Source organism: Aethalodelphis obliquidens, unplaced genomic scaffold (genome assembly GCF_003676395.1).
Source record: "Aethalodelphis obliquidens isolate GAN/ISIS:26980383/991018 unplaced genomic scaffold, ASM367639v1 scaffold39, whole genome shotgun sequence".
Taxonomy (NCBI): Eukaryota; Metazoa; Chordata; class Mammalia; order Artiodactyla; family Delphinidae; genus Aethalodelphis; species Aethalodelphis obliquidens.
The window spans coordinates 10,636,815-10,780,993 of NW_020837983.1; the positions used below are offsets into that span (position 1 = coordinate 10,636,815).

A 144,179-nucleotide genomic window follows, 5' to 3' on the forward strand; every position below is an offset into this window, starting at 1 on the left:
CACGTGGCCACAGAGATGAAGAGCTGTGTTTCCCTGATAATCTGTGGCCAGGAGATCAGCACCAAATTTATGTAATAACTGGCAGATGTCTACATTCCCTCGGGCTGCTGCGAGGTGAAGGCCTGTTCTGCCCCTGGTGTCACGAATATTTGGGTCAAAGCCACTTTCCAAAAGCCTCTTGGAGTAGTTAAAGTCTCCATCAATACAGGCTTGTAGCAGGGGCACATTAGTCTGAGAAGAATCATTCACAAAAACGTAGGACATTGTTCAGATGTGGTGACGGAATGTGCCTGTAATGAAATATGAGGTGAACAAGATTCAGAGAAGCCAACTAAACCAAGACAATGAAGTCATTTAGAAAAGCGCTATTTCTTTTTCTTCTTGGCCTCCTGCCTCTAATAAATTACTTCACCAAACAGAAACAACAACAGAGTTATCAATTATTATATTTTATTTTCCATTAAAATGTCTCATTTTTTTCATATCTGTTGAATCAAAATTGCAATTAAATTACCATAAAGCCATATTTCACTTTTCATCATATAAAAAGACTGAGATTTTTTTTTTGGCCACGCCACGCGGCACGTGGGTCTTAGTTCCCCAACCAGGGATCAAACCTGCATCCCCTGCATTGGAAGCATGGAGTCTTAACCACTGGACGGCCAGGGAAGTCCCTGGATTGAGATATTTTTAAAGTGAAACAAAATATAAGTGCTTAGGGCTTCCCTGGTGGCGCAGTGGTTGAAAGTCCGCCTGCAGATGCAGGGGACATGGGTTCATGGCCCGGTCCGGGAAGATCCCACATGCCGCGGAGCGGCTGGGCCCGTGAGCCATGGCCGCTGAGCCTGCGCGTCCAGAGCCTGTGCTCCGCAACAGGAGAGGCCACAACAGTGAGAGGCCCGCGTATAGCAAAAAAAAAAAAAAAAAAGATATAAGTGCTTAGATTTAAGTTTATTACATCATCAGAAGACAAAGACAGCATGTTCCTTAAACTTCATAAAACTACCTATACACGCACATACACACACACAAACGCTACTACTGGTAGAGATTCTTATTTAAAACAAACTAATTCTCTTTCATATATTTGCTTTTTATTGTATTTGAGATATTCTATATGGTAAAACAGAATTATCAGCTCAAAAGTTAACTAAATCAGCATGAAAAAAACAATAACTTAATTCACACTCAATAAGGACCTGCTAAATGTGTTTAGAGCACAAACTTCAAATTTTTCATAGAAAGAGAAAAGCTAAGGAAGGCAACAAACTAAATTTAAAAACTGGAAGTATCATGAAATTAAGAATTCTGTCCTTTTTACAGTATTGATCCTATTCTGCTTTGTTCTGTGGTTATCTAAATATCTGATTTTGCCAAACTCCCCATCTGAACATGGAGAGATGAGGAAAAACAGGTCTCTGTGGGGATGCAGAGGCAGGACAAAGGCAGCTATCCCAGCAGTGTCCATGCTAATACTTCACCCATCTGAGTAGCCTCGGTTCACCAGTAGGTGTTTCCACACATCCTTCATTGATACTTCCCTGCCCTCAGCAATTTCTTGGTCTCTCAGTGCATGCGTGCATGCGCATGCGTGCGTGTGTGCGTGCGTGTGTGTGGGTGTGTCTCCACCCCACCTGCAATTGTCCCTTCCTTGGTTCATTTAAGAAAAAGTTAAAGCCTGACAAAAGAAACTTTACTAAGAAGTTAAAGAGAAAACAAACCAAAACAAGAAAACACAAAGGCAGAGACCGATGTGTTTGTTAAGATGGCTCCCTTACTCTAAGGTTAAAAAAGCTTAGTCACAGATGAGCTTGGCTTATAATTTATCAGGCAGTCTTCCTGGAACACAGATGGAACTGGATGCTAGATCAATCTATTGTGCCTAACCTCCCAGGGATTTAGGAAAGCCTGGCTCTGGAGTTCAGTGAGATTCTTGCCCCCACTCCTTTTAGCCTGGTTTCCAGCAGAGCCACTGTCCCTCTATACCTGGGCCACCTTAAGCTCTGCTGCTGCCATGCGTGCAAGGGGGAAACATTAACACAGACTGAGAGCCTGTCCCGAGCCAGGCACTGCATTAAGGGGTCTTAATGAATTTTATTTAATCTTCCTAACAAGTCCATAGTAAGATTTATTATACCTGAATTTTAGTAAGGAGTCATTGAAGGATTTTAAGTCAAGGAAATGGCATGGTCTTAGTATATTAGTCTTTCAGAAAGATGACTTTCTGGCAATACAGAGAGGTTAGTTTGGAGGGGGTCAAGATTGGAGACAGGGAGATCAATCGGTGTCATTGTAGAGATCCAGGCAAGAAATGATGATAGCCTGATCTAAGGCAGTGGCAGAGAGAAGGGGGCATACTGGAGAGGGATACACTAGATAGAATGAACACAACTCAATGACCTGTTGGATATAAAGGGTGAGAAGGAGCTGTTAAGGATAATTCTAAATAATGGGAAAATATGTTTATGATTAAGAGTTACAGGGATCAAGATAAGATAAACCTCAGATTATGACACTATATAATGCTTTTTAAAGAAATTAACCCAATGGGAAGATGTTTCTCAAAAAAACAGTCAAGAATTCTCTTTCAAGGGTAATCTCCCTATTTTCCCCTACAGTAGTCATTGGATTGGACCATAAAAAAGACAGAGGTATCACAAGCTTTTAAAAAATTAAAATACCACATATCAAGTGCTTTTCAAGAGGTACCGCGTTTCGGTTAAATTCTCTAAGAATAGATAATGAAAAACAATCTACTTGGTATTCTTGGTTCAAACAGTTAAGAATTCTTGTGGTTTGCAGACTGGGATTCTTTCGAATATCAGCTCAGTAAAAAGGACAAGTCTTTCTTGTCCATTTTTTAAGTGAGAATAAGCATGGTTTATTTTGTGATTTCTTTGTGCCCTTGAGAAGCTACTAACCTCCAAATTTAATAAGCCCAAAGATAGATAACATTTTTCATCTTGACTATAGAAATGAATCTGCCCAAAAGCAAGGCCACAGTTCACTGAAGCTTTCACATGTTGTGAGGGAGTCCACAGTAGAAAATACTCACGTAAGCCTTAAGATTAGATCTTTCTCTCCGTGGTCCCACGGCAGTTTCTCTGAATTCTTAAGAAGGTTCAACAGACTATCCAGAAATGTGCAAGCAAGGATCTATAATAAATAGAAAGTTCAGTTATAACAAAGATGTGGTGTGAAAAGGGACTTGCTATTCTACTAAACACAGACAAGGTACAGGGACCTGTAGATATTTTCCAGAAAATCTATGGGTAAGGCATCAACTTATGAGGCTACTAAAGTCAATGACGAGTAATAAAGTGGTGAAAAGGAGGAAAGAAGGGCTTAATAAGGAGAAGCTCTGTTGCCCACTAACAAGAAAGCACGGTCAGAAAGATGAAAGAAAGAGAGTCAGATTATGTTACCATCAATAGAGGAGAAACTGCACTCTGAAAATTCACTCTAACTTACCAGAATTTGGAATGCATATTTTTCCCATTATAAATGGTGGCTACATCTCAGGTTAGCCCACTAAAGCAATTTTAGAAATAAAATGCTATTTGCAGTGGGGGAAAAAATTAAAAACAACGAATACTTGTGTTTAAACCAAACAGGTACATTTAAGAAAAAAAATGTCTAATCTGTCTTGAATACTGGTACTTAAATCTCCTCCTGAGATTGTCCAACTACCTTTTCTTTTCAGTGTGAAAGAAAACTGGCTCCAATCTATCTGCAGTCTTTTCCACATGCCTGACCCCACCCCTCCTGCATCTCGGTGCAGCCCCACACTCACACTTTCACTGGGACCCCCCTCAGGTTTCCCCTTAGGGCACTGAAAGACATTTGAAGAGTCCCCCATCAGTCCCACTGCACTCTTTTCTTGAGGAAACGTGGAAGCAAGGGGGTCACAGACAGGCAGCATGGACCACAAAAAATCAATAGTAATTTGTTAGGCAAACATTTACTGTGTGCCCAAAATGTTCCAGATAATATGCTAAGTGGTAAATTTGGGATATAAAGTCTAAATCCCAAATTTATAGTTCCAGCTGAAATTCATGACTTTTACTACTAGTCATTTACGCTGTCATCAAGTCCCTTTAAATAAACTTATAGGGAATAATCAATGGCATTTTATAAAGCTCCATTTACCATACGTAAGTCGGGTTGTATCATAAGGGCTATCAGTGTGAGGTTGGAAGTGAAGACAAACTACATGTGAGGACCAGTCCCACAACAGTTCAGCAAATATCAAGATGACATGATAATACGCAAAACATCCAACCCTCTTCAACTGTTCCCTTATATTTCTGCAAGTCTGTAATACCAGTTTAGACAGATTTCATTATCACTGAGCCACTTAATTGATTTCCCTGAACAAATAGTCTGCGTTCACCCAAGCCTACTATTTTCCTTTTATGTCCTGCCCACTAGAGCTGAGTCTTCATGACTAAAGTCTAATATATTAATTTAAGATGTGGCTTTTTCAATGTTAAAATGGTACAGGGGTTATTCTGAAGATAGTAGGATTTATATTATGAAAAGGACAAGTGTAGCTGTTTATTTGGAGATAGAATTATCGATTATATAGTTATGTGCCCCCAAAGTAATCCTAATGTTTCCTTAAATCCATAAGAAAGACCATTTTCTGCCAGTTTCTTTTGATATGACAAGGTCACATAAGAAAATAAACGATCAAATTACAAATTTATGTGATTTCAAACTTAATGCTATATAAATGCATTAGACCTAATTACTAGAAACCTGCCAAGAAAATGCTGAAGACCCTAAAAAGACCACTAGAAAGCTATTGATAGATTCCCCAAGAAATAATAGAAATGAATAAAAATCGGGACACGTTAACTACTGTCCAAAGGGTGAAGAGGACTAAAGATTTTTTAAATTAAACCTTTTATTTTGAGATAATTGTACATTCAAATTCAGTTGTAAGAAACAATACAGAGAGATCCTGTGTACCTTTCACCCAGTTTCCCCTGATGGTAACACAGAGTAAAACAATAGTAGTACCATATCACAACCAGGATATTGACATTGATACTGTCAGGATACAGAATATTTCCAGCCCCACCAGGATCTTTGCCCTCTTACAGCCACACCTACTCCCCTCCTGCCCCTACCTCTCCTTATCCCCTGGAAACCACTACTGTCTTCCATTACTATAATTCTATCATTTCTAGAGTGTTACATAAATACAGCCATACAGTATGTAACCTTTGAGGATCTTTTTTTTTCACTCAACATAATTCTCTGGAGATTTATCTGGGTTGTTACCTGTATCAACAGTTTGTTTCTTTTCTACTGCTGAGTAGTATTCCAACGTATGGATGTACCACAGTTTAACTGTCTACCTACTGAAAGACATCTGATTATCTCCAGTTTTGGGGCATTATGTTAAGGCTTCTAAAAACATTCAGGTACATATTTTTATATTAAGTCTTCATTTCTCTGGGATAAATGGCCAGGAGTGCAATGTCTGGGTCATAGAGAGGCCTAAAGGTTTTGATGAAAAGATTGTTGAGTCTAAATGTGCTCATCTTCTCCATGAAGAAAGGAAGGAAGGAAGGAAGGAAGGAAGGAAGGAAGGAAGGAAGGAAGGAAGGAAGGAAAGAAGGAAGGAAGGAAGGAAGGAAGGAAGGAAAGAAGGAAGGAAGGAAAGAAGAAAGAAAGGTCTTCTTTGAAGTCATTTCTCTGGGTGCTAGGAGAGTAAGAGATTATTTATGGAAGAGTTTGTAGGACCTACCATTTGGAAGGGCTCAGGTAGAAGCCCTGGTATTTACCAAAGGGAATGTGTCATAAGAACCATTCCACAAGCAGAGTTAGAGGCACTAATGTGTGATATCTTTCAAGATTCACAGAAGGCTGAGCCTGTCACCTTGTGAACGGATATGGGCATACTGGAGGCTGCTTTAGAGGTGGGGAAAGCAGAAGGGAGAGAGACGTGATACAGTCTGACTGTCCTGAGAGGCGCTACTTTCAGGAGTGAACAGCACTCTAGAGAGGCAGTTTCTCTACTGTCAGATGTTCAAAGAGCTTGGTTACTCCACCCAGAATGTATCTGGAGCTGGAATGCCTGGGTCAGAATCCCAATTCAGCTACTTACTAGCTGTATGACTTAAGCACCCAAAAAATAACAGTTATTACTCTCCTGGGGCTGGGTACAGTCCTCAACTGTGCTCTAGCTTGCATAGAGCACTGATCCTCTGGTAACACAGCAGTTTCTAACAACTGGGTAACCTCTAGTGGGGAGTAAAGACCTCCAGGAAAGAAAAAGAGAACTGGTTCCTCCTGGCAGAAGAAAACCCACAAGAACAGCCAATAATGGGAATAGTCAAGCCCCAGAAAGTCCTCTGGTTGTTCACCATGGCCTGGTTCTGATTCCTAAGGGACAGTGTCCAATGACTGGCTCAGAGGCTAATTCCCTGGGATTGTTAAAAGCAGGACTTTGGGGGTCAGATCTTAGAGGGCTGGCACAGCTTAGTATTTAAAACTCCAACTCCACGCTCTGTGGCACTGCCCAGGAAACGTCATGAGGATGCAGGCACTCATCCTTTGGGACAAGGCAGTCACCCAGATCTCAGTAACAAGAGCTCCGAACGCCAAACAGCACTTGTCTCAACCCACATAACAATAAGGAGGTTTTAGTGAAAGCTTGTGAGTCCCCAACTTGATAAGAAAGTTTTAGTTAATACTCTCTTTCCTTTATATTTTATTTTATGTTAATCGTAGGTCAATCTACAGAACTTTAAGATAAGTATTAAGAACTAATGGAGAGAACGGAGCCCGCGTTTCTGCAGAGCTGGAACTCCCGGCTCAGGGTCTCTTCCCTCCGCCGTCACAGAACTGCCCCGGAGCCCAAGGGGAGGGAGGCCTCACTGAGGATGCCAGCTCCGGAGGGGCCCCGGTGGCCGAAGCCGCAACAGTCCTGGGACCGCGGGCCAGTTGTTTCAACAAGTAACTTAAAGACAAAATGGAAAAGCAAGGAGGTTTGTGCCTGAGATGATGCTGACATGAAACCATGGATGGCCACCTTGTGCCAGCCGTGTGGATGAAAGGCTCTTGGTGCTCCAGCCAGGAGTCAGTGCTGTGCCTCTGAGCTGGGAGAGCCAACTTCAGGACACTGGTCCACAAGAGGCCTCCCAGCTCCACGTAATATCAAACAGCGAAAATCTCCCAGAGATCTCCATCTCAACGCCAAAACCCAGCTTTACTCAACGACCAGCAAGCTACAGTGCTGGACACCCTATGCCAAACAACTAGCAAGACAGGAACACAGCCCCATCCATTAGCAGAGAGGCTGCCTAAAAACATAATAAGGCCACAGACACCCCAAAACACACCACCAGACGTGGACGTGCCCACCAGAAAGACAAGATCCAGACTCATCCACCAGAACACAGGCACCAGTCCCCTCCACCAGGAAGCCTACACAACCCACTGAACCAACCTTAGCCACTGGGGACAGACACCAAAAACAAAGGGAACTGCGAACCTGCAGCCTGCGAAAAGGAGACCCCAAACACAGTAAGTTAAGCAAAATGAGAAGACAGAGAAACATACAGTAAGTTAAGCAAAATGAAAAGACAGAAAAACACACAGCAGATAAAGGAGCAAGGTAAAAACCCACCAGACCTAATAAATGAAGAGGAAATAGGCAGTCTACCTGAAAAAGAATTCAGAATAATGATAGTAAAGATGATCCAAAATCTTGGAAATAGAATAGACAAAATACAAGAAACGTTTAACAAGGACCTAGAAGAACTAAAGAGCAAACAGTGATGAACAACACAATAAATGAAATTAAAAATTCTCTAGAAGGGATCAAAAGCAGAATAACTGAGGGAGAAGAACGGATAAGTGACCTGGAAGATAAAATATTGTGCAGAGCAGAATAAAGAAAAAAGAATGAAAAGAACTGAGGAGAGTCTCAGAGACCTGTGGGACAACATTAAACACACCAACATTCGAATTATAGGGGTTCCAGAAGAAGAAGAGAAAAAGAAAGGGAATGAGAAAATATTTGAAGAGATTAGGGAAGTTGAAAACTTCCCTAACATGGGAAAGGAAATAGTTAATCAAGTTCAGGAAGCACAGAGAGTCCCATACAGGATAAATCCCAGGAGAAACACTCCAAGACACATATTAATCAAACTATCAAAAATTAAATACAAAGAAAACATATTAAAAGCAGCAAGGGAAAAACAACAAATAACACACAAGGGAATCCCCATAAGGTTAACAGCTGATCTTTCAGCAGAAACTCTGCAGGACAGGAGTGGCAGGACATATTTAAAGTGATGAAGGAGAAAAACCTACAACCAAGATTACTCTACCCAGCTAGGATCTCATTCAGATTTGATGGAGAAATTAAAACCTTTACAGACAAGCAAAAGCTGAGGGAGTTCAGCACCACCAAACCAGCTTTACAACAAATGCTAAAGGAACTTCTCTAGGCAGGAAACACAAGAGAAGGAAAAGACCTACATTAACAAACCCGAAACAATTAAGGAAATGGGAATAGGAACATACATATTGATAATTACCTTAAATGTAAATGGATTAATGCTCCTACCAAAAGACACAGACTCGCTGAATGGATACAAAAACAAGACCTGTATATATGCTGTCTACAAGAGACCCACTTCAGACCTAGGGACACATACAGACTGAAAGTGAGGGGACGGAAAAAGATATTCCATGAAAATGGAAATCAAAAGAAAGCTGGAGTAGCAATTCTCATATCAGACAATATAGACTTTAAAATAAAGACTATTACAAGAGACAAAAAAGGACACTACATAATGATCAAGGGATCGATCCAAGAAGAAGATATAACAATTGTAAATATTTATGGACCCAACATAGGAGCACCTCAATACATAAGACAAATACTAACAGCCATATAAGGGGAAAACGACAGTAACACAATCATAGTAGGGGACTTTAACACCCCACTTTCACCAATGGACAGATCATCCAAAATGAAAATAACTAACATAACACAAGCTTTAAATGATACATTAAACAAGATGGACTTAATTGATATTTATAGGACATTCCATCCAAAAACAACAGAACACACATTCTTCTCAAGTGCTCATGGAACATTCTCCAGGATAGATCACATCTTGGGTCACAAATCAAGCCTTGGTAAATTTAAGGAAATTGAAATCGCATCAAGTATCTTTTCCGACCACAACGTTATGAGACTAGATATCAATTACAGGAAAAGATCTGTAAAAAATACAAACACATGGAGGCTAAACAATACACTACTTAATAACCAAGAGATCACTGAAGAAATCAAAGAGGAAATCAAAAAATACCTAAAAACAAATGACAATGGAGACACAACGACTCAACACCTATGGTATGCAGCAAAAGCAGTTCTAAGAGGGAAGTTTATAGCAATACAATCCTACCTTAAGAAACAGGAAACATCTCAAATAAACAACCTAAACTTGAACCTAAAGCAATCAGAGAAAGAACAAAAAAACCCCAAAGTTAGCAGAAGGAAAGAAATCATAAAGATCAGATCAGAAATAAATGAAAAAGAAATGAAGGAAACAATAGCAAAGATCAATAAAACTAAAAGCTGGTTCTTCGAGAAAATAAACAAAATTGATAAACCATTAGCCAGACTCATCAAGAAAAAAAGGGAGAAGACTAAAATCAATAGAATTAGAAATGAAAAAGGAGAAGTAACAACTGACACTGCAGAAATACAACGGATCACGAGAGATTACTACAAGCAACTCTATGCCAATAAAATGGACAACCTGGAAGAAATGGACAAATTCTTAGAAATGCACTGGGCATTCTTAGAAATGCTGAGACTGAACCAGGAAGAAATAGAAAATATGAACAGACCAATCACAAGCACTGAAATTGAAACTGTGATTAAAAATCTTCCAACAAACAAAAGCCCAGGACCACATGGCTTCACAGGCGAATTCTATCAAACATTTAGAGAAGAGCTAACACCTATCCTTCTCAAACTCTTCCAAAATATAGCAGAGGGAGGAACTCTCCCAAACTCATTGTACGAGGCCACCATCACCCTGATACCAAAACCAGACAAAGATGTCACAAAGAAAGAAAACTACAGGCCAATATCATTGATGAACATAGATGTAAAAATACTCAACAAAACACTAGCAAACAGAATCCAACAGCACATTAAAAGGATCATACACCACGATCAAGTGGGGTTTATTCCAGGAATGCAAGGATTCTTCTATATACGCAAATCAATCAAAGTGATACACCATATTAACAAATTGAAGGAGAAAAACCATACAATCATCTTGGGCTTCCCTGGTGGCGCAGTGGTTGAGAGTCCGCCTGCCGATGCAGGGGACACGGGTTCATGCCCCGATCTGGGAAGATCCCACATGCCGCGGAGCGGCTGGGCCCGTGAGCCGTGGCTGCTGAACCTGTGCTCCACAATGGGAGAGGCCACAGCAGTGAGGGGCCCGCGTACCGCAAAAAAAAAAAAAGACAAAAACCATACGATCATCTCAATCGATGCAGAGAAAGCTTTCGACAAAATTCAACACCCATTTATGATAAAAACCCTGCAGAAAGTAGGCATAGAGGGAACTTGCCTCAACATAATAAAGGCCATATATGACAAACCCACAGCCAACATCATACTCAATGGTGAAAAACTGAAACCATTTCCACTAAGATCAGGAACAAGGCAAGGTTGCCCACTCTCAGCACTATCATTCAACATAGTTTGGGAAGTTTTAGCCAGAACAATCAGAGAAGAAAAAGAAATAAAAGGAATCCAAACTGGAAAAGAAGAAGTAAAGCTGTCACTGTTTGCAGGTGACATGATACTATACATAGAGAATCCTAAAGATGCTACTGGAAAACTACTAGAGCTAATCAATGAATTTGATAAAGTAGCAGGATACAAAATTAATGCACAGAAATCTCTGGCATTCCTATACACTAATGATGAAAAATCTGAAAGTGAAATTAAGAAAACCCTCCCATTTACCAATGCAACAAAAAGAATAAAATATCTAAGAGTAAACCTACCTAAGGAGACAAAAGACCTGTATGCAGAAAATTATAAGACACTGATGAAAGAAATTAAAGATGATACAAATAGATGGAGAGATATACCATGTTCTTGGATTGGAAGAATCAACACTGTGAAAATGACTCTACTACCCAAAGCAATCTACAGATTTAATGCAATCCCTATCAAACTACCACTGGCATTTTTCACAGAACTAGAACAAAAAATTTCACAATTTGTATGGAAACACAAAAGACCCCGAATAGCCAAAGCAATCTTGAGAACGAAAAATGGAGCTGGAGGAATCAGGCTCCCTGACTTCAGACTATACTACAAAGCTACAGTAATCAAGACAGTATGGTACTGGCACAAAAACAGAAATATAGATCAATGGAACAGGATAGAAAGCCCAGAGATGAACCCATGCACATATGGTCACCTTATCTTTGATAAAGGAGGCAAGAATACACAGTGGAGAAAAGACAGCCTCTTCAATAAGTGGTGCTGGGAAAACAGGACAGGTACATGTAAAAGTATGAAATTAGAACACTCCCTAACACCATACACAAAAATAAACTCAAAATGGATTAAAGACCTAAATGTAAGGCCAGACCCTATCAAACTCTTAAGAGGAAAACATAGGCAGAACACTCTATGACTTAAATCACAGCAAGATCCTTTTTGACCCGCCTCCTAGAGAAATGGAAAGAAAAACAAAAATAAACAAATGGGACCCAATGAAACTTCAAAGCTTTTGCACAGCAAAGGAAACCATAAACAAGATCAAAAGACAACCCTCAGAATGGGAGAACATATTTGCAAATGAAGCAACTGACAAAGGATTAATCTCCAAAACTTACAAGCAGCTCATGCAGCTCAATATCAAAAAAACAAACAACCCAATCCAAAAATGGGCAGAAGACCTAAATAGACATTTCTCCCAAGAAGATATACAGATTGCCAACAAACACATGAAAGAATGCTCAACATCATTAATCATTAGAGAAATGCAAATCAAAACTACAATGAGATATCATCTCACACTGGTCAGAATGGCCATCATCAAAAAATCTAGAAACAATAAATGCTGGAGAGGGTGTGGAGAAAAGGGAACACTCTTGCACTGTTGGTGGGAATGTAAATTGATACAGCCACTATGGAGAACAGTATGGAGGTTCCTTAAAAAAACTATATATAGAACTACCATACGACCCAGCAATCCCACTACTGGGCATATACACTGAGAAAACCATAATTCAAAAAGAGTCATGTACCAAAATGTTCATTGCAGCTCTATTTACAATAGCCAGGACATGGAAGCAACCTAAGTGTCCATCAACAGATGAATGGATAAAGAATATGTGGCACATATATACAATGGAATATTACTCAGCCATAAAAAGAAACGAAATTGAGTTATTTGTAGTGAGGTGGATGGACCTAGAATCTGTCATACAGAGTGATGTAAGTCAGAAAGAGAAAAAGAAATACCATATGCTAACACATATATATGGAATTTAAGAAAAAAAAAAAAAGGTCATGAAGAACCTAGGGGCAAGACGGGAATAAAGACACAGATCTACTAGAGATTGGACTTGAGGATATGGGGAGGGGGAAGTGTAAGCTGTGACAAAGCGAGAGAGTGGCATGGACATATATACACTACCAAAAGTAAAATGGATAGCTAGTGGGAAGCAGCCGCATAGCACAGGGAGATCAGCCAGGTGCTTTGTGACCACCTAGAGGGGTGGGATAGGGAGGGTGGGAAGGAGGGAGATGCAAGAGGGAAGAGATATGGGAACATATGTATATGTATAATTGATTCACTTTGTTATAAAGCAGAAACTAACACACCATTGTAAAGCAATTATACTCCAATAAAGATGTTTAAAAAAATGGGAGAAAAAAGAACAAATGGAGAAAACGTGTTCTATTTTAACATATACTTATTATAACATAACTTTATATTGGTCTTCCATACCAAATATCACCAACCATACAGAATGTATTGATTTATTTTTCATTTTGAAAGGTCACTGGAAAAGGCAAGACTAAGTGCTACAAATGGTTCAAATGGACTGACAGCCTTATGCCTATATAGCAACTTTGGTCAGAGATCAAAGCACCAGACACTTCAACAAAATTCAAGGGAAAAATGGCACACCTGAAGAGATGTGCTATCAGATCTCAATGCCTGCATATTCTAATGTCAAAGTACTAAATCTGAGAATGACATACAGTAAATGGAACCCCCAAATCTGGATTCACTATACCTCACTTAGTTATTCTTACCCTTTTAAAAGGATACAGTTGTTTTTAAAATATAAAATAACCTCAAAGAACCATAAAACAAGAACATCCAATGAATTCATTAAATCCTAACTGCTTGCACTTTAGAATTACTGCTCTTAAAACCTAAGCACTGCACAGATTCCACAGATATTAGGAAAGGGTAAAAAAAAAGCTCAACCTAAAAGAAATTTAGCTGTGAGCAAGTAAACATTTTAACAATAATTTAAACCCCTTCCCAAAATATCGATAATATATTTCTTCAGTCTGTTTATCTTCAGCAGCTATACTTCTCTAATAGAGTGGTCTTAATAATTTGCAAGGCTCAGAAAAGTGGCCTTAATATGGCCTTAATGTGTTTAAGGCCATATTACTGTACGTGGCAGAGTGGACTTCAAATTTAGTCTATAATATTTGCAATATGTCATGCAGCTTCTATACAGTTATGAAGATAACCAGGAGAAAACAGTTCATACAAAGCTTTGTTACTTGTGCAGAACCGTTTTCTAAAATTCCTGACAGTCTTCCTCCAGAAGATAAAAAATGGGTCTGACCTGTCTGTGCACCCTGGCAGATTACACAGTGCCTGACGTGTTATTTCTTGAAATCTAGACGTGAGAGAATCCAATAATTCTTTGCTGAATGTACACTCAATTAAGTTCATTGTAACAGGATTTTAAAGTAACATTTTTTTTCTTATGACTAATTCTACAGTTCATTGTGAAATTCTTAAAATAAATATGAACAAAGAGAAGAAAATAAGTTACTCATAATCCTACCAACTAGAAATAACTATCATTAACATTTTGGTGCTATGGTCTCACAGCTTTTTTCTCTCTCTATTTTTTAAATTCATAATATACTTACTAATGTTAAACTTTTAAAATTATACTGTGAACATGCTTCCATGTTACCAGTCTTCTATTACAATTTTTAATGGTCATGTTATATTGTATGCATGTACCATAATTTTCTTACTGAATTTCTTAGCACACTAAAAAAGAATTTTCCCTATACTTTTCTAATTATTACACAAATTCAAATTCACTGACATTTTAAGCCAATCAAAATGTAGATGTCTAAGAGAATTTTAAAATAATATTTTTGGTCAAAATTTGACTATCACAATGGGTTTTCAGGCAATGTATTTAAAAGATGTGACACAGATGGATCTGACTATAATGTAAGGCTGGGGAACCAATTTCATTTTTTTATTGGCAAATGGTTTTACTGTGATAGCAATCTTGATGCAATGCTCGTTTTGCTCACTATAAAACTTCCAACATCCTGGTTTACAGTTCATCTTAAACTAAGTTGGATTTAGGATCCTTATTTATCTGTTTTTTTGAAGATTGTCTTGGGTCTGAGATTCACATAAATCTTACGGGTAGGATTCCATATTTCAACCTTTGAGGTATCTACCAAAACAAAGGCAAAAAATACGTAAATATTTGAGTTCTTAAAAAAAGGAAAAGGGTAGCCCCCCTTTTGAAAGCATGGTAGTAAGTAAACAAAAAAAAGAATTGAGAATACTATCCTTTCAGGCTATCGCAGTACCATGAAGAACATTTAAAGCAGGAAGTTTATAAGTAGAACCTTCTGAATTTTACTTCTAAGGCTCAAAAATAATTAACAGAAGTTCAAAAAGAGTAATTTTTAGATAAATCTGGACCCACCACAGAAACATTTTTACTTTATATTTAAATCTGTGGAGAACACGTTTTATGGTATTTCCAAGTCGAATCTGGTAAAATTTTTAATCTTGTGATTTCTTCAATGCCAAGCTATCAATTACTTCATAATTAAAAATGGTTTAATGCACTAAAGGGGAGGTTAATTTCAAATGTGTGAATTACAGATGCTACCTTAAGAAAGGCCAGTTGTGTTTAAGTTCATATAATAATTAAAAGTAGGCTAATCGGGTATTACTTAGGCGGTGCTCTTAGGGAACAAAGGATTTATTTATGTTTATAAATATTTATTGTTATGTTTATTATTTATAATTAAAAAGGAAAAATGATTTATTTGTATGTTTGCTATTACTCTGCAAACAACTGCTTAGCAACATGTTTAACATTTATTAAGTTATTATTACTCCAGGTACTGTTTAAGGGTTTTTCCTGTAATAACTAATTTAGTCCTCATGAAAAAAACCTATACAGTAAGTACTATCATTATCCTCATTTTATGGGTGAAAAAACTAAGTCCCTAAGTTTGTTTTCGTAAGATTCTTTTTACATAATGAAGTAGTTTAGCAAATCTTTTCATCAAAGGTTATATAAAGGGAAACATCAGACTAGCCCACACACTCCGAATTAACTCAGAATTATTTCATTAAAAGTAAACTTTTTAAACTGTGGAAAAACAGATAAAAACATATCTGGAAATGTTTTTTACTTTACAGGAAGCATCAGTCTAACACATATATTCTGATTAATTCTTTGCAATCATTTCACACAAAGTAAACTTTTTTAAGTGTGAGAAAAATAAAAATATTTGGAAATACTTTCCACTTTACAGGGAGTGACTACATTCCTGGACTTGTTATTCTCAACTATTACTTGTTGGGATAGTGAGAAAACACTTGCCTAAGTTTTTATTTCTCTATCAGGAAATCAAAACACACCAAACAAGAGTTTCTGATATATATTTCCTGCAATATTTATATTACTTATTATTTCTTGCATTATTTAAATTTAGTTACAATTCAAATTTCAGAAAGATACTGGTTTAAAATAAATAAAAATTAACTTTTCACAAAGAGAACATTGTTTATCTTGGATATTTTATTTTTTTATCTTTTTGCGGTACGCGGGCCTCTCACTGTTGTGGCCTCTCCCGTTGCGGAGCACAGGCTCCGGACACGCAGGCTCAGCGGCCATGGCTTACGGGCCCAGCCGCTCCGCGGCATGTGGGATCTTCCCGGACAGGGCCACGAACCCGTGTCCCCTGCATCGGCAGGCGGACTCTCAACCACTGCGCCACTAGGGAAGCCCTGGATATTTTATTTTACTCTAATGCCTTTCAGTATTTTCCAAAATTTTTACTGTTTACCGTGTTTAAAATTCTTAGCAAGGAACCTCCTCCCATAGAAGTTTCCAATTTATAATCTGTAATTATATAATAAAGACATTAAATAAGCACTGAGAGGTCAATGTGAAGTCTTTTTTTTTTTAATCTGTCAATATTTAATTTATTTTCAAACCAGCAAACGGGTGTCATTAATTAAGAGGCACCTTAATGGAAGGATTACAACCTGGCGAATCAGAAAGTCAGGTGTCCCGCCCGAGGCAGTCAGAGGCAGTCAGAGGTTCTGGAAACGAAGCAGCAGGTTGATGTTACCTGCCTAGAGTGACCCCTCAGTCCTGCGGTGAAGGTGACACAATTCCTGGGCCTCTGACCTCACTGACGTTACGTCTCAGGGGAGGAGGGAAAAGCAGTTGTGGCAGCAGATCATATCTCCACTGAGGGGGAAATGAGACGAAGGCCATCTTAGGCATGGACTGGAAGCTGCCCACAGTCCTACTTCAGGCTGTGGCCATGTCTTGTTTCCAGCTCCATGGAGACAGTGGACCACCATCCATTCTCAAGGAGGCAGCCGCTGGGGTATGGTGGGCCCATCCCAGTTGGTGACCCATCCTGGTTGGTGGCCCATCCTGGTTGGTGACCCATCCTGGTTGGTGGCTTGTTCCAGTTGTGGGCCCACTGCAATGCGAAGTCTTTCATGCACATGTAGTACTTCTGTAATAAAGTTATCTGATTTTTTTCAAAATCAGTTTTTTCCTAGACACAGCTGTATTTTATTTACATGAACTAATGGTGCCACCTTGTGGCCTACCTGGGCTTCAAGAGCAATGTGAGCATCTAGAACAAGCAAGAGGAGTGAGGGCCTTTGAAGTTTCCCTTTGTCCCATTTCACAGTCACTTATTATAATTCTCACTAATTTTGAAACTGTTCAGAATTGGGATGAAGTTCAATTTTCCTTAAAAAAGAAAAGTTTACCTAATATAATGTTGTATGCCAATCATATCTCAATGAAAAACGAAAAGAAAAGAGAAGAGAATATTCCCTGGCAGTCTGCTGGTTAGGACTCAGCGCTTTCAGTGCCTTGGCCCAGGTTCAATCCCTGGCTGGGGAACTAAGATCCCGCAAGCCGTGCAACACGGCCAAAAAAAAAAAAAAGACCAGTTTACCAAGCAAATGAATAGCATAAATATGATTCCAGGCCTTTAAAATAATCTAAACCTCATTAAACCCACCTTATCAGACTTCATTTATACAGAATTGTTAAAGTGCTACAAAAATGACTTTCTTATTCATTTCTTTGGTGTTATTTTAAAATACAGGAATTACAACTTTTGTAAATTATTCCTTATTTCCTAAATAGTTCACAAAATTTAACCAGACTTCACCTCAAATAATCTGAAAGCACAAGACTGTGTTCTTAGGAGAAACTTCAGTATTTCTATGAAATTTTTACAGCTGAAGGGCCATCCAGGATCATCTAACCTAGATCATCGAACCCAATCTCCCTGTTTTACAAATAAGGATACTGGGAACCAGAGAGGCTGTAACTTTACATGCCAACCCTCACCTCTAAGGTTCTAGCCCTATTCATCATCTATGGTAGAAATATAAGGTACATCATCTTCAACATAATAGGCTTTCACAGTTCTCCTATAATCTGTTCCCATTCATGCTCTGAACTATGTGCTAAATGGAAGCTAGCATGTATTGCATCCTTAATATAAAACACCCGTTCTAGTGACACAGGACCCTCCCTAAGCTATACAACCCAAGAGAGGACCTAGTGGACTTTGAGGTGTGGTCTGACTGCTGGTAAGGCTATGCAAATCACTCTAGTCTAGAGCTCCATGATGTTTACACTTATGGCCTAGGTAGACCCTTAAAAATCAGGAACTCCTTACACATCATCATTAGACCCACATCCTACTCCACTCATTCCAACCTCTAGGGACCCTGGTAAATAATAAGAATGCGCAATGAAGAAGTGACTAAAGACAGGCCTAAGGGGCTCACGTAGCCGAACCTTCAAAAATGGCATGTTTATTTGTATAGATACCATATGGGGTAGTAATTTCCTCTTTCTCCCCACTGGAAATAAGAATTAAGGATGAGACCTTTGGTAGGAAGTGAGTACAGAGTTCTAATAAGAAAGTTGAGGAGTGTCTGAGGCTTTAAAGGGAGCCTTTGGTTCTTTTCCTGCTGTCTCTCCTTTGGGCTGTGGGTAACCTATTTCGGGAGGCATCTTTTGATACCCTGAGAAAAGAAAGTAGTGAGTTATATGCTTAGAAATGGCTCTAGGTTCAAGAAAGAGAAATAGGGATTTTTTTTTTCCCCACTAGGTTTTTTAGCCCAGCTTATGAGGATAAAAATAAGTATAGGATTACAAGCAGAAGCTGTATTTTTTGGCTGGAGTTTTCCTCATGCTGCCACTTAGGAACCTAAGATGTGGGGCAAGAAGTGGGAAATGCCAGTATTGTAAAGTGGAACTGAATCAGCAGTCCTGGTAGCTTCTTCAGTAGAACAGCAATTCTGCATAGAGGGACAATGCATCACAGCAATCCTCTTCCTGACTGAGACCTGGCTCCCACACATTGGATCTGTGAGTTGGCTCAGTTTACTTAGGTCTGGTGTAATCAGGTTCTAGGGTATCTTTCAGAAACAGGAATAGGGGCTGGCAAATCCCTGTATCAGTTTCCCATGGAACTATTTTTATAGACTGCCCAAAGACCTACCAGGCCATTGTGACCAATATGGGAAAGAGTGGTCAGTGATTAAGGTCTCAAGTTTTAATAGATACATGGCTCTTCCAGATGCACTGAAATGTCTTCTCAGCAGAGTTATTTTCTTAACATTGTCAATTAAAATTGTTTGTTAGGTTTAGCAAATACAAACCTCATTTTCCTTCTGGTCCTTATTTTCAGTCTCTTAAAACGATTTAGTATTTTGTCATTTGGTCTGTGACAAATACTAAAGAGACTGGGAATAATATGGTAAATGTCTTCATTTCAATTTTTTTTTCCTGTATGAACTGTAGATAGTGTCATGATGTACTATAAAACTGTTAGGAAGAGTCTTTTTTTTAAGTTTGAACAATTGCTACTTTGAACATTTGTCCTTGTACTCAAGAGAACTGCATTGTCAAGCAAAGATAATTATGATAGGAAAATTATTCTTTAAAATACTATGAAAAGATAATTACTTCATGGTCTTCAAACAATAGATGGGAGGATAAATTTCTTATATTTAGATAAATGAAACAAATTACATTCTCAGAATTCACAAGCTTTGGATTTGGGAAAATGATCTAGGAAATGAAATGTTTAGCATTTAAAACTACAGAAAAGCATAAGAACAGATACAAAAACAAACTAAAGTTTGCCTTTAACTTTAAGATTAACCCAAGAGTTCCTCAAATTTCTCAATGTCAAATACCTTTATCTCCACTTCACTTCAGGCTCCCTTCCTTGGACTTTGTCCTCTGGAACTTGGTTCCACCACCCAGATCCTAACCCTGAACTCTCTCTTAGCACAACTATTTCTGGATTATATTTTACCCTTTCTACTCTACCACACCTTGTAAAATGTCTCCCATTTACATCTCTCAACCTCTTCTTTAGCCCCCTTTTGGCTACCTCGAGCAGGAAGAAATCTGTCTGTACAACTGTCCATCTCTTCAGCCAGCTTCTTGTTCCTTCTAAGGCTCACTCACTTCTAAGGATCACTCCCATTTCCAGCAGGGAAGAAGGTGCCTTCCCCATCCAGAGGACCATGACATAGAAGCAAAGACAATGTGTGTAAGTGTAAGGTCAGAGGGGAAGGCCTAAGGGGACTGACAACTGGATAAAAGACTAAAAAATAACTTCCAGAAAAAATGAAGAATTCTATCAAATTTCAGTGTCAGGGTTCTGCTAACCTAAAGGTACCACTTCCCTCTCAATCTAGGTAAGATTGAAGCTAGAAACCTAACCAGTTAGGTCATCATAAGCTATAAACAGTAAAGGCAGACCTAAAGACTTGAATCAAGAGATTTTTGCTCTGTGAATTTATCAAGAACTATTCTTTATGATAGGCACTGAGGGCTACATATTAATCAAAAGATTTGCATCTTAGGTCCTAACTGCCATTTTCTACGGTACGATCTTAAGCAGTCAGTCTCTAAGAGCCTTGGTTTCCTCATTTGTAAAATTGGGATAATAATATCTGCCCTATCTACAAAAGGACTTTGAAAACTATAATACAATATATAAATATAAAATGCTAGATTTTTTGCTTAGTTTCCTAGTGAAAGTTCCCCTTAAAGAAATTCAGCCTGAATTAAGGGTAAAAGTATTTCCCCATCTTGGTAACAACAGGTAAAAAGATTTCTGCCCTGCAGGAGCTCAGAGGCAATTCTTAAGAATCTGGTGCTCTGAAAGGGCAGAGTGAGCAGAGAAATCGAAAGAGATAGTAACAGTACTGTACACTGGAATGTGAGTACACAAGGCAGTTCTATACACAGACCCATCTGGATATCTTGCTTCCACTTCCGCATCACATCTAACACCCAACACTCCACACTGCTCCCCCCCCAACAGAAACACTTCCTAATTTCTGTCAGTGGTACAGAGTTTTTGTTGGTGTGTGTGTGTGTGTGTGTGTGTGTGTGTGTGTGTGTACGCAGGTATGATGCTGAGGTGAAGGCAAGATATACAGATGGGACTCTAGTAAACCACGCTTCTAATCACCATCCTTGATGCCTTCTTTTCTCCTGACACTGAATCAGACACAAAGTCCTGTCAACTCTTCTTTCGTTGTCACTCAAATTTTTTCCTTTCCATTTATACTATTTCAACTCTTACTTTGCGTTCTGACAAACAACCTTATATGAGAAGTTTTCCAATGCTTTCCCAATTGGTCTCTCAGTCTCGTTCTCTCCCCTATCACCCCCATCCCAGTCAATCTACACTAGGTTGCCATGTTCATTTTCTCATTTCATTCTTTGTGAACATCACTTCCAAGCTAAAAAAAACTTTTTAGTGATTCCCATGGTCCAAGTATGACCTTTTATCTAGCCTACTCCAATAAACTCCTAACCATTCTCCACGTATACCTTCACCCCTCTACAATTCATTTTCCACATGTAAACAAAATCTTTCAAAAACACAAATCACTTCATGTCATTCCTCTGCTTTAAATAAGTCGATGGCAACCCAACACATTTAAGATAACATTTAAAACCCTTACCATGGCCTACAAAAGCCCTGAATGATTTCGCTCCTGCCTACCTCCCCAATTTTAGCTTTCACCATCCCCGCTTCTTGCTCTCTATACTCTAGCCCCGTCTGCCTCCTTCATGCTCCCTGAAGCTCTTTTCTACCTTAGGGCCTTTGCACTTACTCTCCCCTCTACGGGAATGTACTTCCTCTTAAGTGAAGATAGATCTTCACTTAACTGGCTCATTCTCAGCACTCAGGTCTCAGCTCAAAGGTACTTATCCCCACAACTTACTTCTCACATCACCCTGTTTACTTCATTCCTGTTCTTACCACAATCTATAATTTTACTATTTGCTTATTTGGTTAATCATTTCCTGTATATCTCCATTTGAAAATAAGTTCTTTGAGGGCAGGAGCTTGCCTGTCTTGATAACATGATCCACAGTGTCTAGCAGTGCCTACTGCAAACTAAGTGCTCATTTCATACTTTTATGGTTAAATGAATGTATGGTACAAATGTAATGTAAAGTATGCATTCAAACATACGTTCAGTGGAGTCTGGAAATTAGCATACGTAAGGTCTAAATGGTGACAACCATTTAGGAATGAAGACACCCACTGAAGGTGGCCACAGACCATAACTACACTAAAAAGATAAATAACAAGGTCCTACTGAATAGCACAGGGAACTATATTCAGTATACTATGATAAATCATAATGGAAAAGAATATGAAAAAGAATGTATATATGTGTGTATAATCACTCTGAATCACTCTGCTGTACACCAGAAACTAACACATTGTAATCAACTATACTTCAATAAAATAAAATTTCTTAAAAAGTTACATGAAACACCAAAAAAAAAAAAGAGAGAGATAGTGACTCTTCATCAACATGGTGAGACTGACCTTTGTTAATCTTCTAGGTGAAAATAATAAAATGTTGTTTTACTTTGTCTACTACTGATTTCAAATAAAGCTGAAAAACTTTCAAAAAAAAACCTCACACACACAAAAAAAGGGAAACCATGTTCATATGACTACTTCTTGAAAGTCTTTTGATGTCTAATAAGTAGGAATTACTTAGAAATAATAAACCAATATTTGTTACCTCCTTCCATAGCAGGCACATGTTAGCTAGAAATGAAATATTAAAGCAAAATGAAAGTATGGATATTTCAATACTTATTTTATATAATATGGAAACATTAGCATAAATATTGGTTATTTTATTTTTTTAAATTCAGAATTCATGTTTTAACAAGTAAAATTAAATGTTCAATACACCTCAAAAACACTAATAACATTTCAGAGCATCAAATAAAAATATAAACTGATAAAAATATAAGTGGGCATACACTATCATCCTAATACAATGCAGCAGAAAAATAAAGTGAAATATTTTCTAAAAATAAACCACATGAAGTAATAAAAATGGAAAGAATCCCAAAAAATTGAAAACGAAAAATGAATTTGATTTTTTCTGACAGCACAATTTTACAAATGCATTACTAGCACTGCAAATGAGTTGTGAGCATATTTTTGTGCAAATTTTTCCAGCTGCTGAAAAATCTCTCTATATTAACTTGAGGCAACATAATGGTAATATAATTCCACATCTTCTGACTCCATCTTCAAATCGTTTGATCTCTTCTTTGAGGTCCCTCTCTTCTTTTAATTACTTCTTTATTTTTGCAGAAACTGCAATCTTATTATTGCTAATGAGCTTTTAGCTGTGTCAGAGAAAACATTTCCAATTTGCCATCTCTTAATTTCATCAGGGATATCTCAATCAATTTCAGTACTCTCAATTTTAAATTTTGCTTATTTGGAAAGTTTCTGAATTAGTTAGGATTATTTTTACAACAGATTTGATGTGACAATTTTCTTTCTCCTCTCGAGATAATGGAAATACAGAAGAGAAGTTTTTTTAAAACACATGTAGCACCATTCAGTTTGAAATTAGAAAATATAATTCCCTGGCTATGTCCCAAGGCATATATACATAAGGTTTTAAAAAATATCCCCAAACCCCACAAAGATATATCTTCAAAAATACTTTAAAATAGCACTAAATATGAGAACACCAGACTGCTGAGAGCCAGTGTTGCAGTTATTAATGCTAGGTACCATACATTTAAATTTTAAATAAGCCTTATGTAGTCGTAGCTATGTACTGGACAATGTGGCTCTAACATATAACAAATTTCTGTTTATGTGTATCTCTATTCTGTTCCCACAGTCTATGGGACATATATGTGTCAATACCACACTGTCTTAATTACTCTGGCTTTATAATAGTTTTTGGTATCTTGTATGGCAAGTCTCTGAAATTTAGTCTTCATAGTAACAATTATTTGCCATTCCCTATTCCACCTGAATGTAGGATTACTAACAAATGTTATTTTGACATACATGCTAATAATTTTTCTTATTCTCAAAGTCTAAAATTATCCAGAAATTTTATTCTGAGTCCACTATAACTACTACAGAACATTCCATTTCATGATTGTTGTCTAGAGTTTAATTTTACCTTTAAAAAAAAAACCCAATTTTTAAAAGAATGGTTAACTAAATTATCAACATTTTATCAATCAGACCACTCTTTTTAAAAAAATCCCATGCCTGTAGATTCACTCTGCTGACTGAAGTTCATCCTTCAGTCCTTTAATGAGGATCCGTGAGTAGTAAACTCTTTCAGTCTTTGGAAATTTTAAAGCGACTTTGAGTATATTTTTGAATGATAGTTCATGTGATTACAAGATTGTAGCTGACGCTTACTTTCCCTCAGCACTTTGAGGCTATCACTCCACTGCTTCCTGGCATCCATTATTGCTAGGAGACATCTGCTTTAGTTTAATTGTTGCATAAGAAAAGACTTCTTTCTTTTTCTTTATTTGGTTTAACAACATTGTGAAAATGACTCTACTACCCAAAGCAATCTACAGATTCAATGCAATCCCTATCAAACTACTACTGGCATTTTTCACAAAGCTAGAACAAAAAATTTCACAATTTGTACGGAAACACAAAAGACCCCGAATAGCCAAAGCAATCTTGAGAACAAAACACAGAGCTAGAAGAATCAGGCTCCCTGACTTCAGACTATACTACAAAGCTACAGTAATCAAGACAGTATGGTACTGGCACAAAAACAGAAATATAAGATAAATGGAACAGAATAGAAAGCCCAGAGATAAACCCATGCACATATGGTCACCTTATCTTTGATAAAGGAGGCAGAAATGTACAGTGGAGAAAGGACAGCCTCTTCAATAAGTGGTGCCGGGAAAACTGGCCAGGTGCAAGTATGAAATTAGAACACTCTCTAACACCATACACAAAAATAAACTCAAAATGGATTAAAGACCTAAATGTAAGGACAGACCCTATCAAACTCTTAAGAGGAAAACATAAGCAGAACAGTCTATGACATAAATCACAGCAAGATCCTTTTTGACCCACCTCCTAGAGAAATGGAAAGAAAAACAAAAATAAACAAATGGGACCTAATGAAACTTCAAAGCTTTTGCACAGCAAAGGAAACCATAAACAAGACCAAAAGACAACCCTCAGAATGGGAGAAAATATTTGCAAATGAAGCAACTGACAAAGGATTAATCTCCAAAATTTACAAGCAGCTCATGCAGCTCAATATCAAAAAACAAACAACCCAATCCAAAAATGGGCAGAAGACCTAAATAGACATTTCTCCCAAGAAGATATACAGATTGCCAGCAAACACATGAAAGAATGCTCAACATCATTAATCATTAGAGAAATGCAAATCAAAACTACAATGAGATATCATCTCACACTGGTCAGAATGGCCATCATCAAAAAATCTAGAAACAATAAATGCTGGAGAGGGTGTGGAGAAAAGGGAACACTCTTGCACTGTTGGTGGGAATGTGAATTGGTACAGCCACTATGGAGAACAGTATGGAGGTTCCTTAAAAAACTACAAATAGAATTACCATATGACCCAGCAATCCCACTACTGGGCATATACACTGAGAAAACCATAATTCAAAAAGAGTCATGTACCAAAATGTTCACTGCAGCTCTATTTACAATAGCACGGAGATGGAAACAACCTAAGTGTCCATCATCGGATGAATGGATAAAGAATATGTGGCACATATATACAATGGAATATTACTCAGCCATAAAAAGAAATGAAATTCAGCTATTTGTAATGAGGTGCATAGACGTAGAGTCTGTCATACAGAGTGACGTTAAGTCAGAAAGAGAAAGACAAATACCGTATGCTAACACATATATATGGAATTTAAGAAAAAAAAATGTCATGAAGAACCTGGGGGTAAGACAGGAATAAAGACACAGACCTACTAGAGAATGAACTTGAGGATATGGGGAGGGGGAAGTGTAAGCTGTGACAAAGTGAGAGAGTAGCATGGACATATATACACTACCAAACGTAAAATAGCTAGCTAGTGGGAGGCAGCTGCATAGTACAGGGAGATCAGCTAGGTGGTTTGTGACCACCTAGAGGGGTGAGATAGGGAGGGTGGGTGGGAGAGAGGGAGACGCAAGAGGGAAGAGATATGGGAACATACGTATAACTGATTCACTTTGTTATAAAGCAGAAACTAACACACTATTGTAAAGCAACTATACTCCAATAAAGATGTTAAAAACAAAAACAAACAAACAAAAAAAAACTGCTTCTGCTCCTTCTCTGGTGCTCCCTATCCCTCTTCACTGCTTTATTTTTTTTCTAAGCAACTGTTACCATCTGACTGGATATATTTTAATTTTTATAAAGTATTTTATTTACTGTCTCCATCCCCACCTTCCTCCAGTGGAATGTTACCTCCCCGAGGACAAGAATGCTGTTTTCTTTTGTTCCTCTTGCATCCCCAATGCTTAGAACAGTGCTTGGCCCTGGGAGGCACTCAGTGTACATTTGCTACGGGAATGCTTAATATGCAAACTCTTAAATCCTGATAAGGCTAAGTGTTTAGGACACTACAGTATCTAACTTCTTTCCACAAATGGAAATACCATTTCCCTTCTGACATTGACAGAAACTGGAAATCTTTCTCCTCCATATAGTAACACAATCTGCTCTAAATAACATGCCCCAAACCTCTTAATTCCTTTTTACTTCAGTCTTTCCTACATCCTCTAAAATATTAACTTTCTGTCATTGAAAAATCTTTCATTTCCCTTCAACACTACTGTACATAATATTGCAAAGGCAAAGTGAACTCACTACAAATGGTATCAAAATGCAAATAATGAAGAAAAGTAATGAAGCTCATTAACAATCAAATAAATCCAACTCTACTTCAAATCAAAGTGCATCAGAGTGGTGAGGGCCCTAGTTCATGCTTAACTTTATTATCACTATTCTCCTTAATGAGTAAACATTTTTCTCATTAAACTCCTTTTTTTTTTTTTGCGGTACGCGGGCCTCTCACTGTTGTGGCCTCTCCCGTTGCGGAGCACGGGCTCCGGACGCACAGGCTCAGCGGCCACGGCTCACGGGCCCAGCCGCTCCGTGGCATGTGGCATCTTCCCGGACCGGGGCACGAACCCGTGTCCCCTGCATCGGCAGGCGGACTCTCAACCACTGCGCCACCAGGGAAGCCCTAAACTCCTTTTAAACTAAAAATAAGTTGGTACAGGACTCTTGCATTTAGCCATGAAAATTAAACCTGAGAGAAATCAGTTCAAGCTGATTCAAGTCAAATTAATAAGCAAATAAAAGTCTTAGGGAACATGTTTGGATAGGTAACAAGTAGAAGCACTGGAGTAAGGGAGATGAATGAGGTTCAAATCCCATCTCACCCTTTACTAGATGTCTGACCCCGGACAAGTATATTCAGACTCTGTTCCTCAGTTTCCTTACCTGTAAAATGGAAATGGTACTTCCTACGGTTGCTACAAGGATTAAATAAAGGTACTAGGTTTTAAAGCACCCAGCACAATGACATATAGTAAGCCCTGAAGAGAGCTATTACTATAATTTCTACATCACTGATAATACAGCTCTTTAAGCTAGGAGCTCCTTGGTACCACCGTGATTTTTTAAAGAGTGAGAAGGGTTACTATTCAATGGTATATTTTTTTACCTCGTTATGTTCTGTAGCCAATTCTGAACACTGTGGACCGTTCTGAAGAATAAACGTGTTTTTCTCGAGGCAGAGCACTGTACTGGAAGACAATCTGCTTCCAGCATTGCATGTGAATAAGAGGCAATGCTGTCTTTTAACCCGGACACCCGGGGTCGTGTGCCATCGGGACAGTCTACTCACCTCTCAGCAGCTTCTGTTTACGCCTAGACTACGGGCGCCTAGTAAACGGCCACGTACTATCTGTGCCAACGCAAGACACAGCGCACCTTCTCGGGCCCGGCGCCTAGAAGCCGGCCGCGGGCTTCGGCTCGGACCTCCGACCTTGCGAAACCCCGCGAGCACGCCCGCCCCAGCTCCGCCCGCCGCGGCCGACCGCACAGCCTTTACCCACAAAACCCCCAGAACCCTCGCAGGCCCTCCCAGCTCTCGCGAGCGGCACAGACCCGCCAGGAAGCCACCCGTCGCACCGCCACGGGTCTGGTTCCCTGCAGCCAGGCCCCGGGCCGATGCTTTCCAGTGCTTCGGGGCTGGCGGGAGAGGTGTCAGTGGCTTCCGTCCGGAGGCCGCTCGCGGGCCGAGGCCCAGGTACCTTCGAGTCGGCCGAGCAGCGGTAACAGCGGCAGCACCTTCCCGGCGGCGGCGGGCGGAGGGGAAGGGCTGACCACTGAGACGAGTCGGGGCCCCAGCTGGCCAGAGAGGCCTCACTGCGCCGCGGCTGGTGCTCCCCCTGGAGGCGGGCAGCCCGCACGGCGGCTCTGCCGGCTCTGAATCAGAAACTCAGTGATTCCGCGGTGAACTAGGCAAAGTACCAAAACTGCGACGGGGGAGAAGAGAAAGACAACTGAAAGAGGTTTCATAGATTTGAGTCCAGGATCATTTTGCATTTTTCACGTCTTTTTCTGAAGAAACATCCCACCCCTAAGCTAAATGCAGGCTTCAAAGGCAAGGACAGTTTTACCAAGAGCTGTAGGCATCAATTAATAGTTGCTGGCCTAATTTACGTAAGTCTTCTCTATAATCCAAATTGATGTATTAGTAATAGCAACTACCGACTGGCTGCTCTAATTCTAAAATATGGCCCTGAGCTTTTTTCTAAAAGGGTTTGAATACTTACATCCCACTTTTTAGAATTCCCAGACGAAATGCAACATGCGTCCAGCCCGAACTAAAAAGGTGGCAGGTCGTGGGAAGTTCATTTACTGGAAACTTTTTTTTTTTCGGCTTAACCAACAACTCCAGTCCTACAGCCAAGAAGACTTGACCTGCACAGTGGTCCTCCCTCCCCTGAATTCTAGCATACTCGCTCAGCCAAGCCACCCTCTGGGGGTCTCAAGTCCTTCCATTCAATGGCTACTACTCAGTCTAACAGTTTGCTCCTGGAAATGTCATGTAAATGTTTAGGATTATTGTCAAATTTGAGAAAACCTCTATCACATCTCTTTCACATAAGAATAAGATTTCAGGGACTTCCCTGGTGGCACAGTGGTTAAGAATCTGCCTGCCAATTCAGGGGACACGGGTTTGAGCCCTGGTCCGGGAAGATCCCGCATGCCGCAGAGCAACTAAGCCCATGTGCCACAACTACTGAGCCTGCGCTCTAGAGTCTGTGAGCCACAACTACTGAAGCCCGCGCACCACAACAAAGAGTAGCCCCTGCTCGCCGCAAATAGAGAAAGCCCACGCGCAGCAATGAAGACCCAATGCAGCCAAAAATTAATTAATTAAAAAAAAAGATTTCAGGCATTTCACATTTTCTTGTGCAGTGACTAATCATAAATATTAAATACTCTTTGAATTGATGACATTTATTAACCAATTTGTCATTGATGTCCCCCTTGAGGTTGTGTGTTAAGTTTATTATATCTTCATTGATGCCTGTAAATTGTATCAAATCAGCAAAGAATTTCAGCCTTCTCCTAGTGTGTTCATACAGTTACCTCCTTTTCATTAATTGGTTTATCAAACAATCCAAGAGCCTGTTCATTACTTCTGTTCAAATGAATCTCTCCACCTTCATGAACTACTGCTTTTGTTTGATCTGAAAAAATATAGAGACCGTTAAGTGTAAGCAGTGCTGCTTTCCTTCTGGAGGCTCTGAGAATCCGTTTCCTTGCCTTCTCTAGCTTCTAGAGGCCACCTACAATCCTTGGCTCATGGCCTCTTCCTCCATGTTCAAAATCAGCAGCTTAGCATCTTTTCAGTTCTCTGACCTCTGCTTCCAACCTTGCATCTTCTCTAATTTTGACCCTCCTGCCTCCTTATAAGGACCCTTGGATTATGTTGGGCACATCTGGATAATCCAGAACAGTCCCTCCATTTCAAGGTCTTTAATTTTAATCACATCTGCAAAGTCCTTTTTACCATGTCCAAAGTCCTTTTAACATAGTCACAGATTCTGGGGCTTAGGCCATGGACACCTTTAGGGGAATGTTATTCAGCCCACTGCAAGAGCCCTGAAGCTTAAACTCCATTTCCTTCAGGTAAATCTACCTTTTCTTCCTCATTACCAAAATCTGTTTGGTCCTGAGTTCTGATTGTGAGAGTTCCAACAGGGAGGAATACCTGTAATTATAACTGGGATAAGTGTTATGAAGTAAAAGAAGAGAGATGTTATATGAGGGCAAACTGTCCAGGACCTAATTCAGATGGAAGGGCAGCAATGCCTTTGAATAAGTGATATTTAACTGAGATACACAGGATGAGGAATTAATTATACAACAAACAGGGGGAGTGTTTCAGACAGAGGGGACAGCATGTGTGGCCTGGGAATAGTGATGTCAGAAGGTCAGTGTGGCTGAATTGTGTCCCTGCCATCAAATCCTCAGCACCACCACAATGAGTGGCACATAGTTGGTACTCAAGGTTATTAGCTTAGCAGTTCTTAGCCCTGGCAGCACATTACAGTCGCTACAGGACTTTAAAAATACCAACACCCTAGCCGAGACCAAGTCAGAATTGTTTGGAAGTGTGGCCCAACATCCATAGTTTTTAAAGGTGCTCAGAGAATTCTAATGTGCAGTCAGGGTTAAGAGCCACTGTGTCAGATACAACCACAGGAGTAAAGAATGAAAGAATGACAGAAAATATTTGCTTGGCGTAGGATTTTCTCTAAGGAGGTTTTCTTCTGTTTAAAGAAAAGAAGGGTTTTGGCCATCTTGATTATACATTCCTTTTCAGTCTTAGAAAATGCAGAAAAGTCTTTCAAAAACATTGTTAAATAAGCTACAAGGATATATTGTACTGGGAATATAGCCAATATTTGATAAATAACATTTGTAATATAAATGGAGTATAACCTTTAAAATTTGTGAATCACTGTGTTGTACATCTGTAACTTATATATCTACTATACCTCAATTTTTTAAACAGAAAAAAAAAAAACTTTGTAATAGAACGCTTATCAGAAGAGACTCAGAGTGATCTAGCAACCACCCCAGTGTAACCAGCTGTCTCACTAGAAAGAGATGTGTTGGAATGGAGAGGTGTTTAAAAAACACACCATTATCTACAAAGGAAAGGGCATTTCTTGGTTTTGAGCTCTGTTTCCCAGAAGGCATTCCAGTTTTTGGTAGTACTAACGAATGACCATCAGAGGGAGACATGCTCCCAGAAAGCTTGGCTTCCCCCAGTCTCTAGTCTACACCAGGCTAACAAGTATCAGGTGTTTTTAACGACGCTGAGAGCTCTCAAGGCATAATCATGGAGTGAGCATGTCACAGGATTAGAGATAGGTAGCATATATTTATCTATGCCAGAGTTAGGTTCATTTCAGTTCTCCAACAGTTTAAGCATTTAAACCACCAAAAAAAAAAAAAAATGAATCATGTATGTGTGTCAGGTATTGTATTTGCAAAACTAAGGAAAATTTTCCTTCAGCAGACAGTACAATTGGAAATGAAGTATCAAGCAAATCTTTCGGAAAGACATCTCTTGTCTTTTGTTAATTGCAAAGAAAACATCATAGGTCTCCTTGAATTTCTGAAGTTAAAATAACAGCTAGGGGCTTCCCTGGTGGCGCAGTGGTTGGGAGTCCGCCTGCCGATGCAGAGGACGCGGGTTCGTGCCCCAATCCAGGAAGATCCCACATGCCACGGAGCGGCTGGGCCGGTGAGCCATGGCCACTGAGCCTGCGCGTCCGGAGCCTGTGCTCTGCAACGGGAGAGGCCACAACAGTGAGAGGCCCGCGTACCGCAAAAAAAAAAAAAATAATAATAACAGCTAGACCCCTCGGGAATAAGGAACAAGCTTGGCTACTTGCTGAAAACCCAATTTGTTATTTTTCTTTGCATTTACCCACACATGGCAGAACCACACAGGGTTTCACACATACGTTAGATGAAATAATGTATGTGATGGGAATGTATACAGTGCCTAGCTCTAGTTAACCTTCCCTTCCAAAAGTAAAGTAACTGATCGTTAGCAAGGGAAAACCTTTTGCAAAGGTTTAAGCAAATGCATTGCTTTGCAAAGCCTTTAAATGTGACTGGTGAGAGGTGGGTTCAGTCAGGGAGGGAGAACATCTGTGTGACAGGATAGTGGATTTATTGCAGGCATTCCGTCTCACACAACTGGGGGAGGAGTCCAGGAAGTGAAGGTTTGGAAGGAGATGCTGGAGGCTTATATAAAAAGTTACAAACTAGTCTGCCTGAGGGGGCCCGATGAAGTGGGACCACAAAGGGGATCTTTAGGACCTGCTGCCTCTGTGCAGCCAGCTACTGCTGTGTGAGTCCCCCACCAAGCATCTGGTAGTGGGCCTGTGCTGTGTTGCTCAGCGGGGCTAGAAGGCAAGAAGGACTGGACATGAAGTGGAGCAGGACAAAGACATGCCAGAAACTGCCAGGAACTTGCCTTTCCATGTCACTGTATCTGATTGTGGAAAGACTGTCGGAAGATAACGGCCTCTGCCTTGCTCTGTCTCCCAATTCTCCTGGAAAGTCCTCCTTGTGCTAATTTTAAACTGGAATCATACCGGAGAGGGGGCACTGGGAAACATAGTTCCCACATTAACCAAGTTGACCAACAAAACAAAACAGAACAAAACAAGAAAGCAGCACACATGTAGGCTCTTAACAACTAATTTTGCAGATGAGAAAACTAAGGGCCACACAGGTAAATTGCCTAAACTGACATTACTATCTCAAAGCAGAAGCAAACTCAGAATTCAAGTCAGAGGGGTAATCTTCCACTCCACTATCATGCCTCTCATCCTTTGTGGTACTTAAGTATTTCAAGAAAACGGTAGAAAAATTTCATGCATCACTTCTGAGTTCCCTTAATAGGCTAAGAGTCTTTGAGTAGCCAGTGTACCATCACTAGGCATAAATCAGACTATCTTGCCGAGACTATGTCTGGGCATCTGGGTTACAGGGGCTTTTTGATGAGAAGTTATGCCTGTGTCCACCAGATCTCAAAATCATTGAGTGATGAGATATGAGCTATTAGGCATGTGATGGGTCATCTTACTTGGGGTGTAGGATTATGTGAGAACTTGGATTCCAAACCACCTAAGAATTGATTGCCCAGACAGCACTGTTGCGTATCATAGAAAACATCCATAAAAACTCTGCGAAGCGCCTAAGAAATTATGATGTCCATATCTTTGATCGTTTCCTTTATACTTCAAAACAAGCACCAGAAACTCATCAAGTCAAAGGTTTGTAAATTTTTTCAGAAACGGACAAGGAAGGGTAAAAGGAGATAACATGGGAAGGTCCAGGCTAGCTTTGCCTTTTTCTATTCCTTTCTGGCGCTGGGTTTCCTTTCTAACCCTTTAATATTCTCACTCCTTAGAAACCACGCTAGTTCAGGGATTGTTACATCTGGCCAAAGAAAAGCCAAGGAAGGGCTCATACTGATCCCAGAAGGCTCTGAGATGTCTTCTTGGTCCAGATAACAAGCAGTTTAGAAGATTCCAGCAATCTGTGTTGTTAAAGGGTCCGCTTCAGCCCTAGAATGACACTTAGCTCACCCCAGGGGCTCAAACCAAACTGAAATTTTAGGCTGAGGGATCTTAACTCTCAGCTCAGTCTCACAACAAACTCCTGGTGATCATTCAAACAGAAGCAAAGCACATCTTTTTAGTCTTGAAATATACTCCAGGAAGTGAATTTTATCAGAACTGGCCTCAATTCCACTCTCTTTCTCTCAAAACACTGATCCTGTGGTTTCATTTTCATCTTCACAAAATTTTTTTTTTGCGATATGCGGGCCTCTCACTGTTGTGGGCTCTCCCGTTGCGGAGCACAGGCTCCGGACACGCAGGCTCAGCGGCCATGACCCACGGGCCCAGCCGCTCCGCGGCATGTGGGATCTTCGCGGACCGGGGCACGAAGCCGTGTCCCCTGCATCGGCAGGCGGACTCTCAACCACTGCGCCAGCAGGGAAGCCCAGCACATGTACGTTTTGTAGGGTCGTCTCTAGCTAACCATATGGGCTTTGCTTGTGTAAGAGGTTAGACATTCAGTTGATTTAAAGGCACTGACCCTAGTGGTTTTGCACTGCTCTTGCACCAAATGTGGTTTCTCTCCTGGAAATGTGGGAACACAGAGTTGGCTGTACTTCCTAATGGGTTTTCCATCTGTCCACATGAGCACATATTTGATGGGGTCTGTAGAGCAGTTGTCTGGGTAACCTATTTGGTTTTCTGCAAATTAAGATCCCTTAGCTCTTCTTAAAATCACTCTGAGGGGGAACGTAAGATAATTTCTAGTTTACATATTTCACATAAAATTTGCTTCCCGATTGTCCACATGCGGACCTGTGCAAGCCGTAAGCTTACCACATACCGGTGGCTTTGGCAAGCACATCAGCCCTTCAAACAAAGCCCGCGCGTGCTTCCCTCCATGGGACGCAAAGGGGCTCGGACCTCTGGGCCTGACTACAATTTAATCATCTCTGTCCTTTTTTTCTCATAATTATTTTTGTGAAATTTTGAAACCCAAGTGTGTTTGCCCACGGGCAGAGTGCTTATGACAGTTATTTTAGGAGTTTAAACCTCAGCAGAAACGAATACGTATGTCTACACGTGGAGAGAAGTGATGTTGGTGAATGTAGATGTAGCAGGAGAAAATCTGGCTGAGTGGGGACCATGAGGGGTGAATCTATAGATTAAACCATATGCTAATTTGCAAAGCCATGTCGCACCCCTTAGGAGTTACTTGAAGGAATTCAACCATTGCCTACCTTTATAACTCACGCCCTGCACGATGTCTTCTCCCCTGCTGGATGGCTGTGCTGTTGGGAAGGTACCGACCCAGCAACAGCACCTGAAGAGTGAAGGCATCACCCCCAGCAGAGACGGGGTCTCACTCTCCATCTTCTCTCGGAGGCTGCAGCAGGGCAGGACGCTCTGACAGGTGGAACTTAGGCTTTTTACTCAACGATGGAAGTGCTTCAATCCACAAGTGATTGAAACTCCCAACGCCATCTAGAGAAAGATAGGCCCAGTAACCCCCAAAGGGGCTAACAGCCCCTTCTTCTCTTGCATAGCTGCTGAGGAATTTTATTTTCTGCTCTCTCAGTTCCTTTATTCTTCATGTTATATACTGTGGAATGTACTTCATCACTTGTATTTTTCTTCACTTGTATTATTCTGATATTGATGATAATCTCAATGTCTTGGAAAAAAAACTATTAAATTCAACGTTTCAATTTTTGCCATCTTCAAATGGGGATAAATCGCTCTATTATACTATAGGGATGCTGCAGTCGTGTACGCATATATACTGATCCCTCTTTCCTCTTATCTCCTAATCACTCCCTTAATCTCAAACTTTGCTAGCACAGTTGCTTATCCTTCCCTAAACACTGTACTCACTCTCCCATCAGTGTCTATCCTTTCCTTTTACATGTGTGCCCCCATCTCTGCCTCTACTTGTCTCTACTCTTTCTTCAAAGTCCCTCTTCCCCTCAGGCCTTCCTGACTCACCCCACCCACCAACTTCCTATGACACACAGGTCCACACTACACATTGGACACCTACTCCCTGCTGTCTTCGATTACTCGCAATTATGTGTCAAGTTGCAACATATGAAATGGGTAACATTCAACTATTTTTGACCTACAAAACAGCAGTTACATATGGTTCAATCTAATATATGCATCTTCTCACCCCAAATACAAATTCTCTTTGCATTCCTAGGGTCTTCAATAGATTCTTATACAGTGTAGGCATTTGCTATTAAATAGACTTTGACTATTGCCAAACTGGCGAAATAGAGGATAAGCTTCTATTTTAATCTGAAAATGTATCCTAGCCCATTAATACACTCACCACGGGTGATCTGGGATGTTTAAGATTCCCCCTTGCAAAAATGTCCCACTACAGCCTAAAATATAAAACTTTACGGCGCTAGAAGTTATGGCTAGAGACATTGCTTTATAAATATTATAGGGCTTTAAGAGATTCTACACTTCAAAAAATGATTCATAGAATTTTCATCAATAAATTCTATGTTCACTAGAATATATTTCATATTTATTATATAGTCACACAACCCAGTTAGAAAAGAACATTATAATATCACACTTTACCTAATTATATTGATTCCTCTGTCCCTCTCCCTTACTGCAATCTTAGTTCTATATATAATTCTATTAATTAATGATGAACTGAAACTGGATAAGAAAAAGTCTAGAGAAAAGGTATACATAGTTTTAAAGCTAAGGTATCTGATATCAAGTGCAGGGCCCCATTGGTTTCCAAAATAAAAATATTCAAAATAGTGTCATGACTATTGAGCTGAATTCAGTATTCTAAGAACAGAATACAACTACAACAGTGGAGAAACAGAGAACTGGGCAGCCTATTACTTGGAGCACATCCATATTGGTAGGCTCAGAATTATATAAGGAAACAAATTGGTATTTCATCAACTCCTTGCTCTGGTGATGGATTAGTGAAGTCCAGATTTCTTTTTCAATGATTCCATTTCTTAGAGCCACAGCTGATGAGTCATGCCCTCAGATCTTAACCCAAAATGCATTTTTAGTGTTTTATATTAAGCCTTTCATTCATGCAATATCAGAACATATAAAAGGTTTCATGAAGCCAGGTAAATATCTATCTTAGGGGAAAAAAACCCCAACGAGCTTTGTACTAATTGGTTCAGATTTGCTATTTGTCACATATAAGTCACTAAAAACAAACTATATAACTTCGTTTGGCATTTCCCTTTAATCTTGAGATGAGCAGAGTTCTGAAGTGGTCTTGATGAATGTGGTCCATCTTAATGTGAAAAAAATGGGAAGGAGTCACATTTCTTCCACTGGTGGTAGGAAGCCTACTTTCAACCCCCAAGCTCTCTCATGGTCAAGACAGCCTTTGAGAACATTTTAAAAAGTTAGACTTTCTCTTCAAAGACCTTCTTCCTTTATGGTCCCCAAACCACAGTCCACTTCAGCTGTCTTAATCTTGCTTTTTCTTGGCAGAAAACTAGAATAGTCTTTCTGTTACGAAGTAAACAGAGAGGTTAGAAATATATATGAGAGGAAATAATTTCCATAACAACAATAATAGTTAAAAAGCCAAAGTTTAAAATAATATAAAAAAGGCAACTAAAAGGTTGTATCCGTTAAGCACTGGTTGTTTTAAATGGCTTTATCGTGTAGAAGCTTTGTTTCCGAGGTAGCTATACATCTGTTAGTGCTGAGAGTGCTTTCTACAGGTATGGAGGGGTATGCATGTCCAGAGCACCCTTCCAGGCACTGGGATCTCTCCAGGTAACACTTGAACTCTGCCTCTCTTGTCTTTTTCCCCTCTCTTAAAGACATGTGACTTTCAATTGTTAACTTCACCCAAAACCTTTAGTGCACATCCCACACAAAGTTTTAAAAAGTATTATAGTTATTTTAAAATATTTTAAGAAGTTACGGTTGCTGCAAACCTTCAGTAAGTGAACAGTTGGCTTTCAGTGTTTATAAAATCTCTAAGACAGGGCCATGGAGAGTGGACTTTGGCCCTGGTGAGATAAATGTGTGGCAGCTCACCAGGCAGAGCAGCTAAATTTTTTTTTTCTCTGAGATATTTGTCTTGATAGAGAGACCCCATGGCAGAGTGGTTAAAGGAACAAATAAACTTTATTTGTTAAATAACAAATAAAGACTGCTTGGGTACGGATACTAACTCCATCATTTACCAGCTGTGTGACCTTGGGCAAGTTACTTAACCTTTCTGTGTTTTCAGTTCCCTTGGCTACAAACCAAGGATAATAATAATACTTGGGTTGCTGTGAAGATTAAATGAGTTATATGCGGAAAGCAACTATAACAGTGCCTAGCTCAGGATAAGCTCTCTATAAAGGTTGGCTAAAATAAGTTGGAATTCAATATAATTGGATACCAGGCCCCCTTCCGATATGCTGGCCCTGCTCAGAGCATGAGGGAGGTTTGCCTCCTTTAGCATTGCTGCTCACCCATGCTGACTATTGTGTTGTCTGTTGTTCTAGGACAGTGGCTCTCAAACTCAAACATGCATCAGACTCAACTGGAGGGCTTGCTAAATACTGATTGCTGGCCCCCAACCCCAGAGTTTCTGATCCAGTAAGTTGGGGGCCTGAGAATTTGAATTTCTAGTAAGTTCCCGAGGGATGGTGACCCTTCCGGTCTAGGGACTCCACTCTGAGAACCACTGTTTTAGGATAATAGTTCCAATCCTGGCTGTACTTTAGACCACGTGGGGAGCTTTAAAAAATTCTGCTGCCACGCCCCTCAGATCAGTTAAATCAGAATCTTTGAGGGTGCAGCCCAGCCATCATTAGTGTTTCGAGCTCTCCAGGAGATAATATGCAGGCAGGGTTGAGAACCACAGCTCTGTGCTGTCACTATGCTGCCGAAATGGATGAATTTAAGTGACGGAGTGATTTTACAGATAAAGAAGCTGAAGCTTGGTGCAGTGTTTCCCATTGGAGTTCTTGCTATAAATGCTGATTTACTGAATCCATCTTTTGGGGTGAGGCCCAGGAATTTACATTTCAGTAAGTACCCCAAGAGTCCCTTATACACATTTAGTTTTTTGATCTGCCTGAAGACACACAGCCAGGAATTGGTGGAGTTCTCACCTCCTGTCTCTGATGTAAGCAGCCAGAAATGCTGTTATTATGTAGGAGAGACAGCTCTGCATTTAATCTGTTTTTTAAATTTTTCTCTGAGCTCATTCACTCAAGGAAGGACCTTATATATTTATAAATACTGTACTTATATACTATCTTCATATACACAGCAGACTCTGTGACAGGAGCTGGACCAATAAGAAATCCCATTCAAACGCTACTTAGAGGCTACCTTTATTTTGTTCACCCACACTAGGATTTGAACCTTGAAAGGAAGAGTTAGTTAAGGGCACGGCTCTGGAATCAGACTGCCTGCTTCCTCCTACCATTGATAACTGTACAGCCTGGAGCAAGTCACCTAACTCTCTGTGCCCCTATTTCCTCAGCTGATTTACAGGATCATGGTAAGGATAAATGCATTAATCCACAGAGAAGTGCTTCGAACAGTGCCTGGCAATGAGTGTCTATTAATGCTTTCTATTATGATATTTATTGTTATTGCTATCTGTACAGCAGACCCAAATGCTTGAAAAAGTAGTTTATAAACTTAAAAGTTCTTTTATACAGAGTTCACCACAGAAAGTCGATGAAACTAAAACATACAAACTAGAAAGAGGATTTTTAAAAAATGTATGGAGTGTGGAAGAAAATTACTGAAGAATTTTGTATGCTTCTTGGAAGTTTTCTGTATATAAATTCAGGAAAGTATTTCTCCTCGCCCAACTGGGTGCCACGGTAAAAAATACTGTTTCTATGATGGTTGTCCAACTGCACCAGCGTATATGGAGGAGCTTCTGTGAAAGACAATTCTGGCTTAACTTTAAAAGTAGAATGACTGGTTACTTAAAGGGGAAAAACGGGCAGATTTATCAGAATTATAATATATCCATTACATAATTTTACTCACAGACCTGGCTTTGTTGACTGTGGTGTTTTTTACTTTTGCCTTGTTCTGGAACTTCAATCTGCTAAACAGATTAGTGAAATGTCAGTCAGCACAGCCGGAGAAGCGAGCACACAAATCATCTATTTAACCAGCACATTTCTCCTTCCACAATAATCCTCTTAATGGTCCCGAAGGCTGCCAGTCAGCAGGACACCTGCTCATCGTCTGCACAGGCCCCCTTCGTTTGCCAGTATCTCAGCGTTGCGGAAATTGAGTCCCCAAAAGTGAAGTGAAGCTTAATGTTTAACACTGGTGGCTGCCTGTGGATTTTGTGATTTAACACAGCTTTTAAAAGGACTTCACACGAAATGAACTCCTAAATCCACAAATAAGCCACAGAGCTCCAATCCATACGCTGAACCAAAGCCAGATGGGGCTTTGATTAATCAAAGAGCATCATTAATCAAACCGAAGTTTAAAATACTTGAATATATCTCATGCACATAAGGTAAACTTAATATAACGGTCAGGGGCCCAGCAGAAAACAGATGGCCCACTCCTGGGGCAGCTGAGGGGAGTTTCTAAAAGGAACTGCCTGATGGAGGTGTGGGGAAGATTCAAGTGAATCAGTGACAGGGTGTGGCAGCCCTCAGAGGCTAGCAGTGAGGGGCTAGGGAGGGTGGGAGTAATTCTTACCGCTTCTAGGCCTGAAGGGGCGAGGGCAGCAGCTGGTACTGGAACCAGAGTGGCCGCTGCAGCAGGGAGGAGAGGTCACCTACAGGAGCTGTGGCCCTCAATAGAGGGCCGGGCCAACCCCAGAGACCCAGCTGGGACAGAGTTGGAGAAATAAATACCCCAGTCTCCATTTTCTCCCACTCTCCAACCTCACTGGGTTTCCCCCTGGGTGACACCGGTCGGTCGGAGGCTGGAGGTCAGAGGGCAAGGCCACAGCACACAAAGGTCAGTCTCCTAGCCAGGGTTTAGGGGAAAGTGCTCTTAGACTCTCCTTATAGAAAAAGAAAAGAACAGCTATTAAACAACTATGCATTATGTGCGTATCTCAACTTATCACTCTGTAATCCTGAATGTTTCTGTACTAATTGCCTTTCTCCTTCCACAAATAAACTTCTTAACACTGGATTCTCAGTTTCTAGCCACTGTATGGTAAACATAGGCATTGGTGAATGACAGAATGAGGGGCTGAATTAACTAAGTTGTTTATTATTGCTTATTATTCATGAGACTATAGAGTGGGACATTACAAGATAAGTGGGATAAATAACATGACACTGCAAAAGAGCATTATCTTTTAACTTAATTTTGCCATAAAATACATTGCTTTGAAGGATACGTAGGACTTCCTTTAGGTTAATATTCTCAACAGAGATAGTTATATAGTTGAAGCCTATTTCAATAGTTTCAAAAAATCATTATTAGGTCTTGGTAAATGAGAAATTAATGTTCTGATATCTTATGTGCTTCATTATTATTATTTTACGATATTACATTATAGTTTGTAAGTAGACTTGTGTGACGAAATACAGAAGTTGGGAGAAACCTCCCAGAATTTTTCTCTCTCCTAGTTTCCTTCCCCTCCCCCTCCCCATGTAGAAATGAAATAAAATAGAACCCACTACAAATGTTAAGCAATTTCTGATATAATCAGTTTCCTTGACTTATTTCAATAGGCTTTATATATTTTATATACTGGGGTAAGAAAGTTGGGGGAAAAAGGTAATCCTTTTTTCATAATGCAGTATTCCTGCACTCTCTCTCTCATCAACAGAATTTCTGTTAATAATATAACCCTTCATTCCTGCACAGTAACTTCCCCCTGGCTCTCTAAAACTTTGTCCTCCTGCTGTGCTCAGACCATTCTTGTGATGACTGTAATGTCAGTACATTTTCCGTTTTCTGAACTGGACCAGCTATGCAAAGGCTACCATTCTTGGGACATCAGATAGCACTGCCCTTGGTGTTTCCCCTTCTCATCACATAGCAGAAGCACACTTCAAAGCACCCATCTCTGAATCCAGTGGCCTTTTACATAGTCTGATCTTGCCCCAAATGAAAGAGGAGTGGAGAGAGAAATATTTATGGCAATGGTAGTTGGGGAGGGGATGGGAGGTATGAGGCAAGCTGGAATCAGAATGCTACCTGTTCTTTGCCATTTTTCGGAAAACCAATTTAGAGATTCAGACCCACTGAAGACGGTAGAGCAGAAAGGTCTCTGGTGACATCATGGAGTCACCACCCCAGCCCCAGACTGCCTACTTCTTGGCTTCTTTTAGATGAGAGAGAAACAAACTTTTATATTCTCCAAGACACTTATTTTGTCTTGTTTTTTGTTACAGGAAGCCAAATCTACTCCTAACTAATAGACTTTATTTTCAAATAAAATAATCCTTTAATTCTGTTCTAGTTACAAGTAGCAAATATTAAAAAAAAAAAACAATTTAGGTTTTTGTGTAGGAGCATAGCTCTAAGAAGAATGTTACACTTCTTTTTCCCTTTCTGGTTTTCAATTAATACTGTCTGAAGAATTTAACATGTTTTTTGTTGGGTGTTTACATTTTTCTTCAGTGCATTTTTTGACTTCAAATTTTAATGATCTCTTCATAAATGGTTCAAGTCTTACCTTTGAAAGCATTGCTTAAAGCTAACTAAGCTAATTAACTTTGTTGGCACTAAATTTCTTCTTTCACTCCTTCCTTCTTACCAGGATAAAACAGTACTATTTAATCTCCCTAGGGACCATCTGCTTTATTTATGGAGCTCATTTGGTTACAGTTTTCTTAATTTCTCTTTCCTTCCCCCGATTCTTCACAATTATCAAAATCTTAGAATTTATTCTGCCTTGCAAATTATAGAATTTATTCTGCCTTGCAAATTAGAGACCTCTGTTTCTTAGTCCATACAAGCCTTCTATAAGCGATAGGTGCCAGTTCAGATGTTACGTGTTTACCTAGAAAATGAGTGAATGTCACAGTCAAACATTTATATGGCTACTTTAAGCTCCATAAAATGACTTGTTCTCATCAATTGTGCTTTGTGAGGAGGTCTAGAACTTAGTCGAAGTTCAAACAGCTGATCTGTCTGTTCTATTTCCCTTCCAGGGTCTCATTCAACCCAGGGGTTTGTACATGAAATTCCAGACTAAAATGTGGACTATTCCTACAACATCCAGTTTTCAAGAGGAAGGGTCTTAACTTTTCTTTCTAAGAACCAAAATAAGGGAAGAAATAAAGACTTCGTGGAAATAAAACTTGAATATTTGGATAAAGCAGTACAAGTTTTATTGACTACCATGCTGATTCTGCTGTCAGCCACTGGGATAACTATAGATTTTAATTTGCGTGTAAATCCAAGGAATGTGGTAGTGTGCTTGTTTTTCTTTAAAACTTTAAATAGACTACTACCTTCTCCTATTATAGAGCAAACTCTTTTGCTATTCACTGTACAAGTATTTCCTGCATCAAATAGCTTACACTTTACTGAACCACGTTTGAGAGTAGTTCTCCCTTTTAATGGGGCTACTTTAATTACTTTTCTCTCTCTGTCTCTCTGTATCTGTCTCTCTCTCTCCCTACATATATATACACACACATATGTATAATGACATGATATATTTATGTTTATACATATTTATCGTATATATATATGTAAATATGTAAATTGGAGCCTAAGAGGGTCCATCCTGCCTAGGAGGTTAGATTTTATTACTCTTTTAAAAAGAGCATCCTTGGGACTTCCCTCGTGGCGCAGTGGTTAAGAATCCGCTGCCAATGCAGGGCACTCAGGTTCAATCCCTTGTCCAGGAAGATCGCACACACCGTGGAGCAACTAAGCCCATGTGCCACAACTACTGAGCCTGTGCTCTAGAGCCCACAAGCCACAACTCCTGAGCCCACGCACCGCAACTACTGAAGACTGTGCGCTCTAGGGCCTGCGTGCCACAACTCCTGAGCCAGTGTGCTGCAACTACTGAAGCTCGCGTGTCTACAGCCTGTGCTCTGCAACAAGAAAAGCCACCACAATGAGAAGCCCGCGCACCACAATGAAGAGTAGCCCCCGCTAGCTGCAACTGGAGAAAGCCCATGCGCAGCAACGAAGACCCAACACAGCCAAAAAAAGAAAAAAAAAAGACACGTGCTTAATTAAAAAATAAAAAAGCATCCTTGATTCTTTCATTGCTTTGATTTGCTACTTTCTAGTACATTTTGAAGCGTTCGAACACCAAGGGGCAGTGAATTTTATCTTCCCTGGGAAAATATTTTCAGTTCTAGAAGAAAGAGAAGTTAGTATAAAATGCACGTTTTTTCTTAGAAAAAAGCTGCTAAGTCAAGTAAAGATCAATGTTAAACTAACGGTATTATCCACCCTTTTATAAAACACTAAAATTAAATGAAAACATTAGGGAAAGTTTTCAAATATTTTCTTCTCCCATTGCAGAGCACAGGCTCCAGACGCGCAGGCTCAGAGGCCATGGCTCACGGGCCCAGCCGCTCCGCGGCATGTGGGATCTTCCCGGACCGGGCCATGAACCCATGTCCCCTGCATCGGCAGGCAGACTCTCAACCACTGAGCCACCAGGGACGCCCCTCTGTTGTATTTTTAAAGACCAGTGTACTATTCTGCAAGAGAATTATGTTTATAAATATCAACCAAGCATTAGTATTTATAATCATTTTTTTATTTAAAACCAAACTGTACTATCTTATTTGGGACAAGCTTTTTAATGATGGTGACAAGGCAAGTAGAAAGTTTAAAATCTCAGGAACTCTCTTTACAGCACCAACACTTTCAGTGAGTAATTAGGCCTTTATTGAAGAGATGAAGACTAGAAAAACACAGTAAATTTTACATTGAGGAAAAATTATAGCCTTGAGAGCTTCTTTTACTCAATGGCTTCTCCAAACTGCTAAAGGCATTTTAATTTGGCACAGTGGAAGTTTTTAAGAGGCTGTGAGTTCTTTATAGAGACAAAACTGCAGAGCTTATGTAAGCTCATCGCTGCTGTGTTAAAGACCTCTTAAGATCCTGTCTTTCTGATGCTGCTTTTGTGGTAAATCTGGAGTCTTCCGTTTGGGGGAAGGCAGAAATACAAGGATACAGAGTGTAGGATTAGAGAGTTCTCTGCAATCCAAGGACGACTTCTCCTTGGAAAATATGGCTTGCATTCTGAAGACTGAGCTCCCAGAAGGCAGGGAAGCTCACTTCTGGGCAGTTGGGTTCTTCCCTTGAGGACCAGACTTGCTGGCCCAGGGAATTCATCAGTGTAGTTTAGTGTCAGCTGATGGTGGAAATAAAGTGAAACATATACACAGATAAGAGCACTTACCATTTCTGGATTCTCTGCAGCTTGCTTTACCATCTTTTCTGAGATCATCTTTTTCAAGCAGCTACTCAGCAAAAAAGCCTAAGAAATAAAGAACTCTCTCAGTTGAAGAGATCCTTATTCTCTTCCTTCCCTCTTCATACAGCGAAGCAGATTTTGTGCTCTGACCTACAACAGTATGCTTTTAAGAATTTAGAGTTCTTCTTTAACTTTCGTTAATTTGCATAAGATATAATTAGCAAATAACCATAAATTTTCTCAATTACATGGATATATTTGCAGTAATTTTTTAAAAGGTAGATTAAAAATGACCAGGATCTCATTATTAATCCTTTTCCCTTTCAAAACTCCCCCCTTACATCCCATTTTTTTTCTATTACTTTGTAAACAGCTCATGTCTTATGAGCAACAAATAATAAAAACTGCTTATAATTGCAATAAATCAACTGATGATGGTCAACCTTATATTTAACTGTATGCATAATGACTGAGAGACCTATTATTAGGCATACATACTAACCTGTTTGAAAGAATATATTAGTACCTTATGGCTTTTACTGAACTAAAGACAAAATTAGTTGTTTCTCTTCATTTTTAAATTTTCTGGTATTTTTAATCATTCACTGTCAAGACTGTCAGTTGCCGCCAACATCACCTGTAGCTTATTGCTGACTGATCACTGTTAGTGCTAAGACACACGTGTCATCCATCTTGCTGCACAAAAACCGGGGCTTCCTTTTTCCAGGAACTTCACCCCATGTGCCAAATTTAAGGTTCCCTGTGATTTTCCCATTTGCTCCTTTCCCACAAATCCTTTTTTTCTCCCTCTTTTTTCTGCTCTCAACTCTTGGCTTGTTCTTTTCTTATTCAGCCCGACTGAGGTTTGAGACAACTGAAGCTCAAAGCTTGAGGCTATAGAACTTTAGTATAAATTTGTGCTCAAGGATGGTCACTCAACTCCTATACAAAGTTACAGAAATATGTAGGTTAGGATTCTGCTATAAGCCAGGTAAGGTTTATTAAATATGAAGGGACTGAGCTTCCGTTTAAAGGGATCGGGAACGATTTGGGCCCCAGCCCTCTTTTGTACTTGCAAGGCACACAAGCCACATTTCTGTCTTTTGCAGAAGTAGCCCTTGGGTGCATATCAAAAAACCCACACTCCAAAGGAAATAAGACCTTACCAGGAATCCTTTAAAAGAATGTTTATTGCACCTCTCTATAGTGGCTTAAACTCATTTGCCTCAAACTAGATTAAAAGACCATAATAAAATTTAACTACTGCACATAACATTCTAGCGGAAGGGCGTGGTTTCACTGCCAAAATCTCTCTGTGTCTCTCCAAGTGACTGCAGATCTCGCCTTGGCAAACCATCCTATCATTTCCCTAAGAATGTTTTCTATTTAAGGTGAACCTGAGTAGACATTTCTTTAACCTAGGATGTTGGTTTAGTACTTTGTGTTTTTCAGAGGACATTGATATCTATTATCTCCTGATCAGCACTGTACCAGTAGGGAGTTGAAAGGGAGCTTTGTGCCTGAGACCAGAATGCTCCATGGAACACAGAAGTGAGTATGATCGCCAGGGACTCAAGTTGAATATAATGTTGATGCAAAGATTACTTTGATATTTTGGTTTCATTTTAGAACTTTTGTAATTTTGACTCCAAATTGAAATAGTTTATCTCGGTAAAAAGAACTTTCAATTGGGTTTGGCATTTAGAAAATTAGATTTTTTTAATGGATTTTTTTATTTCAATTATTTCAAATTTACTTCAAATTTAATTGCTGCTACCCAACAGCCATTGTTCCTTCTTCCCTCATAACAGAGCACTGATTTTGGAAGTACCCAGCTCTAGGCAGTGATGCTTATTCTAAACTGATCATGGATCCAGTTCCTCTATGCTAAATGCTTGATTCCCAGACTCCCTTGCAGCTAGGAGTGCTCATGTGACCCAGTTCCGGCCAATGAGACAAAATGGAAAGTCTACTGGGGGGCTTCTGGGGTAAGGCTTTTGCTTTCCAGATAAAAGGGATAGCTTTTATCTACTTGGAAAATGCCAAAAGAATTATAGAGATGCCAATCATTTGCCTCCAGCATTCTTATTAAATGAGATGACAAATATCTGTATTGTCTAAGCCATGGGTTGGCAAACAAATCTAGCCACCCCACCTCTAGTTATAAATAAAGTTTTATTGAAACACCCATTCATTCATGTATTGTCTGTGGCTGCTTTTGTGCTACAATAGAGTTGAGTAGTTGCAACAGAGGCCATATGAACCTCAACACCTAAAATATTTACCAACTGGTTCTTTGAGAAAAAGTTTAATGACCCATGGTCTAAGTCACTGTTAGTCAAGTCTTCTGTTACTTGGTAACTAAATTCATTTCTAACTGATATGAAAGCTTTGGTGACTAGTAAAATAAAACAAAATAAATGACATTACAGGCTCAAAGGAGCATGTGTAGCGCACTCTAGTACTCTGCTCCAGTTGGGTTAGGGCTTTGTCCACCCCAGAGTGCAAGACAGCATTCTAGCACAGAAGGTTTTCCTGCTCTGCCCTAAGAACTTACCTGTTTGGTGTAAAGAACAAACCACTGCCAGTGACTCTCCTCACTATACTGAAATCTGAGCTCTAAGTTCTGGTTGAGAGTTTGCTGGGGCCCATCTGTATCCAGCAGAGTCCCCTATAAAGGAAAAGATATTATTTGATATTCAGTAGGAATGTAAGTGGCTATTATGTGCTGGGCAAAATATCAAAACAAGTGAGACTATTCCTGTTCTCAAGAAACTATAAATTCAATCTATTTGGGAGCCATTAAAGCAAATCATCATAGTGTGATATAATAAGTATCAATATTATAAGGGAAATGAATACAGGTCTATGGAAGTAAATAGGATGGACACCTAATCCAGACTAGGATGTAAAGGAAGGCTGGCAGAGGCTGCGGCGGGGTGGGGTGGGGGGTGGGGGGAGGGGGGCAGTGTTATTTGAGCAGAAGTAGAAATTATCCAAGTTTGTTGTATGTTTTTTGGGGGGGAAGGGGGGTGATGGTGACAAGTGGTTCCTGGTAGAAGAAAAAACAAGTGCAAATGCACTGAGGCCTGAGGGAACCTGGCACACTGGAGTGTGGCTGAAGCACAGCCTGTGAGGCATGGGGGGTGGTGAGAAAAGGGGCTTAGAGAAGCAGGGTAGGGCCAGATCTGAAAGCCTGGAGAAAGCCCCTGTGGTTTTTGCTATACAGCGTCTATCCCTTTCTCTTCTAGTACTGGAGTTTCAAATTCCCTTGCGAAAACTTTCCGTCTTCACTGTGGCTCTCTAGGTAGGACTGTCAGGAAATGCTGCCCTCCTGGAGGGTGGCACATGTATTGCATGCTTTATGAATTATATCTCACTAAAACTGTTACAAAGGAAGAGAATGATGGTGTGGTGCTGGTGGAAGGATAGACACAGAGATCAGTGGAACAGAGCAGAGAATCCAGAAATATACCCACACAAATGTGCATAACTGATTTTTGACAAAGGTGCAGAAGCAGTTCAATTGAGAAAAGATAGCCTTTTCAACAAGTGGTGCTGGAGCAATTGGACTTCCATAGGCAAGAAAAGGGAACCATGTTCTAAATTTCACACCCTATATGCAAATTAACTCAAAATGGGTCATGGACTTAAATGTATAACCTATAACTATACAACTTTTAGGAAAAAAAACCCAACAAAAAAACCTGGGGAAAAATTCTTCAGGATTTAGGGTTTGGCAGAGAATTCTGACTTGACACCAGAAACACAATAAAAAAACAGATGAATTAGACTTCATCAAAATTAAAATCTTTTGCTCTGCAAAAGGCCCTATTAAGAAAATGAAAAACTGCAAAATGAAAGAAAATAGTTGCAAACCGCATATCCAACAAAGGACTAGTATCTAGAATAAATTTAAGTACTCTCAAAACTCAACAGTAAACATACAGTCCAATTGGAAAATGGGTAAAAGATATGAAGACATTTCACCTAAGAAGATATACAGATGGCAAATCAGCACATGAAAAGATGTTCAACATCATTAGCCATGAGAGAAAAGCAAAGCAAATCAAATCATTAAATACCATTAAACACTTATCAGTGTGGATAAAGTCAAAAATGGTGAAAACACCCAATTGCTGAGGAGGATACAGAGAGACTGGATTGCTCATACTTCACCGGTGGGAATGTAAACTGGCACAGCTCCCTTGAAATCAGTTTAGCAGTTTCCTAAAAAATTAAATATGTAACTTCCACATGACCCAGCAATTGTACTCCTGGGCATTTATCCTAGAAAAATGAAGACCTGTGCTCAGACAAAAGCTTATACATGAATATTTATAGAAGCATTATTCATAATAGCTAAAAACTGGAAACGACCAGATAGTGGTTAAACAAATTTTAGCCATTCACTACCATGGAATACTGCTCAGCAACAAAAAGAAACAAACTACTGAAATACACAACAAGCTGAATGAATTTCCAAAGAATTATGCTAAGTAAAGGAAATCCGAAAAAGCTACATAATGCTTGATTATATTCATGTAATATTATTTTATTTTTTAAGGTAAATCAATTCCTTGCTTTTATTTATATTTTTACCTCCTAAACACAGTCAATTCTTATTATTCACAGTAGTCGTTTTCTATAATGATACCATAAGCACTAAATTAGTGGGTACTGAAAAACAGCCTAAGGGGAAATATAGGTTTAGGTTCCTGTGAACCTCTGGTCAAAACATTTTCATCAACCGATCAATACATAACCTTGTTTTATGTGTGTTTGTTTTTTCAGTTGAGGTATAATTGATATACAAAAAACTGCACATATTTAATGTACACAATTTGAAGAGTTTGGACATATGCACATATACATGAAATCATCACCACAATCAAGTAATAAATATATCCATTACCTCCAAAAGTTTTATATAATATTCTTGAAATGATACAATATGAAAATGTCAAATAGATTAGTGGTTGCAAGGGTTTAAGGAGGGATGGGGGTGGGAGAAAGTGGATGCAGCTATAAAAAGCCAACATGAGAGATCCCTGTGATGATGGAAATGTCTTGACTCTTCACTGTATCAATGTCAATACCCTGGGTGGGGATGTCGTACTATAGTTTTGTAAGATGTAATAATTAGAGAAAAGTGGGTCAAGCGTATGCAGGATCTCTGTACCATTTCTTTCAACTGCATGTGAATCTACAATTACATCAAAATTAAAAGTTTACCTAAAAAATAATTAACTGTTTAAAGCAAAAATAATTATAACATAGCATGAGGCTTATATGTAGAAATAAAGTATAGCAACAAATACCACAAAGGACAGAAGGGACAAATAGAGGTACACTGTTGTAAGGTTTTTACCCTTTTTGTGAAATAGTGTAATATTTGAAAGTAGACTGTAATAAGTTGAAGATATATATTAAAATCTCTAGGGGCTTCCCTGGTGGGACAGTGGTTGGGAGTCTGCCTGCCGATGCAGGGGACATGGGTTCGTGCCCCAGTCCAGGAGGATCCCACATGCCACGGAGCGGCTAGGCCCATGAGCCACGGCCACTGAGCCTGCGCGTCCGGAGCCTGTGCTCCGCAGCGGGAGAGGCCACAACAGTGAGAGGCCCAGAAAAAAAAAAAAAAAAAAAAAAAAAAAAAAGCTCTGATGGGCAGCGCTCAGTTTCCAAGCATAGAGATCTTGTCGGTACTGAGAACGTACTGAGTGCTCAATAAATGGTACCTGTTATTGCTACTCGTTGTTATTACTTTAAACACCCTTCAAGCAGTAAAGAAGCCTGAAGGTGGAAGGTGGGAAGATGGTTGTCTCTACAGCAAGGGTAGGGAACTTGTACCAGATAATAGATAGGTTTTTACCACTAGGTGATGTTTACTGTGGCTTAGATGCCAGTCCACTCAAGGTACTGATTCGAATGGCAAATCTGCTTCCCCAATACCACTGTTGTCATCCGAGAACACTAGGATTTTAAAATCATGGGTGGAGGCTTTAAATCATGGGTAAGGCAAACTGCCAAGATACTCACAAGGAAAGTGACCTGCCAGCACTTCACTCTGTTCATCTGGAAAATGACATCCTGGGTCTGGTTATCAGGCAGGGTTATGCAGCAGCTGATCTCATTATTGCCAACAGAAAGAACGGTCCCACAGCCGGGTTCTGGGTAGTCACAGGTACAGGGATCCAGCTGCACGTATCCATAGTGCCACACCTCTTGGGATAGCTCCAAAAACTGCTCCAAAGGGGGGGTGGGGGATGGAGGAAGCAAAAGACTGCTTGAAGCAGATGAAAATCTCATGTCAGAAGCTACTACCATTCTAATGCAACACATGGAATGGAGTCACAGTGAAAGCACCTTTTTCTTCTGGACGATACAAATGAAGACAATGCCCCTTGTGCTGACAATAAACGCTGCGCATGTTCATGGTGTGTCCTGCCTCGTTGACCACTGTCTCCCTGCTCCTGTTACAGTGCTCAGACATAGTGGAAATAAAAATATTCGATGTGTGAATGAAGAAGGAAGAAAAGAGTAGAAGGAAATCGAATGAATAGGTAGTTCTCACTTTACCACATGGTTAAGTCAGAAGGACCACCCAGGGACAACCTGGCTTTCTCCCAATCCTTCCCTGAAGCAAGGTAACTTACACCTCCTTTCAAGGACTACATGAGCTGAGCGCTCTCTGATAAAGGGAAACCTGCTGAGACATATGCGGTGAGGGACAGCTGACTCTTGCTACTAGGTGGCAGAGGATTCCAGGCTACTGTCCCTCCCGGCCACATGTTGGACCAGCTCATTGTGCTGAAGCCCATGCATTCAGCTTAGGAGATGCGTTAAGCTGCCGGGCCTCCCTTTGGGTCAGTGGGCAACAACAGAAATGACAGGTTGTAAGTACATGCTACCTACCTGTGTGGGTGGGGACCGGGGCTGAGCAATCTTGCCGCAGAGCATTTAGAATAGTTTCATGGCTTTTACTACAAAAGTTCTTTTTTATTATGTGGTATAAATCTTTAATTTAATTAATTTAAATTAAAATAAATTTAATTTAGTTTATTCTTTTTATAAACTAAAAAGAATAAACTAAATTAAATTAACAACTCAAGAAAGTTGTTGATGAATAAGTACTATGCTCAAAATGCTGGCTGGCATTTGCCATTCAAAGGAGGTGCACTGATATTACTGACTGTGTGAAAACCAGAGGACAGAAATCTAAAAGGATGATCTATTTGAAAATTAGTTCTGTTTTTGTTTTTGGCTGTGGCACACAGCTTGCAGGATCTTAGTTCCCCAACCAGGGGTTGAACATGGGCCACGGCAGTGAAAGCATAGAGTCCTACCCACTGGACCGCCAGGGAATTCCTGAAAATTAGTTGTTTTAAGAAGTACTTTAAAGGGACTTCCCTGGCGGTCCAGTGGTTAAGACTCTGTGCTCCTAGTGCAGGGGGTATGGGTTTGATCCCTGGTCTGGGAACTGAGATCCCGCATATTGCATGGCGTGGCCTAAAAAAAAAAAAAAAAAAAAAAAAAAAAAGAAAGCCTTAAAAAGATAATTTAACATGTGTAACTGCTGAAGGTATGGTTATGTATTTTCATTTAGATCAGGGTTTGGCAAACTATTTTTTTTAAAAAGTTTATTTATTTATTTATTTTTGGCTGCATGGGGTGTTCATTGCTGCACACAGGCTTTCTCTAGTTGTGGCGAGCGGGGGCTGCTCTTCATTGTGGTGCCGGCTTCTCATTGCAGTGGCTTCTCTTATTGTGGAGCACAGGCTCTAGGCGCCCAGGCTTCAGTAGCTGTGGCACATGGGCTCAGTAGTTGTGGCTCACAGGCTCTAGAGCTCAGGCTCAGTAGTTGTGGCACAGAGTTTAGTTGCTTGGTGGCATGCAGGATCTTCTCGGACCAGGGTTTGAACCCATGTCCCCAGAATTGGCAGGTGGATTCTTAACCACTGTGCCACCAGGGAAGCCCTGGTGAACTTTTCTGCGGAGCCACGTAGTAAATATTTTCAATTGTAGGGGCATATGATCTCTATCGCAGCTACTAACCTCCTCCACTCTAGCACAAAGGCAGCCTTTGACGATACATGCATGAATGAGCGTGGCTGTGTGCCCGTGCACTTCATTTACACAAACAGTGGCCCATGGGCCATAGTTAGCCTCTCTCTGGTTTAGATCAAATGACTGCTCATTTAGATTAATTTCACTCATTTTCAATTCCAAGTTTTCTTGTACATGTGCATAAAATTAAGCAATAGTTGTTAATGTGTTCACTCCATTAGCAGAACTTCACAAACACTTAAATAATGCTGGTTTTATAGCAGTATTCTCAGATGCTTCAAGAGAAAATCATTTGTTAACTTGAATAATGGTTCAATATTTTTTCAAATGAAAATAACCCCACACATACCCTGTCCCAAAGTGGTATAGACGAGTCTGACAAACAAGACATATTTTAACAAAAGAAATGGCCTCTGCTTCATTGTGTTATCTTTTTTTATTCTTTATATTTGGCCAACCACTAAAGCATTGATTTTGAACAAAATGCAAAGAAAATTTAGAGGACTAAATTCATACACTCAAAGTGAGGTTTTTAAAGACCACTATCAAAATATTATGATAAAATCAGGTAAAACATTCAACATAGAAAATAAAATTTAGGGCTTCCCTGGTGGCACCATGGTTAAGAATCCGCCTGCCAATGCAGGGGACACGGGTTCGAGCCGTGGTCTGGGAAGATCCCACATGCCACGGAGCAACTAAGCCCGTGTGCCACAACTACTGAGCCTGCGCTCTAGAGCCCATGAGCCACAACTACTGAAGCCCGCAGCAGAGCCCATGCTCCGCAGCAAGAGAAGCCGCCGTAATGAGAAGCCTGCGCACCGCAAGGAAGAGCAGGCCCCACTCACCGCAACTAGAAGAAAGCCCACGCACAGCAATGAAGACCCAATGCAGCCAAATAAATAAATAAGTAAAACATTTTTAAAGAAAAGAAAATTTGTTTTGTGGCAAAAATACAAATTTTGGTAGAGCAAAGCAGCATGGTTAAAAACGGCATTCTTACTAAATTAAGAAGTTTATAGAGCAGAAATGTCCTTAGAATTGGTAACTGTATCCGAAGTAGTAGCAATATGCTGTCCATCAAAATAGAAGCTGTAATTATAAAAATTTACAAATACACAGAGAAACTGAACTTCAAAATTTCTCAGACAAAGCTGGGGTGGAATGCGAAGGGGGGAAATACTAAATCATGGCAGTATATGCTTTTTCTTTTTTGCAGCTCATCATTAAAATTCTCATGGTAGATTTTGAAGAATTACTTTCTATATCAACCTAAGTATAAATGAGTCCTCTAAATTTGTTGGCATTTTCTTCAAAATCAGTGCTTTGGTGGTGAACACTGGTTAAGTATAAAGGATAAAAATAAAAAGACAATACAATGAAGCAAAGGCCATTTCTTCTGTTAAAATATGACTTGTCAGACTTGTATACACTGCTTGGGGGAATGTGAGTTGGTACCATATTTATGGAAGTTTTTAAAATGGACATTTAGAAATATATCCTAAAGAACAATAGAACATGTATTCAAAGACAGAGGATGTTGGCTGCTGTGTTCAGGGACTTTCAGCCAGGAACCGTACCAGGTGTTGGGAACACACAGAGTATGTATAAATTAGACTCAGCCCTGGGCCTCATGGTGTTTGCTGCCAACGTGATTTATAGCGGCAAATCCTGGAAACAACCTGACTTCCGATAATAGGAAATCGGTTGGCTAAATGATAACATAACTATAAAATGGAATACTCTGTGTCATTAAAAATGATATTAAAGGTCTATATTAATGAACCTGGCAAAGGACTCACAATATACTGTCTGTATTTTTTAGAATATTTAAACAATAAGCCTTTATTAATTTTATGAAAAGAAAAATCAATGAAGGTATTCTCATTTTTAAAAAGGCCCCATTTTTAGTGCTTCACGGGTTTGTAAATTACAGAAACAGCTCAATTCCAGTCTGTTTCTTTAACTACCTTCCAAGGGATTTCTCTTGGTGCAATATTTCATTCACCTTAGCTTGGTTGTCTTCTTTCTGGAGAGCCTCTAATTTCTGCCTCTGCACCTCTGTGGGTTTGGCCCATTCTTTTTCAATGTCCTGTATTGCCTTAAAACAATATAAGTTGTAAAATTAGCAAAATTAACAGAAATGAATTAATCTGACAAAAACATACTCGTGTATGAAAGGCTATAAAAACAGACCCAAGTGGACACATATAAGGATTTAGCATGTTATAAAGGTTACTTTTTAAATTAGTTGGATATGGGAAGCAATTTCTCAATGGTTTGGGGACAAGTGGTAGCACTTAGGAAAGAAAATAAAATTTGCTCTTTCCCCACACCACCCAATCCAATAAACACAGATAGGTTAAAGATTCGAATGTAAAAACCATAAAAGAACCAGAAGAAAATAAAAGGTATTTTTATCTGATCTTGTGCTAGGAAATACCTTTCTAAGATACAAAGATAAAATGTCATATAAATGAATGTATAATTACATAAAAATATAAAAACTTCTGTATCTAAAACCACCAAGAACAAAACTAAGAAGCAAATGGCAAACCAAGGGAAATGACTACATCATATGTGGCAAAGACTTGATCTTATTTATGTAAACCAACAGTAAAAATGTAAACATCCCTAATAGGAAAATGGACAAAGGATACGTATCAGCAATTAATAAAAAGGAATTCCAAATGACAAATATAGCTTGAACCTCACTAGTAGTCAAAGAATCTGTTTGCCTCTCAAATTGGCAAAGACAAAACATATATATAATATTCAGAGTTGGCAAGGGTTTGGAGAAACAGGAAGTTTCATATAGATCTGATGCAATTTAAACTGGTAAAATTTTATGGAGGTGACTTGGCATATAAATCTAAAACCACCTATAGGCATGACAAACATAGACGTGGGGAAAATGTACTGATAAGGCTATTACTACTATTGTTTGTAATACTGAAAATTTTCCAGCTATTAATAGTGGCAAACACATGTATAGTGCTTACTATGTGTCAGGCAATGTTCTAATTGCTCTAAAACAAAAGTCAATCCCACCCCCTTCCCCTCTGGTAACTACTAATTTGTTCTCGGTATCTATGCATGTGTTTTTGTTTGGTTTGGTTTGTTCATTTATTTTATCATATTATTTATTGATTATTTCATTTATATTTCAGTGAAATCATATGGCATTTGTCTTTCTCCATCTGACTTATTTCACTCAACAAAATACTGAGTGAAATACAACATGTCCATCCATGTTGTCACAAATGGCAGGATTTCATCTTTTTCATGGCTGAGTAGTATTCCAGCCAAGGAATGCTCAGAGCCACCAGAAGATGGAAGAGGCAAGGAACAGAAACTTCTTCAGCACCCTGAGGGGGAGCATGGTCCTGCCAGCACCTTGATTTCAGACTTCTGGCCTATGGAAATGTGATAGAATAAATTTCTATTATTTTAGTGCTCCTCCCCGCCCCCCCCTGCATAAAGAAAAATGTCAACCCTTACAGCCACCCTATGAAATAGGTACTATTATGAAATGCCCAAAAATAGGTGATTGAGTTTAGGTACAACCAAATAATAGCTTATGCTATCATTTAAAACTATATAGAATATTTAACAACATGAGGAAAGTCTGTGATGCATTGATACATGAAAAAATGTCAAGTTACAAAATAAGGGCATAGTAGTAGATCGTGATTTTTTTTTTTTTTTTTTTTCGGTACGGAGGCCTCTCACTGTTGTGGCCTCTCCCGTTGCGGAGCACAGGCTCCGGATGCACAGGCTCAGCGGCCACGGCTCACGGGCCCAGCCTCTCCGCGGCATGTGGGATCTTCCCGGACCGGGGCACGAACCCGTGTCCCCTGCTTCGGCAGGCGGACTCTCAACCACTGCGCCACCAGTGAAGCCCAGATCCTGATTTTTATAAAACAAAAAATATATATAAAACAAAAGCCAAAAGACCTTGCATCCACACTTAGGAGTCAAGAAAATGGATGTACATATGAGCGAAATGTAGTATATGAAATAAACACATCAAAAAAGTTGAGTTTATACGTATGATCGATTTAAGATTTGAGATGATGTTTACTTTTGTTTTTGAGCTCTTCCATATTTGCATATTTTTATAAGATGAAAACAATCTTACAATTGAAAAACAATTAAAAATGAATATACTGTTAGGCCCTTTTTGCTCAGCTTTGGGTAACTGCCACCAGCTAGTGTTCCCAAACTCCACCTCCCTGATGGGCTGCTCAGTTCTGTTTCCTAATCTGCACTGATGATTTAAGCAGAACAACACTGGTCTTAAAGAGAGAAATCACCTGAAGACAACTTAAGCCCTCAGCAATTTCTTCTGTACTCTTCCCTTCTTTTCCTGGCATCCAGCCTCCCTTACCCCTTTATCCCGCCTGGCCCCAGGGCAGGCTCGGAGATCAGCTTTCCATCTCATCAGCTGCATACACTTAGCCTGTGCTATGCTGCCATCATGCTTTAATTTAGAGTTTTCCAGTGGTCCTCAGGCTGTTAACACCTCAAGGAAAGAGCCTGAGTCCTTTACCTCAGTGTATCTTGTCCAGTGCCTTACATACAGCAAAACTGCAAAAATCCTTTGCCAATTATCAGCACTTATTTATATCTTAGTCTGAATGTAAGTCTATGTGTTATGTCCCTCGTATCAATGAAGGACAGGTTATGCCTTTTCTCCAAGAGGAGAAAGAAAAGCTGAATAAATTTTTGACGTTGTTCTTTAGGTTGAAGGAAAGGAGATGGATTTAGAGAGAAGAAGAATAACTACTATTTGTTGAGAACCTGTTTTACATAAGTTTTCTCATTGACTTTTTCCAAACTGTTCTGTGGGTTAGGAACATTTACCCCCATTTTACAAATGGGTAAAATCAAGGTCCAGAGAGGTTATGACTTTCAAGACAACCCAGTAAGTAAGTGGCAAGGGTTGGATTAAAACCCAGATCTGACCACTCCACCAATCCCTCCTCCTATTGCCCAAGACACTGAATTCTGACCATGTAGGCTGCTACACACCCCAAGGCTTTCTCCTCATTGCCAACTATTCTCAAAACTGAACCTAGATACCACACCAGAATGGAATCAGCATGGGTATGAAGAAGAAAACACCTTTTTCTTTCCAGAATTCTACTTGATCTTAGAGCCCTGTAAGGACTGTTAGAACAGGGCAACGATGTCAAAGAGAAACATGGCTAAAAATACATGGCAAATAGCAATCATGGCGGTTAGTATGTAAGTACTAACCAGAGATACATCATTCATCATTAGAAGATCTGGGAGTCTCAAACACAGAGATTTACATGTCCTACAGGAGAGGTAACATAACTGTTTTTGTTTTATACCTTTGAAAACCTTTGCCCCTGATTATGACTTTAGAAGTCATCACTCAAATGTATTATATACAGTACCTCACTCCAGGCAATGAGAGAGTCAAGTTTAGATAAACGTCTCTATTCAGTTATATGGTTCCCCGAAGACTGGCTGATGGAGACTCATGCGGAACCTAATTTTTTAAATTGCATGAAATCACGTAAGTCAAGGTTTTCATGAGCTTCAATCACACATACGCTAGTGCCCTCTGCAGAGGCTTTTGTAGTGAGAAATGGAGAGGGCAGGCCTTTTTAAACAAGGCATCAGCCACTTGGCTCTGGGTGTTTGAGGCTGAGCAGAGCAAGGCCAGGGATGTGGGAGCAGATTGGGCCCATACAAGGGCACTGAGCCATGGGGGTATTGGGAGGCTAGTGGTCAGCCCACACTCCCCGTATCATACCATGGGCCCTGATGCAGGGCTGGGCCCGCCTGGGGGAAGGGGCACCTTTTCCTAATGTGCACAAATTGTAAATGGGCCAGTGGTGGCCCTGCTGAATGTAGGCCCAGAATTGACTGAGCCTTCAGTATTTTTTAGAAAATCCAGAAACTTATACTTTTATACGCAATCTTCCATTTTGTTTAAAATGTCAAATTTTAAAAGAGAGGGGCTTTCCTGGTGGCGCAGTGGTTGAGAATCTGCCTGCCAATGCAGGGGACACGGGTTCGAGCCCTGCTCTCGGAGGATCCCACATGCTGCGGAGCAACTGGGCCTGTGAGCCACAACTACTGAGCCTGCGCATCTGGAGCCTGTGCTCCGCAACAAGAGAGGCCACGACAGTGAGAGGCCCGCGCACCGCGATGAAGAGTGGTCCCCGCTCGCCGCAACTAGAGAAAGCCCTCGCACAGAAACGAAGACCCAACACAGCCAAAAATAAATTAATTAATTAATTAAAAAAAATTTTTTTTATAAAGAAGGAGGAAGGAAACACCTTGCGCGAGCCCACTTGGCTTGTGGGACATCACTGGACACGCTTGCTTTAAAAAGTATTGAGAGTATTCCTTAATGGTTAATTATGATGGCACTGTTATTTATCAGAACTCCTCAGAAATTTTTCCGTTAACTTTTTATTTTTTTTTTTGCGGTATGCGGGCTTCTCACTGCTGTGGCCTCTTCCGCTGCGGAGCACAGGCTCCAGACGCGCAGGCTCAGCGGCCATGGCTCATGGGCCCAGCCGCTCCGCAGCATGTGGGATCTTCCCAGACCGGGGCACGAACCCGTGTCTCCTGCATCGGCAGGCGGACTCTCAACCACTGTGCCACCAGGGAAGCCCTCCATTAACTTTTTAAAAGGATGATTGCTTCTCACTCACATATCCTAAGCACCCAGGACACAGTCTGTGCCCTTGGCCATTCAGTGTCTACCTAGGGAGATAACTATGTGAACCATTATTCACAATGCCAGGTGCAGGTACCATAATGGAGGGCAGAACAAAATACCATGGGGGTGGGGAGGGGGAAGGCAAGTAGGCTTCCCAAAGGAGGCAGCACTGTGGTTCCTTCCCTCCTGCTGGCCTGGGGCCCCCTTTCCATTTCTCAGTGGCTCTGCTCGAATTCAAGGAATGATAATGGCACAGGTTATTATGACATCAACTACAGTTTTTTGAAGATTTTGCCAGGCAAAGAGCTAAGGTTTGAATGTCAGTCTGTTAAAGCTGGAAGAAAACTTACTTAGAGACTATTAGTTCAGCCTCATCGCTTCACAGGGATAAATTGTAGTTCCAGTTCTAGAAGGATGAAGTGACTGTACCAAGGTCACCCAGAGAGAGAGAGCCAGTGACAGGTCACCCAGAGAGAGAGAGAGCCAGTGACAGAGCAAGGGATAGAATGCGTTTTTGAAACTACAATTCAGTGTGCTTTCCATGAAGCCATCTTTCCCCCAGCTATGAGAGGAGGAGACACCATCGATATCTCTCTGGTTTACAACTCCTTAATGAAGACAGGTAAATATCGTATTATGATGCTAGCAGTTCTAATTCTCACTACTCTGTATCCCTGGAAACCATGCCACAGAAACAATATTAGAATTAGGTGATGCATTCTCAATGAAGGATGTGCTGGCAAATAAACCAGACACTAATAACGTATCATAATAACAGCAAGAATACAGTGGCGCAGAGCCTCAGTAAACATTTAAAATGGTAAATTATGTTCCAGCTCATGTAACAGGGGTGTAAGTACACTGAACATGGGTATACATGGATCAAAGTGGGATACGAAACGAGCTCAAAACTATATCCTAGCCATAAAAAATACCATAGTGAACATTAACTATTTCATAAGTGATATTTTGATTTGCCTTCTTAGAATTTAGAAGATTTTTGTGGAAATCATTTACTAGATGGTCTTGGTCTCTTAAAAAATCACCTAAGGAGAAATGTGTGTTAAGGTTGTGAGTCCTGTGACATTCTGGCTGCTGGGGTCTGCTGTGTCTGTTCAGTCATATACCCAGGTGCTCTGCCCTGTGCTGAAAAAGCCAGGGTCCCTGTGTGGAGCTGGTGGTCTAGTGGGGGAGATATATACACAAATCATGCTCTATTGTGTCAAGCTGACGATTCCGTTGATTTTACAATACAATGGTCTTGTGTGACGCTAAGAAAAAACACTGCCAATTGAATTATAACACAGTGCCATGTGGCAGTCCTGTGCAGTGCATGAACTGCTCATGCCAGTCTCTCCCGGCTGGTAATTGCTTTCATTTCTTCTGAGGCATGTGGCAAATTCTCTCCCCTTCAGCAGCACTACTCAGCCTGTGCTAGGCAGTCCTTTTGCTTAATCTTGGTATAAAACGGATCAGTTTCCTCTCTCTGGGAACAAAAAGCACCTGGTTGTTGCTTTGCAAGAAAATGTGAAACATGGAACTGCGGTCATTTCTTCAAAGATGAACATTTGCTTTTCCAGTATAAAAGGGAACACTGCCACCCACTCTTTGCCTCTCTGTGTAAGCAATAACTCCCATTCCATGCAGAATCATACTCTATGAAGTAAGTTTAAATGACAATTAGACTCAACACATATGTCAACAACACACCTAATCCAACTAAAGGGAAAACAGTATGAACAGCTATGTATCAGTTAGCTATTGCTGCATAACAAATGACTCCAAAATAAAGACTTGCTTAAAATAATCCAATTAAAGCAATGTAATTGCTTAAAACAAAACCAGAAGTCACCTAAGGAAGTATGTGCTTTTCCTCTTCTATGCTCTTTCATAAACCAAAGCATCAAAATCCACCCTTTCACTTTTTTGCTACAACCAAAGTACTGCAGGAGGTTCTATCAATGTTTCCTTGTCCCCTTGCAAAGCTCATTAAAAGTAATGTCTGACCCGACACTTCTCCCCTCTCTTCAATTTTACCTCCTTAGTTTATGAAAAGCCACAGACTACAGCAGCTTAGAACCGCACTACATAAAAGCCACCTGCAAATGTGTTAAATCCCTTTTCTAAATCCTCCACGTCTAAGCCTACTCAATCCTTTGTCAGCAAACGTTATTTTTTCTTTTTCTTAAAAATGCAAATGGTACCAACTGCCTGACAGAATTATTATGAAGCTTAAATGAAACAATGCATTTAGAACAGTTAGTACTATGAGGGGCCCACCAGGAGGCTTAATGCTAAGGTCATGCTGGGAATAGTTCTAGTTTCTGGAGATACAACAGTGAACAAAACAAATTCCCAATTTCATGGAGAAATCATTCTAGTAGGGACAGAGACAGTAAACAAAAATGTTATATACAGTGAAATGGTGGAAATGCTAAGGAGAAGATAAAGCAAGTACGTCAGGATGTGGGGTTTAGTCTGAGGGAATAGAAAACTGTGGGAGGGTTTGAACAGGCCAGGAGTTCGACCCACCATTCTGCTGCTTGAGAACAAACTGAGGGATGACCTCATGGAACACCTTAAAAGAAGTTTCCAAACCTCCCTCCCACAACTGGCTAGCCAGGCCTGGGAAAGAATCAGGCCTCCGAAGATGCTGCCTCATGAGGGTGAAGAGTGGCGGGGAGCTGGGGAAGCAGGCAGGAGCCGAGATGGGGGTAACCAGGGGTGCATCACAGAGGCAGCCTCTGCTGAGCACGGCTGAGCAGAGCCTTCACCACATTAAGTCGGGCAAGGAAAGGAGGCCAAACTCTAAATTTACTTTTCTGGAGACTGAGGGGCAGGGGTAAGGCAGGACCGACTACATAATTTGCAGGGCCTAGTACGAAATGAAAATGCAGGGTCCCTTGTTAAAAAATTAAGAATTTCAAGATGTGATGCACAGCATTCAACAAGCCTGGGGCCGTCTGAGCACGGAGGACAGGGGCAGTGCAGCCCCACAGGCCACTTGCCCATGAGGCTGGCCCCGGGGGCCGGTACGCTACTTGTTGGTTTAGGGAAAAAGAAGATTATGCTAAAGTGAGATTTAGGGACCATGCGTGACTTTAAATTAGCAGGGATATCCTTTCCCTTCTCATGTAAATTAGCCTAGATGATGGAGTATCAGCTGCTGATTCGGAGAGATTGTTAGAATGGGGTAGAATTCTTTTCCCTCTAAACTCTACTCCTTTAAGAATGTTTATCTATTTATATTCCATTTATTCAGTTACTGTGGTTAAAATATACATAACATTTATCATTCTAACCATCTATAGGCATACAATTCAGTGGCACTAAAAACACTGACAATGTTGTGTAACCATCACCACTCTCTATACCTAAAACTTTTTCATCATCCCCAGCAAAAATTCTATACCCATTAAACAATAACACCTCCCCTCCTCCCAGCCCCGTGTAACCTCTATTCTACTTTCTGTTTATATGAATTTGCCTCTTCTAGGTATGGAGGTAGAATTCTGAACTGCCACACGGGTTCTGTAATGTTTTCAAACTCAAAAGGCCTATAGTATCTGGTGTTCTGACAGCTCTTGGTTCGCCTCACCTGCATGTAGATCAAATCTACAGCTGCTCTGCAGTCCATCAGCCTGGAGTCGAGGGATGGGTCCAGGTACCTGCATGATTCAGGAGCATTCAGTTAATTCATGACACGGCTAATGGGCACACCTGGGAGTACATGCTCTCTGAAGTGGTGGTCCTCGACGCCTTGAACCAAAGCCCCCTCTTCTAGCAGAGCCACAACCCTCTGCTTGCCTAGTCTTCAACTGTCCTCCCATCTCTTCTGTTTCCTATTGTCCTCATATTGTAAGCTTACCTGGTGGCCTCTGAGAATAGAAATGCAAAAAAAAAAAAAAAATCTTGAAGGAAATGGTGCACATCACTGTTCACACCCAGCTCCCCTCTTGGCCACCAAGTCTTCACGCCCTCTCCCCACCCGCAATTCCTGGCATAACGATCTGCCCTGTACCCACATCTATATCACTGCTCGGTACCCAGGCCACGTCATCTCTTGCCTGAGCTGCTCCGGTGACCTCCTCACCAGACTTTCTGCCTTGGTTGTGTTCCCTCAGTCCCACACTCCACATTCTAACTGGAGTGGTCTTTCCCAAGTAACTTTTCAGACTCTCATAGTCCCAGGAGTTAGAGCATTTATCCTGGTTGCTCCCAAGACCCCAATGTCATTTCCAGTTCCATCTCTGGCCTCTCTCCCCTCCCCCGCACTCTACATTCCAACTTTGTTTTCTCTTCTCTCCCTCCACCCCGAACACCTCCTTCCCACCTCAGCAGCCTGCTTCCCGGCCTTACCCGCCTCTCCCACAAGCTTCATCCTCATGTGCCCTCCTCTGGTCCCTACTCCTCAAGTCTGTGTTAGCAACGCCCCCACCCCCCCGCCCCCGTGCTTCCTCAGCACGCTGAGTTTATCCTGATCGCTGCTCTGATCAAGCTGATCTTGACACCAGGTGTGAAGATCAGTGCTGGGTCCTATTCAGACTTGCCCCTCTGGACCTTGGCAAAGGGACTTGCAAATAGCAGGGCCTCATGTCTGTCTAACGGCTCTAGAGTCGTCAGCATGAAGTGAAGTTACACGTACTGTGTGAGCCCAGTGGCATGCTAAGAACCGACAGAAACCACCAAGAGAGGGTGTGCCGGGGGTGGTCTGTCACCAGTATGAAGGCACAGGTGAGCAGAATCAGGGCACTCCGCAGTGGAGGGGGCAGAGACAGTGGGATTGGCACAGACCAGGAAAAGGATGAAAATGTCGCTTGAAGATCAGCTTCATTCTAGGGGCTGGGGAGGAGAAGCTGAAGTATTCCTCCCTGTATTCCACTTAGCTATTTCACCCCTTCTCCCCAGGTGCCCTGTGTGGCAGAGAATAGCCACTGTTGCACCAGAGTTGGAGAACTCCCAGACCCACCCCAGACTGTGGCCCTGCGAGGCGAGGGCAGGTACCCTCTGGTCTGGAAGGAACTATAGCATCTTCGGAGAGATGCACCAGGGAATTCACAGACAGAGAAAAATCCCTAAAACTTGACTAGGTCTCACTGCGAGGCCTCTCCAGCTGGGAATCCCACAGCTAGTGTTAGTCGAGCGAGCCTCCCTGCTCCAACCCAATAAGACCTCACTCTGGACAGAGGGCCAGGCACCTGCGTGATCCTTTCTCCAGGCTCTCCCCTTCCAGTGACCTCATCCTCAGCTCTAACAGCTGAAGTGGGACCTCCTTTCCTCCCAGTCCCCAGGAGCAAAGGCAACCTGCCCGGATCTGAGATACAGGCTGGTGATGGGGTAGACATTTTGTCTTGCACTTATGATCCAGAAGTTATCTATCTAATGAAGACATAGGCAAAGCCCAATTTCCAATTCAAGCTTCGAGGTGAGGGACAGAATCCTCATCTCTTCTTTGATCTCAAGTTCTCTGGAGAGCCCATGGACAAAACAGTCTAAGCCCCAGGGATTTGGGGGGTGGTGGTGGTTACTATTATCATCATAATTATCATCAATATAACAGTAATAAACATGACCAAAATTTATTGAGCATATAGGATTACTTCATTTAACTCTCACTATAATCCTATGAGATAGACCCTATTATTATTATTTCCCATTTTACAGATAAAGAAACTGAGGCTTAGAGAGCTTGAATAACTTGACTAAAGTTCAGCTAAACCCTGCAGTTCACATACTCAGATCCCAGGAACAACTATGCTTAGTCACCTGTTATTATGGGCAGCTTCCAGAAGAATAACTACTCTCTAAACTCTCAGACAGAACTGCAACCTTTTCCCCTTCTCAGGGCTCCATGCCACAGGTTTTGACCGTTTCTCAGAACACTTTTGAATAGCAGTATATGAACTTCTAGCCTTGCTGGGAATCTTCTTCCAAAATTCAAAGCCACAGCCTGGAGCTCTAGCAAGGCATCACAAGGTCAAGATATCTACTATTCCTCGATGTCAAAATGCCTTTCTTTAAAAACCTCTGTGTTCAGATTACAGATTAACTGGGCTGGGCAAAGAGTGAGCCAAAGAAGCCATCCAATACAGCCACAGTAATAAACATCGGGAATTACAGATTCATTCCCCCTTCCCCCATTGTTATTTTGTTTGTTCTTCAGAGGACCCCTTGTTTCTGAGAGAAATAAAAGTATTTTCTGCAAAAATACTGCAGATTTTTTTCCTAGATTGTGTCCTATTAACCGAGGAAAATATGTCTGGCTCTAGTAAATAAGCATGTATTGCTGGAATCCTTTAGGAATATAAACCAAATACGTAGAGTTCAAATTCACTGTGGGGGAATTCCCTGGGGGTCCAGTGTTTAGACTCTGCATTTTCACCAGCGAGGGGGGGGAGGTTCAATCCTTGGTCGGGGAACTAGGACCCCACAAGCTGTGCGGCATGGCAAAAAAAAAAAAAAAATTCACTGCAAATCATCTGAGTCCACTCACTCTTTGCCTTCAGGGAATACCACAGTTCAACAGATAAATCAGACTTGCTTGTAATCATCAACAAAGTCCTTCAATTAAATACAGTCAGTCATCTATTCCAAAGCAAACACACGACCTATAATTCCTCACCATTACCTGCTTCAATCCCCAATCCCCCTACCCACAGCCTTACCTTCATGGCTGCCACCCTCATGATAATATCCCTCAAGCTTTTAACTTGAGACCAGTGAAAGTCATCCTCAACATCCAGTTCTTTAGGACAAATGTTCTGGTTCATTCGCTCCTTTCTCCTCTTCATTGCTTTCCTGGACCTTCCCCAAGCTCCTGAGCTCCCTGGAGCTGTCAGGCTGTGAGCTGGATGTGGGAGATTCTGACAAGCTCTGATCTGCAAAGCTAAGATATCCTGAGAAAGCTTCTGTCACAGTAAAAGCTTACTCACCACTTCCTGAGTCCAACCTTGAAGTTTTCCACTTCAGAACTGCGAAGGCTAACATAAGGGAGTTCAAAGTCCACCAATTTTTTAATGACTAGAGAAAGGGAAAAGAGTTTTATTGGTTGAAACAGGACAGATAGTTTTCATACAGTGCAGTGCTTTAAAATGATAAAATAGAACATTACTATTGGAAGAATAATTAATACTGTCTTATATTTATATGTAATTTTTAACTTTCTGAAGTTCATTTAAAAAATAAGTAGCATTTGATCCTCATAAAAGACCAATGGCTTGAGTAGGGGACATTTTCACTGTGATACAGATGAAGAAACTGGGATTCAGAGAGGTCCAGTGCCTTCACCAGCACAGCACAGCTCCTGGTGGCCAAGCTAACTTCCACCTCCAGATCACCTCCCCACAGCTTCTGAGGACATATGTAAACTACTTGAAGACAACTGATGCCATCTCACAACAAAAAAAGTTGTAATATCTAGAAATGCACTGTAGAGAAAAGCAAAAGCTATATGAAACAATGTCATTGGTCACTATCTCACTGCATGTATGTATTTTTAAAGAACCTAAGAACTTATTTATATCATCCACATTTCATAGCAAATATTCCTTAACAAGGAGATATTCCTTAACAAGGTCTGATGGGATCTGCTGATGCCCAGAGTCCAGCACTCCATCCACAAGGCGGTTGTGGCGTGGCTGGAGAGCAGCCCCCAGCGTGCAGGGATAAAGGTGCACCGGACAGCAGCGCTGGGGCTCAGGAGGCACAAGAGGAAGTGTGGTTACTGGAGAGAACTGATGTCTTGTTCCTGACCACACTGCCCCTCTGGAGCTGCTCAGCCCCAGCTCACCTTGAACAAAGGCACAGCCCCCATCCCCAAATGTCCGGTTCGGGGGCCAAGAGTCGTAGTAGAGACCACACACTGGGGCGTTCCCCTGGGGGGTGACTGGCCCCTCAGCTGCAACCCCGCACCTCCTGGCTGAGTGCCTGCCCACACCTGCCCACCCCATCTCAGGCTGCCTGCATTTCCTGCTCTCCTTACCAGACAGCTTGCCCTCTTTGTAAGACCGAATGAGAAATAGTCCAAAGTATCCCAGCAGCTCCTGACACAGTCCAATTTTGTGTGATACCACCTTTAACCGAAGATGAGAAAAAGGAGGGAAAAGTTAGGAGTGTCCGCCTGTAAATATCAATAAAAAGAGCTTTAAGGGGCCAGTGGAGAGTAAGAGAAATCTTTCCCGAATCTAAAAAAGGTATATACTCATTTTAGAAAATTTAGAAATTTTAAAAAATTACAGTGAAAAAAATAATAATCAGTCCCCCCAACAATAGACATGAACTGGCCCCAGCTGAGACTGGTTTGTCCCATCTGGGATAAGGACTCGTCTCCCAGATTGGTTTGGTCGCTATTGTCCACTGGAGGGCAGTAGCCATTCTCCAGGATCATCAGCCCTTCTGTAATACCTGCCCCTGGGGCCCACACTCCAATTTACCTTCCCTGGGGGCTGGATTACCAGATATTGGGAAAAGGGATGTTCCCCACCATTGGCTGGCATATAGAAGTGTACAGGCTAATGTCCGCCTATGACACTCCAGGCCTGCTTCTCTCTGATGTCTGCTGTGATGCTCAAGTCTAATTCGTGTGGCTTTTGCTCAGTGAAACCTCAGATCCCGGGCACAGGCTGCCCTCATTTCATATTCCTCGTTGACCTTTACCCCAAACAGCTTTCATTTCAACACCAGTGTTTTCGTTTTTACCAACTGGTCATGAGGCTGTAATCTCGGAACATTTCACATCCATTCACCCTCCCTTAGTAGGAACATTCATGCTTCCACAGGCTCTTTCCCTCACCGCTCGGCCAGCCCACCCCCTCTTTAAGGCTGGGTTTCTGGGTGTTTTCTTTGCATGCCTAGTCTGAATTCGCTAGATCACCTCTGCAACCCTCTGCGCGGGGGTCCACCTGTATGGCTCTGTGCGTGAGCTGACCCTTTGACCATGGCTCCAAGTTCTCAAGGTGGCAGTTGTACAAGGCTGAAAGGGGAACTTTCTTGTCCGAGGTCTGTAAATTACCTTGGGAGACAGTCTGATTAGGTGGATGGTATGAGTAGGTGTTCTCAGTATAGCTCTGAAAATAAAGAAGAGCCTGGGAACTTTTCACAACTTTTCCTCAATGTTTATCCCCATTCTCCTTTCTACCTTACTCTCTTCCCCATGCCCTTGCGAAACAAAAACAAAAACAAAACAAAGCAAAACCCTGAACCAAAACACAGGGCACCTCTGTGTGGGGGGCTGAGTGTGCCCCAGGGGTAGCAGATTGCAAAGTCATCTTCTCCTAGAGTAAATATGAACCCATGCCCACTCAGATTAGATTTCTCTCTTCTCTGACTCATTCAGTGAAAACAGCAAGCTTACATGCCAAGGAAGAGAGAGGAGTGGGAACGGAGACACTTTCTATAATTTATAAAGACATAAATACAGACACCTTTCAAGGACGAGAAAGCAGTACAAAAAGAGACACAGTAGTATTTCCTTCTTAGCAAATGTCAATGATGCTTCAAAACACGAACACCACCGATACAACTACATTAGCACAAATGCACAGAAAGCAAAAAAGAGATTTTAGTCTGTTCCTGGTCCTTAAAGAGCCCATCAGGATGGCTGGAGAAGCAAAGTGAGCGTGGTGACAAGTATGCTTGAGAAGATACGGACAATAATTTTTAATTACAAAATGTACGTTACATTTTTATGTCAGCTAGAGCATTTCCCAGCCCCTGGAAGAGAATTCACATCTGTGCCTGGCCAAGTGCTCGCTTTACCTTATACAGAAACTCCTTTACTTCATTTTACCTCCAGTGCTAATGATGTCCATGCTATGGATTTGAATTTCTCACGAGCCAATGTGATGGAAGAGGGGAAGTACATTTTTCTGAGGTTAATGTACCTCATTCAACTTCTGCTATCAGTTACAAGGGGAACTGGACAAAACAAGTGGCACTGTGGAACCCTAGACTTACTGCCCTACTCAATACTTATTCAGCACGCCCTCTAACATCATACTAATAATGATAAGAACCATACTCGCCACTGCTGATGGATTGTGAGCTATTGCTATAATTACTTAGACATCATTTCAAAAAATTAAATAACTTACCCAAACTCACATGGAGCAGCTCTGTAATTTGAATCTGGCACTTGTCCTAACCCCAGCAGATAGGAGACCCCATACTCCCACCAGCAGCCAACTTCAGCTACAGTTATGTCTAGTTTGGCCGGCGAGCCCAGTGTGTGTAAAACATGTCAATAATGGTGTCCTTGGGCAGGGCAGCTGCTCTCCGGTTCTCTGTAGGCCCAACCATTTCCAAATGAGCTTATATCCTACAGCTGCACCTCTGACTTACCTGCCTGGCCACAGAGTACCTGAGTTTGTGGTCCCTACTCTCACTATTACTGTCTCCTCTTTCTATTATGTGTCTATCTCCCACTTTGTAAGTCCTGGGAGGGCAATTAAGGGAACTGTGTTTTGTGTTTTGGGGTCTCTTGGTATAAATCCACTCAAGTGTTAAGCATCAAGGGCCCTTGATAATTTCTAGAAAGATCATTCTAGAAATCAGTACAGCTTAGCAAGACTGGAAGCAGGGAGATTAGTTTGGGAGCGGCTAGGGGCGTGGGGATGAAGAGGAGAGAGACTTGGGATGTAGTGTCAGTCGGATTTTGGGGGTGAAGGAGGAGGACCCAGGGTAACTTCTCAACGGATGGCCTCAGCAACCAGGTGGCTGCTGATACCGGGCAACCAGGTCACAATCCTGGAGCCAAGAAAAGGGTGTATGTAGTGACTTTAGTAGGAAGAAAGGTGCAAAATAATCACTCTCGAGCAGAGCAAGATCTAGAGAAGGAGTATTTCCTAATCTGGGGACTCAACCAGGAGGGCGTAGGTGGGCTCAGATCTCCAGGCTGGGAAGGGGAGCCATAATGCAGGAGGAAGGTCCCACAGTCTCAGGTAGAGGCGGGATCAAGAGCTGGGCGCCCAGCAGGGAGTACTTCCGGTCATCGGCTCAGAAGGCGGCAGACACCGGGACCCTAGCACAAGAGATTTCCGTCCTTGGAAAGGTCCTAGAAACTTTCTGACTTCCTCCTGTTTATAACTTCTTATTCTCCCCGACTGTTTCTCTGGAGGATTAGAATTTGTGAAAGAAATTCAATCTAAATGGAACTGGAGGATATAAGATGGAAAGCCCCACAAGTGTGCCTCAGGAAGACAAGACTTAAGGACTGAGAGGCTGATTTCCCGTAAATGCCTAATTCACAGAAAACAGATAATATTGCAATTTTCTTAAATGATAGAGAGTTAGTCCGGGGTTGCCTCATATCAGCCTTGGGAAATTTTGCTCCTGGTTTCCAGAGACCCAAACAAGATATGACCCAGGTCAGGTTGGTCTCACAAAATAAGTGGAATTCAGCTTTGTTTGTGTGACCGGACGGGTTTGTCTGCTGGGGGAATTTTCAAATCTGGTCTCCATTTGTTTTGATTTTAGTAGACTCTAACTGAACTCTCCTTTCTTTACATTCCCAGCCCATAAATAAAGCCTCCCCCAAACCCTCAGCGGACACGCCGGCAGCCTTTCCAGCTTTCGCGTCCCCAGCTGCAATTCCTCTGCTATTCCTGAACATGCTCATCTTCTTGACAATTTTGAGCTGCCTCATTTTACCTTTTTATTTAAGTTGACAAACTAAAACCCTCCAAAGGCAAGGGACCTGGGAGCTGGCCCTACAGCAGTGTGTGGGTGAGAGAAGACGGAGTCCTCTCTGAAGCCCAGCTCGAGGAAGGAAAGGCCTCAGGGACAGAGCTGGTAATGGTTGCATCTGGAGAAGGAAGGATGCTTTCTGGGTCTCGTCCTCTGAGTCCTCAGAGAACCGACCAGAACTCGGTTCTGGCTCTGTGGACCCAGGATTAGAAGTGCTGGGCATTGGTTTCAGGGGTTTTCCCCTGTGAGGGAGGAGGGACCACTCTTTCTGGCTTTGACACTGTCACTGTCTGCCAGAAGTTGTCACCAGCCCACCTGGGTAGTCCCATCTGGGCTCCACCCTCCTTCCTGCTCCCGAGTAGGGATATCCCGTAATAAAGCACTTGGCATATGTGCAGGACACATCCCTGGCTGAGTTCCAGAGAACCAACAACAGCCTTAGCAAGGACCTGGAAAGTTGATGCCCACAGAGGGGGAAAAAAACCCAAAGAGACCCTGGGGATCGGCTGTAGCTGAGATTCCTCCATCAGTCTGTCAGCAGAAGCCAGCATCTCTACAGATAAGTCATCCAGAGTAAAATGATAGGCAGGAAGCTTCTGGAAGGTAACCATATCCTAGTCCCTGCCTTCAAACAGAATGATTCCTAAATTCAGTTCTGGGGCTGGAATTTGGATAGAATTTACCTCTAGGACTCTTTCGGCAGTATCTGATGTTAGAATTTCGACTTTAATGCTCCTTCCATCGGGCAGAAATATATCCAGAGACACTTTCTCGGTAGTGATGCTAAATGTGTCCTATAAAAGCAAAAGGAAGCACAATGAGCTGTGGCGCCCTTCCGTGGGGCACATCGACACAGGAGACAGTCATCTTCCTCTCGGTGGGCCCTTGGGGCATACAGTATCCAAAGCAAATGAAAGCCAAGTGCAGAGATTTGGGGGACTGGTTTTGGGGGTGTGGTGGGGGTGAGGAGAGGGTGGAGAGGAGCTCAGGCAAAGCAATGACATGCAGCTTGAATAATTTCCCAATAAACAAGGCATCTGCCTTAGGGAAAAAGCTTTTGAGAAAACCATCCACGTAACTCTTGGCCATCCCAGATTTTAACTCTCATATTCAACATTGCCAGGCATCCCTAAAAATTTGTAATATGCGCTAATTTATGGTTCTGCTGCAGCAAAACTCTGAAGCTGCAAACTTTGAGGCCTGTGTGGGGATCAGGTCTCTATCTGGTGAATGGGCACCCAGCTAAGGGGCCAACACCCCAGCTCAGCACAGCCCTGCCTGCACTCTCGCATTCTGGCCTTCTGTGAGGGGATGCGTGTGTGCCAGAGGGGACTGCGAATCCGGGGACCTGTGAACCTCTCGGATAGAGCATTCTAGGATGTCAGAGACATGCTACAGACAGGGGAAGCCCGTCCGAGCTCAGGAAAGCACGAGGCTGAGGTCGGCACTCAGTTTCCTTAGAGAGAGTGACCCTGACGGGGAGGCAGGGCCAGTGGCTGCCCACACGGGCCTCCAGGGCAGCTGCATCTGGGGGTGGCTGTTCTCAGTGCCTCTGAATGGGACCCTGTCAGTCTACAGAGCTGCTTATCTCTGGGAGGCTGATCCCAGTCACAGCGTTCTCATCTCAGGTTCCACGATGGACTAAACCCTGACGCAGCCACTGCATGCAATGCGTTCCCTTCTCTCCTAGGCATTTAGAACGGCACTAGTGATGTGTCATCCTTGGGAGAAATGAGAAAAGAGCCATTCAGATCATTTTCTGTGTTCTGAGCCTGCTATATAAGCCAGAATATTTGTAATTAGCAACACAGTGTGTGGGGATGGGGGCGGGGGGGATGGGGGGAGAGGCAGTATCTCTTTTTAGTGACCAGAAAATTTACATCCAGGTCACCTCCTTCCTGGTATCGGTTTGGGGGAGGGAAGATCCTGATGACTGATCAGAAGATTATTGGGAGATCACGGGGGTGGGGCTCAGGTCAGCTGACCAGGTGAGACCCCTTTCCCCTCAACAGGCAGCACCTCGCCCTCCTTAGTCCTCCTGACCACCCCCTGCCATTCACAGACACAGAGGATTAGGCACCAGGCTTTGTATGGAACTGGGAAATCCAACAACCCAATCGCACTGCCCAAGTACCTCAAAAGGTCCATCATGTTAGTAACAGGCTTATTTTTTCCTAATTTTGTTATCCAAGGGCAAGCTTTGACTTTACATCTTAACCACGCCTGCCCTGAACCCACTTACTTACAATCACTAAATGTCTATGATTCTGAACCTAAGTGCTTTAGAAGAGAAATGCTGCTGCTTCCCAAATTCAAAGGGTTCGTCCACAAAAGCAGCAGTTTGTGAAGGTGTTATATCCACATATACAGGCAACTTGTAGAGATAGCATCTCATTTATGAGTAAATATACTATCTATGTATTTATTACATACAAATATATTGTTAGATCACGATACTGATAATTGGGCTCTGTGCTAACTGCTTCACATATATTGAGGGTAGCGCATGTAATTCTCATAACAATTCCATGAGGGATATACACTCATTAAGCCCCCTTTTTCAGATGAAGTACAAGGCTACGAAGGTTAAATTACTCCTCCAGGACACACTGCTAGTTGGTGGCAGAGGCAGGATTCAAGGCCAGCTCCTCGTGACTCCACAGCCTGGGCTCAACTAGGTTGGACTCATCTCCTGGCTGGTCCAGCATTGCCTTGGAGTGAATGTTTGTGTCCCTCCTCCCCCATTCAGGTTCGTGCCCTAACCTCCAATGTGATGGTGTTTGCAGATGGAGCCTTTGGGAAGTGATTAGGGTTAAGTGTCCCTCATGATGGGATTAGTTTCCTTGTAGGAAGAGACACCACAGAGCTTGCTCTCTCTGCACACACGCACAAAGAAGAAATTTATTTCTCACAGTTTTAGAAATTTCTGTTCTTTAAGATTCCCAGTTATGGCAGCCCGAGCAGACTAACGTATCATAACACTCAGAGTGCCGCCTCCACTCTCAAAAGTGTCCGAGTTTGGATAAGTTATATGGCTGCCATGTTACTACCATAGTACCGGCATAAGGGATCATGTTATGCTGCCCCCTCCACGTACAGTAAGTGTCTGTCTGCCTGAGTCAATCTGCCACTTATTGATCACTGTGTTGGTCACTTTTCAAACAGTCCTGTGGCTTCTCCCTGTCAGTATTAGCCTCCAAATCAGCAGATGCTAAACCAACCACCTGCCAGGTTTTCCCTTCAAGCATCCAGTGCCGGGACAACCCACCTCCTGGGATCCTGTGAAAATCACTCCAAGCCCTCCCAGAGCATGTCAGGGGCACTGGTTTCCCACCTCCATAGCACAGGCCCTGAGCTCCCTACACAACTCTCCCATACTTTCTTCACTTTTACCTTCCTGGGGGAATTCTGGCAGAGTTCCCCACTTCCCCTGCAGTTATGATAACTGCTAACAGTAGGGCTCCCAAGACCCCATATCTAGCAGAGTAGTCAAGGGTCAGGGGTTTCCCCAGAGCAACTGTTGCAAATAGTCCCTTTCTAGGTATACCTTTGCCCAGGTCTTAGGTTCTTAAAGGTATCTGGCCTCACAAACACTTCTTACCTCTGAGGAAAAACACTCTTGAAATGAACGGAAAGATGTCATTGCCTTTGGATATGATTTAAGGAAAAGTTACCATTAATTTGTTACTTCAGTGCAACTCCCAACTCAAACTATATTGCAGACCAATAGATATCTAAATTATATAAACAGTTAAAATAATAGAAACGCATATCCATATTAAATTCTTCTGCAAAAGAAAAGTGAGGAAGCAGATTGCATTGGTAGAGTGGGTCAGATTATAGATGGCCCTGAAATCAGACTCTTGAGGATTTTATTTAAAAAGGCAAAAGGGGGCTTCCCTGGTGGCGCAGTGGTTGAGGGTCCGCCTGCCGATGCAGGGGACGCGGGTTCGTGCCCCGGTCCGGGAAGATCCCACATGCCGCGGAGCGGCTGGGCCCGTGAGCCATGGCCGCTGAGCCTGCACGTCCGGAGCCTGTGCTCCGCAACGGGAGAGGCCACAACAGTGAGAGGCCCGCGTACCGCAAAAAAATAAAAAAAAATAAACATTTTTAGAACAATATGGTAAACAGGAGAAATAAACCATTGACAAACCTTTGTACTATGAAATAAAAGCAAGTGAACAACAGATAAAACATTTGGAGTGGTGATCAAGGAGGAATGTGGCTCTATTTGTGACACTTGAATTTTACTTGTACATATATAATTTATAAAATGTAAAAGCCATACAAAAACGCAATTAGAGGAAAAAAACCAAAGTGGTGGGTTCGGATTGTAGGAAAACAAAACTTAACTCATCTTGATCTAGGGCAGATCAGGAATTAAAACACACAATTCACAGTAGTAAACGGAATGCATTTATTTTTAAGAAACCTCAAAATCCTCCAATACCATGGGCTGCCTTAACACATTTTGAAACGTGCTAATTCTTTTCAAATCGAATGTAACACCCTGAGAGATTGTTTAATTTATTGAAGAAGCTCCATCAGTGTGCTTTACTGATATTCTGCTCTGAGGCAGAAGAATGTCTGGTAGCCACGGTGCTTATCCTGAGCTTTATTATCCAAGAAAATCCATATTTGGACTCGCCAACCTCTAAATTTCTATCATACTTAATAGTCGGTCCTAATCATTTCACTCCAAGGGACACGGAAAACATTCTTAAGAGGAAATGGGGAAACAGTCATTTCCTAGAGCCCCCAGAGCTATGGTGGGCAACACTTCCCAGATACATAAATTGCCCCTAACTTCCCAAGTATACAAAAGCCATTCCAAATACCTTCTTAGTCTCCTTTTTCTCAAACATGCTGTCCACACTTTAGATTAAGAACCAGGAACATAAAAAGTCTTTAGTCTAAAGACTTTGGTTTTGCCTTTTCAAAAGTCCCTTCATCTCAGAGGCAATTGCAGGGCAAAAGCACAGAGCATGGTAAGTCGGGGGCAGGGGCGGGGGGTGGAGGCTAGACACACACAACAAGGGGTACCTGGCAGGGGGCGGGGCTGGGGGGCTGCCACCACTCTAGAAATATCTCATGACGTCAGTGGATCCAGGCTCGCTGGGCTTCCACTTATGAAGATGTGGGTCCTTGGACAAGTTACTTAACCTGAAAAAGAGACACTAACAGCACCGTCCTCAACAAGTTGTGAGGGATAAATGAGGTACCACACAGAAAGCACTGGGTCTGGCCCAGACTGAATGCCCTGTAGAGGCAACCCCCTCTGATGACTGCAGCTTGCCTTTGGCCATCCTTGATAGAGGCTCCTCGGAAGGCTCCTATGCAGTCACATGTATTCACGTTTCTCACACAGTGTGTCTTGCCCAGAGACAGGAAGATGTGCTTGTACTTGCTGAGCCCTGGAGGGCCACGCCCGTGAGCGTGTGATAATTTGGCAATAACCACTGGGAAACTGCAGGCCAGGCACTTATCAAAGGCAGTGAAAATATTTAGGTGGGGTCTGTATAATATTGAGGTGGGGAAACTTCCCAATCCCTGCTCCTTGGGCTACTTTAATGGTCTGGCAGACTCACAGCCCGCCATCTTTGAAGAAGTTGAAAATGGTCCCAAGCCTGGACAACTGGGTTTTCAGAGGGGCTGTCTCTGGTGAAAAGTGGGTCTGGTCAGGGAGAAGGGAAGCAGAGGTACAAAGATGCAGCGGGCAGGACTCAAGCCACATAGAAGCTGTGTTAAAGCAGTGCATCAGGAAGCACTAGGCAGGTCTGGGAGCACAACTATGGGCCCAGTTGACACCACCTAGTGTCTGGGGAGAGATGTGCTGGCCCGCCATCTTTGCCGGAAGCAATCTCTCAGCAGGCTGGGAAGAGGAAAAAGGACTGGCATTGGTAATAGCAGGAGAAGCACATAAGTGTTATAACATTGGCCAGATTACATTTAAGTGCCTTAAGAGCACTGGCTCACTTAATCCTCCCAACAGCACTAAGAGAGGAGCCATTCTCCCCATTTTAGAGAAGGGGAGACTGACATACAAAGAGACTAAGTAAACACAAATCCAAAGTAGGGCAGCCAAAATTTAAACCTTGGCCATCTCACTTTGAGCCTGCACTCCTAACCACCAAGCCAGTTCTGAGGCTGATTAGTCAGCAGGATGGTTGAAGATGTGATCTTGATAAGAGAAACTGTGGTTTGGGTTTCACTGCAGACATGCCGCTCTGGCCTGGGGCAAAGTGTTAGTGAGAAAGTCCTCAGAGATGGAGAGGCAAGATCCAGAAGTACGGCAGACAGGTTCTACCAGCTCAGCTCCAGCAACTTCCAACACCGTGGGCCAGCTGGCTTACTGAATGCACCCCTTTCAAAGTTGATGGATCACCTGGGAGAACGAGAGGCAAAAACCCCACAAGAAAGGAGGAAAGAAACATGACCAACTAAGGGTGAAAAATATATCCCCCCCAAAAGTGAGGCCACCAAGGAGATGAAAACAATGGCTGTGTTAATCAAAATAAGGTTTCTCTGAACTCAGACCTCAAAGAACAGATCAAGGTCTCCAAAAAGAGGTAAGCGAATAGACGTGAAAGGAAGCTGGCCAAGTTCACGGAAGCAACAGGAGCGAAAAATAAAGCCATTGCAAAAGTGAAAATCTCATCAGAAGAAGCAGGAAGAGACGCTGCAAAATGCAGCGGGGGCAAAAGGTTTCTGTGCAGTTATACAGATAAAAAAATACTGAGAGCACTAAAATCAAATAAAACAGATGTAGAGAACAAATGTATGGACACCAAGTGGGGAAAGGTGGGGTGGGATGGATTGGGAGATGGGGATTGACATATATATGCTAATATGTATAAAATAGATAACTAATGAGAAACTGCTGTATAGCACAGGGAACTCTACTTCAATTCGCTGCACAGTAGAAACTAACACAACATTGTAAAACAACTATATCCCAATTAAAAAGAAAGAAAGAAAGAAAGGAGGAAAGAAAAACACATTAAAAAAAAAAAACTCCTTTAAATTATCAGGAAAAAAAGATACTCAAAACAAAGCTCCAAAACACTGCCATCCTCTGAATGATTTTTAGAAAGCATTGAAAGTAAAAACCATAATGCACACAAAGATGACAGAACCACGGCTGACTGTACCTCCATGCATTCGCATAGAAAGTTTGCAAGATGTAAACTTTGAAAAACAAGGTTCAGAAAGTGGGTAGAGTGTGTGCTTATCTGCAAAGCAAAAAAGGATATGCATACATAGGAATGCTTGCATGTGCATGGAAATGCGTAGAAGGGACATACATTAAACTGTAAACAACAGTTGTCTCTGAGGGGGGGCCCTGGAGACCCATGGTGGAAGCGAGGTTACTTTCATCATAGACCCTTTTGTGCTGTTGGAATGTTACCACTAGCACTGCCTCAAAAACAACCTTTTCAAAGAAAAGTATATACATATACATATATATATATACACACATACCATTAAGTGTATGTGAAAGTACGAGCAATTATACAATGGGAGGGGAGACTCTAGGGGCATTTCTCAGTTGACTGGACCAGTAAGTTTGTCAACACACTTGAACAACTGAGTAAATGCAAATTTGCTCCCAGTTTTTACACGTCTGATCAAGGTATCATTCCTCCCTGACCTAAGGAGCCAGTTCAGTAATATCACGTCATTGTGCAATTTCAATCCTTTTGAAGCTCTTCCATTCAGTCAAGAATGTACACGCAGGGCTTCCCTGGTGGCGCAGTGGTTAAGAATCCGCCTGCCAATGCAGGGGACATGGGTTCGAGTCCTGGTTCGGGAAGATCCCACGTGCTGCAGAGCAACTAAGCCCGTGCACCACAACTACTGAGCCTGCGCTCTAGAGCCCACGAGCCACAGCTACTGAAGCCCGCGTGCCACAACTACTGAGCCCTCACGCCTAGAGCCCATGCTCCGCAACAAGAGAAGCCACCGCAATGGGAAGCCTGTGCACCACAGCGAAGAGTAGACCCCGCTCGCCGCAACTAGAGAAAGCCCGCGCGCAGCAACGAAGACCCAACGCAGCCAAAAATTAATTAATTAATTAAATCTACATATTAAAAAAGAAGAATGTACATGCAGGCATAAAAATGTTCCTATGTGTACCACCTGAATGGGTGCCGTGCTAAACAAATGTACTTGGCCAAGTTCCAGCCTCTAGGGGACAAGAGGACAGTTGTTCTTTAGACCAACAAAGGAAAGGGAGGTGCTGTCTGTCATTCTGTTGAGACTGAATTTTCTCCATGATCCGTTTACGATAAAGTCAGGAGCAGAGAATATACAAGTGATAGCTGGCATGGCTATTACTGCTGTCCTGAGGTCTTCACTGTGGCACACTTGGAAGTCCCAGCTACAAAAGTAGGGTCCCACAATTGTCATGGGGGCCCTTAATGGTAAAAGGTTCTCTCCTCCACGGCCAGTTTTGAGATGCACAATGCTTAAGCTACAGGAAAAAAGGTATCTGCTTAAATAAAGTGGGCAAAAGGTCAAGTGACACACTTAATTTTCCATCTAGAATCTCAACTTCCAAAGCAACAAAATAGGAACCATTTTCCTGTTACTCCAAACGAATGTATTTTATCTGAATCCAGGCTCTGTAGGGCTGATGACCAGAAAAGCACACATGGAGACATATTCTGCAGTGAAATAATGACCTTAGTCAAGAAAAGCAAGCTTACCAGCTGCACCAGTTTCAAAAAATCAACGAAGACATCACTTCTCAACATGTTTGGGTCCATGGTTACTGAAAAACAGGGACAGCGAGCCAGGTTACCACTGGGCTGGGTTGACTGCTCTGTTAAACTGCTCTGTCCTCCAGGAAGCCCTCCAGGCCTTGCCAGTGCACCGCTGCCTCCTTGAAGGCAATGGAGCCTGTGACTTCTCAAATTCAAGAAAATCTACAAAGCCCGCCTCCTCCAGGCAGCCTCGCAGGCAGCATGAACCCATCACACCAATCCGGCTGACTGTTTCCAGGAATCCTACTTTATTCATGCATACCCCTGGCCCAATATCTATCTAGCTGCCCCCACTAGAAGGATGATGGGGTTAATACGAGGTAGCAATAAGATCTAAAAACTTGGACCTAGACTCCCACTTTAGCAGGATGCTTGGTAATTTGAAAATTTTAAATCAACCAAGAAACACTGATTAAGAGGACCTCTTTTCACGATGGGAGCTCTCAAGAGGTTACCAAAAAAAAAGCAATTATAAGGCTGTCAGATATTTAAAATTTCATTCTTCTATACTTATAAGAGCAATTTGCCCCTTAGTTTTAAAGCTCCAGATACCAATACCCAGCGCTGTGGCCCGAGCAGATGGGCCAAGGCTCTCCCCTGAGGACCTCACACTCACACGTGAAGTGCTTCTCAGCGGCTTCCTCACTTCTTATCTTCCTCCCCACAAGTCCTCTCCTGGACCCTGCACTTGAGCTAAACTTATCCAATTTCTAAATCTGTATTAAATGTCTTTCTTTTTGGTGCTGTTTTACTGATTTTGTCAAACAACTTCTACCAGCATTCAAAACTAGCACTGACTGAGGTCATTTGAGGTAGTGCTTCCCAAACGATGCCATGTTTTTCAAAATAAAGTAACTAAGAGAGAGAGTGTCTCTGTAACAGGAGAAACTGTTTTTTATAAAAGGTACTCCCTCTTTTCTAAAGGGGGAAGAAGCTCTTGTCTTATTTTCTGGAATATGTGTGCCATGTATGCAAACTAATCATTATAATCATTGGGGATGGGGATATATAATCATATATATATATGATTATATATGATTATATTATGATATATAATCATATATAATCATTGGGGATGGGGAATATATAATTTCCAGAAAATATATATATATAATTGACAAAGGATTGAGTGTCTTTTTTGTCAAATTGTCAATATATAATTTCCAGAAAATATATATTTTCTGGAATATGTGTGCCATGTATGCAAACTAATCAATATAATCATTGGGGATGGGGAAAGCTATTGAAAAAGTGTTCATCCAACTAGTATTTACTGTACAACTGTTAAGTACCAGGTACTACCAAAGCACTTGGTATATTTTAGCTCACTTAATCTGCACAACAAAAGAAGATTGCCTGAAGTAAATAGTATCTCCATTTTACAGATAAAGACACTGAAGCTCAGAGAAGGTAAGTGTCTTGCCCCAGGTCACACAGCCAGGGAGGTGCAAACCTGGGACTTGACTCTATGTCTGAATAGAGCCTGTGTTCACAGTCACAGCACTATGCTGCACTGTCTCCTTCCTTTACCTTCCAAGAGGATTCACAAAGCATCCTGACTACAGATAAAGGCCAGGCCTGGAGAAGTGACCCTTTAAGCAGTGTGATCATTTGTGAAAAGGCCAGCTGTTAAAAGGAATATTTCATGAAGATATGAGAACACAAACCAAGAAGGAATGAAAATTCAAAAGATATTACATTTTGAGCTTGAAAGCGTTTATTTAACAGGTCTAAAAGAGGTATAGTCTCCACTACAAAAGATGAATGGAAAATAAATGACTTCTAGAATTTCTGTTTACTATGTTTAAAAAAAATATGTGCAGCCCTGAGAAATAATGAGGTAAATCTATAATCTCTCACCTAGAATGACCTGTAAGAGTAATATTTTAAAAGGAATAAAATAGCATATAGAAGGACATTAGTGGGGTAGTTGGTGAAGTTTGAATAAGGTCTCTATATTAGATAGCATTATTATATCAATGCTAATTGCCTGATTTTGATAACTATACAGTAGTTACAGAAGAGTTGTCCTCGATCTTAGGAAATACGCATAGATGTATTTAAGGGTAAACTGGCTTGTATATGCAAAACAGGCATCTCAAAAAATTATATATAATATATATGTATGCACACATTCATAATACAAACAGAGACATGGGAAAGTGAGAGAGAATGATAAAGCAAATATAAAACGTTAACATTTGGGAAATCTGGGTAAAGAGAATACAGAAAATTTTGCATCAATTTTGCAACTTTTCTGTAAATCAGAAATTCTTTCAGAATAAAAAGTTTCAGATACAGAAACGTGTATAAGGTAAGTTTCAATTTGTGTTTAACCAGCAGGGATGTACCCACACACTAGAATACACATGATGGTTTCTGAGAAATACACAAGCCACTTGTAATAGTGGTTTTTTCTAGAGGCTTGGGGATCTGAGGTGGAAGGGAATGTACCTTTCATTTTATACTCTTTGGACGGGTTATATTTTTAAAACATTTTATGTCTATACCATTTCCCGCTTTTTAAACCTTTAAATATTTGAATGCCAATGTTTCTATTTCTCCCCACCCCCTTCTGTTTGTGAGAGCTCAGTCCTGTTGTGCACAACACTTTTCAGGAACCCAGCAGTGGGCCAGGACCTCTGTATTGCCAGCCTCACAGGGCCAGAGCAGGCCTCCGAGTATCCCTGTGCCTTAGCATGGCTCCTGGGGAAGACAGAGATGGAATAACCAACTCTGGCACTGCCAGTAAACATCTCCGCTATCTCCTGAGAACTTTCACGTAAGCCGTTCATTTTATCCGTTTGTTCACTCTTAATCCAGATATATTTCTTTGACTTCTACAATCAAAGCCAACACAGAGCCCCCGGGGGCAGGGGCTGCGGGGTGGTGAATCTAAACAAAGCATTTTTAAACCAAATACAAAGACCACATATTTTATGACTCCATTTACATGAAATATCCAGAGCAGGCAAATTTATAAAGGCATAAATTAGTATATAAAGACAGGGGCTGGTGGAGGAGAGAAACAGGGATTGACTGATAATAGGTATAAGATTTCTTTTTGGGGCGGTAAAAATGTCCTCAGATTAGATTATGGTGATGGTTGCACAATCGTGTAAATATACTAAAAACCACTGAGTAAATATATAAAATGCGTGACTTTCACATCTCGATAAATCTGTTTTAAAAGATCCAAATACATACCATTTTGCAAATACTGTTCCAACTGGTCCCTTCTCTCATCAGCCATAGATGTGGTCATTGCGAGATAGTACTTTGGTGGAAAGGGTGGCAGGCAATTTCCAAACACCCGCCTCAGCTGAAAGATCCAGAAAACACACGGTTAAGGCAAAGCGCCTGAAATTCAGGGTTGGTGAGATACCAAAGCCTCCTCTTAGGGCAAGTCTCTCTCCAGCACTTTATTCAAAATGAACCCTTCCTGGTGGCCAAAAGGAGATACCTCGATTTTCTTAAGGAGCAATTTATTTCTGTAAAGGTTTCTAGAACACTATTAGAAATATCATGGACTGACAACTCCAGTCTGAGTTTGATAGATATGGTGTACATTTTAATTTTTCATTTGTTTTTACAAAACTGCCCACCAGTCACATCATACAATATTCATACAATACAATCTTAATATTACATCATACAATATTAATATTTAATTAATTCCCCAATAGTATCTGTGATGTCAATGATGAGAGTTAGGAATTTAATTCCCCCACCATGCCCCCCACCCAATCTGAACATAACAGCAGATGTTTACAGCTGTGCTATCTAATTTGGTAGCCACTGACAATGCAGCTAGTCCGAACTGAGATGTGCTGTAATTGTAAAATACACTCCAGACTGTGAAGACTTAGTACAGAGAGAAGAGAATGCAAAACATCTCGTTAATAATTTTTTATATAGATTACCTGTTGAAATCATATTTTGGATCTGTTGGATTAAATAAAATATATTCTTAAAATTAATTCCACCTGTTTCTTTTTATGCTTTTTAACATGTTAAAATTTTAACAGAAAATTTTATATTACATACGTGGCTCACGTTATATTTCTAGTGGACAGCGCTGGGTTCTAGAATTCCTATAATGCTGACATATGATCCCGATAGAAACCCAACCAGGCCCCTTCCTCCTCCCCACCCACACATGACCCAAGACCATGGCGGAAATTATTTTTATGCAAGCTCATAGTGGATGCATCAAAAATAATTTTAAAATTAAGATAACCAAAAGTGCATCTTCCTTCATTCTAGCCTTACGCTTACAGTGATAGCTCGAAGATAAGATACCTCATCATTCTCTTTAAAATAGGAGAAAGGAAACCAGTAAGAAACCCACTGAGATTTTAACATGGTACCTCTGGAGCAGGAAGGCTCAGTGGCTTAAAGAAAATGAAAGCAGATCTAATAGAAATGAGACTGCAAACAAATAAGAACTTTCATTCCATGACCTTTGTCAAAAATACAGTGTGTGTTTGGCAAATATTTACCTTGCATAGGCCTTAACTTCAAAATACATCCAGAATCTGACCACATCTCTCCACCCCCACTGCCATCACCCTGGCCCAAACCACTGTCATCTCTTCCAGTTTATTGCAGTAGCCTTCCAACAGATCTCTCTGCCTCTGCCCTTGCTCCCCTTCTGTCTATTCCTAATACAGAATCTGAGGTTATAACTTAAAAATGTAAGTCAGATCATTCCTCTTCCCTGTGCAAAATCCTTCATGGCATCCCATTTCACTCAAGTACAAGTCAAAATCCTTAGAGTGGCCCAGAACTGTACCATCCAATAAGATGTCCATTAATTGTCTGTGACTACTTAAATTAAAATAAAATAAAATTTAAAATTCAGTTCCTCAGGGCTTCCCTGGTGGCGCAGTGGTTGAGAGTCCGCCTGCCGATGCAGGGGACACGGGTTCGTGCCCCGGTCCGGGAAGATCCCACATGCCGCGGAGCGGCTGGGCCCGTGAGCCATGGCCGCTGAGCCTGCGTGTCCAGAGCCTGTGCTCCGCAACGGGAGAGGCCACAACAGTGAGAGGCCCGCGTACCGCAAAAAAAAAAAAAAAAAAAAAAAAAATTCAGTTCCTCAGTCATACAAGCCACATTTTAAATACTCAATAGCCACTGGAAATGTGGCAAGTTGCTACTGAATTGGACACAAAGGATATAGAGCATTTCCACCAGCACATAAAGTTCTATTGGACAGTGTTGATCTAACACCTAGAAATGTTATTAACTGCCTACCTGTAGGGAAGATACAGCTCCCTGATTTGTTTTGTTTGGTCTGCTAGGTTGTTTGTTTGACTACTAAAGAATTTTCATTTGATGCCAACATTTATTTTTGCAATTAAAAAATTTTTTAAGTTATGTCCTGGAGAGAATACAAAATGGTCCAGCCACTTTGGAAGATAGTCTGGCAGTTTCTTACAAAGTAAACATAGTTTTACCACATAGTGCAGCAATCACACTCCTAGTTATTTACCCAACAGATTTGAAAACTATGTCCATAAAAACCGGCATACAAATGGTGCTTTATTCATAACCACCAAAAGCTGAAAGCAACCAAGATGTCCTTCAGTATGTGAATGGATAAACAAACTTGGGTGTATCCCTACAATGGAATATTACCCAGCAATAAAAGGAAATGAGTTGTCAAGACATAAAAAGACATGGAGGAATCTTAAATACATATTGATAAATAAAAAGCCAGTCTGAAAAAGCTACATACTATATGACTTCAATTATATGATATTCTGGAAAAAAGCAAAATTATAGAGAGAGTGAGAACATCAATGATCACCAGGAGCTTGGGATGGGGGTACTGAATTGGTGAAGCACATGGAATTGTTTAGGGCAGTGAAACTAGTCTGTATGATACTGTCATTGTGGATACATGAGGCTCTGCATTTGTCAAATCTACTGCACTTTACAATACAACTTTAATGTGTCCAAATATATTAAAAAATCATTTAGGAAGTGGGGAAAAACCCAGGATAGAATGCAGAATGTGAGTAAACAATTTAACTATATTACAAATATATGAAACAACTGCAAGGAAGGGGGTGAGAGAAAAGGTGCTGACCTAAGTCACTTGGCAAATGAGTGGAGCCTGTAACAGTAAAGGCAAAAGAAGCTGTACAGAAGTACTGCGCTTTAGCTGATAAAGTTGTTTCCTACACAGGTACAGGTTAACAATTCTAATACCATTATATGTGTGTACAGAATGGAATAATTAAGTAAATGGATGGCAGATAGTGGGAGTCAGGTTTCTCACTGTTGGAATGAGAGTTTTCAGGTAAGTAAAGGGAATAGGCTAGAGTAAGCCATGTGGTAATGGATTATTGTCAGAGATATTGGTATGAACTCATGTTTAACTTAATATACATACAGATGGTTACACATAGAAGTATTTACAAACATGCATATATACACATATATTTTCTTGCTGTGTCAGCTGAGAGGGCCTAGAAGCAATGACACTGCAGTAGCAGGGAACACATCTGGTGCCCAGATCTTGGTTTCTAATATCATTCTCCAAAAAGCAACAAGCGCTCCAGGGAGAAATGGTTGACTCTAGGACCAAGGCAGGAAATATACAAGGTGAGCCTGGGGCATCTTGTACACCAGAAAATAAGAAAGTGGACAAAACAAACAAAAGTCAACAATAGGGGTATGTCAAAGAAACACAGGAGCAAACTGAAAGAGCTCCCATAGGACAAGCTGGAACAATTTGAACAATAAAATAAAGTCTTACTGAAGTACAACCTAAAGTATAAATTAAATATCTAGGAGTCTACATAGATATAAGTTATTGAATAGGTGGGGAGTAACCATGCCGAGTCTGACCCGGTTGCTGGACTGTTGCTGCTCCGCGCAAAGGATCTGATGGCCGTGCCTGCGCTGACCGACCCACCTCTGAGTGCCCTCAAAGGGCACCGACCCACCTTTGAGTGCCCTCAAAGGGCACTGTGACCTTTGAGGATGTGGCCATGTACTTCTCCTGGGAGGAATGGTGTCTTCTTGATGAGGTTCAGATACACCTGTACCTTGATGTCATGGTGGAGAACTTTGCACTTGTATGCATGCTGGGTAAGGCCCTCACACCCACCCCTATCCTCTGAGCTAGGTTCTGCCTTTCTCCTTTTCCCTAGGGGCTGCTGTGTCATTCTCACATCTGGACCATGGATACTGCTTTCTTCTTCAACTGCTTGGTCATGTGCTGTGGTTACTACGGCTAGCCAGAGTGCATCCCTACTCCTTAGTGCCCTAACACCAGTAGCCCCAAAGTTGCAGCTAAGGATTCAGGCTTGCAGTGTCCTGGTTCCCTGACCAGGGATTGAACCCAGGCTAAAGCAGTGAAAGCTCTGAGTCCTCACCACTGGACTGCCAGGGAATTCCTGCAGGTTCTTTTCCTGGAGTCGAGGATGAAGAGACACCTTTTGAACAGAGCGTATCTGCAGAAGGAGTGTCACAGATGAGGACCCCCAGGGCAGGTTTGTCTCCTGAGAAGACCCAGCCCTGTAAGATGTGCACCCCAGTCTTGAGAGACATTTTGCACTTGGCTGAGGAGCAAGGAACAAATACGAGGCAGAAAGCATACATATGTGGGGCATGCGGGAAACAATTCTATTTCACTGCAAACCTTCAAGAGCACCAGAAGCCGCATATTAGAGAGAATCCCATGTGATATGACATGGGAAGACCCTCATTTTGGAAGAGCTGCACAATCCACACAATAGGGAATCTACCTACCTACATGGAGATTGGGAACGACTTCGTGGCCAACATGGGACTTCAGCCACAGGCCACTAATACCAGGAAGAAACCGAACAGTAAGGAGTGTGAAGCTGTTTTTCACAGTGGAACAGGTCATCACAGCTGGCGAGAAGGCAAGAAAGCCTCCAGTCACACATAAATACTTGTTCAGGATGAGAGAGTCCTTACTAGTAAAGGGTTTTGTGAGTGCAGCAAACGTGGGAAAGCCTGCATCCAAACATGTAACTTTATTCAGCATGAGCCAGTTCACACTGGAGAAAGGCCTTATGAATGCGGCCATTGTGGAAAATATTTTAGCCGCAAATCTGGTCTCCTTGGACATCAGAGAGTTAACTGTGGAGGAAGGCTCTATGACTGCAGTGACTGTGGGAAATCCCTTAGCCTAAGGAAGCACCTCAGAGCACATAGGAAAATCCACAGTGGAGAAAAGCCTTATGAATGCAAGGAATGTGCTAAACCTTTCATCCAAAAGTGCATCTTAATTGAACATCAGAGAGTTCATACTGGAGAAAAACCTTATTGATGCACCCAGTGTGGAAAATCTTTTGCCCGCAGATCCAATTTCCTTGCACATCAGAGAGTTCACACTGGAGAAAAGCCTTATGAGTGCAGTGAATGTGGGAAATGTTTTGTTGCTAGGAGTGGCCTCCAATATCATCAGAGAGTTCACAGTGGAGAAAGGCCTTATGACTGCAGTGAATGTGGGAAATCTTTTACTGCTAGGTCAGGACTTCATGATCATCAGAGAGTTCACAGTGGAGAAAGGCCTTATGACTGCAGTGAATGTGGGAAATATTTTACTGGTAGCTCTAGCCTTCTTCATCATCAGAGAGTTCACAGTGGAGAAAGGCCTTATGAGTGCAGTAAATGTGGGCAGTCTTTTACTACTCGATCCTCTCTCTATGATCACCACAGAGTTCACACTGGAGAAATGCCTTATGAGTGCACTGAATGCAGGACAGCCTTTAAGCAAAGACAGCTCCTCTGCATCCATAGGAAAATCCACACTGGAGAAAAGCCTTTTGAGTGCAAGGGATGTGGTAAATCTTTCACCCACAGGTACCACTTGATTAAACATCAGAGAGTTCACACTGGAGAAAGGGCCTTATGAATATCACACATATGGCCGGCAGTGATGTTGGAGGAGTTTCAGGTGGTAAGAGAATAAGAAGAACCTGTGCAGCTAATGGACCCTTTCTAGAGAGGAAACTGAGGCACAGAGACGATGTGTCATCTGTTTGTGATCTCCCAGAAGTGGACAGGCATCTGGGCTTCAATGCCAGGTTGCCTGGTTCAGGATATCGGGAGTCTGGTCACTTCACTCCTCCCCTGCCCCTCACCCAGGTTTGGGGACTGAAAGAACACCTTGTCCATCCTGACACTTCTGCCAGCCGATCCCCACACCAGGAGCCCTGCTCATACCCCAGCCCCGTGCTGATGGACAGGATTATCTTTTCTCTGGGAACCAATATTGGCTTTCCTGTGACTGACTCCATTTATCTACCCAACCAAACCAGTGTTGTGATTCAGTTATTATTATTGCCATTTATGAAAGGAGGGGTGTCCAGCTCAGAGAGGTTGAGGGACTTCCACAAGGGGTCACTACTGCCAGGGCTTTGATGAGAGTGGTTCATCTACACACTGCACCGGTCCACTGGCTTCTCTCCTGCCCCTCCGAGCAGGGCCTCCATTTGCTGTGTCCTGACCATGAACTACCCACACCTGACATCTGCATCTCCACCAGGGTCTCCAGCTTCATTTTTACCAGTACACATCTCCCAGAAACACCCTCCTGCTTGGAAAGTTCTCCACAGGGACAGCAGCACTAAGCCAGGCACTCTGGACTGGGTCATTGGTGTCACCCCAGATTTGACACTGGCTCCACTGCCATATGCAGTGATTTGTTTCCAATGTCCTGTCCGTCTTCTTTATATACCCACCTCAGGATGTCCCTGTTGCCCTGTTATGTGGTTGACCTGCTCACTGTTCTGGGCAGTGTGAGGGACATGTAAGGACTAAGAATGTCCACTGTGGCCCTACGTGGCCTGGTCCCTAAGGCTCCTCTTCCTAAGCCCCTTGATCCATTGCCTCACTGCTCCTCCTACTGCTCCAGAAAAATGTTAACTCACCAAAATGATGGTTGTTAATTAGCAAGAACTTGCCCTCCCCCTCTTGGGACCCACACTTGATCAACTTACCTTAAAAGCTAAGACTGAATGCAGGCTGATCCCTCCCATGAAGACCTAAAGACCCGTGTATAAAAAATTACAATTTTAGGGGCTTCCCTGGTGGCACAGTGGTTAAGAATCCACCTGCCAATGCAGGGGACACGGGTTCGATGCCCAGCTTGGGAAGATCCCACATGCCGCGGAGCAAGTAAGCCCGTGTGCCACAACTACTGAGCCTGCACTCTAGAGCCCGCGAGCCACAACTCCTGAAGCCCCCGCTCCTAGAGCCCGTGCTCCGCAACAAAGAGAGGCCACCGCAATGAGAAGCCTATGTATCGCAACGAAGAGTAGCCCCTGCTCGCCGCAACTAGAGAAAGCCCGCGCGCAGCAACAAAGACCCAACACAGCTATAAATAAATAAATGTATTTTTAAAACTAAATAAATTATTGAATAAATAAACAAATTGGAGAGAATAGACAAATTTCCAAATAATGTACGTAGATACTTATCCCACAAGTACGTAGATACTTATCCTACAAGTATGGAACATAAATCCTTACTCTTTAAGTGTGGGCTGTGCATGGTGACTTCCTTCCTAAGAGCACACTGTGGAAAAGGAGGGAAAAAAGTAACTTTATATGGAGAAACCTGACAAACACTACCTCAGCCCGGTGACCAAGGTAAACTTGGCCCCTGTGGTTTTCCTCTCAAAACCATAACCCCAGTCTGGTCATGTGAAAAACATTGGACAAACTCCAATAGAGGGACATTCCACAAACTACCTGACCAGCGCTCCTCAAAACTGTCAAAATCATTCAAAACAAGGAAAGTCTGAGAAACTGTCACCATCAAGAGGAGCCTAAAGAGACATGACAATTAAATGTAATATGGGACCTGGGTGGGATCTTGGAACAGAAATAGGACATTGGGTAAACATTAAAGAAGTCTGAATAAATAACATGGTATCAATACTTCATTAACTGTAACCAAAGTATAATACTCATGGAAAACAACAGGGGAAACTGGGTGCAGGGTAGATGGGAACTCTCTGTACTATCTTCACCATTTTTTTAAATAAATCTAAGATTGGGCCACAAAAATAATGTTTATTAAAAAAAGAAAAACTGATGTTCCGGCTTCTCTTGAAGAATCGGAAGGTCTGGAATCACCAAGTTTCTATTCTCTCAGGCTGTTCCCACCACCCACCACTGCCTCTCACCTGATCCGTGCCTCTCATTTAAATTACCTGCCTGACCCCAGTAGCCATTTAGTTTGCCATCTTTCCTCTAAATCTAGTAGTATAAAATATTAGAGCAATGATACGTTTCTTTTAAATTCAAGGAAGTTTTCCTGCTGTGACAGAGATGGTCCAAAGGCCCCCCAGTTACAGCACCATCCCAGGTAGGGCTGCTCAAACAACCTGGAATTTATGCGCCCCATCTCTGCTAATTCCATGAAGTAGAAGCAGAAATTTGTCTTCTTTGCATGCAATTATTTCTTGATGAACTGAGTGAGTGATCTTTAAAAGGCAATTGTCTTCCTTGGCATGTATTCATAAATGTAGCAGATGCTCCCAAATTGGTTGGAATCACAGCAGCCTTGAGCCAGTAGGGCTGCCTGGGTTACCCAGCTACAGGGGAGCATCCGGAGTGGGGAGCCCTAAGGCCAAGAGCTGGGGAAAAAGTCAACAAGGATTAAGGTCCTAATACCCAACCCAGAGCAAAAACTCTCCCAGCAGGTTTTACAGCCTGAGCTGACTTCTCAAGGAATCTTTCCCCTCCTTTCTTGAGCACTGGTCTAAGGGGGGAGATAAACACACAATAAACTGAGCAGTTAAGTCCACCAAAAGTCAATCACCGACTCCACAAGTTCTTCAACTCTATCAAAATACAGTCTTTTCCACTGGTCTCAAATAGCACACAGTTGAGCTATTAAAAGCACTCACATACTAAGAATTATCTGGCATTAGAGTTTAGCTCCATCACTCTTTCAAAAACGGTTTCAAGAGATCAAAAGGAAAACACACCTCTTCTGTTCATTTATTATGAGGTGTTTTTGCTTGTTTGTTTGCTTTGAAAGACCATGTTCAGATAGCGTATTTTTTAAATCCCAGCACAATCTCCTGTTCTCCTAATTTCTCCATCATACAGTTCTGCCTCTTAACATGAAGAGAACTTTACTGGCCAATTGAAAATGTCACCTCCTTCCCCAACCCATGCACTCACAGCCCCCTATTCCTATCCCACAGTGGTGACCTGGGACAAGTAGAATTACAGTCACAAATGCTGTCCTTTTTACAGTCTCTTTTTCTACTGTTGACTCATTCATCCCACCTCTCCAAGGCCCCTGGTAATAAAAATCTCAGATTCTCCAGGTAAAGGGCCACAAGCTCAAAGCAATCTGGACTGTGATATCCTGTACCAAAGAACACTAGTCTTGTATATTATTCCATTTCTTCCTCAAAACAGTCCTGTGAGGTAGATGATCATCGCTGCCATTAACATTGTCATCCTCCCATCTTGACAACGAGGGCAATCTCACATCCTTCCACCTTGGCAACAAGGTTACTTGACAATATGAGTAACCTGAAGCTCAGGCAGCTGAAGTGACTTAAACCAAGATCCTACAGCGCAGAACTTGGACACAGTCTTTTTACTCTTTTGTCCTTCTCCTTGCCCTCTTTTCCTCCCATCTTCCTCCTCCATCAAATCTCTTGGGCATCTCCTAAAGCAGGATTCTGTGCTGGATACACTATGCCTACAGCCTTCATTCATTCCTTCATTTAAGTACTTGGGTTTTTCAACTAAATAAACAGGGGAAACAAGATCTTCACGCACACACAAAAGGAACGCGACAAGGTCTAAACATAAAGTGGCACAGGAATCAGAGAAAGGCATCTTGTGCAATCAAGGGGGACTTCCCAGAGGAGGTGAGGCTTAAGGTGAACCTTGAGAAAGGGCTGGTCCCTAACCCATGGGCCAGAAAGCAGGGGTCTTCCCAGAAGGGGGAAGTGAGCCAGGCAGAGGCAATGGGCTGCTTGATGAGAACAGAGGGTCTGAGTGGGGGAAAGAGGGGAGATTAGGTGAAAGAAGGGAAGAAGCGAGGCTGAGTCAGCACTCGGCAGGGAGGAAGACTGAGGCGGTGCGTAGCCCTCCTCTCCCACTGAAGGATCCGTTACAAGCTCCCATGGCTTGTCTGCATTGCCACGTCTGGCACTGGCAGGGTGTTTTCAAAGAAGCAAGCATCCTTTCCATAGAGTCTAGCGTCACTCACACAGGATGGCCAAAATGAGCTAGTTAAAGGTTTCTTTTACAGATCTCTTTAAGTCCCCTTGAGGGAGGTGGTACAGACAAGGGCATAGATCAAACTGGTTTTATTCATCGAAAGGCACAGAAAGCAGTCAGGTCAGGCAGTTCACACAGCAGAGAGATGGGCAGCACTCAGCAGCGAGGGGAGCCGCCAGACCTTAAGGGAACCTCAGTGGGGACAGGGCTTCAGAGGGCACAGCTGACCTCTGGGAAACACACCCATCTCTCCTCAGGTCAGTCTTATGGGCATTAGCCTCCGCACAGCTTGGCTGAGAGGAGCAGGGACCACTTCACCTGGGCCAGGTTCTTCCTCCCTGATCGCAGAGTTCTCCAATATACAAAACAGAAATCCAACTTGTAAATCCAAAAATCACACGGGCTAAAGTCAGAGTCTTCACTTAATTTAACATAGTGCTTGGTATTTAATAGGTACTTAGTAAATATTCTTAAGTAAATCAGTTAATTCTATTAAGATGAAATTTCTGTTCTACTGTGATGCAGAACTTCCCAAAAAATCAATTGGAAATGAACTTATACTCACCAAACATACACATAACACACACACACACACACACATAAACACAGATGGGGCCTTTATACTGTTTCCCTTTTTTATAGTGCTTAGTATTAAATCAGATTAAGAATTCTGAGCCATTTCACATCTTCCATGGAATAGGAAGAATAAAAACTAGCTGAGAAGTGGCTGGGAGAAGTCACCCAACCCTTCAGTCTCAGACTTAGGGTTGCCAGATAAAATAGAGGATGACCAGTTAAGAGTACCCCAAATACTGCATGGGACATTCTTATACTAAAAAGTGTTCGTTGTTTACCTGAAATTCACATTTAACTGGGGATCCTGTATTTTTATTTGCTAGATCTAGCAACCTTACTTGGACTCTTCATCTTGCAATACCAAACTTACAGGGGCTTCCTGGACAGGTGGAATAAAATCCTGTGCCTGGAACTCTAATGACAGAAATCAGATGTCTGGGGCTAGAGGTGGAGGAAGGGGACCAAGGGCAAGGGGACAAGGGAACATTATGCGTGTGGAAACTGTTCTCTGTCTTGATTATGGTGGTGGTAATTGTAAACATTTATCAAAATTCATCACACAATACATAAAATTGGGGAATTTTATTATGTTATGCCTAACAGGATGGTAGTTTAGGATGCAATTGTTTTTCTGATGCAATTTATTTTGTCAACTTTGATAAGGAACCACAAAATGTAATGGGTTAGAGCAGGTTCTAGAGATCAAATCCTGGCTCCAACACTTACTAGCAGTATGACCTTGGGCAAGTTGTACCTCAGTTTCCTCATCTGTTGAAAGGGGCTAATTATAATCCTAACTCATAAGACTGTTGTAAAACTTAAACACGATATGACATGGAAAGCTCTTGGCACCAACCTTAGCACAGAGTAACTGATGTTAGTTATTGTTTTAAATTAATAATAATACCAATAGCCACCTCCTAAGATCTAAATAGTTTCTTTAAAATGAAGCTGTTCCTACAGAAAAGAGAAGCAATGACACGTGTAAGGTAGTTAGAAACTGGATAAAGAAATCCAAATTTAGAATTTTGAAAAACCTGGGACAGATATGAAGTATTCATCAATATCTCTTGTATACTTCACAGAGGGCACTGGGCTGTGGCAATTCCATATGTAAAAGTCCACTGCAGGGACTCCCCTGGTGGTCCAGTGGTAAAGAATCTGCCTTCCAATGCGGGGCACGAGCGTTCGATCCCTGGTTGGGGAACTAAGATGCCACATGCCGCAGGGCAACTAAGCCCACACGTCACAACTACTGAGCTCGCATGCCTCAACTAGAGAGCCTGCGTGCTGCAAACTACAGAGTCCAAGCACTGTGGAGCCTGCGTGCCACAACTAGAGAGAGAAAACCCACACACCACAACTAGAGAGAAGCCTGCACGCCACAACGAAGATCCCACGTGCCGCAACTAAAACCTGACACAGCCAAAAAAATAAATAAAAACCAAAAAAAAGTCCACTGCAGTGAATAACAGACAGTTTCTTGTTCATGGTTTCCAAAATAGAAGGTCAAAAGAACTGGCTTTATATCTCCACTTCTGGACCTTCTAAGATTGGATAGGTCCGAATTTTCCTGAAAACAAGCATTTTCCTGTGTCTGTTGGTTAATAAGGACCAGATTCAGGAATTCTCCAAGCATCTGAGTCAGTAAATGTTCACTGAGCACGTAAACTATGTGCCACGCTCTGGGAGAAACTGGACCCTAATCTTCATAAGTGCCCTGTGAAGTTGACATCCATAACCAATTACCTGATTATTTCTGAAAGGGAAATTGAAGATCAGAGAAGAGGTGAAGTGTCCAGCCAGAGAGTGGTCAGTCAATCCCACGCCCACCCTGCTCCTCCCGGCAGTCTCCTGCTTTTCCCCTGTGATAGTCACCTCCCTGATCACACCTCACACACAGGAAGACAGATGAGGGCGGGATATGACCCTCAAATTCCTCCTCCAAATGCCTAAACGACCTGTACTTTCTCTTCCTTCGAGATCCGCATCTGCCTTCTTGTGCAGTCCTCCCAACTCCCCAGACATGTTTCGGTCACAAGTAGCTTGTCATCCTTCTGAAGTCTGAATCCATGCCCTTTTTATTCAGCCATTGACAATCATTCCTGAGGACCAACCAGGTCACAGGCACTGTGTTAGGTGCTACCGATTCAAAGACAAGCACAAAAATTAACTAACAACCACATTACACCTGTTTTTGTTGACTCCAAAGAAACTTAGTCGTACCTTGAAAATGGACTTTTCCAATGCGCTATGATGTATGAGCAAGGAGGCTCACTGCAATGATGTTTTTAATAGAACAATGGAACTGAGCTGTCTATCAACAGAAAATGGTCTTAAAGGAAACGTGATGTATCTACTCACTAGAAACCAGGATTGTCTGAAAGGACTCTCCCAAAAATGTTAATAGCTGTTGCCTAGGCAAGCATCTTCTTTTCCTTCCTCTCTTCCTTCCTCCCTCCCTCCATCTCTCTCTCTTTCTTCCTTTCTTTTTCTCTCTCTCTTTCTTTCTTTCAACTTTAGGTATGTGCTCTTTATAATCAGTACACAAAATCTTAAAAAAAAAAACCAAAAAAACACTGTGCATGAGTGTGGGGGAAGGGTGGAGTTCATTTCAAACTCCCACGTACTCCTCTAACCCACTTTAAAGACTTGCAACACTTCCTTATTAGGAAAATAAAACCCATTAGGGCAGGCTAATAAATCAGTCTACCTCCAGGAAGAAAATGCCATCAGGACTTGTGAGAAACTAGAGTGAGAAATGGCCTTCTGACTTGATAAGTCGTCTGTTTCCTGGGTTTCCAGACCGCCCCTGTTTGAAGTCTATGAATACCCTCTTTTGAAAACAAAAATAAAGACACACCTTTTTAAAGAGGGGGAAATTAAACTCTGGGAGAAAGGAGATTAAATACCCATGTACAAGATTCCTAAGACTACGCCTTGATCTAGACTTGGTTTGCTCATTTTGAACAGGGATATTGTCCTGGGGGAGCAGCTGGCACCGAGATGGAGCCCAGGTGGGGCTGGTGGGGATCACCGGGCTGGAACGGGTTGGGATAATTGCCTGCGCCCTATTCCCTCATTTCACAGCTATAGGTGATTAGGAGCGATATCATGTATTCATTGAGCTGTATGCCAAGCAATTCACAATTAATTGTTACTACGACCAGGATTAAGAGCCCGAAGCCCTCACTCTTGAGGACACACCTCTGTGCAGTGTCCTGCCAGAGTCAAGCACCCAGAGCCCTCTGGGCGCACGTTTCCTCACCTGCTTCAGGTGGGCGGGCTGGTACCCGCCTCGGATACGCTCACCTGTTCGTTCCAGCGATGCAGCTGGCTGTAGCGCACCTTGCAGAACAGGAACCCGTCCAGGTACACCGAGTACAACTGCAAACAGAGTCATCACGTCCGGATTAGCCGGGCGAGGTGAGCTCCCGCCCCCGCCTTGTCACCGGCCTCCTCCTCCCTGCCCAGTCGGACCACGACCCCCGGCGCACCACGTAGCGGCCCCCCAGCGCGTCGGGCCGCTGATGGGACACTGGGATGCAGAAATGCATCTTCATGGCTTGGGCGGAGGCCCCGGAACGGCGCTGGGAACCCGACCCGTGGCAGCGGCGACGGCGCGGTTAGAGAATCCGGACTCCGCAGTCGGCGGGGGAGCCGGACCTGTGGCGGCGGCGGCGCGGTGCTCTGCTCTGAGCCCCGCGGCGCTGGGTGCAGTAGGCTGGCCCCGCGGTCCGGGGCGGGGCCGGGCTCCCGCTGCCCCCTCGCCTCTAGTGTCCGCAGGTGGGGCCGGCCTCTTGGTTGCCGCCCCGCTCCGGCTGCGCCACTCGGGTCCCGGGAAGGGAGGGAGATGAGCGCGGCCACGGCCAAGGGCCGGGGCCCCGTGCACAGACCCCAGGCAGGCCTGCGCCCCGGGCAGTGCTCCCAGGTGCGAGGCAGGGCCTGAGACGCAATTCAGGGTAGAGAGACTCTAGAAAGTGCCAGTGCCTCCCTCGGGCCAGGGGTTTCACCCTGGGGTCTATGGACTCCTGGGGGCTCTTTGGGGAAAGTTGTGCGTGGATGGGTGAGGTGATGGAATTATTCTGGGGAGAAGGTCCAGGGTTTCATCGGATATTCAGAAGGTTCCTCGAACCCACAAAAGTTAAAAATCGTTGCTCCAGCTGCATAGATGTCCCGTACCCCTGCCTGATGAGTAATTCACTAACTACTCCCCACACTGTCCCAGCATCTCGGCTCAGGCTCCTTGCTGGGGGTTAGGGGTGAGGGAGGCACAGCTGAGGAGAAGCCCCTCTTCTCCAAGTGCCCACCCCACGGCCGCATTCTGATCTCTGTGCCCTGCAGAATGTCCAGTCTGCCTTCCATTGGGTCTGGCATGAGAGACAGAGACAGATCACATTCAGACCGACCCTCAAACTCAAAATGTTAACATTTTCTGCAAGTCAGTGCCCTGACAGGGTTGAAAAAATTGTCTGTCCCATTACCTGCCAACACTGCCTGCAGTACACTGTGAATTAAGGTTTTCAAAATATGCATACATCTAGTAATTACCCTATGACTAGAACATTTCTATTAGGTTCAGTTTTATGTGTTAACATTTGTTAAATGTAACACTTAAGGTATGCCGCAGCATTTATAACCCTGCTTTAGTATTTTTTAAATACTAAATATTCTTCCTTTTAAAAACTCGTTTTTTTCCTTAATATACGAGAAACTTCAACAATTGTTTTCCCCTTAATATACCAGAAACCTCATCAACTGGAAGTGGTTTGGGCAACTCTTGATCCCCAAGAAGCCCTGGTTTCAAATAGGTGTCAGCACCCAGTTAGCTGCGCTCATATAAACCCTTTGTTCTCTGGACTAACCATCCCAAGTTCTTTCAACAGTCTCTCATTTTTAGTTACTGTGGAAAGTAATCCTATTTCTGTTATTTTAGTTAAACCAAGATGGCGTTCCTCTCGCCTTACGGTGGTCATCAGGGTGGAAGGAGGCTGGAGGGAAGCAGCAGTCACATGTGTGTCTGTCATTAGGCAGGCACTGGGCTCTCTCTGTGCTTCCTGCCCTTTAATCCTCCTGTAACCCTTTCAGGTAAACAGTAAAAGCAACATCCTACCAATGACAGGCCCAGAGAGTGGAGTAACTTTTCCAAGGTCACAGATCACTTTTTCATAGGTCTGAATAATTTATTCTAGGATTTCATCAGAATCATGGAAAGTCCTTAAAGATGCAGGTCACCACTGGGTGAGAGCTGAGGGCCTGACATGGGAATCTGAGACAAGGGAAGGAGAACAGCACCGCTGAGCCCCCCATTCATTCTCACAGGCTTGCTGGGTGCCAGGCTCTGATGTACATGATGCCATTTAATTTTCCCAGTAACTTTGAGCTAGGAACCTTCGACTCTTCTGGTTTTTCAGAAAAGGGAATCGAGGCTTAGGGCCTTAGAGTTAGGGAGACCGTATAAGGCAGCGGCTAAGAGAATGGCAGCAGGAATTCATATCCCAGCTCAGTGACCTCTGGCTCAGGGGCCTCGGGCATGTTAGTGGATTCTTAAATGGCACTGTCCTCCTATGAAATCATGTTAATCACTCTACCCACTTCAAGAGGATTTTCATTCCATCCTTTGCCTATGGGCCATCTTTGATCTGGAGGGCCTCTCTCTAGCAAGGCAGGGGTGTCCCTGAGTGTCCCCTTGACTAGAGGCTAATCAGGTATGCTCTGGGATCTGGTCCAGTCTTCAGGCAGCAAAGCGGAGCATCCTGGTCAGGCTCCTCCTCCTGGGAACTTACTTCTACCTGTGAAGGGGCTGGGCCCTGGCTCAACCCCATGGCTATGTCCAAACAAGGCCATTTCCTTCCTTTAACTAATGCCACACCTGAATCTGAACTAAAACAGTACTGGCCTCTGTGTAAGTCCCTGCCCTCCTCCATCCCCAATCTCTGCCCCTGACAGGCAGCTCTTAATCACTCATTGCCAGTGAGCATTTTTTGGCTAGAGTATTTTCTTTCCAACTTTGAGATATAAATGACATATAACATTGTGCAAGTTTAAGGTGTGCAACGTAGTAATTTGATACACATATATACATCACCATAATACAGTTAATTAATACATCCATCACCTCATAGGACTACATTGTTTTTTTCATGAGAACATTTAAGGTTTACTCTCCTAGCAACCTTCAAGTACATAGTACAGATTATTAACTACAGCCACCATACTGTACATTAGATCACCAGAACCCTTTCATCTTATAACTGGAAATTTATACCTTTGAGCACCACCACCCATTCCTCCAGCCCCAGCCCATGGCAACCATCAGTCTACTTTCTGTTTCTATGAATTTGTTTTGTTTTAGATTCCACATATGTGAGATCATATAGTGTTTGTCTTTCTCTGTCTGACTCATTTCACTTAGCATAATGCCCTCAAGTTTCATCCATGTTTTTTGCACCAGGCAGGATTTCCTTTTTTATGGCTGAATAATATTCCATGGAGTGTGTGTGTGTGTGTGTGTGTGTGTGTGTGTGTGTGTGTGTGTGTGTATTCATGGACAGTTAGGTTGTATCCGAGTCTTGACTACTGTAAATAATGCTACAATGAACATGGAGGTACAGATATCTCTTTGAGATATGACTTAATTTTCTTTGGATTTATACCCAGAAGTGAGATTGCTGGACCATATGATAGTTCTATTTGTAGTTTTTTGAGGAATCTCCATGTTTTCAATAGTAGCTATATCTTTACCTTCAGGCAAACATTGCACAAGAGTTCCCTTTTTCTACACCATTGCCAACACTTGTTATCTCTTTTGTTTTTGATAACAGCCATTCTAACGGTGTGAGGTGATATCTCATTGGGGGTTTGTTTTATATTTCCATAATAATTAGTGATGTTGAGCACCTTTTCATATACCTGATGGCCATTTGTATATCTTCTTATGAAAAATATCTATTTAGGCCCATTCTATTTATTGAGATATAACTGAAATATAACATTACATTAGTTTAAGTTGTACAACATAATGATTTGATATTTGCATATATGTATTGTGAAATGATTACCACAGTAAGTCTACTTAACATTCATCACCATACATAGTTACAAAATATTTTTTCTTGTAATGAGAACTTTTAAGATCTATTCTCTTAGCGACATTCATATATGCAATACGGTGTTATTAACTCTAGTCATCATGTTGTACATTACATCCCCATGACTTATTTATTTTAGAACTGGTAATTTGTACCATTTGACCACCTTCACCCATTGTGCCCACCAACACCCCACCCCCTGCAAGATTTCCTTCTTTTTCATGGCTGAATAATATTCCATGATATAACTACCACTATCAACACCAATACTCACTACAAATTTCACATTTCACATTCTTTTATCCATTCATCCATTGATGGACACTTAGGTTGATTCCATGTCTTGGCTATTGTAAATAATGCTGCAGTGAACATGGGGGCGTATTTGTCTTTTCAAGTCAGTGTTTTTTGTTTCCTTTGGATAAATACCCAGAAGTGGAATTGCTGAATTATACGGCAGTTCTATTTTTAATTTTTTGAAGAAACTTCTGTTTTCAACAGTGGCTACACCAATTTACACTCTCACCAACATTGCACAAGTGTTCTTTTTTCTCCACACCCTCAATAATACTTGTTATTTCTTCTCTTTTTAATAATAGCCATTCTAACAGGAGTGAGTTGATATCTCATTGTGGTTTAATTTCCATTTCCCTGATGATTAGTGATGTTGAGTTCCTTTTCTTACACCTGTTGGCCATCTGTACACCTTCTTTGGAAAAGAAGATCTTCTGCCCATTTTTAAATCAGATTTTTTAATTTTGCTATTGAGTTGTATAAATTCTTTATATATTTGGGGTGTTAACCCCTTATCGGATATATGACTTGCAAATATTCTCTCCCATTTGGTAGGTTGCCTTTTCATTTTATTGATGGTTTCCTTCACTGTGCAGAAGCTTTTTAGCTTGATGTAGCCCCCTTGTTTATTTTTGCTTTTGCTGCCTTTGCTTTTGGTTTCACATCCAAAATTCATTGCCAATACCAATGTCAAGGATCTTACCACCTATGTTTTCTTCTAGAAGTTTTAAGGTTTCAGGTCTTACATTCAAGTCTTTAATCCATATTTAGTTAATTTGGGAGGTACTGTGTAAGATAGTGGTCAAGTTATCCCAGCACTACTTATTGAAGAGACTGTTTTTTCCCCATTATATGACTCTTTTGTAGTAAGTCAATTCACCTGTATGTGTGGGTTTATTTCTGGGCTCTCTATTTTGTTCCATTGATCTGTGTGTCTGGTTTGGTGCCAGTATCATACTGTATTGATTACTACAGCTTTGTAATATAGTTTAAAATCAGGGAGCATGATGCTGCTAGCTTTGTTCTTTCTCAAGATTCCTTTGGCCCTTTGGGGTCTTTTGTGTGTCCATACAAATTTTAGGATTGTTTGTTCTATTTTTGTGAAAAATGCCATGGGAATTTTGATAGGCATTGTGTTAAATATGTAGATTGCTTTGAGTTGTATGGACATTTTTTTTAAATTAATTAACTTATTTACTTTTTATTTTCGGCTGCGTTGGGTCTTCGTTACTGCGTGAGGCCTTTCTCTAGTTGCAGTGAGCGTAGGCTACTCTTTGTTGCAGTGCTCGGGCTTCTCATTGCTGTGGCTTCTCTTGTTGTGGAGCATGGGGTCTAGGTGCGTGGGCTTCAGTAGTTGTGGCTTTCAGGCTCTAGAGCGCAGGATCAGTAGTTGTGGTGCACAGGCTTAGTTGCTCTGCAGCATATGGGATCTTCCCAGACCAGGGCTCGAACCCGTGTCCCCTGCATTGGCAGGTGGACTCTCAACCACTGTGCCACCAGGGAAGCCCCAACTCTATATTATTTTTAAGGGGTATTTTAATTTACTCTGTGCCTGGCACATGGTAGGCATTCAACAAAAGCTTAACATTCCTTCAGTCAAGGACTATTTATTGAATGCCTCCTATAGGCTGGGCACTACTGTGACAGATTCAGTATCCCAACCTCATAGAACCTACAGCCTAGTTTATAGATTTTTTTTTTTAAAGGCTATTTCTGTAGTGTGATCCGTAGTATTACCAAACATATACACCATTTACTTCTTTTTTCGTTCCCACTGCCTTTATTACTAATATAAAAAATGTTAAAAAGAAAAAAATTAATTCTCAGTTCTCCAACAGCTCTCATCCCTCCCTCTTGCCTACACAACTCCCGACACATTTCATCAGGGCCAGCTCAAAACTGAACCTGTTCACTGCCATTTTCACAGGAAATAACCAGTGCCAGGGATGTAGGGGAAGACGGTTGGAAGAGGGCAAAAGTACTGTCGCCAAGTTCCCCCACAGGAAGACCAAGTGGAGATTCACTGAATTCAAAAGAAAGGGCTGGTGGCCTAACAATAATGTAGTCTAACTAAAATGGGTTGGAGAGGAGATAGGGTAGGCCCATCCAAGCCTTTAGAGGACCTCTCTCGGGCCTGTGTCAGACCCAGAGAAACTGACACCGGGAGAAGGGGGAGGACCAGGGAGGCAGTCTTGTGGACACACTTCTCCCATGTCAGGAGGGGGGAAGTTTAGAGGGCACTAACAGCCCCACGCATTTTGGCAGACAAACTTACTCTAGTGTTGGGAAGTCACAGAAATGCCGCGGACAAGGAGAAAGGCCTTGAGGGGATGCACAGTTTCACAAGGTACAGTGATCACAGACCACAGTGGTGGGGATCACGCTGCTGACACAGAAACCACAAAATCCAAAAGCAGGGAGCGTGGCCTCTCAGGAGTAACTCTGCACCAGTCATCCCAACTTGACCCCAGGTCAGACAACCTGGTGAGTGGCACGGAGCAGCTGACAACATTGCGGGGGGAGGGGGTGTCACATAAAAAGGACTTAGAACAAGCAGCTTGAAGAAGGGAATGGTAGGAAACTGCTCCAGGGCTCTAGGAATCCAGGGCAATACCGAGGGCTGGGTGGATAGATGCACAAGACATGGCACCAAAGAGGTTTCCTGTTCCACAGTCAACTGGTGAGGGGGAAGAGGATCCAGGAGGCAGTTGAATGGAGCAAAGATAGCGTCCGGGAGGCGAGTCTCTAGAGGCCGGATCGGAAGAAAGGGTGCACACCGTGCACCGGTGATGGAACACGATTCTGGATCGCAAGTAAGGGACATGATGGTGGGGTTGAACTGACTGAGGGCGGCGGGTGGAACAGCCTCACGGTAGCCATCACGGCCACAGGGAAGTATATGGCCGCTAGGTCAGAGAGCTCCTTCCAGTGTGGATGGGAAGGCACAGTCTCACAGAGGAGGCCCATTGACGCCTAGGTGGTAGAAGGCACAGAGGTCCTCGTATCGACAGTGGCCCTTTTTGGCAAAGTGTCGGCAGACAGGGCGGTCGAATTTGTCTGACTTGGGGTCACCAGTCTTTCCACTGGCCCTGGGGGAGGGCCCAAAAGGCTGGGGGGGTCCAATGGGACTCATCCTCATCTCCCGGCTCTTCCCGCTCTGGCAGTGGGGAGGGGTGGGGGGACTGCTGCTACGGCGTCGACGGCTGCTGATTCTTCTTTCGTTTTGGCATCATGCTTGTGGCAATCCATCGACTGCTTCTTAAGCCTTTTAAATGTTATTTGCATATAGCCCCTTATCTACGTTGTGTAAGTTTTTGGTCCTTTGCTGTGTGGTACCCACACCCTTTTGAGGGTGTGGATAACGAAGTTGAGCTTTCTGCCTCTCCTGAGTCCTTCACACCCTTGGGCCTCTGGGATGCGCAGTGTCGTGGGGTCCCCTAGAGAGCCAGCTGGGTGGTTCCTAATGGCTGGTGCTCTCATGTACACTGCAGGGACCCATCCAGTGTGGGCATAAGTGCTCTTTGCTCCCTCCTTTCTTATAGCCCAGTCTTTGGGCTCCAGCAGTCAAAGCCGTGAGTCATGTGAACAAAGGCACTTGAGCAAACATGCAAGAGTTTCTGGTTTGGTGGGCAGCTTTTTTGAGCAAATATACCAAGGTATAAGAGGCATAAGACAAGGGGTGTGGAATGAAATCTTCCCACCCTACTTTTCTTCATTGGTCAGCATTCTCTTTAGTCCTTTGAGGTTCAGACAGGTGAGTCAGAAAGGTAAACTGGAGAGCTTGGGCTGTGTGTCTGTCTTTGTCTTGACTCTACCTGTATTGGGCTACGTTGAGTGTTTTGGGTCCTTTGGAACTTGAGAAAACATAAGAGCTGCAAAATTTTACTGATGGGTAGTTATGAAATATCCATGGTTCCTGGGTGCTTTTCTGAGCTGGAACACCTAAACCCAGAGACTGACTGTAATCCGTTGGATATAGTGTTCTCCCAAAATTCACGTATACCTGGAACCTCTGAATGTGACCTTATTTGGAAACAGGATCTGTGCAGATGCATTTCGGGTAAGAGTTGAGATGAGATCCTTCTGGATTAGGGTGGCTTATCCCATTAAAGTGTCCTTCCGAGGCACGGAAAAGGTCACATAGACATGCACATAGAAGGCCATGTGAGGAGAGAAGCAAAGAATGGAGTTTTGCTGCCACAAGTCAAAGGATGTCTGAGGTCACCAGAAACTGCAAGAAGCGAGGAACTATTTCCCTGTGAAAATTATAACAACACAGGCTAACCCTTAAGTGACGCTCACTCTGGGCCAGGTGTGACTCTACGTGTTTCCACATACAAACTCACTTAACCTCTGTAACAACTGTATGAGCTTGGTGCAACTGTCACTGCTGTTTACAGGAGACCAAACTGAGGTACAAGGAGTTTAACCTTCGTCTGAAGTCACACTGCTTGTAAGAGTGGAGTCAGGATGAAACTCAGGTGATCTGGCTCCAGAGCCCTTGCTCCCCAGCATTTCTCCAAACCAAAATAACTTTTCAGTCGGGACCTGCTAATGGAAGGAACTCTAGAAAGTCAAGGGCCTTCAGATTGCGTGCACTGACATCAGGAAGAGATTACCCTGTGGATGTGAAACTGCTGGGAATCAGGTGTTGCAGAGGTAAGCGCCTCAAGGGGGCCTGTGAACGCGCTGCTGAGAGGCTCCATTCTGCTCCGGCACCTCCGTGCAGGCACTGCGTCAGGGGCTGGGATGGAAGGAGGGATGGGACTGACTGCGAGGCCTCGCTGCCTGGTCAGAGGGGACAGACACACAAACTCTGAAATACCAGCACTGCGGTGAGTTCAAGGACAGAGGGACGCCCCATGCACAGCAACAGCACGAAGAGAGCGGGGACGCTAGGAGAGGCTTCCTGGAGGAGAGGAGGTTTGCCGGGGTCCTTTCAGGATGAGGAGAAGTTAACTGGTGAGAATATCCCAGGAAGGCGGAGCAGCAAACACCTAGGATGATCCGGAGAAAGAAACCAGCCAAGTCAAGCAACTAAACCAAACCAAAACAAGGAATTTATTGTTATGGGGAGCCTCGAAGGGGTACGTGTTGAATTGGAGATGGAGGCAGGCGAGATTTGAAAGGCGTAGCCATCGGGCCAAGAAACTTGGAGTTTGTCCTGTAGCTGAAGAGCTACTGAAGGTTTGTTAACAGGGAGAGGGTACAGTGGGTGTGTTTTAGATCCCTCTGGTGACTGCGCCACTACAGGCAGACCAGCAAGGAAGTCTTTGGCGAGAAGAGATTCTAGATCTCAGGTCCTGTAAGGTGCTCTTCAAAACCTGGGCGCCCTGCTTTAAGAGTTTGGGGTGACACGGCTGTGACAATCCCCTCCTGGGCTGTTGACATGGTGCTTTAGTGTAGAGAGGACTCTGAGAAGTCTACAGCAGAGGAACCTGGAGTTGTTTTAGGTCTTCCCTGTTCGCACGCTGAGGAGCTGATGTCCCAGGAAATGCTGTCATTGTGCCAGAGAAGACAGGGCAGTGTCCACAGGGATAGATGTAAGATATGAAGGAGTACAGCACAAACTATATAATTAGCTAGAAATGGCTTTTGTTCTCAAGCAGCCAAGGGATATACATTCAAGGCACTGGTAACTTTTTATTTGACCCTCAACTGCTTTGTAATCCTTTCACAGAATATTGCAAAGTTTGGCTAGTTACACTTGATCCAAATTTTAGAGGAATTTGTAGGCTTTTATCTCCTTTCTCTTGGATCCTCTCTTCATGGATAAGGGTTGCTTCTAAAAACCATCCACTGATGTGACCGTCCCAGTCTGGTAGCTAAGCCTATGGAAAAAATGAACTAGGGACTGAATTTTGAAGAAATGAAGGCACCAGAGCAAACATCCAACACTTGCTTTACTCACTAGTGATGCTCACCAGACAAAAGGATGGCACGTCAGTGTACCTCATACCGTGCAATAAATCAGTACTCTGTCAAATTGTGGGCAGGGGCTTCCCTGGTGGCGCAGTGGTTGAGAGTCCGCCTGCCGATGCAGGGGACACGGGTTCGTGTCCCGGTCCGGGAGGATCCCACGTGCCGCGAAGCGGCTGGGCCCATGAGCCATGGCCGCTGAGCCTGCGCATCCGGAGCCTGTGCTCCGCAACGGGAGAGGCCACAAGAGTGAGAGGCCCGCGTACCGCAAAAAAAAAAAAAAATTTGTGGGCAGCGGGGGAAGAGGGAAAGTTGCAGGACTCAGACTGATGGGGCATGGGAGGTGAATAAAAGAAGGTAAAGGAGACCCAAGACTGCCTTGGGGTTTGGGCGGTCGAGGCTTGATGGACAGTGGGGCTGCCATCTGGAGAAAGAGCAGATAGGGGATGGGGAAGCCCAAGTCGAGTTTGGATGTGCTGGAGAGAGAGAGCCAGTTAGAGGGCTCAGATATCCAGGCTGGAGAGGGGGGATGAGACCACAAATGGGAATACAGGTGGAGGCCAGCGCCACAGGAGAGGATGCGGTCACCTGGTAAAGGCACAGAGGGTGAGAAGTGGGCTCGTGGAAACTTCATAAAAGCCTGGTAGGGATGGTCAAGGCACCTAGAAGACTTGCTCTGGAATGAATGAAATTAGAGCTATAACCTAGCCAACTGTACTGAAGTGAGTGTCTGCAAAAGGATGTAGACTCCTAAGGCCTCTGGTTCGTGGAAGAGCAGCCAACAAGCCCAGCCTCCTGCTCCTGTCCCTCCTTCAAGTTCTGTCCAGGGCAGGAAGTGATTTTTACATCCTGTACCTATGGGGAGCCTAATTGCTGGAGCTGTGAGACAGGGGACAATTATCAGGCTTTTGTACAGACAGGACGAGGTGTCACTCAAGACCATCCAGTTTCCTCTGCTTTGACTTGACATCACCACACAAACTTCTGATTAGTAATTTGGGTTTCTGGGGATGCCAGCAAGGGGGCGGTGCCCTGGAGAGCCCAGCCTGCAGTATCCTATCACCGAGAAGTGGCCTCCCACTGGTAGTTCAATAACTCAGAGCCTGGCTGGTACATCGGCCTCCTGCAAGCCTGGTTCATATGTCCTTTGTGAGCCTGACCAATTCTAGGTACGAGGCACACCCGTGATGACCACGGGAGACGCTTGCCATGACACTGTGTGAGGTCCAGAGGGGGCAGGCCACAAGCACGCACTTTGGCAACTGTCCCTAAGGGCAGCGCAGCTTTTGGGGTAAAGATAGATGTTTTGATGAAGGGGATAAAGAACAAATGACCTTTTGGAGAGAAATGGGATATCAAGTGAAAGCATACTGTTAAATTATTACAGGTGGTGTAGATGGCAACCATGATTATGACACAAACACAGACCTTGGACATCAGAGTTCAAAGACCATGCAAAGCATGACCCAGAAGGTACAATGGAAAGGAGTTTGCTGCCTCTCAAAAGTTTGTCAAAGGAAAACTTAATCCAGGTTGTAGAAGAGTCTGAATAACCGCTGCTACTTAATATTGATGATAATAATAAGCACAGCTAAACCTGTAAGGGTTTTCTCAGTGCCAAGCACTATCTACCTTCCATATACTGTATTAACTCAGTCTTCACAGTGACCCTGAGATACATGCTATTATCCCCATTTGACCTTTGAAGAAACAGGCACAGTGTGGTTGAGAAACTTTCTTAGGGACACACACCCCTCGTCCCTCCCTCATGGCCTCCTCCAGCCTCCTCTCACCTCTTCAGAGGCTCTCCATAGCCCCCTCTCTCTATGTTCCAGGCGCGGCTCCCATTGCACCTTCAGCATGTGTGGGAGGGTTGGTCATTTCCCCTTTATACATCAGTTCTCCTCCGTGAGGGCCATGTCAGAAGTGCGAGGCTCAGCTTTGCCTTTGCCCAGCCCTGCCTTTGGGTTCACGTAGGAGGTTCTGAGAGCAGGACAGGTGTTAGCAAACAAGAGGGAACTGTTCCCCTAAAGTGCTGTAAATTACAAGAATACAAGCAGTACTACCTGAGGATCCCCCAAACCAAGCATCTTTTGAAAAGGAGATCAAATACTATGGAGCTTTGACATCTTAACGTTACTGATCTAGGTTCTTGGACCCTTTAATCAATAGAAATTGCTAAGGGGCCGGATGAGGATTTCAGGCGAGGCTTTATTGGGACTCCTGCTGCAGCACGAGGGAGGGAAAACCAGTAACAGGTGCCCTTGCTTGCCCCCGAGGCGGGGTGGGCTGGTCCCTTAATTGGGGGGGGTGGGGGAGGACTGGCGGGTCAGGCCAGAGGGGCGGCTTAGGTGGTCTGCCCGCCCCCGGGTGGTGCCGTGTGCAGGGATCCTGCGCAGCCCCTGCTTTTGCTCCTCAGAAGTGGAAGCTGGGTTTTTGTCTTTTTGTATCTGTTGTTCATAATTTGCCCCAACTGAGCATTCAGGCAGCTATTTTTAGTTCCTTATAGTGTCTTTGTATTGGGTTGGCCAAAACGTTCGTTCGGGTTTTATCCGTAACATCTTATGGAGTTTGTTGCTCAAAGAGTTGTCTGTCCAGGTGCAAGCACTGCGGCAAAGGGTCCCAAGTCCCAGCCTGTCTCATTAAAGGACTCCATTCCTGAAGCTTTTCTGCCCCCAATCTTGCCAGTTTATTAGCATCGTATTAGCATCGCATATCTTCAAATATCAACACACATTAGTCACCACCTGTGACCCATTACTACTGTGAAAACATTCATAAACCCATGACATTTGGTTTAGACCCAGGCAGGCTTCTCAGCCTTGATTGCCCCTTAGAAGAATCACCTGGGGAGCTTGTAATACTGAAGCCTAAGTCCCACCTTCAGGGATCCTGATTGGAGGATACATCCTGGGCATCCGGTTTTTAAAACTTCCCAGGTGTGAAAGTTACGGGAGGGTGAATAAAAGCCATTACAGTCAGAGCCCCTCAGAGGTTTTTAGGATTCCGAAGGTTGAGTTTGGCTCCAACCTGCTCTATGCGAGATGACGGCTAGTCTTGAAGAGGTGGCTACCTAGGAGGCTGCATTAAGAGCTTCACCCAAGCTGCTTGCTGAGATAAAACTGAAGTCTGTGAAGCATCGCCTGGGATTTTATTCAAAGTCTTTTTTCATCCATCTGCAGAATGAAGATTCGCTTCCCATGCTGCTGGGGACCTACTGAGGGAGGTGAGTGGATGCTCAAAAGCTGAGCAGAGGCTCTGGGCAGGAACAAAAATTGTTCACATGTATGAGTACTTACCGTGTGCCAGGCGCTACTCAGGGCACTTTCAACATCAATTCACTTAATTCTCATACCAGTCCTAAGAAAGAGATATTATTGTGCCCATTTTACTGATAAAGAAACTGAGATACAGAAAAATTAAGTATCTCACCCAAGGTTACACAGCTGGTAAATCCCAGGATTTGTAATTCGACTGTTTGGGCTCTGCAGGGAAATGTAAGACCAAAAGGACAATGGTGGGACATAGCCAAAGTGGACACATGAAATGCTCCTGGGATGACCATACTTTTTAGAAAGTTCTTTGCGGTGGCTTCTGGTCTCGGTTTGAGCAGGGATGGCCATGAACCGGTGACAGTGTTTCATCACTCTTGGTGGGACCCAGTGACTAATAGTCTTGGGGGAATTCAGGATACAATAGGATTAGTCTCAAGCTGAGTCATACAGGTAGAAAACATGTGGGTTCAAGATGAATTGAGATTTACGTATGGATTACAGAGCAAGATCTAGCGTTAAGGGACATAAGGAGGCTTGGGGACAGCATTATCTTTTTCATTTGGGTGTCAAGGGGCACAGCAGGACCTTCCTGAAACTACCCAGTGGTACAGCTTTCAGAGGCGGATGCCTGAGCTGACAGATCATACTTAGGCATTTTAATTCTTTTTCTGTTTACAGCTGATGTTATCTTTATTGGTTAGAGGTAACAAGAATGTTTCTTGCTTTTCTGAACAAAGGTAGCAATTCCATACCAGAAATACTTTGGTTTGGCTCTTTTTTTAAGTTTCTTATTGAAAAAGTGATGTCCACTCGTAGAAAATTTAGAGAATACAGTTAAGCTGAAAGAAGAAAGTAAAAAGCCTAACCCTAAGTCAAAGTGTAACCACCGTTAGTGTTTTTGTTTATACCTCTTGGCACATACTCGGTACAATTTTAGTTTGCATCTTTCCAGTGTTTTTCACTCCCGGTTTATAAACTCCCTCTCACCCGTAAAATGAGGTCTTCTAACAAGTGCTGTTTCTTGCAAACACCCCTGCAGGCTCTCTGGAGTGATACTAAACAATCGTCTTTTTCTAACACAAGGGGATCAAACCAGGCCCTGCTACACCACTCAGCAGCCAATTTTAACTCATCAAAGGGCAAGGGGCCCTGGCCAGAAGGAATAAGCTTTGATAGGTAGCAGAGTCTCCACCTGGAAAATTCCTGTATCAGATGATCCAGCTAACACTGGCCATACCTCTCCAGGTGGCCTGGCCTGGGTCCCTCAAGACTCTCTGACACCTCTGAATCCCTCCTCTTCACAGCCTGATGAGTAACATAAAAATGAACTAAAATGGTATTCATACAAAAACCATAAATCCAAGTAGTATTTGTAAAGAGGGCTGCTTTAAGAGGTGCTTAGTATCCAGCTCTGCTGGCAGAGCAAGTCCTGGCAAATACATCAGATATTCAAACGGATACAGCACGTGTCAGTCCCTCGTGTTTGCCTAACACTGTACTGTGTTTTGGAGCACTTTGATGAACATTTCCACATTCCACCTTCACAACTATCCAGACAGGCAGGTAGATATAATTTCCATGTTCCTGATGGAAAACACGGAGGCTCAGAGTTTGGGACTTGTCTAAGGTCAGAGCACTAGTAAGTTACAAAATCGTAAATTCTCAAAAGTAGGAGAGAATCAGAAAAGCTCATCTAAACCAGGGGTAACAAATAGGACTAGAATTGAGTGGCTCTGATCCATTAGTGACCACCTGGGGCACTGTGTGAGCAAGGGTGGGATTAGTGGGAAATTGTAATGGCTGACTTCTTTTTAAGAAGTTTTATTGAGACATAATTGACATACAAGCCGTACATCTAAAGTGTATAATTTGATCAGTATTGACATATGCATACATTCCTGAAACCATCACCACAGTCAAGACAGTAAACATAACCATCACCATCAAAAGCTCCCTTGTGCCCCTTTTTCTTCCCTCCCACCTCTCCAGTCCCAAGAAACCTCTGATGTGCTGTCACTATAGATGTGTTCGTTTTTTCACGAGTTCTGTGTGAATGGAATCATGTAGTTTTTTTGGTCTAGGTTCTTTCCTTCGGCACGGTTATTTGGAGATTCATCCAGCTTCTTGTGTGTGTTAATAGTTTGTATTTTCATTGCTGAGTGGTATTCCATTGTATGTATATACCACAATGTATCCATTGGCTTGCTGATGGGCACATGGGTTGTGTCTAGTTTTTGACTTAAGAGCTTACTATTTTTTGAGTACTTACTTTGGGCCAAACACCCTTCTAAGTGCTTTATATATATATATATATCTCAAATCACTTAGTCATTCAGCCAATCACACAATATGAGGCAGGTGCTCTTCTGCTCCTCCTTTGTTGATGAGCTAACTGAAGCTCTATGTGGTTGAGTAAACTGCCCAAGGTCTTGCAGGTGTTAAAGGGCAGAGCCCGGATTCAAACCCAGACAGCGTGATTCTAGAGCCAATATTCTCAACTGTCCTGCTTAACTGTTACCAAAACTTAGCCACCCCTGTCATATGTCGGGGTGGGGATACGGCACTTGTACCTTGTATTTGCAGTGCCCAGGCTGTTTTTTCTTTTGCGGTACGTGGGCCTCTCACTGTTGTGGCCTCTCCCGTTGTGGAGCACAGGCTCCGGACACGCAGCCTCAGCGGCCATGGCTCATGGGCGCAGCCGCTCCGCGGCATGTGGGATCTTCCCGGACCGGGACACGAACCCGTGTCCCCTGCATCGGCAGGCGGACTCTCAACCACTGCCCCACCAGGGAGGCCCAGTGCCCAGGCTTTTAATAACTGCCATCATTTGTCATCTAAATGGTCCTACCACCTGCTTAAGTCCCTTACAACATCTATTTCAGGTGTTCATTGAATGGAAAATATTTCTAGGTATGAATTTGTTTAGCACTAGCAATTTCTGTTCCAATGATAGAATATCATAACACGGTTGGCCTTATCTTTTTAAAAGAATACTTTTGACTTCTGAAAATCAACAAAAATCAGGAACACATGATTGCCACTGAATAGTATCTTTGTATTTGAAAGTTTAAAAAGACAACTCTTTTCCCAACAGTACAACTGGAAATGACTCAAGCCACCCTTTTCTGAGGGTACAGGGCTTTCTTGGAATGCGTTTTCGGAAAAGTTGTGTTGCTGCTTTTGGTTCTTTTTGGCTCGCGTTCCTCAGTTGCAAGGATACTATGTGAATTGCAGTGATGCCCCGCAGCTCTGCAGCAGAGCTGGGCTCTCCCTGCCACTTGACCCTCTATTGTTTAAGGAGTCATATAAAGAAGATTTGGTTCCTTCAAGGGAAATGAGAGCCACAGGTCCATGGCTGGCGATGAAGACAGTGCGTTACCAGCCAGACCAGGACACCCTGTAAACGATAACCTGCCTGGGTATGCCCTGCCTGCTGAGCCTGTCTTCCTGTTCAGCTATCGGGCTTTGCTTCTGTTGAAATAAACATGAACTTGAGGACAACCAGCTTTTCTGCATCTCTAGTCGGGGAGTTGAAAGAGCAAGGTTGAGCTGGTGGTTCCAGCAGTGAGCCGGTCCAGCAAGATGGACTGGTATTCAGGCAAGAGAGAGAATGTTTAGTGGAGACCTACCATGTGTCTGCCCTGTGCCCGGGCTGTGGGTACCTGGCGATCGTGCAGATGTTGTTTCAGTGCTCATACAGTCTCAGACATTCAGCAAGAAAAAAACACAATAGATTCTAAGCATGATCTGTTCTATGCAGGACAAGCATAGAGCACAGACCATGCATGGGGTTGGGGAAGGGTCGGGGGGTCATCCCTGAGTCAGGGGCAAAGGCTAAGGCTTCCCTGAACCACGGACAGTTAGCTGAGACCTGAGGTGTGAGTCAGGATTAGTCAGATGAAGAGCCTGTGAAGAGAGTGAGAAAGAGAAGTGTTTGAGGTAGAAAAATGGGCAAGTGTGAGGAAGCCCTTAGTTCAGTTGGAGAAACAGAGATAAGGCCATTGAATTGGAGTGAAGGAGCAAGAGGTAAGATGGGGCCAGGTGAGGCCCATTGTGCTGATGAGGAAAATGAGGCTCTGGGAAGCCCCTACTGTGCCTATGCTTTTGTAGCTGGAACTCGCAATCATTCATCTTCACACAGCATTTGACCATGTCATCCCCCTTTATTCCTGTAAGTTCTTAAAAGTGTGCCCATTTTAGAGATAAAGAAACTGAGGCTCGGAACATGTTTTCTCAAGAGGACATAGCCAGAGGCATCCGAGCCAAGACTTGAATGCTGAAGTGCCACCTCCGAAGCTCTCACTGCCTTGGCAGCGACTCTCAAACTTGCATCGAGTGTGAGACAATGCTTAGAAGCTTTAAAAAAAAAAACCAATTCTGACCTCAACCTCAAATTATCTAAGTGAGACCTTAGGCAAGTCACTGGTCTTGAACCACTTCAGCTTCCTGATCTGCAACATAAGGGAGCAGATCCTCATTTTCTATAGTGAGAGGTCAATAGATGATGCCTGATCCCGAAAAAAATGTGGCATTACAAGCGTGGTATTTGGTGGCATGGAGGTTATCAGACAGATACAAGGAAAGATTGCCTCTAGGGAGGGTAAGATGGTGGTGAGGTCTAGAGACTGCTGTTCGCCTTCATAAGCCTTATAGAATTAGTTGACTCTCTAACCTATATGCAACTCTAACCTTCTAAAAATTAAAAAAAATTTAAATTAAACAGGGTGGGGATTGGACTAGATAACCTTTAAGACCCAATCCTCCTCTATCATTCTGTGCTTTGTCAGAATTTCAGATTAAAATTCAAGTGCAAGAGAGGTATTACCTGTTGTGCCGACACTGAGGAACTGGTTAACAGCTAAGAGCAAGGTGGCAAAGAGGAAAGGGGAGGACGTAGGAGAAATATTTACTGAGCACAGACGACTGTGCTGAGCACATTTCTGTCTTCATCTCACTGAGCTGCCATTGCAACCCTAGGAGGTAGGTTGTCGTTATTGCCCACGTTTAAAGATCAGGGGAGTTAAGTAACTTACCCAAAGAGACAGCTGATGAGGCTCAGAGCCTGGATTTCTAGATTTGATTGTGAAAGCCTGTGGTTGTTTCTTGTGTTGACCTTTGATTAAAGCCAAGGGTAAGCTGGGACGAAGAGAGAGAGTGGCATGGACATATATACACTACCAAATGTAAAATAGATAGCTAGTGGGAAGCAGCCGCATAGCACAGGGAGATCAGCTCGGTGCTTTGTGACCACCTAGAGGGGTGGGATAGGGAGGGTGGGAGGGAGGGAGACGCAAGAGGGAGGAGATTTGGGGATATATGTATACATATAGCTGATTCACTTTGTTATACAGCAGAAACTAACACACCATTGTAAAGCAATTATACTCCAATAAAGATGTTTTAAAAAAAAATGAAAGAAACTCTGAAAAAAAATTAAAAATAAAGCCAAGGGCAACACTTAGCTCCCCACCACCTCTCCCAACCCCCTGGTTCTGCAGGGACGACCCACCCCCTTACCCTCACCATGCAGTGTGGCTTCCCGGTGATCTGATTTGATGTGAGGAGAGAACTTAGAATACCTATAAGAATAAAGTGTTAGATTAGAATTCTTTAGAGACAAGTAATAGCAACCCACTGGAGATGTAAACAAAGACTGGAAATTCACTTAAGTGAATTCACTTAAGATACAGGGCTTCTTAAAGAGCCCAAGAGCAGACTAGAGTTGGATCTTGGGAAGCAGTGGATCTTGGAACTAGAACGTTCCTGAAACTGTCTCTTTTCTTCTTTCTATGTATCTGCTAATCAGTTTCCCCTATTTCCCGAAGTCACCTGGCAGAATAAAGCTGCTTTATAGCTCTCCCCCTCCCCGACCCTAGTGCTCATTGTTACCTGGTAAGAGTTCCAGCCGTGGAGACAGTGCTTCAGTCCACCAGGCCCTGGGTTGAAATTCCAGGGAAAGAGAATTTGAGTGGTGCATCCCTGGTCCAATCAGTTATACCCAGAGAACGTGACCATAGTGTATGAATATGCCTGCTAGAGTTCATGTGTGTGTGTGGGGGGGGGTGGGGTGCGGGGCGGGGTGTAGATCAATTCCATGAGAAAAAGTGAAGGTAGAGTCACTTGCTCACACGCTTCACTAAGTCTGACCTAGTGGAACGTAACACCCTAGAGTTCCCCTTCCCTTTCTATTCCTACTTTGCAGGAGAAAAAAAATAAGTCAGTAGTAATGATAAAATAAAACTGAACAAGCAAAAAAAAAAGTTGGTCTACAACTGCCTTTTGAAGCATGTGTTAGAGTAAATTTTTGTTTGCACATGTCAGAAACCAAACGCAACAAAAAGGACATTTAATGTTTATGTGAAGGGGGAAGTATAGATGTTAGACTGCCTTCAGGCATAGCTGGATCCAGGAGCTCAAATAATATCTTGAGGACTCTGCCTTTCTCTCTTGCCCCCTCTCTGTTCTGCCATCCTCTCCACGTTGGCTTCATACGTAGCTTCCACAAATGGCTGCTTCCATGAAGCTGGGAGAGAGGACCGCAGGCAGCCCTAGCGTAAAGTTCACCATCTTGGAACAGTGCTACTCAATGAGAGGAGTTTGGGTGGGGGGCAGCAGCACCCCCCTAGAAGTCATCTTGGAAATCTGTGGGGATGGTTGGAGTTGGTGGGGAGCTAGTGCTTGAGTTTCATGCTACACATCCTGCAGAGTACGGGGCACTCCTATACAAAGAAGAATTCTCATGTTCTACACAAATTTCTAACATCCCACTGGACATTCATGTCAGTGGAAAGCCTATCTATAATGAACTGAGTCTAGACTCTGCAAATGACTTTATATATAAAATGGGGTTATCTTTAATTGAGATGTATATAACATAATGACATACCATTACAACATGATTCAATACCTATATATATTGTGAAATGATCACTACAATAAGTCTAGTTAATTTCTATCACCACACATAGTTACACATTTTTTCCTTGTGATGAGAACTTTTAAGATCTATGCTCTTAGCAACTTTCAAATATACAATATAGTATTAACTATAGTCACCATTGCATTATATTCCCATGACTTTTTTATCACTGGAAGATTGTACCTTTTGACCTCTTTCACCCATTTTGTCCACCCTCCACCCTTGCCTCTGGCAACCACCATCTGTTCTCTGTATATGTGAGCTCAGGCTTTTAGCCTTTTTTAGATTTCGTAAATAAGTAAAAGCATATGGTATTTGTCTTTCTCTGACTTATTTCATTGGCATAATGCCCTCGAGGCCCATCCATGTTGCCACATGGCAAGATTTCCTTCTTTTTTTTAAGGCTGAATATTATTCCTCTGTGTGTGTGTGTGTGTGTGTGTGTACACCACATCTTTTTATCCATTCATCCATGGACGGACACGTCCATGTCTTGGCTATGGTAAATAATGCTGCATTGAACATGGGAGTGCATATCTTTTCAAGTTAATGTTTTTGTTTCCTTTGGATAAATACCCAGAAGTGGAACTGCCAGATTCATATGGTAGTTCTATTTTTAATTTTTGAGGAAACACCATACTATTTTCCATAGTGTCTGAACCAGTTTACATTCCCACCAAAAGTTCACAAGGCTTCCCTTTTCTCCACATCCATCACTAACATTTATTTCTTGTCTTTTTTTTTTTTTTTTTTTTGCGGTACGTGGGCCTCTCACAGTTGTGGCCTCTCCCACTGTGGAGCACAGGCTCCGGACGCGCAGGCCCAGCAGCCATGGCTCACAGGCCCAGCCACTCCGCGGCATGTGGGATCTTCCCGGACCAGGGCACAAACCCGTGTCCGCTGCATTGGCAGGCGGACTCTCAACCACTGCGCCACCAGGGAAGCCCTATTTCTTGTCTTTTTGATAATAACCATCCTAACAGAAGTGAGGCGATCTCTCATTGTGGCTTTGATTTGCATTTCCCTGATGATTAGTGATGTTGAACATGTCTTCATGTGCCTGTTGGCCATCTGTATGTCTTCTTTGGAAAAGAATGTCCTCTGCCCATTTTTTAATCAGATTTTTTTCTTTTTGCTCTTGAGTTGTATGAGTTCTTTATATATTTTGGGATGTGAACCTCTTATCAGATTATATGATTTGCAATTATTTTCTCCCATTCGGTAAGTTGCCTTTTCATTTTATTGATGGTTTCCTTTGCTGTGCAGAAGCTTTTTAGTTTGACTTAGTCCCACTTATTTGTCTTTGCTTTTGTTGTCTTTGCTTTTGGTGTCACAACCAAAAATTCATTGCAAAGACCAATGTCAAGGAGCTTACAGCCTATGTTTTCTTCTAGGAGTTTTATGGTTTCAGGTCTTATGTTTAAGTTTTTAATCCATTTTGAGTTAATTGTGGGTATAGTGTAAATTAGTGGTCCAGTTTCATTCTTTTGCATGTGGCTGTCCAGTTCTCCCAGAACCATGTATTGAAGAGACTGTCCTTTCCCCATTGTATATTCTTGACTTCTTTGCCATAAACTAATTGACCACATATGTGTGGGTTTATTTTGGAGCTCTCTATTCTGTTCCATTGATCTGTGTGTCTGTTTTTATGTCAATGCCAAACTGTTTTGATTACTGGAGCGTTGTAATATAATTTGAAATCAGAGCACATGATGCCTCCTACTTTGTTCTTCTTTCTCAGGACCTTTTGTGGTTCCATGCAAATTTTAGAATTTTTTCTATTTCTGTGAAAAATGCCTTTGGAATTTTGATAGGGATTATGTTGAAACTGTAGATTGCTTTGGGTAGTATAGACATTTTAACAATATTTATTTTTCTAATCCATTCTTATGGAATATCTTTGCAACTAGTTGTGTCTTCAGTTTCTTTCATCAATATCTGATAGTTTTCAGTATAGAGGTCTTTTACTTCATTAGTTAAATGCATTCCTAGGTATTCTTTTTGATGTTATTTTAAATGGGATTTTTCTTAATTTCTCTTTCTGACTGTGCATTATTAGTGTATAGATGTTGCAACTTTACTGAATTCGTTTATTAGTTCCAACAAGTTTTTGGATGGTATCTTTAAGATTTTATGTACATAATATCATATCATCGGCAAATAATGACAATTTATTTCTTCCTTTCCAGTTTGGATAACTTTTACTTCTTCTTGACTAATTGCTGTAGCTAGGACTTCCAATATTATGTTGAATAGAGGTGGCAAGAGTGGGGATTCTTGCTTTGTTCCTGATTTTAGGGGAAAAGTTTTGTTTCTTATTCTAGGGGAAATTTTTTCACTTTTTTTTTTTTTTTGGTTTATTGGTTTTTGTTTTTTGTTTTTTGCTGTTGAGAATGATGTTAGCTATGGGCTTGTCATATATGGCCTTTATTAAATGCACCATATATGTGTGGTACATTTCCTTTATAGCCTCTTTGTTAAGAGTTTTTATCATAAATGGATGTTGAATTCTGTCAAATCTTTTTCTGCATCTACTGAGATAATTATATGGTTTTTATCCTTTATTTTATCAACGTGGTATCACATTGATTTGTGGGTACTGAACGATTCTTACATCCCTGGAATAAATTCTACTTTATCATGTATGATACTTTTAATGTATTGTTGAATTCAGTTTGCTAATATTTTGTTGAGGATTTTTGCATCTATGTTCATCAGGGATATTGACCTTTTCTTGTGGTGTTCTTGTCTCATTCTGGTATCAGTAATGCTGGCCTCATGAAATGAGTTTGGAAGTGTACATTCTATTTTTTAGAATAGTTGAGAAGGATTGGCATTCTTTTTTTTTTTTTTTTTTTTTTTTGCGGTACACGGGCCTCTCCCTGTCATGGCCTCTCCCGCTGCGGAGCACAGGCTCTGGACGCACAGGCTCAGCAGCCATGGCTCACGGGCCCAGCCGCTCCATGGCATGTGGGATCTTCCCGGACCAGGGCACGAACCCATGTCCCCCGCGTCGGCAGGCGGACCCTCAACCACTGCGCCACCAGGGAAGCCCAGGATTGGCATTCTTTAAATGTTTGGTTGAACTTACTAGTTAAGCCACCTGGTCCTGGACTTTTGTTGGGAAGTTTTTGATTACTGACTCAATCTCCTTATTACTATCTGGTCTGTTCAGATTTTCTATTTCTTCATCATTCAATCTTGGTAAGTTTCTAGGAATTTTTTCTGGGATGTCCAATTTGTTGGTGTATGATTGTTCATAGTAATTATGATCCTTTATATTTTTGTGGTATCAGTAGAAACATCTCTTTCATTTCTGATTTTGAGTCCTTTTTTTCTTGATGAACGTAGCTAATGTTTTGTCAGTTTTATCTTTTCAAAAACCTTAGGTTTTATTTATATTTACTATTGTCTTTTTAGGCTTTATTTCATTTATTTCCACTCTGATCCTTGTTTTTTCCTTAGTTTTACTACGGGTTTCATTTGTTCTTTTTCTAGTTCCTTAAGATACAACATTGGGATGTTTTAGTTGAGATTTTTCTTGTTTCTCTATGTAGGCATTTATTGTTGTGAACTTCCCACTTAGAACTGCTTTTGCTGCATCCCATAGGTTTTGGTATGTTGTATTTCCATTTTCATTTATCTCAAGGTATTTTTTTATTCTTTGACCGTTGGTTGTTCAGTAGCATGTTGTCTAATCTCCACGTACTATTGAATTTTCCAGGTTTTTTTCTTGTAATTGATTTCTAGTTTCATACCATTGTGGTTGGAAAAGATGCTGACATGATTTCAATCTTCTCAAATTATTGACTTGTTTGTGGCCTAACATATGATCTATCCTGGAGAATGTTCCATATCCACTTGAGAAGAATGTGTATTCTGTTACTTGGATGGAATGTTCTCTAAGTGTTTAAGTTTATCTAGTCTACCGTGTTGTTTATGACCAATGTTCCCTTATTGATTTTCTGTATGGATGATCTATCCATTGATGAAAGTGAAGTATTAAATTTCTCTACTATTATTGTATTGCTATCTATTTCTTTCATCAGGTCTGTTAATATTCTATATTTAGGTTCTCTTATGTTGAGTGCATAAACATTTAAAAATGTTATATCTTTTTATTGGATTGATACCTTTAGCATTATGTAATGCCCTTTGTCTCTTATTACAGCCTTTATCTTAAAGTTTATTTTGTCTAAGTATAGCTACTCCAGCTTTATTTTGGTTTCCATTTGCATGGAATATCTTTTTTCATCCCTTCACTTTTAGCATGTGTGTATCCTTATATCTGAAGTGAAGCTCTAGTAGGAAGCATGTAATGAGTCTTTTTTTTTGCTATTCAGCCACTCTTTTTGGGGGGGGGCAAACTTTTAATTTTTGAATTTCATTTATTTTTTTTATACAGCAGGTTCTTATTAGTCATCCATTTTATTATACACGTCAGTGTATACATGTCAATCCCAGTCTCCCAATTCACCACACCACCACCACCACCCCTCACTGCATTCCCCCCTTGGTGTCCCTACGTTTGTTCTCTACATCTGTGTCTCAATTTCTGCCCTGCAAACCGGTTCATCTGTACCATTTTTCTAGGTTCCACATATATGTGTTAATATACGATATTTGTTTTTCTCTTTCTGACTTACTTCACTCTGTATGACAGTCGCTAGATCCATCCACGTCTCAACAAATGACACAATTTCTTTCCTTTTTATGGCTGAGTAATATTCCATTGCATATATGTACCACATCTTTATCCATTCATCTGTTGATGGGCATTTAGGTTGCTTCCATGACCTGGCTATTGTAAATAGTGCTGCAATGAACATTGGGATGTATGTGTCTTTTTGAATTATGGTTTTCTCAGGGTATATGTCCAGTAGTGGGATTGCTGGGTCATATGGTAATTCTATTTTTAGTTTATTAAGGAACCTCCATACTGTTCTCCATAGTGGCTGTATCAATTTACATTCCCACCAACAGTGCAAGAGGCTTCCCTTTTGTCCACACCCTCTCCAGCATTTGTTGTTTGTAGATTTTCTGATGATACCCATTCTAACTGGTGTGAGGTGATACCTCATTGTAGTTTTGATTTGCATTTCTCTAATAATTAGTGACGTTGAGCAGCTTTTCATGTGCTTCTTGGCCATCTGTATGTCTTCTTTGGAGAAATGTCTATTTAGGTCTTCTGCCCATTTTTGGATTGGGTTGTTTGTTTTTTTTATATTGAGCTGCATGAGCTGTTTATATATTTTGGAGATTAATCCTTTGTCCATTGATCCATTTGCAAGTATTTTCTCCCATTCTGAGGGTTGTCTTTTCGTCTTGTTTATGGTTTCCTTTGCTGTGCAAAAGCTTTTAAGTTTCATTAGGTCCCATTTGTTTATTTTTGTTTTTATTTCCATTACTCTTTGATCCACTGAGGTGGATCAAAAAATAACTTGCTGTGATTTATGTCAAAGAGTGTCCTTCCTGTGTTTTCCTCTAAGAGTTTTATAGTGTCCGGTCTTACATTTAGGTCTCTAATTCATTTTGAGTTTATTTTTGTGTATAGTGTTAGGGAGTGTTCTAATTTCACTCTTTTACATGTAGCTGCCCAGTTCTCCCAGCACCACTTATTGAAGAGACTGTCTTTTCTCCATTGTATATCCTTGCCTCCTTTGTCATAGATTACTTGACCATAGGTGCGTGGGTTTATCTCTGGGCTTTCTATCTTGTTTCATTGATCTATGTTTCTGTTTTTGTGCCAGTACCATATTGTCTTGATTACTGTAGTTTTGTAGTGCAGTCTGAAGTCAGGGAGTCTGATTCCTCCAGCTCAATTTTTTTCCCTCAAGACTGCTTTGGCTATTTGGAGTCTTTTGTGTCTCCATACAAATTTTAAGGATTTTTTTGTGCTAGTTCTGTAAAAATAAATGCCATTGGTAATTTGATAGGGATTGCATTGAATTTGTAGATTGCTTTGGGTAGTATAGTCATTTTCACAATATTGATTCTTCCAATCCAAGAACATTGTATATCTCTCCATCTGTTGGTATCATCTTTAATTTCTTTCATCAGTGTCTTATAGTTTCCTGCATACAGGTCTTTTGTCTCCCTAGGTAGGTTTATTCCTAGGTATTTTATTCTTTTTGTTGCAATGGTAAATGGGAGAGTTTCCTTAATTTCTCTTTCAGATTTTTCATCATTAGTGTATAGGAATGCCAGAGATTTCTGTGCATTAATTTTGTATCCTGCAACTTTACCAAATTCATTGATTAGATCTAGTAGTTTTCTGGTGGGATCTTTAGGATTTTCTATGTATAGTATCATGGCATCTGCAAACAGTGACAGTTTTACTTCTTCTTTTCCAATTTGTATTCCATTTATTTCTTTTTCTTTTCTGATTGCGTGGTTAGGACTTCCAAAACTATGTTGAATAATAGTGATAAGAGTGGACATCCTTGTCTTGTTCCTGATCTTAGAGGAAATGCTTTATTTTTCACCATTGAGAATGACGTTTGCTGTGGGTTTGTCATATATGGTCTTTTTTATGTTGAGGTAGGTTCCCTCTATGCCCACTTTCTGAAGGGTTTTTATCATAAATGGGTGAATTTTGTCTAAAGCTTTTTCTGCGTCTATTGAGATGATCATATGGTTTTTATTCTTCAATTTGTTAATATGGTGTTTCACATTGATTGATTTGCGTATACTGAAGATTCCTTGCATCCCTGGGATAAATCCCACTTGATCATGGTGTATGATCCTTTGAATGTGTTGTTGGATTCTGTTTGCTAGTATTTTGTTGAGGATTGTTGCATCTATATTCATCAGTGATACTGGTCTGTAATTTTCATTTTTGGAGTATCTTTGTCCAGTTTTGGTATCAGGGTGATGGTAGCCTCATAGAATGAGTTTGGGAGTGTTCCTTCCTCTGCAATTTTTTGGAAGAGTTTGAGAAGGATGGGTGTTAGCTCTTCTCTAAATGTTTGATAGAATTCACCTGTGAAGCCATCTGGTCCTGGGCTTTTGTCTGTTGGAAGATTTTTAATCACATTTCATTACTTGTGATTGGTCTGTTCATATTTTCATTACTTGTGATTGGTCTGTTCATATTTTCTATTTCTTCCTGGTTCAGTCTTGGAAGGTTATAACTTTCTAAGAATCTGTCCATTTCTTCCAGGTTGCCCATTTTATTGGCATAGAGTTTCTTGTAGTAGTCTCTTAGGATGCTTTGGATTTCTGCAGTGTCTGTTGTAACTTCTCCTTTTTCATTTCTAATTTTATTGATTTGAGTCCTCTCCTTCTTTTTCTTGATGAGTCTGGCTAATGGTTTATCAATTTTGTTTAGCTTCTCAAAGAACCAGCTTTTAGTTTTATTGATCATTGCTATTGTTTTCTTTGTTTCTATGTCATTTATTTCTGCTCTGATCTTTATGATTTCTTTCCTTCTGCTAACTTTGGGTTTTGTTTGTTCTTCTTTCTCTACTTCCTTTAGGCGTAACATTAGATTGTTTATTTGAGATTTTTCTTGATGTAGGCTTGTATAGCTATAAACTTCCCTCTTAGAACTGCTTTTGCTGCATGCCACAGATTTTGGATCATCGTGTTTTCATTGCATTTGTCTCTAGGTATTTTTTGATTTCCTTTTTGATTTCTTCAGTGATCTCCTGGTTATTTAGTAACGTATTGTTTAGCCTCCATGTGTTTGTGTTTTTTACATTTTTTCCCCTGTAATTGATTTTTAATCTCATAGCATTGTGGTCAGAAAAGATGCTTGATATGATTTCAATTTTCTTAAATTTACTGAGGCTTGATTTGTGACCCAAGATGTGATCTATCCTGGAGAATGTTCTGTGCGTGCTTGAGAAGGAAGTGTAAGCTGCAGTTTTTGGATGGAATGTCCTATAAATATCAATTAAATCTTTCTGGTCTATTGTGTCATTTAATTGTGTTTCCTTATTAATTTTCTGTTTGGATGATCTGTCCATTGGTGTAAGTGAGGTGTTGAAGTCCCCCACTATTAATGTGTTACTGTCAATTTCCTCTTTTATAGCTGTTAGCAGTTGCCTTATGTATTGAGGTGCTCCTATGTTGGGTGCATATATATTTATAATTGTTATATTTTCTTCTTGGATTGATCATTACATAGTGTCCTTCCTTGTCTCTTGTAACATTCTTTATTTTAAAGTCTATTTTATCTGATATGAGTATTGGTACTCCAGATTTCTTTTGACTTCCATTTGCATGGAATATCTTTTTCCATCCCCTCACTTTCAGTGTGTATGTGTCCCTATGTCTGAAGTGAGTCTCTTGTAGACAGCATATATATGGGTCTTCTTTTTGTATCCACTCAGCAAGCCTGTGGAGCAGGCCTGGTTGGAGCATTTAGTCCATTCACGTTTAAGGTAATTATTGATATGTATGTTCCTATGACCATTTTCTTAATTGTTTTGGGTTTGTTTTTGTAGGTCCTTTTCTTCTCTTGTGTTTCCCACTTAGAGAAGTTCCTTTAGCATTTGTTGTAGAGCTGGTTTGGTGGTGCTGAATTCTCTTAGCTTTTGCTTGTCTGTAAAGCTTTTGATTTGTCCATTGAACCTGAATGAGATCCTTGCTGGGTAGAGTAATCTTGGTTTTAGGTTCTTCCCTTTCATCACTTTTAAGTATGTCATGCCACTCCCTTCTGGCTTGTAGAGTTTCTGCTGAGAAATCAGCTGTTAACCTTATGGGAGTTCCCTTGTATGTTATTTGTTGATTTCCCTTGCTGCTTTCAATAATTTTTCTTTGTCTCTAATTTTGCCAGTTTGATTACTATTTGTCTAAGCATGTTTCTCCTTGGGTTTGTCCTGTATGGGACTCTCTGTGCTTCCTGGATTTGGGTGGCTATTTTCTTTCCCATGTTATGGAAGTTTTTGACTATCATCTCCTCAAATATTTTCTCGGGTCCTTTCTCTCTCTCTTCTCCTTCTGGGACCCCTATAATGCAAACGTTGTTGCATTTAATGTTGTCCCAGTGGTCTCTTAGGCTGTCTTCATTTCTTTTCATTCTTTTTTCTTTATTCTGTTCCGCAGCAGTGAATTCCACCATTCTGTCTTCCAGGTCACTTATCCGTTCTTCTGCCTCAGTTATTCTGCTATTGATTCCTTCTAGTGTATTTTTCATTTTAGTTATTGTATTGTTAATCTCTGTTTGTTTGTTCTTTAATTCTTTTAAGTCTTTGTTAAACATTTCTTGCATCTTCTCAGTCTTTGCTTCCATTCTTTTTCCGAGGTCCTGGATCATCTTCACTACCATTATTCTGAATCTTTTTCTGGAAGGTTGCCTATCTCCACTTCATTTAGTTGTTTTTCTGGGGTTTTATCTTGTTCCTTCATCTGGTACATAGCCCTCTGACTTTTCATTTTGTCTACCTTTCTGTGAATGTGTTTTTTGTTCCACAGGCTGCAGGATTGTAATCCTTCTTGCTTCTGCTGTCTTCTTGCTTCTGTAGTTCTTCTTGCTTCTGTTCTTCTTGCTTCTGCTCCAGCCACTCTGTTGTTTGATTGGAGAATCTAAGTCATTTATATTTTATTATTGATAGGCATGTACTTATTTCCTTTTTGTTAATTGTTTTATGGCTGTTTTGTTGTTCCTCTGTCCATTTCTTCTTCTCTTGCTTTCTTCTTTTGTGATTTGATGATTTTCTATAGTGGTATGCTAGATTCCCCTCTCTCTTTTGTGTATTTACTATGTTTTTGCTTTGTGTTTACCATGATGCTTATAGAAAACAACTTATAACAATCTATTTTAAGTTGATAACTTAAGTTTGGACACATTCTAAAGCTCTACATTTTTACTCCCCACCCCTACATTTTGCTTTTAATTTCACATTTTACATCTTTTTTTCTTGTGTATCCCTTAAATTATTATAATTAGTTTCACTACTTTTGTCTTTTAACCTTCACACTTTATAAGTGATTAACCCACCACCTTTACAACATTAGATTATGTTGAATTTTACTAATATTTACCTTCACCAGTGAGATTTTTAATTTCACATGTCTTGTTACTAATTAGCACCCTTTTGTTTTAGCTTAAAGGAGTCCCTTTAACTTCTAAGGCCAGTCTACTGGTGATGAACTCCTTTAGCTTTTGCTTTTCTGGAGAACTCTATCTCTTTAATTCTGAATGACAACTTTGCCTGGTAGAGTATTCTTGGTTGGCTTTTTGTTTTTTTCAGCACTTGAATGAATATATTGTTCTACTCTCTTCTGGTATGTGAAGTTGCTGCTAAAAGAAAATCTGCTGATGGTCTTATGAGGGTTTCCTTGTATTATACTTAACAAGTTGTTTTCTCTTGCTTTTAAGGTTCTCTCCTTGTCTTTAACTTTTGACATGTTAATTGTAATGTATCTTCATGTAGGTCTCTTTGAGTTCCCCTTATTTAGAATTTTCTGGGATTCCTGAATCTGGATATCTGTTTTCTTCCCCAGTGTGGGAAGTTTTTCTCCATTATTTCTTCAAATAAGTTTTCTGCCCCTCTTTTTTATTTCTGGGACACATATAATGTGAATGTTTGTCCACATGATGTTTTCCCATAAGTCTCATAAGCTTGCTTTATTCTTTTTCATTGTTTATTTCTTTTTGCTACTCTGATAGGGTAAGTTCCACTGCCCTTTCTTTGAGCTCACTGATCCTTTCTTCTTCTACATCTAGTTTGCTGTTGAACCCCTCTGGTGTATTTTTCAGTCCAGTTATTGTATCTTCAACACTGTGACTTATATTTGGTAATATCTTATATTTTCTATGTATTTTTTGAAATTCTCACTTTGTTCATCCGTTCTTCCCCTCAGCTAGGTGAGCATCTTTGTGACCATTATTTTGAACTCTTTATCAGATAAATCACTTATCTCCATTTGATTAAGGCCTTTTTCTGAAGTTTTATCTTGTTCTTTCATTTGGAACATATTCCTCTGTTTCATTTGCTTTGACTCTCTGTGTTGGTTTCTATGCATTAGATAAAGCAACCACCACTTCCAGTCTTAAAGGAATAACCTCGTATTGGAGGTGAGCCTTTTTGTTCAACCCTGCCTAGCTCTTTTTTGTCCTCAAACCTTTGTGCAGCCTTTTTTTTTTTTTTAAGTGGCTCCTAGTAGTTGAGAGTGTGCAAAGACCTGTCAGTGTCTCAGAGGAGATGACCTCAGTCAGCACCTAGATTCAGGCTGATTGAAGAGTAGATCCTCAGGCTGCAGCTTTTAAAGTATGTAAATTTTTTTTTTCTGGGGGAAGACTAAGATGGCTGTTTCTGTCTGCTCCCTTTGCACTGAGCCCTGGGGTTATAACCAGTTAAGAATAGCTTTTTTATTTGCTACAAGCTTATTTAACTTGTGAACAAAAGCCCTGCTGGCCACCACAGACAGGTGATATAGGCATGTCCCCTGGGTGGCAGCCACAAAAACCAGGGTAACAGATATAAAAACTGGGGCACTGCCAAGAGTACCTGCACTCTGAGGCATGGCAGAGAACTTAACGCAAAGATAGCACCCACACTCTGAGGCCTTTGGAGAGGATTACGGATGGCCTTAGGTGTGTGTCTAATTAGAAGCCTGAGCCTCAGGTCATAGCTATGAAGATAAGCTAATAGGCCTCTTTCACAGAAAGACTGGGCTGCTCAGTCTGTTGCCTCTCTGCTGCTCTACTCTCCCTGGGGGTGGTAGCCAGTTAAGAACTCTTCATTTTTACAGTTCTATGGGGCCCACAAGCATAAACCCCACTGGCCACCAGAGCCAGGTGATCTAGAGAAGTCCCCTGGATGGCAACCACCAAAATCACAGGCCAGAAGAGTATATAAGCTCCTTTCTGGGAGATACTGGTGACCTGGAAAGAGGCAGAAGAACAGAGAGCAAAGATAGAGTACCCTGGCCCCCGTCCCGAGAGAGCACATTGGTAGGCCCCTAGATATGCTGTGCAGTTTTTTTTTTGACAGCTTTATTGGAGTATAATTGCTTTACAATGTTGTGTTAGCTTCTGTTGTATAACAAAGTGAATCACCTATATGTATACATATATTCCCATTGCTGTACAGTTTTAATATACACTGAATTGTCCATGAATACTACCATGTGTAAAGTGAGGGAAAAATTGTACTTTCTTTTGTTTGGAATTTTAACAAGGGCTGTTCACTATTTCAGGTATCACATCACCAATGGTAATGTCACTAATGGTATTAGAGGTACCATACAGCTCACCTGTACATGTCTCCGTCTGTCACTGTTCTGCTCACAGTGATTCTATATGTTTGGGGCAAGTATATAATTATCTTATATCTTCTAGTGTAGGCATGCCCATGCATGTATATATTGATGCATTATTATTCCATTATAAACTGTTTCTATAAACTATTTTTATTATGTTATTTTTTATGAGCGATTTTTCTCTTTTGCATTAGAGTTAGGGCAACATTTTTTTAACGGCATAGGTATTATCTATGAATTCCCTTTTGGTGTGTTAAAGGGATAATAACAAACTATTTATAAAGAGGAAGTGTTGACTTTAAGAACCACTGTCCTAGAGGAAGAGGTCAGCCTGCTCCCTCCTAATGAGCATCCATTTGCCAACTCATAGTGAGGACCCTGATCGTCTAGAATGGGTCAGACTCCATCCCCGAACCCAGGCTCACTATGGCTAGAAGAAGGATGTGCTCTTCTTGGCTAGCCTGGGTAGCTGAACACCCCTGGGGCAGGGGCAAGGAGGGAGGCAGGGGAGGCAAGACTCCAAGTTACACAGCCCCACTAGGCACACGAGGGTTGGAGAAGGAGTCCCCAAAGTAAAACTGGAGTGCTGTTTCTGCATGAAAGCAGAAGCTGGATAGGCTAAAGTGACAATTAGGCGCAAAAATAAATACAGACAACTTAGAACCTAAGTGACGCAGTAGTGTTAATGAAACATTCCCTACCACAACCTCCAGGGCTGACAACACAAACCCACAATGAACCAGATTGCCAAGGATGAAAAGAAACAAAGAGTTATCATTAAAATGCAGGAAAAACTGCAAGAGAAAACCATGATCCTCTCTAAGCAACACTGATGATGCAATAACAACAAAGCTTCCACCTAAAATTGGCAGGAATTCCAGCTATGCTATGCACACGCACAGCGGGAGATGGCAACACCTGAGAACAGGGTTTGCCATCCAGGCTCCCCCATTGAATGTTAAATCAGTCCTTAGGAAACACTAGCAAAGCACTAATTTTGGTAACCCTTGGCTGCATATAAGCAATTGCACATAATAATGGCACTCTAGGGAATTGTATCCACTCTATGCCAGAAGCACTCCTCCTCCAGGTGTGACAACCAAAAATTTCTCTCCACATTGCCTGGTGCCCTGGTGTGCAAAATTACCCCTGATTGAGAAGGTGCTCCCACTGATCTAGGGGAGCATTTTAAAAATAATTCTTGGGCTTCCCTGGTGGCGCAGTGGTTGAGAGTCCGCCTGCCGATGCAGGGGACACGGGTTCGTGTCCCGGTCCGGGAAGATCCCACATGCCACGGAGTGGCTAGGCCCGTGAGCCATGGCCACTGAGCCTGCGCGTCCGGAGCCTGTGCTCCGCAACGGGAGAGGCCACAACAGCGAGAGGACCGCGTACCGAAAAAAAAAAAAAATTCTTGTCCACACAAACACTTTTACATGAAGGTTCATAGCAGATTATTCAATAGCCTAACACTGGAAACAACCCAAACGTCCATCAAATGATGACTTGCTAAATAAATGGTGGCCTATCCATACAATGGAATATTATTTGTCTATAAAAAGGAATTGAATATTGATACATACTACAGTATAGATGAATCCTTGAAAACATTATATTAAGTGAAAGAAGACAGTCACAAAATACAACATATTATATGATTTCATTTATATAAATTGTCCAGAATAGGTAAACCTATAGAGACAGAAGGTAGATTAGTGTATGCCTAGGGCTGGGGTGATAGCAGGATTGAAGACTGATGATGAATGGGCACAGGGTTTTTTTTAGGGGCTGATGAAAATGTTCCAAAATTGGTCATGGAAGTGGTTGCATCACTCAGTGAATATACAAAAAACCACTGGATTGTACATTTTAAATGGGTGAATTGTAAAATATGTGAATTATATCTCAATAAAGCTGTTAACCAAAAGAAAAAAGAAGTCTCTGCCACACGTGCTCACTCACTTCCTATCCCAGAACTATTGAGTGAGGTTCTATAAGGAGCAGACCCTGAGAATCAGGCATGTGTTGAAAACTTCCGATGTCATCCTGATGCAACTGGCCAGCTGTCCAGTGTTTGGGAATCTCCACCAGCCCCACGGTTCTCTCCAAAACTCAGGCTGAGCCACAGACCTTTTTTTTTTTAATTGAAGTATAGTTGATTTACAATACTGTGTTAGTTTCAGGTGTACAGCAAAGTGATTCAGTTATGCATAATATATATATACCCTTCCAATTATTTTCCATTATAGGTTATTACAAGACATTGAATATATAACATAGTTCCCTATGTTCTACAGTAAATCCTTGTTGTTTATTTTATATATAGTAGTGTATATCTGTTAATCCCATACTCCTCCCCCAGTCCTTTCCCCTTTGGTAACCATAAATTTGTTTTCTATGTCTGTGAGTCTGTTTCTGTTTTGTAACTATGTTCATTTGTATCACTTTTTAGATTCCATATGTAAGTGATATCATACAATATTTGTCTTTCTCTGTCTGACTTCACTCAGTATGATAATCTCTGGGTCCATCCATGTTCCTGCAGATGGCAATATTTCATTCTTTTTTATGGCTGAGTAATAATATTCCATAGTGTCTGTATATACCACATCTTGTTTATCCATTCATCTGTTGATGGACACTTAGGTTGTTTCCATGTCTTGGCTATTGTAACTAGTGCTGCTTTGAATATTGGGGTCCATGTATCTTTTTGAATGAGAATTTTCACTTTTTCCAGATCTATGCCTGGGAGTGGGATTGCAGGATCATATGGTAACTCTATTTTTAGTTTAAAGAACCTCCATACTGTTCTCCATAGTGGCTGCACCAGTTTACATTCCCACCAGCAGGGTAGGAGGGTTCCCTTTTCTCTAACCCTCTCCAGTATTTATCATTTGTGGACTTTTTGATGATGGCCATTCTGACCAGTGTGAGGTGATGCCTCATTGTAGTTTTTGTTTTTGTTTTCTGTGGTGAAGGAAAGTGCGGCGTTTATTGCAGGGCACAAAGTGAGAAGTCCAGACAGCTAGTGCTCGAAACATTGGGAACTCCTCAATGGGTTTCAGCAAAGCATTTTTTAAATTAATTTTTATTGGAGTATAGTTGCTTTACAATGTTGTGTTAGTGTCTGCTGTACAGCAAAGTCAATCAGCTATACGTATACATATATCCCCTCTTTTTTAGATTTCCTTCCCATTTAGGCCACTATAGAGCACTGAGTAGAGTTCCCTGTGCTATACACTAGGTTCTCATTAGTTATCTATTTTATACATAGTAGTGTACATATGTCAATCCTAATCTCCCAATTCATCCCACCCCTCCTTCCTCCCCTGGTATCCATACATCCATTCTCTATGTCTGTGTCTCTCTTTCTGCTTGTAAATAAGATCATCTGTATCATTTTTCTAGATTCCACATATAAGCAATAGTATACAATATTTGTTTTTCTCTTTCTGACTTACTTCACTATGTATAACAGTCTCTACGTCCATCCACATCTGTGCAAATTGCACAATTTTATTTCTTTTTATGGCTGAGTAATATTCCCTTGTAAATACGTGCCACATCTTCTTTATCAATTCTTCTGTTAATGGATATTTAAGTTGCTTCCACGCCCTGGCTATTGTAAATAGTGCTGGAATGAACACTGGGGTGCATGTATCTTTTTGAATTATGGTTTTTTGCAGATATATGCCAGGAGAGGGATTGCTGGGTCATATGGTAGTTCTATGTTTAGTTTTTTAAGGAACCCCATACTGTTCTCCATAGTGGCTGTATCAATTTACATTCCCACCAATAGTGCAAGAGGGTTCCCTTTTCTCCACACCCTCTCCAGCATTTATTATTTGTAGATTTTTTGATGATGGCCATTCTGACTGGTGTGAGGTGATACCCCACTGTAGTTTTGATTTGCATTTCTCTAATAGTGATGATGATCATCTTATGTGCCTCTTGGCCATCTGTATGTCTTCTTTGGAGAAATATCTATTTAGCTCTTCTGCCTATTTTTTTTATTGGGTTGTTGGGGTTTTTTTGATATTGAGTTGTATAGCTGTTTGTGTATTTTTGATATTAACCCCTTGTCAGTTGCATTGCATCATCTGCAAATATTTTCTCCCATTCTGTAGGTTGTCTTTGCATTTTGATGATGGTTTCCTTTGCTGTGCAAAAGCTTTTAAGTTTGATTAAGTCCCACTTGTTTATTTTTGCTTGCCTTTATTTATTTATTCATTTAGCCTTAGGAGAGTGATCTAAGAAAATAGCGCTACAATTTATGTCAGAGAATGTTTTGCCTATGTTTCCTTCTAGGAGTTTTATCATGTCATGTTACATTTAAGTTAAAGTATTTTTAGTTTATTTTTGTATATGGTGTTGAGAGAATATTCTAACTTCTTTGATTTACGTGAGGCTCTCCAGCTTTCCCAATACCATTTGCTGAGGAGACTATCTTTTCTCCATTGTAGATTCTTGGCTCCTTTGTCGAAGATTAATTGGCCGTAGGTGTGTGGGTTTATTTCTCTAGGCTCTCTAGTCCATTCCATTGATCTATACATCTGTTTTTGTGCCAATACCATGCTGTTTTGATTACTGTAGATTTGTAGTATTGTCTGAAGTCTGGGATGGTTATGCCTCCAGTTTTGTTCTTTTTCCTCAAGACTGCTTTGGCAATTCTGGGTCTTTTGTCGTTCCATATTAATTTTAGGGTTATTTTAGCTCTGTGAAAAATGTCAATGGTAATTTGATTGGGATCACATTAAATCTGTAGATTGTTTTGAGTAGTATAACCATTTAAGCAATATTAATTTTTTCCAATTCCAATTCTTTCCATTTCTTTGAATCATCTTCAGTTTCCTTTCTTAACGTTTTATAGTTCTCAGCATATAGGTCTTTCACCTCCTAGGTATTTTCTTTCTTTGACAGTTTTAAATGGGATTATTTCTTTACACTAACAATAAAATATAAGAGAAAGTAAAGAAATGCAACAAATTTCTATATGTTAATCTTGTATCTTGCTACCTTGCTGAATTTATTAGTTCTAGTAGCTTTTTTGTGGAGTCCTTAGAGTTTTCTATATAGAGTATCATGTCATGAGTGGGCACCCTTATCTTGTCCCAGAATTTAGTGGGAAGTCTTTCAGCTTTTCACCGTTAAGTATTATATTGACCATGGGTTTGTCATAAATTGTTTTTTATTATGTTGAGTGTGTTCCCTCTATACCCACTTTGGTGAGAGTTTTTATCATGAATGAATGTCAAATTCTATCAAATGCTTTTTCTGCAGCTATGAAGATGATCATGTGTTTTTTGTCTTTTCTTTTGTTGGTGTGGTGTATCATATTGATTGATTTGTGTATGTTGAACCCTGGATTTGTGTATCCTTGCAACCCTGGAATGAATCCAACTTGATCATGGTGTATGATCCTTTTTATATGTTGTTGGATTAGGTTTGCTAATATTTTGTTGAGAATTTTTGCATCTGTATTCATCAAAGATATTGGCCTATAATTTTCTTTTTTTTGTAGTGTCTTTAGGTTTTGTATAAGGGTGATGGTGGCTTCATAGAATGACTTTGGGAGTGTTCCCTCCTCTTCAGTTTTTTGGAAGAGTTTGAGAAGGATAGGCGAATGTTCTTCTTTGTATGTTTGGTGGAATTGCCTAGTGAAGCCATCAAGTTCTGGAATTTTGTTTGCAGGGAGGTTTTTTTGGGTTATTTATTTATTTATTTATTTTATTACAGACTCTATTTCACTTCTAGAGACTAGTCTGTTCAAATTATCTGTTTCTTCTTGACTCAGTCTTGGCAGCCTATATGTTTCTAGAAACTTGTCCATTTCTTCTAGGATGTCCAATTTGTTGGCATATAACTGTTCATAGTATTTTCTTATGATTTTTTTTTTGCATTTCTGTGGTATCATGGTATCAATTATTTCTCCTCTTTCCTTACTTACTTTATTTGGGTCCTCTCTTTTCTTCTTGGTAAGCCTGGCTAGAGGTTTGTTGATTTTGTTTATCCTTTCAAAAAACCAGCTCTTAGTTTGATTAATTTTTTTTCTATTTTTTAAATCTCTACTTTATTTCCTCTCTGATTTTTATTTCCTCCTTGCTGCTTACTTTAGGTTTTGTTTGTTCTTCTTTTCTAATTCTTTTAGGTGGTGGTTTAGGTTGTTTATTTGAGATTTTTCTTGTTTTTTTGAGAAGTCTGTATTGCTATGAACTTCTCTCTTAGAGCTGCTTTTGTATTGTTGTGTTTTCATCATTTGTCTTGAGATATCTTCTGATTTCCTCTTTGATTTCATGATTGACATATTGGTATTTTTTAGTAGCATGTTGTTTAGTCTCCATGTAATCATTTTTTTCTCTCTGTTTTTTTTTAGGCTATACTTTAATTCTTGTTTTAATTGAAGAATAGTTAATTTATAATGTTGTGTTAGTTTCAGGTGTACAGCAAGGTGATTCAGTTATACATATATACATATATTCTTTTTCATATTCTTTTCCATTATAGGTTATTACAAGATATTAAGTATAGTTCCCTGTGCTACACAGTAGGTCCTTGTTGTTTATCTATTTTATATATAGTAGTGTGTATATGTTAACCCCAAACTCCTAATTTATCTCTCCCCTCCCCTCATTCCCTTTGGTAACCATAAGTTTGTCTTCTATGCCTGAGAGTCTATTTCTATTTTGTAAATAAATTCATTTGAACTTTCTTGTTTTTCTTTCTGTAGTTGATTTCTAGTTTCATACCATTGTGGTCAGAAAGGATGCTTGAAATAATTTCTATCTTCTAAAATTTGTTGAGGTTTATTTTGTGTCTTAGTATGTGGTCTATCCTAGAGAATGTTCCATGTGCACTTCCATTCTGGGTTTTTTTTGTTGTTTTTTTGGATGTAGTGTCCTGTAGGTATCAATTAAGTTCAACTGTTCTATTGTGTCATTTAGGGTCTCTGTCTTACTGATTTTTCTGTTTGGAAGATCTGTCCATTGATGTCAGTGAGGTGTTAAAGTCTCCTTCTATTATCGTATTTCCATAAATTTCTCCTTTTATGTCTGTTAGTATTTGTTTTATATGTTTAGGTGCTCCTATACTGGGTGCATATATGTTAATGAGTGTAATATTTTCTTGTATTGATCCCTTTATCATTATATAGCATCCTTCTTTTTATTTTTTTATGGACTTTTTTAAAAGTCTATTGTGCCTGATATGAGTATTGCTACCTCCACTTTCTTATTTCCATTTGCATAAAATATCTTTTTCCATCCCCTCACTTTCAACCTATGTGTGTCTCTCACCCTAAAGTGGGTCTCTTGTAGGCAGCATATTGTAGGTTCTTGGGTTTTTTTGTTTGGTTGTTTTTTTTTTTGTTTGTCTTTAATTAGTAAAAGTATATTGTACACATATGAAAAAGATAGCTTGCAAACCAGGAGCACTCAAACCAAAAGATGGAATGGGGCTCAGGGGTATACTGTTATAAAGCAGCTTATACAGTGAAAAAACATTACCATTTATTCTTTGCAGTGGTTGGTTACAGTATTAGAATTTTCAGTGGTTAGGTCATATCAACCTAGGGAAACAGTCCAAGTTTTGCCACAATTTCCAGAGATACATGTAAGAAATGACCCAGGTCACATTAGCCTCCAAAAATAGGTTAAATTAAGCTTTATTTCTTTGACTAAACTGGTTTTGTCTGATCAGGGAATTTTCAAGGCTGGTCTCCCTTTTTTTGTTTGTTTTTTTGAATTGAAGTATTGTTAATTTACAACATTGTATTAGTTTCAAGTGTATGGCAAAATGATTCCGTGTATATATATATATTCTTTTTCAGATTCTTTTCCATTATAGGTTATTACAAGATATTGAATATAGTTCCCTATGCTACACAGTAAATCCTTGTTGTTTATCTATTTTAAATACAGTAGTATGTATGTTAATCCCAAACTCCTAATTTATCTCCCCCTGGCTATCCCCCCCATAAATTTGTTTTCTATGTCTTTGAGTCTATTTCTGTTTTGTAAATAAGTTCATTTTATCATGTTTTTAGAGTCCACATATAAGTGATATCATATGATATTTGTCTTTCTCTGCCTGACTTCACTTAATGATAATCTCTAGGTCCATCCATGTTCCTGCAAATGACAATATTTCATTCTTCTATATGGCTGAGTAATATTCCTTTGCATGTGTGTGTATATATATATATACACCACATCTTCTTTATGGACATTTAGGTTGCTTCCATGTCTTGGCTATTGTAAATAGTGCTGTTATGAACATTGGGGTTCATTTATCTTTTTGAATTAGAGTTTTCATCTTTTCCAGATATATGTCCAAAAGCGGGATTACAGGATCATATGGTAACTCTATTTTTAGTTTTTTAAGGAACCTCCATACTGCTCTCCATAGTGGCTGCACCACTTTACATTCCTATCGGGATTCCCTTTTCTCTACACCCTCTCTATAATTTATTATTTACTGTAGGTTCTTGTTCCGTTATCCAGTGTGCCATTCTATGTCTTTTAATTGGTGAACTTAGTCTATTGACATTTAAAATAATTATAAGTATATATTTATTGCCATTTTGATCCTTGATTTCTAGTTGATTTTGTAGTTCTTTTTTCCTTTCTTCTTTTTGTTTTTCATTTTGTGGTTTGATGGTTTTCCTTTGTATTATACTTGAGTTCCTTTCTTTTTGGTTTTTGCAAATCTATTACAGGTTTTTGATTTGTGGTTACCTTGGTTTTCAAGTATGTTAAGCCATAACTATATCTACTTGCTTTTAGACTGATAGTCATGTAAGTTCAAACACATTCTAAATGATCTACATTTTCTTATTCCCTTCCCCTACATTTTGTGATTTTGATGTTATATTTTACATCTTCATGTTTATCCTTTTGCTGTTCATTGTAGTTATAATCGTTTCCAGAAAAAATTGTTTTTTAATCTATATACTGGCTTATGTAAGTGATCTTCAATCCTTTTATATATTTGCCTTTCCTGTTGTGATTTTTCCCTTTCCTATAGATTCTTGTTTCTCTTCTAGAAGCCCTTTTAATATTTCTTTTAGTTTAAGTTTAATATTGCTGTATTCTTTTAGTTTTTGTTTATCTGAGAAATTCCTTGTATTCTAAATGATAATCTTGCTGGGTAGGGTATCCTAGGTTGCAGGTTTTTTCCTTTCAGGACTTTGAATATATCTTGTTACTTCCTTCTGGCCTACAGAGTTTCTGTAGAGAAATCAGCTGATAGCCTTATAGGGGTTCCCTTGTAACTGACCTTGTTTTTCTCTTGCTGCCCTTAGAAGTATCTCTTCAACTTTTGCCATTTTACTTACGTTATGATTTTTGTTTTGTTTTGTTTTTTGCGGTACATGGGCCTCTCACTGTTGTGGCCTCCCCCGTTGAGGAGCACAGGCTCTGGACGCGCAGGCTCAGTGACCATGGCTCACAGGTCCAGCCACTCCGTGGCATGTGGGATCTTCCCGGACCAGGGCACGAACCTGTATCCCCTGCATTGGCAGGTGGACTCTCAACCACTGCACCACTAGGGAAGCCCTTACATTATGTTTTGATGTGGGTCTCTGTGGGCTCATCTTGTTTGGGGCCCTCTGTGTTTCCTCTACCTGGATATCTGTTTCCTTCTTTAAGTTTGGAAAGTCTACAGCCATAATGTCTTCAAATGCATTTTTGATCCCCTTTTCTCTTTCTTCTCCTTCTGGAATCCCTGTTATGTGTAGGTTGGCAGGCTTTATATTATCCCAGAGATCTCACATGTTGCTTTGATTTTTTTTTTTTTCATTTGTCTTTCTATCTGCTGTTCTGATTGACTGACTTGATTGGTTCCTCTTTATAGTTTCTAGTTCCCTGTTACAGTGATCTGCCTTTCTATTGATAGTCTTTCTTAATTCCTTTAACGTTTTTATAACCTGCTTTTCGAACTCAGAGTCTAGTAGACTGGTGAGGTCTATTTCATTGTTTGTTTTTTCAGGGGATTTCTCTTGTTCTTTTAATTGGGAGTAGTTCCTCTGTTTTCTCATTTAACTTAAATTTCTCTGGCTCTATGAATTTAGGAGAAACAGTTATCTACTGTTAGCCTCTGTGAGTCTAATATTTTTGGTGCAAGGGCTGTTTTTGGTATGAATCCCTGCCACATCTTTCCTCAGAGTATACTGGCCATTGTCCCCTTGATAGGGGGTGTGTTTGGTGTTGTAGTGACCAGAGCTTGCACTGGACATTGGGCGGGGCCTCCTCTGCTCTGTGGCTGACACAGCCCTGTCAGGGGCAGGGTCTGCTCCCCCATTGTTGGAGTAGAAGCCCCCAGATCCAGTTCTAAGCTGCAGTGTGAGGTAGGCAGGACTGGAGCATTCCCACTGGGAAAGGAGCCACTGTGTGTCTCCCCCCCAGGGGCTGTCCACCAGGAGGTGCGACTCTGTGGCAAAACCCACCACCAGGTGTGCACGCCTACAAAATTTGCTGCTGCTGGCGCTGCCCCCAGACACCCCCCCCCCCCGCAGGAGTGCTGGTACTCAGCTCAGATGTCAGTCCCACCTCTGAAGTCCACTGAAGCCCCACCTGCTGTGGGAGTGCCTATAATTGGCTCCCAGGTTGCTCCCCCCCCCCCCAGCACATGCCCACTCACAAAGCCTGAGGTGGCCCAAACCAAGCCCTGCCATGAGCATGCTGACAATGAGTCTCTTATGGTGGACCTGCACCCCACTCTTTGTGCACTGATAATGGTGCTTCTTTGGTAGACCCATGCTCTGTCCTGCTCATACCCACAGTGAGGCCCAGACCACACTCCAGGCCCTTCAGGCTGTCCAGCACAGCCAAACAGAGTCCTCTCCCCAGGTCTGTTAGCTGAAGCCCGAGTTTCAGCACCTAGCCACTGCAAAGGAGGTTTCCAGGGCAAGGGAAACTTTCCTCTTTCACCGCTCCCTCCCCGGGGCTCAGGTCCTGTCCTGATTTCTTTCCTTTCTTTTTCTTTTTCCCCTTTTCATCCTACTCAGCTACGTGGGGATCTTTCTTGCAGCTTTGGTTGTATAACAGATCTTCTGCCAGGTTTCAGTTGGTATTCTGTGAGAACTGTTCCACGTGTTAGATGTATTTTTGATGTGTTTGTGAGGGGAGGTGAGCTCCATGTTCTACTCTGCCATCTTGATCTCTCCCTAACATTTTCTGTTTTTAAATATATATATTTTTATTGTTTATAAATATATATATATACACACACACACACACACACATATATATATATATATAGAGAGAGAGATAATTGACATGTCACATTATGTTAGTTTCAGGTATGCAACATAATGATTCAGTATTTGTATATATTGTGAAATGATCATCATAAGTCTAGTTAACATTTGTCAACACACATAGCTACAAATTTTTTTCCTTATGAAGATAACTTTTAAGACCTACTCTCTTAGCAACTTTCAGATATACAATACAGTATTATTAACTATAGTCACCATGCTGTACATTACATCCCCAGGATTTATCTATCTTATAACTAGTAGTTTGTACTTTTTAAACCCCTTCACCCATCTTGCCCACTCCCTATCCCCCTACCTCTGGCAACTACCAATCTGTTCTCTGTACCCCTGAGCTCAATTTTTTGTTTGTTTAGTTTGGTTTGGTTTTTTAAGATTCCACAAAATCTAAGTTGTGATTATTCACTGGGAATCTGATTGTGACTGGAAACCTCACTGTGGTTTTGATTTGCATTTTCCTGATGGTTATTGATGTTGAGCACCTTTTCATACCTGTTGGCCATCTGTATGTCTTCTTTGGAAAAATGTTTATTCAGATCCTCTGCCCATTTAAAAAATCAGATTTTTTGGTTGTTTGCTATTGAATTGTATGAGTTCTTTATATATTTTAGATGTTAACCCCTTATCAGAAACATGATGTGCAAATATTTTCTCCCATTTTTCAGGTTGCCTTTTCATTTTGTTGATGGTTTCCTTTGCTGTGCAGAAGCTTTTTAGTTTAATGTAGTCCCACTTGTTTTTGCTTTTGTTGCCTTTGTCTGACCTTTTTTGGAAAAAAAATCAACCCTTCCCATCAGAAGAGGAGTATAAGTTAATAAAGACAAGAGATAAAAACAGAGTTGTCATTTGTTTGTGTGTAGGAGTTGTTTGTGACGTTCAGGTGTCTAGTGACGGAACAGAAAGTTCCATAAATTATGAATTGGCATGCAATGCCCCCCTGTGGACTATTGCAACAGGAAGTCTCAGTGTTTACATTGCTTTCAGATATTTTAACCATCTAACTCAACCTTTCCTGTTGGTATCATCTTCTTGTCAGTTCACCTGTCTTAGAATATTAGAGACAGCGCACATCTTAGTCCTTGGAAATACAAGAAGAGAGAACACACCTTAAAAGGTGACATTCACAGAACTGGTGGAATTTCAAGAACAGATTTCCTCAAGGTCAGAGAGATCTGGTCACATCTCATTCTCTCCTGTTGCCATCACAAAAGGATCCAGCTCCTTCAGGTTTTCCTCATCCCTTCACTGGCCATTTTCAGTTGGTGATAACAAACGTTGGTGAGAATGTGGAGAAAAGGGAACCCTTATAACTTCACTAACGGGAATGCCAATTGGTAAAGCCATTATAGAAAAACTGTGTGAAGGTTCCCCCAAAAACTAGAACTACCATATGATCCAGTAATCTCACTCCTGGGCCTATATCCAGGGGAAATGATATTAGTTGGTGAAGCAGTACTACGTGGTCATGTTACTACAGCATCTTAACTCCTCTATTGGCAGATGAACCTCCTCTCCTTTTGCTGTCTCTCTTCTTACTAGATGGACCATGGCTTCACATGCTTCCTAACCATTCAGACAGGCCCGGGCTCCAGTTCTGGCATGCCTGAGCATGTTGGCAGGTGCTTTTCCTGTATTAACTTAATCAACTATCAAAACAATCCTATGAGAGAGATGTGGTTATTATTAGGGTCTTCAGACAAGGACACTGAGCTACCAAGAGCTTAGTTCAATTATCTGAGGGAAATTGGGTGTGAAAAACACAGGCCACAGTGCCCGCGTGCAGCTGGGTCACATTATCCTTTGCCTTATTCTCCAAGTTCTATTCTGTTCTTTGCTGATTTAGTTGGATTCATCCTTGTTAAGTGTTTATGTCTTCTACTGACTCATTGTGTTAGCACTTTCAAGTAACACATTTGCATTTTTACAGGGACCTTCTAGCGATCAAACCATAAACTCAAAACCTGAATCCCTAAAGCTGGGATTTCAAGTGCTCCGGCAGATGTGTGGAAGGATAATTTTGGACAGAGGCTCTTTCCAGGTGGCTCTCAAAGTACCATCTGGACACATAACATTAACTCCAATTTGCTGAAAGCCTTTCTGCTTGGCACTTTATATATTCTCTCTGTTTTAATCCTCCTGATAACCTGCAAAGATATTATTATCCCCATTAAGAGCAGAGGAAACAAAGGAAGGCCCAGTGTCAGTGAGCAGAAGAGGCAAAATCCACATCCAAGGCTGTCTGACTCTTACCAGCATGCTACTGCCCTACCCATCATGCAGCCTGTCAGAAGTTAGCTATTTCCCTCAGACGGTATGGAAAGACCTGAACAAACTTTTTGGCCAGCCCAATACCGGACAGTAGTTCTGAGCACTTTCTATCCTGTCCACAACTGTGCCCCACCCCCTAACAAACCATACTGTAAGTCTCAAGGAGACTGGATCCTATCCATCTGTGTTCCCTATGGAAACTCTGGTACACATAGTAGGTACACAATACATGTATGTTGCAAGAACGGGTGGCTGGTTAGATTGGCTGCTGCTTGTTTGCTGCAGAAATGGACTCAGCCTTCGGGTGAAATACTTGAACCGTGCCCCAAATGCTTGCTGGCAGGTTACAGCCAACTTCCCTATGGCCGATGGCCGTCAGCATTCATGCCATCTAATTGTAGCAGGCAAAATTTGGCTTATCAAATACAATTTTAACTTGGCTTTAGGCTGATTGTTTGTTAAAGGCCTAACATGATGTCCCTCCAGTCCTAGCTCTCTTGGCTCATGCCACCAGGTTAACTTGGCCTTAGCCAAGAATCTTTCTGTTGCAAGTCACAAAACCCCAACCAGATTGTGTAACCTAGGGTTTTACTGGCTCTCACAGCTGGGAATGACTTGGGGAGGCTTGGAGAACCGGGGGGAGAGCTCCGAGCTCAGGGCCTGGGATGGAACAAGGGATGCCACTCTGGCAGGACCTGTCTCCCCTCCACTTGCCAGGTTTCATCTTGTGGGCAGATAAGCCCCATAAGGCAGGGAAGATGGTCATCGGCAACCCAGAGCCTGCCTCTTGGTAGCTCACGAGCCCCAGACAAAAGAGAGCAATTCTCCTTCACCTTTGACTTGGGAAATCTGGGGAAAGGCTCCAGTCAGCCCAGCCTGTGCTGGGTGCCCACCACTTGGACCAATTCATTGTCAGTCATTCAACAAATATAATGAGCAA

The 144,179-nt window shown here is 41.7% G+C and overlaps 3 protein-coding genes across 11 annotated transcripts in view; 1 reads left to right on the forward strand and 2 right to left on the reverse strand.

Moving 5' to 3' along the window:
• ANKRD46 (ankyrin repeat domain 46) overlaps positions 1-28,331 on the reverse strand; it is a 37,097-nt gene extending 8,766 nt beyond the window's left edge. Inside the window, exons 1-3 of one of the 5 annotated variants that reach the window (XM_027131526.1) lie at positions 28,253-28,331; positions 3,056-3,156; positions 1-290 (exon numbers count right to left, since the gene is read on the reverse strand). The exon at positions 1-290 is cut by the window's left edge and continues 47 nt beyond it. In XM_027131526.1, coding sequence (XP_026987327.1) covers positions 1-264 — 264 coding nt within the window. In that variant the 5' untranslated portion in view covers positions 265-290; positions 3,056-3,156; positions 28,253-28,331. The other 4 variants (XM_027131528.1, XM_027131527.1, XM_027131525.1 and 1 more) reach the window with 4 other exon arrangements.
• A 7,547-nt stretch (positions 28,332-35,878) lies between these two features.
• Positions 35,879-97,638, reverse strand: SNX31 (sorting nexin 31). 5 transcript variants are annotated; one of them, XM_027131520.1, is made up of 14 exons: positions 97,489-97,636; positions 97,304-97,378; positions 83,382-83,496; positions 80,118-80,182; positions 72,093-72,203; positions 67,709-67,799; positions 66,660-66,747; positions 63,326-63,395; positions 55,030-55,122; positions 50,994-51,197; positions 47,512-47,625; positions 44,940-45,017; positions 39,624-39,677; positions 35,879-37,111 (listed from the first exon to the last, which is right to left on the reverse strand). In XM_027131520.1, the coding sequence occupies exons 1-14, from the start codon at positions 97,552-97,554 to the stop codon at positions 37,019-37,021; spliced, it is 1,317 nt and encodes a 438-aa protein (XP_026987321.1). In that variant the 5' UTR covers positions 97,555-97,636; the 3' UTR covers positions 35,879-37,018. The 5 variants fall into 5 exon arrangements, with proteins under 5 accessions (XP_026987321.1, XP_026987320.1, XP_026987322.1 ...); XM_027131519.1 differs by having other exon boundaries at positions 39,624-39,680; positions 97,489-97,633; XM_027131521.1 differs by lacking the exon at positions 39,624-39,677 and having other exon boundaries at positions 97,489-97,637.
• Positions 86,185-89,073, forward strand: LOC113633246 (zinc finger protein 211-like). The gene is given in 3 exon segments (XM_027131347.1): positions 86,185-86,193; positions 87,149-87,275; positions 87,590-89,073. Coding segments are annotated over 3 exon segments (1,620 nt in total).
• Positions 97,639-144,179: the final 46,541 nt, after the last annotated feature.

Coding starts and splice junctions, on each gene's coding strand:
- SNX31 (XM_027131519.1), bottom strand. CDS start 97,554: ATGAAGATGCATTTCTGCATCCCAGTGTCCCATCAGCGGCCCGACGCG. Junction 63,396..66,659: donor AAGGTTGGACTCAGGAAGTG/GTGAGTAAGCTT, acceptor TGAATCATGCAG/GTACCTGGACCCATCCCTCG. Junction 37,112..39,623: donor ACCACAGTCAACAAAGCCAG/GTCTGTGAGTAA, acceptor ACTTCGTAACAG/AAAGACTATTCTAGTTTTCT.